General features: G+C 42.0%; 6 protein-coding genes and 1 pseudogene across 14 annotated transcripts in view; 3 read left to right on the top strand and 4 right to left on the bottom strand.

Moving 5' to 3' along the window:
- The window catches only part of LOC311619666 (general transcription factor II-I repeat domain-containing protein 2-like), a gene marked incomplete at its 5' end in the record, with an annotated part of 100,051 nt that extends 89,654 nt beyond the window's left edge, over positions 1–10,397 (top strand). Inside the window, one exon of the mRNA XM_084878234.1 lies at positions 10,343–10,397. The remainder of the gene's footprint in view (positions 1–10,342) is intronic.
- SMAD9 (SMAD family member 9) overlaps positions 1–21,985 on the top strand; it is a 109,141-nt gene extending 87,156 nt beyond the window's left edge. For 5 of the 6 annotated variants that reach the window (XM_084879573.1, XM_084879572.1, XM_084879568.1 and 2 more), the window contains 2 exons: positions 6,176–6,432; positions 20,378–21,985. In XM_084879573.1, the coding sequence (XP_084735699.1) occupies positions 6,176–6,432; positions 20,378–20,521 (401 nt within the window). In that variant the 3' untranslated portion in view covers positions 20,522–21,985. The remainder of the gene's footprint in view (positions 1–6,175; positions 6,433–20,377) is intronic. The other variant, XM_084879571.1, reaches the window with a different exon arrangement.
- LOC311620292 (small integral membrane protein 15-like) lies at positions 18,531–20,359 on the bottom strand (annotated as a pseudogene). The gene has a single exon. The product of its transcript is annotated as a small integral membrane protein 15-like (transcript).
- Positions 21,986–23,708: 1,723 nt separating the features above from the next.
- LOC311619665 (zinc transporter ZIP1-like) lies at positions 23,709–41,946 on the bottom strand (the record flags this gene model as incomplete). The annotated part of the gene is given in 4 exon segments (XM_084878233.1): positions 23,709–24,403; positions 24,405–24,633; positions 24,636–25,026; positions 41,893–41,946. Coding segments are annotated over 4 exon segments (1,101 nt in total). The 3' UTR covers positions 23,709–23,976.
- On the bottom strand, positions 41,191–54,462 carry RFXAP (regulatory factor X associated protein). Its single transcript, XM_084879579.1, has 3 exons — positions 53,337–54,462; positions 47,907–48,014; positions 41,191–42,590 (listed from the first exon to the last, which is right to left on the bottom strand). Exons 1-3 carry the CDS (start codon positions 54,318–54,320, stop codon positions 42,480–42,482), a joined length of 1,203 nt encoding a protein of 400 aa, XP_084735705.1. The 5' UTR covers positions 54,321–54,462; the 3' UTR covers positions 41,191–42,479.
- Positions 54,463–87,165: 32,703 nt separating this feature from the next.
- On the top strand, positions 87,166–93,828 carry RPUSD4 (RNA pseudouridine synthase D4). Its single transcript, XM_084879583.1, has 7 exons — positions 87,166–87,393; positions 87,736–87,901; positions 88,426–88,627; positions 89,710–89,800; positions 89,890–90,034; positions 91,621–91,718; positions 92,747–93,828. The coding sequence occupies exons 1-7, from the start codon at positions 87,199–87,201 to the stop codon at positions 92,963–92,965; spliced, it is 1,116 nt and encodes a 371-aa protein (XP_084735709.1). The 5' UTR covers positions 87,166–87,198; the 3' UTR covers positions 92,966–93,828.
- A 17,826-nt stretch (positions 93,829–111,654) lies between these two features.
- CCNA1 (cyclin A1) lies at positions 111,655–143,476 on the bottom strand. 3 transcript variants are annotated; one of them, XM_084879564.1, is made up of 9 exons: positions 142,728–143,476; positions 141,464–141,643; positions 117,553–117,799; positions 117,269–117,393; positions 116,574–116,797; positions 115,085–115,289; positions 113,872–113,985; positions 113,059–113,192; positions 111,655–111,920 (listed from the first exon to the last, which is right to left on the bottom strand). In XM_084879564.1, exons 1-9 carry the CDS (start codon positions 142,914–142,916, stop codon positions 111,869–111,871), a joined length of 1,470 nt encoding a protein of 489 aa, XP_084735690.1. In that variant the 5' UTR covers positions 142,917–143,476; the 3' UTR covers positions 111,655–111,868. The 3 variants fall into 3 exon arrangements, with proteins under 3 accessions (XP_084735690.1, XP_084735691.1, XP_084735692.1); XM_084879565.1 differs by having other exon boundaries at positions 141,464–141,646; positions 142,734–143,476; XM_084879566.1 differs by having other exon boundaries at positions 142,734–143,476.
- Positions 143,477–144,179: the final 703 nt, after the last annotated feature.

Here is a 144,179-nt window from a genome sequence, read left to right as displayed (position 1 = left end):
GAGAGAGAAGCTTTGCATGCAGCCCAGCCAGGCAAGAGTCACTGAGCTGTGAGTGGCAAAGTGGAGCATCCCATGTAGCTCGGTTGGACCCAAACTGGCTTGTTCATCATGTTGTTTAGAGAGATTTAAATGTCTTTAAATACAGATTTGGGGGATCAACCTTGCTACCAGGGTAGAGGCTGCTTTGTGTTGATTAGGAGCCCCTTTCTCCAGAGAATCTATGCCAGCTGTTGGGGAAGCTTGTGATAATTTTGTACACAGATCTGCAATGACTGTGAGGCAAACCCTGAAGTTGTGCAGTGCATACCTGCAGGTACAATCCTATGGAGGGTCCACTTGCAACCTCTGCCCTAAACCCCTGGTTTGGATCAGGAAATCTATACTTTTATATAATTTTTTTAAAATATATTTTTTATTGATTTTATACAGAGAGGAAGGGAGAGAGATAGAGAGTTAGAAACATCGATGAGAGAGAGTCATCGATCACCTGCCTCTTGCACACCCCCTACTGGGGATATGCCCGCAACCAAGGTACATGCCCTTGACCGGAATTGAACCCGGGACCCTTCAGTCCCCAAGCCGACGCTCTATCCATTGAGCCAAACCGGTCCCGGCATACTTTTATATAATTATTTTTTATCAAAGAATTTTTTATGTTGGAAAATTGCAAACATTATTACACCCAGAAATACGCACTTGTGTAAAATTCCAGATGATCCAGGTTTTAAAATGGTTGTGCATAAGAGAGTGAAACAGAGGCAAGGGGAAGATCAATTACAAAGTCAAGAGAAGGTATTGAGTTTGTGCAAGTAAGTTCAGGATTGTTTTTTTCCTAAGCAGAATGGAGATGCCTCAGTCTCTGAGGGTGTGATAATGAGATCTACCTTCTGTGGTGGTATTTCCCCACTTTCCCTTTCAGGAGAGGATTCCTCCCACATAGGGGCACTGACTCCCTCCTCTGACTATTAGAAGATTCCAGAGTTCTGGAACCCTCTCATCAGCCTAATTTTCCAGTTTCTCCTCTGTCATTTCTCTGTCATTCAAGGCCCCAGAAGAGGGCTAAAGGGAACAAACACCCTTGCAGTCAGACTCAGCAACCCAAATTAAAGCTAATATATCTCTGGTCCTAATGAAACAAAACGCAGGACTCCCAGTTCCCTAATCTCATGAAAGGTGAGTGGCAGTCACACACAAATAGAAAGTTCAAATAAAGAAAGATGTAGCCCAAGAAGAGCTGTAGTTCAAAGTATGGGTAGAACTTGCCTGATGAGCATAATGTCTTGGTTCTCTTGGTCATCTCAGATAGCTTTCTTTGGGCACTTATCTTTATTGCTTGCTCGTCTCTATAATTATACAGGATCTAATGTAAGTGGCGTAAAGCCACTATTTTGGCCCTGGCTAGTGTGGCTCAGTTGGTTGAGCCTTGTCCCATGCACCAAAATGTTGCCAGTGGTCAGGGTACATGGTCAGGGCACATGCCCAGGTTGGGGGTTCGATTCCTGGTCGGGGAGAGTTCAAGAAGCAGCTGGCTCTCTCACATCGATGTTTCTCTCTCACACACTTTCCCTCTCTAAAAAATCAATTAAAAAGCACATTTAAAGCCACTATTTTGGTCTACTATATGGCTGCAAATAAAATCATGTGTCTACTTGACACTTCTTTAGATGCTGCAGTGTCTAGCCAAAACCAGCCCCCTTCAGATTGGGCTTGGATTTCATCCTTGTGGTTCTGAGCTGGCTCAGCCTTTCATGTGCTCATCCCATCTCACTGGCTCTGCTCCCTCTTTTAGCTCAGTATGCTCACCTACTGCCTAACTGCCCAAGCTCTTCTTTCCTTTGTTATTCTGCTAACTGGGCTGTGGTTTCAGATAAGACATAAACAGGATTGAAAACATCTCCTAAATAAAGACCAAAGTTAGATAACAAATCTTATCTATTCTACTTAATGGGTTTGGGAGAATTATTATTTGAAGGTTATTAAATTCAAATATGTAGTAAACACAGGCCCACTCTCCCTCTATTACCTATTGGAATTACTGGCTGGAACCTCGATCTTCTCATCAATGCAGAAGAGATTTTAAGGTCAACGAAAATGAAAGTAAAGCAAAATGGGGTTTACTGGAGAGAGAGAGAGAGAGAGAGAGAGAGAGAGAGAGAGAGAGAGAGACAGAGAGAGAGAGAACCTGAACTGCTGGATTATATGGTTTAAATGAGAGATTTTCTGGATGGAAACTTTAATTTGCATTCAGGGATGACTGACATAAAAGGTTTATATAATTATATTTTTCTGCACATACCCTTACCCATAATGGGGGTAGGGGGTAGGGAGAGTCAAAACCACAGTGCAAATTTTATTATAATTAGTCCAGGACCCTAATAAGGTTGCATTAAGGTCATGTCATTTTCTTCTGAGCTTGCACCAAGAACCCGCTGGTTCTGATTCTGCCTGCTGGTGGTCTGCTGGATGCTGGGCTGCCCATAGAGAAATGAACTGAAGGCAGTGTTGGTCTGACCCCTGTACAGGACCCCAGGGCAGGCCCCACTTTAACTTTCTACCTAACAGTTTGAGGTAAATTTATGGTGTCCTTTACCTTTTAGTTGTTTTGTGCCTTGGACTTCTGCATCATATCTTATAGTCTGTGTCTCTCCTATTCCTTTGATGATATCTACACCATACTCTGAGAGTTCTTACATTGTCCAAATTGTGAGAACTCTGTGCCTGCCATAATCCATGATACTGTAGAAATTTACCATGGCACTTTCCACCAAGTGCTATAGAGACTTGACCCTGTTAAACCCTGAGAGATTTTCTATGTGATAGAAAGATTTATCCATAGGTCTACCTGGAAGAGGACAGATAGATTTCCTAGAAACAATAGTAGCCAAGAGGCAAGCTAGAGTGTAGGCAAAGAGAATCTGGTTGGGAAGGAGAGGTGTATTAAATTCTAACAATGCATGGATGATGAGAATTATATGCCAAGAATGTAGATGAGTTGGAGTCATGACTGTGAGCAGAATTCTTGGGTATCAATGTGGTGAGTCAGAGTATGGTGCTTTTGGAGGCGGCTCCAAGAGGCAGTAAAGCCTGATGGTCATCCTCTCTCCTTTTACGTGTCTCAGTTTCTCTCACTGCTGTCTAAAACCACCATGAGGACTTGGAGTGCTGGGTGACCAAACCTTATATGCACTTCTCATACAGGTCAAAGTTTAATTACAATTGTATTGTTGAGTCCCTATGAGGCTCCTGCATGTCACTAGGGAGATCCTCTGACACCTCCACAAGGACCCTCAGTCACCTGAGAGTGTCTGCTTACACAGACTGGGAGGAAGATGTGCCTCATATCTTTGGTGTCAATTCATCTCCAGGTGCTCATAGTTATTTTAGTTTTCCACTGGCAGGCAGTTATCCCTTTTTAACTAGAATTACTGCCTTGATCTCCCAATCCTGGACAAGAAGGAAGAGTAAAGCAGTCTTTTTTCCAGCCTTGTGGCCAGAGAACTTACAGTTTGTGAAATATGAGTTGTGGTGCCAAAAAGATGTTATCAATTAGGGTTATTGGCTGGGAGTCCGGTTCTTCTTGTCAATACAGAAAATATTTTAAGGTCAACGAAAATGAAAGTAAAGCAAAGTGGGGTTTATTGAAGATAAATGAGTGGTGGGCCAGTTAAGAGACACAATGACCTTGAACTCCTGGGTTATATTGTTTAAATGAGGGATTTTCTGGGTGGAGACTTTCATTTGCATTCAGGGATGATTGACAAAAAAATAGTTACATAACTATATTTTTTCTGCACATTCTCTTACCCATATACATACAGAAAAATATATTGAGGGGTGTGTGTGTGTGTCCAAAACCACAATGCCAATTTTATTATAATTGGTCCAGGACTCTAGTAAGGTCACATTGAGGTCATGTCATTTTCTTCTGAGCTTGTGCCAAGAATCCACTGGTGGTCTGCTGGATGCTGGGCTGTGCATAGAGAAATGAGCTGAAGGCAATGTTAGTCTGACCCTTGTTCAGGACCCCATGGTAGGTCCCACCCCAGTTGCTTATGTCTAACTCCTAACACCTCTCTCATTATCTTACTTTCTTTTCCTTTTCTTTTTTATGAAACACCACAAGCACCCCAGAGGCAGGCCTGCCACCTGGAGTTCACAGAGTTCTTCAAGGAAGTCAGGGTTTGGAGGTTCTCTTTTGTAATTTCCAACATGTCAGTCCAACCAAGTAATTATATGCTAGCCAATTAAGAACATACTTCTGCCTACACCTCAGGGCCTGAGCCATGGGTGTCAGACCCCAAGCCATTCGGGGAGAATGAATAATGGATATGAGAAAAAAAAGGGAGAGGAAGACTGAGAGAAGAGAAGAGCGGTCTGATCTGTATAGAGAGAGGGGAACCTTAGCCTGAATATCAACTGTGCTTTATCTGTGTGACCCTGGATCAGTTTCTTCAGAGTGATATGGTTGGAATACATAATCCTGAAAACCATTATTTTCTAAAATTGTATTAAGGGAAAGAAGATAGGAAAAGGAGACAATAGATATGTTGGGAGGTATTCACATACAAAGGTCCTCAAGTGCTACTTAGAACCTGAAAAAGAAATTCAGCAGCTGTCTCAGTAATGTTTCCTAAATGCAAAGTTATGCATATTTGGATCTGAGAACCCCTGATGGGCTCTAAATTCTATTTTAAAATTTTGTTTATTTTGAGGCAATCTAAAATATATCACTTTAAGTATATTCTAGTTCATTTCTAGGAATATCTTGTAACTGCAGGATGATTAAATTTACAAGCATGTAGTAGTGGTAGAGAATTTTATTTCCGTTAAAAGGTTGGAGAAAATTTGTTCTGGTATTTAATATCTACAGACTTTCTTCATTTTATCTAACCCCAGTCACTTGCTATAAATTTATGTTGAATTACAAAACCAGAAATTTGAAAGGAAATAACGCACATTTAATTTGGAGTAAAAATTAGTGTGAGCAGTGCCATTTATTTATTTATTTATTTGTTTGTTTGTTTGTTTATTTTAAATATTTTATTGATTTTTCACAGAGAGGAAGGGAGAGGGACAGATAGAAACATCGATGAGAGAGAATCATCGACCAGTTGCCTCCTGCACCCCCTCCCCACCACTGGGGATGTGCCCGCAACCAATGTACATGCCCTTGACTGGAATCAAACCTGGGATCCTTCAGTCTGCAGACCAATGCTCTGAGCCAAACCAGTTTCGGCATGAGCAGTGCCTTTTAATTCCAAGAATGTGGGAGAGAGTAACATAAACTATGCTTTGATTGTCTATATCTGAAAATGTGGCAAGCATTTCTTTGTTTATAAGTAAAAAATAGACATTATTTCTATGATCTATATTAGAAGTTGATAAGCTTTAAAAAGAATTAGGTCTCTTTTAGGTATTTATGAAGAGAAATGGATTTATAATTGTTGGTAAAATAAAATTTAAACTTCATTTATTGTTTCCTCTGAAGTGGATTTAGTGTATACACTTAAGTAATATTTTTCGTATTACTGTGTCCAATTTTAATTTTTTACTTATATATGTACCAGAAGAGCTATTTGATATTTTAGGCATTAAGTATTTTGTATTAAATATTATAAACTTACTTTTACTTAATCTTTTAAATATGTTTTTATTGATTTTTAGAGAGAGAGGGGAAGGGAGTGGGATAGAGAGATGGAAATAACAATAAATAGAAAGAAACATTATCGATCAGCTGCCTCCAGCACGCCCCCTAGCGGGAATTAAGCCTGCAACTCGGGCATGTGCCCTGACCAGAAATCAAGCTGTGACCTCCTAGTTAATGTGTCAGCATTTAACCTCTGAGCCATACCTACTGGGTGAGCTCACTTTTAAAGTGAATGTGAGATTAAGAAAATAATGGAAGGAGCTGATTTACTTGTTCTGTAAACTGATGGTAAACATGGGTTGCAATTCACTTTTATTTTAAATGGACTCATGGAAAAAGCACAAATAAGAATTAAAACAAGTTGGCATTTAAGTCACATATCTTACTAATCTGTAATTGGTGATATGAAAATTAACTTCACAGTAGATAGTCACATTTCTTCAGGTTACAAAGGTCAATGAGAAGAGAATGGGGATACAGCTAAACTAAAGATGGTGCAGGTATTTGAAGACTGTTTTTGTCTCATAGGTGTGCATTTATATTATGTTGGGGGAGAGGTCTATGCTGAATGTGTGAGCGACAGCAGCATCTTTGTCCAGAGTCGGAACTGCAACTATCAGCACGGTTTCCACCCAGCCACTGTCTGCAAGATCCCCAGTGGTTGTAGCCTCAAGATCTTCAACAACCAGCTCTTTGCTCAGCTGCTTGCTCAGTCAGTTCACCATGGATTTGAAGTAGTCTATGAGTTAACTAAGATGTGCACTATCCGGATGAGTTTCGTTAAGGTAAGGAGTGCTTGCTTCCACATTGAAGATGGAAACTGAAAACCAAAAAAGGCATTCTTTGGCTGATGTGGCACTTACACAGCCAGTTTTAGTAGATTGCAGGGTTGGGTTTTTTTTTGTTTTCTTTGAAGTTTATTTCATTGTTTGTAGGAAGATCTCTTCTATGAATATGATCTCTCTTGTTTAGCAATTATAAGAAAATTCTTAAGCATAACACTTTTGAAGGAAAAACAACTTAAAGTAGTTATCTGATGTTTAATGCAGAAGATAAAGTGACAATAACCCTATCTAATAAGAGAATAATATGCAAATTGACCATCACTCCAACACACAAGATGACTGCCCCCATGTGGACACAAGATGGCCACCACAAGATGGCCAGAAGGGGAGGGCAGTTGGGAGGCACCAGGCCTACAAGGGAGGGCAGTTGTGGGTGACCAAGCATGCAGGGCAGGGCAGTTAGGGGTGACCAGGCCTTCAGGGGAGGGCAGTGAGGGGTAACCAGCCAGCAGGGGAGGGCAGTTAGGAGCAATCAGGCTGGCAGGGGAATGGTTAGGGTGATCAGGCTGGCAGACAGAAGTGATTAGGGGCAATCAGGAAGGCAGGCAGGTGACAGTTGGGAACCAGCAGTTTTGGGTTGTGAGAGGGATATCTGACTACCTGTTTAGGCCCAATCCTACCGGGATCGGGCTTAAATGGGCAGCTGGACATCCCTCAAGGGGTCCCATATTGGAGAGGGTGCAGACTGAGCTGAGGGACACACACCCCTGTGCGTGAATTTTGTGCACCGAGCCTCTAGTATTTTTATAAGATGCAAGGTTATAGAGATTTTTCCAACTCTCAAATTGCCAAGCATGATTATCCTACATAATAATAGAGTAATATGCAAATTAACCACCACTCTGCTACACCTACAAGCCACGCCCACCAGCCAATCAGAGCGGGTATGCAAATTAACCCACCAAATATGTTGGGTTAATTTGTATACGCTGAGGGAGGGAGGAGTGAAGACAGCATAGAAGGAAGAGGAAGGGAAAGTGGAAAGCAAGGCGGCTGCCACTACTGGAGAGAAGGCGCTGGCAGCGCGTGTGGGGCGGGGCGGGGCAAGGTGCACCGTGGCAGAGGCAGTGGCAATGGGAGCGGCAGACAGGGCGGATCGGGTGGGTAGGGCGGGGCATGCAGCAGGGGCATGCAGGGCCCCAGAAGTGGCGTCAGCAGGTGAGGCAAGTCAGGGAGAGCCATCCCGCCCACCCCACTCCACCCCACCCTGCACCCTGCAGCGGGAGAGGTGTGGGGGAGGTGGCAGTGGCAGGAGGGAAGCCCGCCAGAAGTCTTGCAGGAATATTCCTGCAACAGGTCACTAGTAATTTAATAAATGTTGATGAATTTTCCTGAATGAAATTAGAGACTCGTCTAACTCTTAGCATGCAGGCAAATAGAGGAGGTAATATTCTATATAATAAAAGGCCAGAGGCATCACGAGTGAAACAACCAGAGACCAGACCACAATGGCCCATTACAAGCTGGCCTCACCCCCAAGCAAGAGGTTAGGGGCAATCAGGGAGGCAGGCAGAGTGGTTTGGGGTGATCAGATAGACAGACAGCTCCTCGCAGGGCTGGCCCCACTCCCTAGCAAAGAAAGAGAGAGGCCCAGCCAACCAAGTCATTGCACCCCAGCCTGTGGCTTGCAGAGGAAGGCTACTGGTGGGGGGGGAGGGAGTGGAGGACAGCGATGCACAAATGGCAAGCAGTGGCAGCAGCAGGGGTAGGGCCAGTTGCCTGCAGCTGGGGGAAGGAAAGCCCCAATAGGCTCTGACCTCAGGCCAGGCCTAGGGACCCTAGGGCTTCTACTTAGGAGTCCCAGATTGTGAGAGGGTGCAGGCCAGGCTGAGGGACCCCTCCAAGTGCATGAATTACCAAGCACCAGGCTTCTAATATACTGAATGGCAGAACAACCAAACAACCAGTCACTATGACATGTGCTGACCACCAGGGGGCATACATGGAACATGGCAGGGTTTGGCAGCAGGTGGCAAAGCACAGAAGATGATGGGCATTGGCAGCAGCGGGATGGTGGAGCAGGTGAATGGGGGCGCCAGACCAAGGTGGGGCAGCGTCGGTAGCTAACATTGGGGTGAGCCTCTGGTGGTTACTAAAAGTTCTTTGCTCCCACACACTGCAGTCTCACCCAGCACTCTCACCTGCTTCCAGCACTGGCTCTGCTCGTACCTGCTGCCGGCACTGGAGCCGCCACTCACACCCGCTGCCAGCGCCTAGTTCTAGCCCTGATCACTCGGCACCATCAATGGGTGCGAGCGGTAGCTGCAGGCCCTGATCACCCCTCAGGCTTCTTCAGCTCCCACTGCTCCTGAGGGGCCATTGGGGCAGCAGCCACTGCTCACACCCACTGATGGCCCTGCTCACACCTGCTGCTGGCACAGGCTCCAATGGTTCCACGCTGTCAGCAGGTGTGAGCAGAGCTGGCACCATCAGTGGGTGGGAGCAGCAGCAGGAGTGGGGTTTCCGGCAGACATAGGACCAGGAGGCCATGGCAGGAGGGGCCAGGCAGGGGTGCAGAGGATGGGCCAAGACCTGCCCCTGTGCCCACCACAGCCTCAAGGTCCACAGTTCCTTTCAAGGTGCACAACTTCATGCATTGGGCCCATAGTTTATAAATAAGCTACAAACAGAAGTGACTATAATACAAGATATTGTAAATTAACTGCTTTCATAAAAGCATAAACAAATGGAGACAGTGGTCAAGGACAATAGGGGGTTGGGGAAATGAGTGGGGAGGGGTGTGGGATTGGAATGGGGAGTTGAGGACAAATAAGACATTTTTTAAAAAATGGAGATAGAAACCTGGTTAGTATGATTAATTTTGAGAGAGTAATGTTATGTGTATGAATATTTATGAAATTTATCAAATTAATCTTATTAAAGTTGATGTGAAGGTTGGAAAACTGAGGAAGTTACAACTGGATTTGCACATTGAAGTTAAAAGCCTGTTTCACCATCTGCTGTTTACTCTCTTGCAAAGTGATTGCAAATGATTTTCTTATTTCAAAGTCTCGAGGATCCAAGATGGCTGCGCCCAGGTAAACACCTAGCCGCAGCCGCACACAACAATTTCAATAAAATACAACTAAAATATAAAATGGACATTACCCAGAACTACAGGAAAGTCGACTGACTGGAAATTCTACAATGAGAAGCAAGGAGAAAACCAGAAGGAAGCGCGGAGGAGCTGTAAAAGCCCAAGGTACGGAGACACACGGCACGTGGAGAGGACGGAGCCGGAGAGGAGGGAGGCCGAGTGCCTGGCTGGCGTTCCCTAGTGGGAAGGAGATAAAACTCCGACTGTGTTCGGCCCCAGTTCCGACTGTTCTGAACCCCAGTTCTAGGCCAGACCCCGGGGACCCAGGCTCATCCACAGGGAGCCGGGCTGTAAGGCGGAACCCCGGGGGAGCGGCGAAAGGAGGTCCAGCGGCACGCACACTGCGCGCAGAGAAGGGTCAGTTGGCTGTGCCGCGGGATTGCCCTGGCCGGAAGGAGACTGGGGCTCCAGTCTGCTCTGAACGCCACCTCCAATTCCACTTCCAACTGAACTGAACTCCAATACCGGGCTCATTGGGGGAGAGCATAGACTGTTTGGCAGCAGGCAAAAATCGAGGGCACCTATCTCTCAGAGGCACTTTGCAGCGAGTACTGAAGGACCCTGAGACGCAGGAGCCGCATAGGGCGGGGCTGACGGAAGCCAAGGCTGTAGGCTCCACCCTGAAATCCCATCCCATCTGTAACTGCGAAATGCGACAACGAAATAGATCACAAACGAAAGAAATGGAGGACAAAAAGTGACTGGATATAGAGTTCAAATCTACGCTTATAAGGTTTTTCAAGAATTTCCTAGAAAAGATGGATAAGACCTATGAGGATATGAAAAGAGATCAACTAGAATTAATAAGTAGTCAACAAGAAATGATAAGGGATCAACAAGAAATGATAAGGGATCAAGAAGAAATAAAGAATACATTGTCTGAAATAAAAAATATTATACAGAGTCCTAAAAACAGAATGGAAGATTGCAAGAATCAAGTCAAAGATTTGGAACATAAAGAACCAGAAGACACACCTCCACAGAAGCTAGAAGGCAAGAAAATCCAGAAAATTGAAGATAATGTAAGAAACCTCTGGGACAACTTCAAGCGAACCAACATCAGAATTATGGGGGTCCCAGAAGATGAGAGAGAGCAAGATATCGAAAACATACTGAAAGAAATAGTGACAGAAAACTTCCCCCACCTGGTGAAAGAATTAGACTTACAAGTCCAGGAAGTTCACAGAACTCCAAACAAAAGGAATCCAAAGAGGACCACACCAAGACACATCATAATTAAAATTCCAAGAGCAAAAGACAAAGAGAGAATATTAAAAGCAGCAAGAGCAAAGAAGGTAGTTACCTATAAAGGAGCACCTATACGATTGTCAGCTGACTTCTCAACAGAAATCATGCAGGCCTGACGGGAATGGCAAGAAATATTCAAGGTGATGAATAGTAAGAACCTACAGCCAAAGATAATCTATCCAGCAAAGCTATCACTCAGAATCGAAGGTCAGATAAAGAGCTTCACTAATAAAAAAAAAAGCTAAAGGAGTTCATCACCACCAAACCAGAATTATATGAATTGCTGAAGGGGGTTCTTTCAGAAGAGAAAGTAAATAAAGATAAAAATTATGATCAACAAATACGTAACTATCAACAAGTGAATCTAAAAACCAAGGAAATTAAAAAAATCTGATGAACAATATTAACTGTTGAATATAATAGAATCAGAGGTATGGAAGGGGAGTGAACTGATGATTCTTGGGGAAAAGGGGAGAAGGGGATGTGGGAAGAGACTGAACATAAACTGTGCACCTATGGATGGGGACAATGGGGAGTGGGGAGGGGGCGGAGGGTGGGATGGGAACCTGGTGGAGGAGAGCAATGGTGGGGGGGGGGAGAGAAAGGAACATTTGTAATAATATGAACAATAAAAACTTATTTTAAAAAAGTCTCAATTTACTTATCAAACTACCTACATGTTATTTTTTAAATATTTTACTGATTTTTTACAGAGAGGAAGGGAGAGAGTCAGAGAGGTAGAAACGTTGATGAGAGAGAAACATCGACCAGCTGCCTCCTGCCAGAAATGTGCCCACAACCTAGGTACGTGCCTTTGTCTGGAATCGAACCTGGGACCTTTCAGTCCGCAGGCCAATGCTCTATCCACTAAGCCAAACCGGTTTCAGCTACCTACGTTTATTGACACAATTTTCATTGTCACATACCCATCTAAAGAATCAGTATGTCTTGTCCTAGGTGTTTTTCAAGTAAAATTTATTAGTCTTTTAAAATTACCATGGAAAATAATTGTCCTGTTTTTCTGTCCTCATATTATGTTTTTATTATATTTTTAATTTTAGTAATTTAAAAAAATCAAAAATACAAATACAATTTTAAAAATGACTTCTTGAGACTATTTCTGTTTTGTGAAGATAAAGCAGTTTTATTCAGTTTTACTGGTAAGCTATAAAAAGCATTTTTACCTTGTAAAACAATTCACTAATTCCTGGAAATTTTTTCCAATTTCTGATGCTTTAGACTCAGCAGAAGGGATTAAATTTCCATTAATGAACAATTATTTGAATCGCATGGTTATTTTTACAGATTTTTGTTTTTTAAATTATGGTGAAATACCAATATCTCAGAGCTAATTATTTCACTATGAAATATACTTGCATAGAAATCTGATTTTCCTAAAATCAACTAGATGTATTTAATAGACATACAACATTTAAATCATAAAGTTGCATAATTCACAGAAAACAATCTATTACTAATATTTCAGGGACTTAAAAAAAATCCTTAGCAAATACTGTATTTCCCCGAAAATAAGACATCCTCTGAAAATAAGACCTAGCACATGGAAAGATAAGACATCCCCTGAAAATAAGACCTAGAGCAACATTGGGAGAAAAAATTAATATAAGACACTGTCTTATTTTTGGGGAAACAGGGTATAACTACAGATTATCAGTTTAAAAGAAATTTAAAAGGTCTCGTCACATTAAAGAAATGTGTAACTATGGGAGGTGATGGATCTTAACTAAACTTATGGTAATCATTTTGCAATATATGTATATACCAAGTCATTATGTTGTATACTGAAAATTGATACAATGTTCTGTATGAAGTATATCTCAAAGAAACTGGAGGGGAGAGAGACAGTACAAATTAAAAGAACATAAAATATTTCATTAATGATTTCATACTGATTATATATTGATATAATACTTTGGATATATTGAATTGAGTAAAACATTATTAGATTAAAAAATAAAAATGAAATAAATTACAGATGACTAAACACTAGTTAGCTATTATTAGGGGATAATAGACAAGATCATCTTTAAGGACTCTTTTAGCTCTAATTTTTACTAATTCTAGGGCTCATATCATCAGTCAACAAATATTTTTGAGCACCTATCATGTGCCAGGCCAGGCACCATTCTAGGAACTGGAATACCTCAATGATTACACAAAGATCTCTGCCCTCATAAAATCAATATATTAGGAAAGAGAGACACAATAAACAACAGCTATAATAAAGAATTTGAATATAAAGAAAAAATGTAGAGCAGAGTAAAGGAAATTAGAATGCTGGGGAAGAGGTAGATTGCAGGTTTGAATGAGGTGGTCAGGGAACCTCACTGAAGAGGCAGAACATGAGCAAAGACTTGAATGACACAGAAAGATAGCTCTAAGGATATCTGGGGGAAGAGCAGGAGACACACAGGGAAGGGCAAGCCCTGCCACAAGAAGCAAGAGCATGGCTAGGAATTTGTAGTAGCAAGGCTGATGTGACTGGAGCATAATGAGTGAGGGTTATGTGAGATCAGAACTGTAACAGGGAATCGATCAATGCTTTATAAGCCAGTGCAAGGGTTTTGGCTTTTACTCTAAAGAGAAGTGGAGCCATTGCAGGGATTTGAGCAGAAAACTTTCATGATCTGACTTGGGCTTTTAAAGGATCACTCTGGCTATTGTGTGGATGTAGGCAGGGTTAAAAGCAGGGGGACCAGTTAGGAGGCTACAGCAATATTCACATGAGAGATGATGATTGCTCCCAGTAGGAGAGTTCTAATAGAAGTTGTGAGAAGTGGAAGGATCTGAATGGGAAGGTTAATTTGATATGGGGTATGAGAAAAAGAGAGGAGTTAGATGAAGTTTCCTTCAATCAAGATGAAGAATATGCAGATGGCTCAGGTTTGGATACAAGACAGAGTTCAGTTTTAGTGAGAATAACTTGGAGGTGTTTGTCATACATCCTGTGAAGTTCTGAATAGGCAGTTGGATGTACAAGTTAGTCTTTAGTTGGAGAGAGAAAGCTGGGTTGGGAAGGTAAATTTAGAAATTGTCAGATTATGGACAGCATTGAACTCCATGAGCCTGAATGAGATCACCAACATAGGAGAGGTTCCAGGATAGAGTCCTGGGACATTCTAATTTTAAAAGATAGTGGAGAATGGAGACAGGGGGAATATGGCAGTGTAGGTATATGCCTGTACTCTCCACCTCCCACAACCACATCAAAATTACAACTAAAACACAGAAGAACCTTCATCCAGAACTGTTGTAAAGCTGGCTGTGTGGAAGTCCTTTAACTAAAGAAGTAAAGAAGGAAGCACACTGAGACTGGTAGGAGGTGCAGAGGCATGGAATGGGCTGGGCTGGCACCCATGTGTGCTGCTTTTTTAATTGGGAGGGAGATCATTTCTGTGGAGGCTGCCAAAAGAAGCAAGGGTTTCCAGACCCACACCAGATCCCTAGCTGAGTGCCCCAGAGCTGGGAAAAGAAATCCCTCTGGGCAGTAAGAAATATAAGCTATAAAAACCAATGTGGATTGGGGATCAGTGACACAGAGGCTGCTGGAGACCATCTGTTCCTCTTAAAAGGCCAGCGCCACAAACTAAACTTACATGATCCTGATTCCTCTGAGCCCCAGCACAGGGCAAGGCTCTGGGGGACACAGACAGATACAAGGAGAAACTGGATTGTCTGGCATCATAGCAGAAACTCAAGGTGGCTTTCTCCCAGATATAGATGCTCACAGGGATCATTGTTCCTATGCTGGGACCTCCTAGGTCACAGGGCTGACTGGCAACCATTTCTGTTTGCTTTTCCCTGATGATTCTCTAACACACTGTTCCTCATCCAATTTACAACTCCACCAAAGCTGTGTGTAGTGTATTTTGCATATGAATGGCCTGCCCTTGCTCAGGCTAAACTGTCTCTAACGAGCTGCAGCTGGGTCAGGCAGGAGCCCCAAACTTATGAATAAAAGGCTCAAGACCTGGCAACAGCACCAGCCTGCCTTGCTTCATAGCTTGTTATGGGAACTTCTGGGAGCTTCCAAACCTGATACAAAGAGGAGGGATCTAAAGATCTCTTTGTAGCTACTGCTGGGTAGCCCCAGGCAGTGGCTGACTTCACATTTCCCTGGAGACCCAAGAGCCAGTGTACCCAGTGGTCAGTGTCAGGCTATACCAGATTACAATTCTACACATCTATAAGCAACATACTCAAGGGGAAGAATCAGTGAGCATCAAAGTCCTGCTCCATAGGGATGTCTCCTACAGAGCAGCTCTCCCTCTGTAGTTACAGCTGGTTATCACAGCTAATTGGCTTGGAAGTCAATTCCTGACAATGACACCAACAGCAATCAAGTCTCAGCTACAACAAGACTGTGCTCACAGTCCATAAAGGGGTGCTACTAGAGTTCACAGCTCACATGATTGGCAAGGCTGAGCCACTGGATCTTATAGAATACTTACTACACATGGGCACTCTACCAACTGAAGGAGACTTAGCAGCTTTACCTAAAACAGAAACAAACACAGGGAAACAACCAAAATACAGAGACCAAGAAACATGTCACAAATAAAAGAAATGGAAGAAAGCAAACTACTGGATATAGAGTTCAAAACCATGGTTATAAGTTTACTCAAGAATCTTCTAGAAACCTGCAAAAAAATGGAAAAGAACCATTCAGAAATTAAGTATACACTGACTGAAATAAAGAATAATATACATGGATTCAACAGTAGAGGAGAGGATTCTGAAAATCAAATCAATGATTTAAAATATGAGGAAGCAAAAACCACCCAATCAGAAGAGCAAAAAGAAAAAAGAATCCAAAAATATAAATATACTGTAAGGGGCTTCTGAGAATTTCAAGTATACCAATGTTCACATTATGGGAGTGCCAGATGAAGAGGGAGAGCAAGATATTGAAAACCTAGAAATAATGACAGAAAACTTCCCCTATCTGGTGGGGGGGGAAAATAGGTACACAAGCCCAGGAAGCACAGAGAGTCCCAAACAAGAGCAACCCAAAAGGGACCACACCAAGACACATAATAATTAAAATATCAAGGGCTAAAGACAAAGAGAGAATCTTAAAAGCAGCAATAGAAAAGCAGTTAGTTACCTACATGGGAATGCTCATATGACTGTCAGCTGATTTCCCAACAGAAACTATGCATGGCAGATAAGAATGGCAGGCAAGAAATATTGAAAATGATGAATAGCAAGGACTACAACCAAGATTACTCTACCCAGCAATGCTCTCATTTAGAATTGAAGGTCAGAGAGAGCTTCACAGACAAGAAGATGCTAAATGAGTTCATCACCACCAAAGCAGTATTATATGAAATGTTGAAGGGCATTTTTTAAGAGGAAGAAAAAAAAGAAAAGATAAAAAATATGAACAACAAAATGACAACAAATACATACCTATCAACAATTGAACCTAAAAGTAAAAATAGATGAATATAAAAGTAAATGAACAAAATAAACTGGTGAATAAAATATAATCAGAGGCATGGAAATGGAACAAACTGACAATTTTCAGAGGGAAGCGGGTGGGAAGAGATTAAACAAAGATCTTATATGCATACTAGAGGCCTGGTGCATGAAATTCATGCACTGAGTAAGTGGGGTGTTCCTTAACCCAACCTGCACCCTCTCCAATCTGGGACTCACAGGGATTGGTCCTAAACTGGCAGTTGGACATCCCTCTCACAATCCAGGACTGTTGGCTCCCAACTGCTCACCTGCCTGCCTTCCTGATTGCTCCTAATGGCTTCTTCCTGCCAACTTGATCAATGCCTAACTGCTCCCCTGCCAGCCTAATTTCCCCCAACTGCCCTCTCCTGTTGGCCCAATTGCCTCCAGCTGCTCTCCCTTGCCAGCCCGCTTGCCCCTAACTGCTCTCCCTACAGACCTGGTCCCCCCTTAACTGCCCTCTCTCTGGCCTGATCACCACCAACTGCCCTCCCATGCCAGCCATCTTGTGACCACATGGGCGTGGCCATCTTATGCAAGGGCATGATGGTCATTTTGCTTATTACCTCTTTATTATATAGGATATGCATTACCTATGGAGACAGACAATAAAGGTGTGTTTAAAAAAAAAAAAAAAGAAAGAAAGAAAAAAGAAAAGAAAAGATAGTGGAGAAGAGAAAGAACCAGTAAAGAAAACTGAGAATGTGCCACCACCAAAATAGTAGTAAAACCAAGAAAGGAAGGTCCTTTCTCAGCCAAAAAAAGAAAATACATTGTGGAGGAGAGGGGATGAACTACAGCAAATACTGTCCATGTGACACAAAGACTGAAAGCTGATCATTAATTTGATAAGAACAATACTGTTGAAGGCTGGGTGAAATGTTGATTAGAATGGATTTAAGAGAGAATGGACAAAGAGGAATTGAGACAGCCAGTGTAGATGCCTGTTTTTGAGGGGTTTTGCTACAAAGGGAGTCAAAGACATAAAACGGTAATCTGTGGTGGTTGTAATGCCAAGAGAAGTATTTTGAAGATGGAAGACATTTCAGCATCATGATGATGATTTGATGGAAAGAAAAAAGAGAGAATGGGGAGAGTTTCTGGAATGCTGTTCCCAGAGATGAGTAAGTCTTATGGCTTATTTAGAAACACAGATAATCTATAGTAAAAGGTAGAAAGGTCAAGTCTGTGGGTGCAGTGCTATGAAAATTCTCTTCTGATTGCTTCCTTTCTCTCATTAAAATAGGAAAAAAGAAAATCTGTTGTAAGCAGGCTGGAAGAGTAGGTGGAAGGGTAGGAGAAATGAAAAAGGGTGGGGAAAGAATGCTACGATTTCCAAATTTCAAGGGTTCACTTGAAATTTCTAGTCACATATGTAAAGTGTGATCAGGCAGCATGGTGTTTGAAATCTAACTTTTTAAAAAATAAAAATGTACCAATTTTATATCAATATCTACTTTCATTTTTTAATTAAAGCTGTTGGATAATTTCTGTAATTTAGAATTAATTATTACCAGAAATGAGGAAAATATTAATGCTATTAAATACTGACAGTGAGTAAAATTATTGGACCATGCATTTATAAAAGCCATGTTACATAGTAAAAAGTTTCAATTATATTTAACTGAAGGAAATATCCTTTAGCTTTTTATTTCTAACGAGAGGCCCGGTGCATGAAATACGTGCACTCAGTGTGTGGGGGGTCCCTCAGCCTGGCCTGCACCCTCTCACAATCCAGGAGTCCTCAGGGGATGTCCAACTGATGGCTTAGGCCCGCTCCTCTCTCAGTTCCGATTGGCCAGCCTCCAGCAACAAGCTAACCTACCTGTTGAAGCACCTGACCCTGGTGGTCAGTGCATATCATAGTGAGCAGTTGAGTGGCCTTATTAGCATTAGCATATTACGTTTTGATTGGTTGAACAGACACTTAGCATATTAGGCTTTTATTATATAGGATTACAACACATTCTTATTTTGACATAATTTATCTTTTTCACCCAATTATTATACCAAACAAAATTTTCCAAATATTAAGCCTTTCTTTACCATTTATGAAATATGACTTACTCTTTGAGTTCCTTAAAAAAAATTGAAATTTTAATTTTCACTGTGAACTTGTTGAATCAAAAATTATAGAACATCACTACATGAGTTAAAAAAATGGAATAAAAATTAAAAGTGGTATCTATATAATCAGCAAATTATCAGATAAGACATTTTAACTACTTCACATTTCTTCTTAGAACGAGTAAGAATAAACTGGTTCCAAAGTTCTTCAAGGGTTGGCATTTTTACTGCAAGCTTTATATCACATTGTTAAGCTACTCAACAAGACATCTCTAAGTAAATGGTGGTGTTTACAAGTATAAAATTGTTGGTAGGTGGTACTCTATATAATCAAGGTGAGGGAACTTTTTATAAAATTATATTTTTAAAAAGGCAGAATTTCTGATAATTATCAGTTTCTCAAAGGCTAGAATGAGAAAGATGTAGATAATGAAATACTCACTGATTAATAATATTTTGCTTTGAGAAAGCCATAAATGATTCTAAGACATAAGCAATAATGATAAAAAAAATATATATATAATAAATATGCTGTATCTCTTTTTAAGCCAAAGCATGCTTTTCCCCTCAGGACAGTTCTCATTTTTACATTCTTGGTCTCTTTTGTCCAGAACAGGAACCTTTTTTTGAGTCAGTATTTGAATAGAGTTCATAATCCAAAGTCATTTTTTTCTCCACTGGATGATTTAAGCTGCAAAATGGCAAAAGACTAAGTCAGTTATAAAGCATTTTTAGTATAATAAATGTCAATTTACAAGAACTGTCAATAGACTTCTATACAAAACCCTAAAAGTTGCTACAGTAGTGGTCAGAACTAACATGATTCTTCCATATGCTCAGAAAAGAAACCTTACAGGGTCCTTCCAAAGCTGCATAATTTCCCAAATGAGTTTCCTCTGGTTACGGAGCCTGTTCATTCCTGCAGTCATTTTTCAGTCATTTAGCTTTTGCAATATTTTCTTGATGTTTTTGTTTTTTCTTTTGCTCCTTTTCCCTGGTCTCAATCTTCTTGGCCAGTTTCCAGGATAGTACAGCACTTGCTAGAAACAATGGAGTAAGGGCCAAAATAACTTGTAAGGAAGTCATATGGATCCTTTGCAGCCCATTCCATAACATGCTCAGCCCAAGTCTTTATGTCAAACATCTTTGTAGCAGTGTTAGGAAAAGGGTCTTATGCTTGAGTTGTGATCTCTAACTTTGTCCTCTATTAGTGAGCCTATTACAATTTCAGATGGATGACCCCTGGTTGGTTGTCTTCTTCTTTAGCTCTACTACACACTTTAAGAGGTTTAATTCTATATGCTTGGACTCAGACCCCAATTCCCAACTCCTGAAATCCAACTTTTAAATAACTTTACAGAGAATCAATTTTCCCAATAACAAAACTAATTTGCTTAACTGGATCTGTCCTCATTTTAAAAATAACTTTTCATACAGAGAAAAAATATACAAACTTATTTACTTATCTATTCATTTAGTTAGTTATTTGCTGCCTCTCCTATAAACGGTAATAAATAGGAAATTGCTCAAAGCGAGCCAGAGAAACAGGAGGAATAAGTTTTTAAATCAATCCTGAAAAATGAAGAGCATCCTCTAGTTCTTCCTTTATAAGTTTCAGATCCATCTTTGGTCTGCAGTTACCATTTTGTTCAAAACACTGTCTTCAGCCTTATGGGGGTGAACATAAGTTCAAGTTTCTTCCCTTGTGGGGAGAAAATGAGTTGCCATTGTTTCTGACATGACTAGAGCCTAAACATGTATAGGTTCATGCATTTAGTTGTGACCCAAAGAAAAGCATTGATTTGGACTCATCTTAGGATGTCTGGTTGATGCAAAACTTATCCTGTACTTAATATAGTTTATATTCTCCCAGGTCTTGAGAGCTACTCTGTTGCCTTGATTAAGTGTCCACTGAGCTCTGTGTTGTGCCTCTGGAGGCTGACTGCAAAGTCTGACACAATCACTCTTGGCTCCACTCTTGCTTTCCAGGGTTGGGGAGCTGAGTACCATCGCCAGGATGTCACGAGCACCCCCTGCTGGATTGAGATTCATCTTCACGGGCCACTGCAGTGGTTGGACAAAGTTCTGACTCAAATGGGCTCTCCACATAACCCGATTTCTTCTGTGTCTTAATAGTTAAGTATTAATCCCCATTTTTATAGAACAGATGCTGTTGCAGACAGTGGCTTATATCATTTCAGATTTGCAACTAAAGTGTCTAAGTATATCTGTAAATACGTAATATATACTGTTCATCTGTTTTATCACCACTTATTTTCTGCTTTCTAGTTAAGCTGATGCCATAGAAAAGCAGGGTTTTTTGCTCCTATGATGTAAGAAGCAGCAGCTCCATTTGTGGGAGGAAACAAAGAAAGGCAACTCTATCAATAGTATCTAAAGGTTTTTGGTACTGTATAACAAAAGGCAGCTTTAGTCAGCAACGTGAATATAAGGCAGGTTGTGTCGCCCACCAGAAAAATACTAAAACTGTTTATACAGCAAAAGTCGGGTAGTAGCAGCACTAGAGTAAATAACACTTTTAGACAAAATGTAGCAATCAAACTCATTTAATTTAAATGATTTCACTTTTAGTGCTATTGGCAAGAAAAAAAATAAGCTTATACAATGTTATGTAAGATAAGACACATAAACTTTATTTCTGAAGTTGAAATACTTATACTTGGACAGTTGTGCTCATATTTTTATTTATTTTTAATTTATTTTTTATTTTTTTTAGAGAAACATCTTTTATTTGGGGAACATATACCAAAACAGATCAGTAAGTAAAATAGATTCTAGAGAATATGGCCCTGTGCTCAGCCCCCCACTGCCACTCCCAATAACTCTGGGGGTGAACATTCCCCATGTCCCCTTGGGCTTCTATGATATAAAAAGTTTTGGCTCAATGTTTATCACCTGTGGCATATGGGCACCATATATCCATGTTCAGTATTCCTAGAGTGCAGCAATGGTAGGGCCCTCAGAGCTGCCAACCCTCCCTCCACTCCAACTCAACAAACATTTCTGCCCCACACCGGAATCTGGGAGTAAAATAAGGAGCAAAAGGACCCCTTCACTGAGGTGCTGAGCAAGGGCTCAGTGCATCACTGTGCTTTGAGAAAGAGGGAGGGCATTTTATTTGGCACTTTAAAAATAGAGTGAGCAGAACTGGGGAAGCCAGAGAAGGTACCAATACTGGCAGAAAGAGGCCAGTTGGCACTAGTGTCTTGGGTGAAGGGAAGGAGAAAGATGTGAGAATAGGAGTAAGAAAATTAGGAGGGATCCACTCCTAATGACAGAGAGCTGAAATGGGCTAGAAACAAGAGAATTGCTGACTCTGGGTCTGTGTCCTCTCTACTTCCATCCCAAAGCCTCCCGTGGCAGTTTGTCCCTGTGTAGTGTCTGCCCAATTCTAGTGCTCAGTGTCTTCCCTAATACTAATGCCTCTTGATCATGTCTTTAGTGACCTGATCTTGTTTTGTCCCTTGAGCCTGGGGATCAGACTTTTATCTACCCACTTCTTTCCCATTGGTCAGATTGTCCCAAAAGCTCCATCCTCACCTCTCAGAACTCTTTGGACTTCAATACGTCCCTTCCCCATTCTTTTTTTTTTTTTTTAAATAAATTTTTATTGTTCATATTATTACAAGTGTTCCTTTCCTTCCCCTTCCCACCCCACCCTCTGCCCTTTCCCCACCCCCCATTGTCCTCATCCATAGGTGCACAGTTTATGTTGTCTCTTCCCACATCCCCCTCTCCCTTTTTCCCCAAGAATCATCAGTTCACTCCCCTTCCATACCTCTGATTCTATTATATTCAACAGTTAATATTGTTCATCAGATTTTTTTTTAATTTCCTTGGTTTTTAGATTCACTTGTTGATAGTTACGTATTTGTTGTTCATAATTTTTATCTTTATTTACTTTCTCTTCTGAAAGAACCCCCTTCAGCAATTCATATAATTCTGGTTTGGTGGTGATGAACTCCTTTAGCTTTTTTTTATTAGTGAAGCTCTTTATCTGACCTTCGATTCTGAGTGATAGCTTTGCTGGGTAGAGTATTTTTGGCTGTAGGTTCTTGCTATTCATCACCTTGAATATTTCTTGCCATTCCCGTCTGGCCTGCATGGTTTCTGTTGAGAAATCAGCTGACAATCATATAGGTGCTCCTTTATAGGTAACCACCTGCTTAGCTCTTGCTGCTTTTAATATTCTCTCTTTGTCCTTTGCTCTTGGAATCTTAATTATGATTTGTCTTGGTGTGGTCCTCTTTGGATTCCTCTTATTTGGGGTTCTGTGTGCTTCCTGGACTTGTAAGTCCAATTCTTTCACCAGGTGGGGGAAGTTTTCTGTCACTATTTCTTTCAGTATGTTTTCGATATCTTGCTCTCTCTCATCTTCTGGGACCCCCATGATTCTGATGTTGGATCGTTTGAAGTTGTCCCAGAGGTTTCTTACATTATCTTCAATTTTCTGGATTCTCTCGCCTTCTAGCTTCTGCAGAGGAGTGTCTTCTGGCTCTTTATGTTCCAAATCTTTGACTTGATTCTTGCGATCTTCTATTCTGTTTTTAGGACTCTGTAAAATATTTTTTATTTCAGACAATGTATTCTTTATTTCTTGTTGATCCCTTATCATTTCTTTTTGCGTCCTTTTCATATCCTCATAGGTCTCATTTATTTTATCGGCCTTTTCTAGGAGATTCTTGAAAAACCTTATAAGTGTGGTTTTGAACTCTATATCCAGTCGCTTTTTGTCCTCCATTTCTTTCGTTTGTGATCTATTTGGTTTAGGCATTTTCGCAGGCAGCTTTCCTGATGGGGCGGAGTTTCAGGGTGGAGCCTACAGCCTTGGCTTTCGTCAGCCCCGCCCTATGCAACTCCTGAGACTCAGGGTCCTTCAGTACTTGTTGCAAGCACCTCTGAGAGAAAGGTGCCCTCGATTTTCGCCTGCTGCCAAACAGTGTAGGCTCTCCTGCAATGGGCCCGAAACTGGGGTTCAGTTCAGTTGGAAGTGGAGTTGGAGATGGCGTTCAGAGCAGTCTGGAGCCTGTCTCCTTCCCGCCAGGGCAGTCCTACGGCACAGCCGGCCGTCCCTTCTCTGCGCGCAGTGTGCGCGCCTCTGGGACCTCCTTTCGCCTTACAGCCCAGCTCCCTATGGGTGAGCCTGGGTCCCCGGGGTCTGGCCCAGAACTGGGGTTCAGAGCAGTCAGGGGCCCAGCACAGTCGGAGTGTTTATCTCCTTTCCGCTAGGGAACGCCAGCCAGGCCCTCGGCCTCCCTCCTCTCCGGCTCCGTCCTCTCCGCGCGCCGCGTGTCTCCGTACCTTGGGCTTTTACAGCTCCTCCGCGCTTCCTTCTGGTTTTCTCCTTGCTTCTCGTTGTAGAATTTCCAGTCAGTCGACTTTCCTGTAGTTCTGGGTAATGTCCATTTTATATTTTAGTTGTATTTTATTGAAATTGTTGCATGCGGCTGCGGCTAGGTGCCTACCCGAGCAGCCATCTTGGATTCTCCCCTTCCCCATTCTTGAGGGTGGAAGGTAGGTCAAGGGGCACCTGGTTCCCAGTCTCCCCTTGCCCCTCTTGGAGTCTCTTAGACTTGGATAAAGAGTAGGCCAGTCGGTAGGGCAAAGCCTGATAGGAGCAGAATGACCTTGAGGATCCTCTTGTCAGAAGTGGCCAGCTCCTGGGGCAGGATTTCCAAGTAAATGATACCAAGAAAGGTGCCAGCTGCCATGCCCTCCAGCACAGACTGGGCCAGCTGGTGCAGTGGGCCAGCTGATTCTGCCAGAGCCGCACCCAGCCCGATGCCCAGGGGTGTCGTGCATGAGAAGAGAATGCCACAGCCAGCCACCACCTTTGCTCGCAGGTGGCTCTGCAGCAGCCTCAGGGACAAGCTGACGGCCAGAATACCCTTATGGAACAGCAGACCCAGGCACAGCTCCATGGCCCGAGCCCGGTCTCGCTGCAGCCCCACCGCCAGCCCCTCGAACACCGAGTGCAGAGCCAGGGAGAACACAGGCACGCAGGGCTGAGGGAGCTGCCAGAGCTCCGCTCGCCTGTGGGAGGCCTTGCCCATCGTGCCAGTGCTGCGGCCAACCATTCGTTGTTCCCAGCAGCGCCCTTGTCTCCTCTCGAGGTGGTGGCACCAACTGCTCCCTGTAAGCCAGCGTGATCTGCTCCATCACCAGGACCAGGAAGAAGCCCATGGCCACTTCCTGAAGCGTCATGTGCAGGGCTGCCAGGGAGACAGGTCCAGGAGGCAGGTGGCCAGAAACACACACACACACACACACACACACACACACACACACACACACACACCGGCAAAGCAGCTTACCAGGCTCAGGGCTTTCTGGCGGAAGGCCGAGGCTTCGGGGTTCGCTCCGAGTCGGCGTAGCACACAGATGGGCACCAGACTGCAGATGAGCGTGAGCACCAGCAGGAGCACCAGGGCCCCCAACTTCACCTCCAGCCCCACAGGCAGGGGGGGGTCCGAGGCGACTGCCTCTGGGCGCCACACCAGGAGCTCCGGTTCTCCCCAGGCCCCATGGTGGCCAGGGTTGCTCCACTGACTCTCAGACCTCGCGAGGGTCTCACTCCGTGGCACCCGCGGGGTTCTGGCCTCCAGCAGGGAATTCCCCTGTGCTCATATTAGTGGTTCATTTTAAACAAATTTAGACTGTAATTGGAAAAGAAACTGCGAAGCTGAAGTCATGTTCCTTCATAATCTTACTACTGTAAAAAAAAGCAATGAGTCTAATATGGCAATATAAATATGAAAATAGCATGAAATGAGCTGTATTCCCAAATTGTAAGACCAGAACTTAGTTACAGAATCACCCAAGGAGATTCCTGCTTTCCACATAGGAAATGAGCCTCCTGTTTAGCTGGCTGTTCTTGCAGACAATCCTGCATGAACAGCCAGGGAGCTCTAAGACCAGGGAGCTCTAATCCTGCATGAATCTGCACAGGGAGCTCTAAGACCAGGTGTGTAGATCCTGTATGAAGAAGAAGCAGGTAATAACAGGAGGGTTGGACAAAAGCATTGTATGTTTACTTACACCTTCTCACATCCCCACATTAAAAGTGTCTGGGCGATGGCCCTTCTTTTGCCTTATTTTCCTCACCCGTTGGCAAATATTAAATATTTATAGGTCATTAAAACAATGGTGAAGATTTGAGAAAATCAAGACCATTACTGAGATCAACTTATGAGTTATTTAACTTAGTATCTCTATTGAATAAATTATTTACTGGTCAAATCTGGTAGGCTCTTATAAAGCTAAATTCTCACACCTGGAAATAACTTCTCAAGTAAAGTGATAATAATTTCATAATCTATACAATTTCTGGGGAACAGTAGTATTGAATAATAGGACATTAAAAAAACAGTGTTTAAAAATTGTTCTTATTTACCCTTGGATAATAAAGAGGAAAATCCCCCAAATTTCTAGGTACTCTTATATATGTATAATATATATAAGTTCTACCCACTAAATACTGCATTGCTTGAAAAAGTATCACACCCTCTTAAAAATTTATAATTTAAGAAGGCAGTTATGCTGCCGGGACCAGTTTGGCTCAGTGGTAGAGCGTCGGCCTGCGGACTGAAAGGTCCCGGGTTCGATTCCGGTCAAGGGCATGTACCGTGGTTGCGGGCACATCCCCAGTAGGGGGTGTGCAAGAGGCAGCTAATCAATGATTCTCTCTGATTGATGTTTCTAGCTCTCTATCCCTCTCTCCTCCTCTCTGTGAAAAATCAATAAAATTTAATAAATAAAAAAAAGAAGAAGGCAGTTATGCTTGTACTTCAGTAATTCAAAAGGTTTCTTCATTAATACATTCTATCTCAACTCTTTGTAACTTAGTGAACACAGTAGTTATTTCTCATTAAATTGTATTCAAGATAGAAATGATGATGTGAAAAAAAATGAGTGAGTTACTACTGTCACCTCTATGACTAGTGTTATATAATAGAAACTTTCATATATACAATAGAAAGTAAATATTACATTTTACATGAAGACTAGATAACCTATTTAGTGTTTAGAAAACCCTGTAGTTCATTGGTTAATCAACTATAAATTGTGCACCTGTATGTTCCAGGTACAATGTTAGGTGCTGTAGAATCAAATGTAAATAAGAGACAGCCCAGCCCTTGGGCTGAGAGTTTAATACTATATCTGTTTGTGTAGACATCCTCATATTTCAGAATTTGCAAAGCAAAACAGAACATACCATTTTTCTTGACTTAAAAAATGTATTGGTTTCTTAATTATCTCTTTTAAATCATTTGCCTTCTCTTCTGAGCATTTAGGTATTGGATGAAGACTTCCTTGGATAAATGCTACTTTTCTTCTGCCTAGTTTTTCTCCTCCTGTTCCTTCTATTTTCTAATAGTTTTCCATCTCCCATTTTCCCTGGAAAGGGCATTAATATGGTGAATCTTTTTTTATACAAATATCATTCCATGAGAGAACAGCAAGTACACCACATGGTTTTTTATCCAGAGATCAAACATAACTTTCTTGATTTTCTGAGCCCTAACCGGTTTGGCTCAGTGGATAGTGTCGGCCTGCAGACTGAAAAGTTCCAGGTTCGATTCCAGTCAAGGGCATGTACCTTGGTTGCGGGCACATCCCCAGTAGGGGGTGTGCAAGAGGCAGCTGATCGATGTTTCTGGCTTTTAATCCCTCTCTCTTCCTCTCTGTAAAAACTCAATAAAAATATATTTTAAAAATTATTCTCTGATGATCTTATACCTTTACAGAATTAGTCAAAACTGATTATTTGTAAATGACATTTAAAAAACTTGATTTTGTATACAATTTTTAGAAACTGGGATAAAATATTCCAGAATTACTTATTTGAAAATAAATAATTAAAATGGTACATAAACATCATCATCATTTATGTCTTATTAAAAGCCTTTGTTTGGATATGTGTGAAATTCAGAGAATTTAGAATTGATGAGAGGTGAACACTTTAGTCATTGTAACATAGTCACATTTTAATCAGTCTTTAAAATTTTTTTTGCTGGAAAAGATTCCCAAAGCTATAATGCAGTATTTTATTTTAGAATTAGAGGCCCAGTGCACAAATTTGTGCACCAGTGGGGTCCTTTGGCCTGGCCTGCAAGATAGGGCTCAAACTGGCTCTGATATCCCTTGAGGGTCCCGGATTGCAAGAGGGTGCAGGCCAGGTCAAGGGCTCCCTCAGGTGCGCAATCAGGGCCTATCTAGCTCAGTCCCAATCAGCCAGACCCCAGAGCAAGCTAACCTACCGCTTGGAGCATCTGCCCCCTAGTGGTCAGTGCATATCATAGCAAGCAGTTGAGCAACCATTAGCATATTATGATTTGATTGGTTGAACAGCTGACTGGTTGACTGGACACTTAGCATATTAGGCTTTTATTATGTAGGATTACAAATGTGTTCATTGCATTCATTTCTTGAAGTAGACAATACAAAAAAAGTAATAGTATTCTTTTATAGGTTAAGTAGAAAAGTGGACATGCTAAGCCAGGAAATACATCAGTGATGCTAAACATGTTCAACGTTGCCATGGACAAGGGTTATATACATAAAGAATAATAACATTCTCTATGTCACAAGACACAGACTTTTATCATATTGTTTAGGCCTGTTTTATTTTTTGGTATGTTTTTTTCTTATTAAAAAAATTGATAGGTGGCTCTAGCCAGTTTGGCTCAGTGGATTGAATGTCAGCCTGTTGACTGAAGGGTCCCAGATTCGATTCCAGTCAAGGGCACATGCCTGGTTGCAGGTTCTATCTCCCCAGTGGGGTGTGTGCAGGAGGCAGCCGATCAATGATTCTCTCTCATCATTGATGTTTCTATCTCTCTCTCCCTCGTCCTTCCTCTCTGAAATCAATAGGTGAAATTTTAATAGATATTAAGCTATATTCAAAATGTCAGAGTAGCAGAAGTCACGCCTACTTCACTTGTTTATTTGAGAGGTACATTGCAACCATAAAAGATGCAGAGTGAAGGATTCAATCCATTAAAAATATTGAAGACCTACACCAAATAAGTGCTTTACCTTCAGTTGTAAGGATGAAGAATATAACTAAAATAATAATATCTGCCTGTACTTTGGAACTATGTCACTATTCAACACATTGACTGTATGCTTTACTTATTTATTTTTTTTACATTCTGTATAAGTCAGGAAAAGTTGGAATACACTGTAACATTTAAATTCCCTTTATATCATCTTCTAAGGAACTGAATACCCCATAACAAAGACACAAGCATTTTATAAATATCACTTGCTATACTTTAAGCTCCTACTTACTTTTTAATGGGCCTTTAATATTTGTTATGTATATTTAATAATTACAGCAAAATATAACATGCATTCCAAATTTTGTATTTCTGTTATGATTTAACAGCATTCAAGATTAGGTGATTCTGTATATATTAAGGATGAGCTCAAATTAATGTAAAACACACACAAAAAAACTACTTCTGTTTATGTTTTTAATTATAATATCTAGATTTCAACTATCCTTCAAATGCACAGCTGTATTATTTTTGTTGTTTATAATAAAGAACTAGAGGCCTGATTCACAAAACTCGTGCACTGGGGGTTAGGGGGTGTCCCTCAGCCCAGCCTGCACCATCTCCAATCTGGGACCCAGATTAAGCCTTATCCCACAGGCAGTCAGATATCCCTCTCACAATCCAGGACTGCTGGCTCCCAATTGCTCGCCTGCCTGCCAGCCTAATAACCCCTAACCACTCCCCTACCAGCCTAATCAATGTCTAACTGCTCCCCTGCCAACCAGGTCGCCCCCAACTGCCCTCCCCTGCCATTCCAGTCACCCCTAACTGCCCTCCCCTGCTGGCCTGGTCTCCCCCAACTGCCCTCCCCTGCCAGCCTGGTTGCCCCTAACTTCTCTCCCCTGCAGGCCTGGTCACCCCTAACTGCCTCCCCTGTGGGCCTGGCTGCCCCCAACTTCCCTTCCCTGCCAGCAGGCAGAGTGGTTAGGGGCTATCAGGCAGGCAGGCAAGCAGTTGGGGCCAGTAGTCCTGGATTGTGAGAGGGATGTCTGACTGCTCATTTAGGCCCAATCCTATTGGGCAGTTGGACATCCCTCAAGGGGTCCCAGATTGGAAAAGGTACAGGTTGGGCTGAGGGACATCCCCCTCCCCCGTGCATGAATTTTGTGCACTGGGCCTCTAGTTATCAATAAGACAAAAATAGCAAATGGAGAGGATGTTGAGAAAAGTAATCCCTAGTACACTTCTGGTGGGGAATACAAATTGGAAAACAGTATGGAGGTGCCTCAAAAAATTAAGACTAGAATCATCAATCTTTCTTCTCGGTATCTACCTGAAAATTTTGAAAAAATTTATTTGTAAAGGTATATGTACCTTGCGTTCATTGGAGCATTATATAAACAGTTAAGACATGGAAACAATCCAAGTGTCCTTTGACAGATGATTAGATAAAGAAGATATAATGTGTGGTACACATTATACAATGGAATACTGCTTGGCCATAAAAAAAGATGAAATATTGCCAACATGAATACAACTTGAAAGAATCATGCTAAATGAAATAAGTCACATACAAAACTATAAGAACTGTTTTATTTTATTTATTTATGGAATATATAAACAGAAAGTAACAAACTAACAAGCTAAATGACAACAAAAATAAATTCATAGATACAAACAACAGAATTTTGCTCACCAAAGAGAAGGGGAATAGAGAGAAACCAGTCAAATACATGGTGACAGAAGGAGACTAGACTTTGAGTGGTGAGTATACAGATGTTGTATTACAAAAATTATACTCCTAAAATTTATATAATGTTATTAACCAATTTTATACCAATAAATTTAAATTTTTTTAAAAATTTCAAGCAAAAAAGAAAAAAACCGTAAGTAAGAGAAAATACATTTAAAGTCCTGTATAGCCCTAGCTGGTTTGGCTCATTGAATAGACTGTCGGCCTGTGGACTTAAAGGATCTGGGTTTGATACCAGTCAAAGTCACAAGCTCGGGTTGTGGGCTTGATCCCTAGTAGGAGGAATGCATGAGGCAGTCAATTTATGATTTTCTCACATCATTGATGTTTCTATCTCTCTTTCTATCTCCCTTCCTCTCTGAAATGTGAGTGTGTGTGTGTGTGTGTGTGTGTTCCTGTACATATGTATTGGGGGGAAATCCACATGTAAGTGGATCCACACAATTCAAACCTATATCATTAAAGGGTCAATAGTACATATTCAGTTGTACAGCAGTAGTAAATGTAGCTTTGACAGTTAAACAGTTAAAATTGTTTTATTTTAAGCACTTAGCTATTTTCAAAATATGTATTTTAGTAAAACAAGAAGGATAAGGAATTATGATGTTGCAACCCCAAGTTAACAAAGAGTATTAAAAAAAAAAAAAAAACACCAATTCTGCAACTTTATCACTGTGTGATCATTAATGATTCTGTTATTTGTAGGGAGCGGTTATAGGGGTAAGCCTCAGACTGACCTGCTGGCAAAGTTGCAAACAAGTCCCAGCTTAGAGGACCCAGTCCTCTAAGCATAAAGCTTGATCTTGTGACTGTTCCCTGGGTAGCTAATGGGCTGTGGGAGGGGCAGCAAATGCTGCCAAAACCCTTGAAACTTATAAGAACATTGTAAATTACCTTGTTTACCCCTGACTATAAATAAAGCATCAGCTTTGCAGTCTGGATTTGTTCTGTGGCCTCAGCAAGGCACAGAAAATCCACCTAGACCCAGCTTATTTTCTGTCTTTTCTTCATCCTTCACTGGCCCTCCCTCAGTCTTGCCAAACCCTTGGCTGTGCTGGTGCAGCGCAATTATTTGCATGGATCTGATAAAAATATTAGGCGTGGCCTCAGAATTACTAGAGTGGGCTGAAAAATGATATTAAATAGAGTAAATATAATGAAAATTACATTCAATTTGACTTTTAAGCCAAAAATTATTCACAACTATAATGTTATTCGCATACAATGCTTGCAAATCTCATCAGATAGAAAGAAATAAAATCCTAAAAATTCTAAAAGTAATCCACTGATATTTAATCTGTGGAGAGAGGCTCAGGAGCAGGAGTCAGAAGACATTTTCTATGAAGGGCCAGATAGTAAATATTTTCATCTCTGAAAGCTCTGTGGCCTCTATTGACTGTTGTGACTACTCAGCTCTACCACTATAGTGCAAAAGCCACCACACACAGTATGTAAGCATATGAGCATAGCTGTGTGCTAATAAAAGTTTTTGGATATCAAAACTTGAATTTCCTATAAGTTTCATGTCACACACAAATATATATATATATATATATATATATATATATATATATATATATATATATATATATATATTCTTTTCCCCCAAAACTACCTAAAAATGTAAAATGATTCTTAGCCTTTGGCATCTGGCCTGGGGAGTGGTGTCAGAGCTTGCTTTCAAAGTCCTAACTCTAGGGGCAGAGAGGCCATCTTGAATATTCTAATCTCAGCCATGCTCCTCATGAAATACCCAAAACCTGAACACCTGAACAGCTCAGCCAACCACAAGATTGTAATTAAAAGAAAAGAAAAAAAAATTTGTCATTTTAAGTCACTACAAACTCATTAGTCAACAGAGCCAAATATCAACAGTACAATGATTGAAATTTCTTTTGAGAGCCAAATTTTTTAAACTTAAACTTCTTCTAACATCACTTCTTCAAAATAAGTAACTTGATATCTGAAGGCCTGGATTTAAGTTCAGTAGCTGTGTGATCTTTGAGCAAGCAATTTAACTTCTGCAAGACTATATCTGCAGCTGTAGGGTGTCCCCAAAAAAATGTATACTCAATTTATAGGTAATAACTCAATTTTCACTCCTCCTAAGGTTTAACTGATTTGAAAAAATGTGAAGCCAGACTAAACTTTGAACAAAGAAAATTTATCCAAAAATGTGACTAGACTTTTTTTTTTTTTTTTTATGGAGATACACAAAAGAAAGTATATGGTACAAAACAAAAGATAGTCAATGAATTGAAGGTGCACAAATACCAAACTAAATAATTTTTGATGTTTGCGATTCTATTGCTTCATGCTATCAGCAGTGCCTGGACCAGAATGGTTACCAGTTTGAAAACAGACATTGACAAAAAATATATTCATTTCTGTATATTCTTTTAAATGTTGAAAATGTCTATAAACACTGACTTTAAAATCATTCAAAGTTTATATACATTTTTGGGACACCCTGTATATTATACATACTAGAGGCCTGTTGCATGAAATTTGTGCATGAGGGAGAGGTCCCTCAGCCCAGTCTGCATGCTTTTGCATCCTGGGACATCCCTCACAATCCGTGACTACTGGCTCTTATTGTTCACCTGCCTGCCTGCCTGATCACCCCTAACCACTCTGCCTGCCTGCCTGATCATGCCTAACCACTCTGCCTGCCTGCCTGATCACCCCTAACCATGCTCGCCTGCCTAATAGCCCCTAACCACTCACCTGCCTGCCTGTCTGCCTAATCGCCCCTAACCACTCGCCTGCCTGCCTGATCACCCCTAACTACTCGCCTACATGACTCATCACCCCTAATCCCTCTGCCTGCCTGCCTAACTGCCTCTACCTCAGCCCTCACTGCCACGGCTTCATCAGGAAGGATGTCTGGACATCCGGAAGGTTGTTCAGCTGTCCAGTCTAATCAGCATATTGCACTTTTATTACTATCTACACTAATAAAAGAGATTCAAATAGACCGTACCTCCATGATACCCACCAGCCAATCAGGAGTATGCAAATTAACCCAAGAAAGCTAGCAGATTAATTTGCATACACAAGCACCAAGCAGCCTGGGTCCCAGGAACATCCTCGTGACCCAGGCTGCTCTGAGCCTGTAGGTCCATGCATAGGCCCTGAGTGGCCAGGGTTTCAGAACACCTCCAGCCAGGAGTGACCTATGGGCACCAGCAGCAAGCAGCCTGGGTCCAGCAGCCAGGGGCACCAAGCAGGCTGGGTTCGGGGACAAGCAGCTGGGGATGACAAGTGCAAGCATCTGTGGGTGGGGCAGGAACTGTCGCCATGGCGATGTGGCAGGAGTTCCCGCCCCATGGCCACTGTGTGTGCGCCTATGCCAAGTGGCCTGGGTCCACTCCCCCCAGCCCAGTGGACACAGCGAATGTAGGGCCATTGGGCTTGGGGGCATGCCCCCGGTGGCTGGGGACATGCCCCTTGCCCAGTGGACACAATACATGGGATGGGCTGCACATGGGCTGCAGAGGAAGCACCTTTTCTTTTCTAAACTACATTTTATTGATTTTTTACAGAGAAGAGAGGAGAGTGATAAGACTGTCAGAAATATTGATGAGAAACATCATCAGTTGCCTCTTGCACATTCCCCACTGGGGATGTGCCCCAACCAAGGTTCATGCCCTTAATAGGAATCAAACCTGGGACCCTTCAGTCTGCAGACGGATGCTCTACCCATTGAGACAAACCACTTCAAGCATAAACACCTTTTTGACCATTCATTGGCTAAGCTCCCTGTACGCTACCACTTGGGTAATAAGAGTACAAGAAGTGATCTAGGGTTTTTCCACCACACTCCTGGAGGATAAAAAACGAAGGTTTGCTGCTGGAGGAGCTCAGAAATGACATATTCTGCCCTAGCTGGTTTGGCTCAGTGGATAGAGCCTCAGCCTGCTGACCGCAGGGTCTGGGTTTAATTCTAATCAAGAGCATGTACCTAGGTTACAGGCTCCTCCCTGGCTGGGGCCAGGTCAGGGCTCATGCAGGAGGCAACCAATCAAAGTGTCCCTCTCACACGGATGTTTCTGTCTCTCCCTCCCTCTCTCTTCTACACTCTCTAAAAATCAATGGAAACATATCCTCAGGTGAGGAGAGAAAAAATAAACGTCATATCCTATGAAAGACACATTTTGAAAATGCCTTAAAAAGTTGTCATTTTTCTCATGGGAAAGGAATTGGAGTCCATGTTGATGAAAACAACTTGGCAATGGGAGCAGCAGGTTGACGGGGCTGGCACCTTCCCCTGATCAGCACGGTCACCTCCTGCAGAGAGGCCAGACTGCAGCTCAGGACATCCCCTGAGGGCTCCCAGACTGTGAGAGGGGGCAGGCTTGGCTGAGAGTCACCCCCCCACTCCGTGCACAAATTTTGTGCACTGGGTTCCTAGTAGATAATAATTGTGCATACACTATGGGATTGTTGTGGAAAACAAGTATGTATGCAGAATTGTTTTGTAAGTTATAAAGGGCTAGAAAATTGACATAATTTTGTCATGTTGCCTTTAGCTTATGCTTTTTGTCATGCACCTCCAGTAGGGTATACATTTTGGGCCTTAGAAAAGATGGTAAGAAATGGCAGTAAGGCAATAGCACTATAAATAAGTGCTACATACAGTATATGGAAAGAAAGATGCACTAGTAAAAACATTTCTTCCCATAAATGAAATAGAAAGCAAAGGAAAAAGCATAAACTCTATACACTCCTCAATTTGTAACAAAATTTCAGTTTGTAATAAACATTTTTAAAAACATCATATGTGCATAATAGAACTTTATTGAATACAGGATTATTTTTGCAAAAGATGGTCTCCCAACAACTGAGCTCCCCATTCCCCTAACCCAGAACACCAGTGCCCCGATTTTCCTGTATGGAAGCAACTACCAATTTTGTATGTGTGCATGTCTGTACTTCATGTATAATTTTTGGTAACATTAGTTATGATTCTTTGTACAGTGGAATCTTGGTACTCTAACAATTTGTTCTAGAAATCTGTTTGAGAAACAATTTGTTCAAAAAAGAAAACATTTTTCCCATCTATACTAATAAAAGTTTAATATGCTAATTAGACAAGATAGATTAGATGTTTTGCTGACATCCTTCTGGAAGTTCTTCTGGACAAAGTCATGGTGGCGGGGGCCGAGGTGGTTAGAGGCAATCAGCAGAGGAGAGTGGTTAGAGGCGATCAGGCAGGCAGGCAGCTGAGCAGTTAGGAGCCAATGATCCTGTGGGATGGTGCCTAAACTGGCACTCGGACATCCCCCGAGGGGTCCTGGATTGGAGAGGATGCAGGCCGGGCTGAGGGGCCTCCCCCTCACTCCCACATGCCATGTACAAATTTCATGCACCAAGCCTCTAGTTAGAAAAAATGTAAATTGGCCAAAGCCGGTTTTGTTCAGTGGATAGAGCGTCGGCCTGTGGACTGAAGGGTCCCAGGTTCGATTCCGGTCATGGGCATGTACCTTGGTTGCGGGCACATCCCCAGTCGGGGAGGGGAGTGCAGGAGGCAGCTGATCAATGTTTCTCTCTCATCGATGTTTCTGACTCTCTATCCCTCTCCTTCCTCTCTGTAAGAAATCAATAAAATATATATTTTTTAAAAGAAAAAATGTAAATTGAATTAATCCATTCAAGGCCCCCAAATGATTGAATTTTAACTTTTCTGAATTGCCTATGATTGTTTCATGAACACTTTCACACTGTTGGCAACATGAACACTCTTCATGGCCTTTTATATTTTAAAATTATGCTAATCATCAAATTTGCCATGCCATATTGGGTAGCCAGGTCAGACACTCAAATACCTCTATCATACTTTGCAATTATTTCCTTCTTAAACTCTATCATTGTTCACACAACTTTCCTTTTCACTTTGCTGCTATCACTAACCCTCTTAGGACACATGGTGACTTACTGTACATATTTAATAAGTGGTAACAAAAGCAAAAAAACATAAAAATATTCACAGCACAATTTCCTCAGATGTTAACAACACAAGGTGTAGTGGTAAACCGATTCATACTGGTGCATTCTATCCTTCGTCACCTGAGAGACATGTGACTGATCATACAGGTATCAACATGAAAGGGTTCAGCTGAAGAATCAGTTTTTTTCAACAACCGAGACATTGTTGCATAAACTTGGTTGAGAAATTATTTTAGATGGGAGACATTCAAGAACTGGGGTTTGACAATATTTGCCTAGTCATAAGTAAATCTTAATCTATAGTTCACTTATAATTTTTGGCCAAAATGTTTTTGTCAGATACTTCATTTGAGGACCAACTAGTTGGTTGTCTCCTTTTTCTCCATTGTTAGTTTAGATGAACTACTCGTATAGCATAACATCTTTTGTACTTTCCTTTCCCTTTCATTATCACTTTTTAGCAAGTTCCTGCTATAGTCTAAAACTGCTGGTTGGTGAACTTGAAGCAAAATCACTCTGGGCTTTCTCTGACCTGAGCCCTTTGTGGGTGACTTTTCAGTCACTAAATTCTACAGGCTTATTCATTCACTCTCCACATCATGCTCTTCAAGTGAAAGCCTGGAAATGCTTCTATAACTGAGAATTTCAAAATTTTTAATTGGTTGATAGACATATTATGGAGTTTAATCAAAATTGGGGCAGTCATTCACTAACTCATTGTAATTAGTACTGTTTGTTTCCTAAGTTAAATATCTCATGCTTTTTCATTCTTCCCACACTTGCTCTATACTGTCATAGAAAACTGCATTCCGTGTTGGCCTCATATCTTTTATGCAAAGACAGAACAACATCCATTACCAAAAGTACTTTCTTAAAGAATCCTATATTCATCTTCTTCCATTAAGTGAATTCGAGATAAGCTTGCAATCTATCTTTCCTGCTACTATGGCTGGTTGAGCCCTGTGAAATAGTGTAACATAACTGCAGATTGCCATTATACAATAGATTACTGGTTTCTAGGCGGCCAAATCTTTGATGCCACTCATCAATCCTTTTACCTACAATATTATTTAGAATTATATAAGTTTGGCTGAATGTAATATATATCAAAGTAACTGTGGCAGACACTAGATATTCTCTCTCTCTTTTACTTAGTAACCCAAAAACACGGTGTCCCAGGCTAGTATGGTGGTTGTTCCTCAAGGCCAACCAAGGACATAAGATCTTTCTATCTTGTTCCACCTTCCCCAATGAATTGCCCTCCTTTGTCCTACAAGTGACCTGCTGTTTTTCCATATTCCAAGCAGCAGAATGAAGAAGGGAAGTGGGCTCTCTTCTCCCATTGGCCATAACTCTTTTCCCATTGGCCATAACTTATATGGCCCCATTCTTTTGCAAGGACTGATGAGTCTTAACATTTTTTTAATTGAAAAAATATATACTGAAAAGTGCAAAAATCATAAATGTATAGCTTTCCAAACTTTCATTGACAGAACACACATGCATAACCATCATGCAGAACACACACACACACACACACACACACACACACACACACACAAAGGAGTTTGGTATTATCAGAACCCTCCCTTTATACCCTTTCAAGGATGACCACTGCTGTGTTCTAACAATAGTTTCACCTGCTTTTGTACTATATATAAATGAAATCATCCAAAAAATCACTTGTCTCTGAATTCTTTGACAAGATCTTACGTGAGAATCAGCAGTATTGTTGGTTCCCAACCAAAAATTCTATTACTATGAATGGATAAACTATATATTTAGTCTCTCTCATTGACTTCCATATCTAATTGTTTTCTTTTTCCTAAAGCCTTTTATTATCAACTCCCTCACTTCATATTAGCTGATTACTTTGCTGAAAAGTGGAATAAGTGAATTCATTTATCACTATAAATATACTGCATTTATACTTATTATCTCCTTTCTTCTAGCCTCAAATGAATTAGCAATAACATTACTTCAGTCATATTCTGTCAACGCAGTTACAGGGCCTGCCCAGATTCAAGGGGTTAAAAAATTAAATACAGTTGTTTTTCTAAAAAATATTTTTATCTCAGAGAAGGGAGAGGGAAAGAGAAACATTATGAGAAATATTGATTGGCTGCCTCCTGCATGCCCCACACAGGGAATCGAGCCCACAACCTGGGTGTCAGGGCCAGCCTGACAGGTGAACGGGGCTGAGGTAGAGAAGTGGGAATTAAAAATAAAAAGATAAAAAGATAGGAAAGTGGGATTGGGACAGCTGCAAGCCATTGACAGACTGCCACAGCTTTATTAACTGTGTAATGCCTTTTATACACAAACACTTGAATAGGAAGTCGGTCAAGAGAAAAGTATTATTTGTTCCTCTTAATCACTAAGGGAGAGAGAGCAGGACAAATTCTTGGTACAGCAAATCTCAGTAATAGTTACTGAGACTTCAGGTAAGCCATGAATGGTTGCTCTCATTCTGCTGACAATTGGAAATCACCATCCAAACAGGTCAGGGAACACTGTGCGGGTAGAGGACTGAATCTTACCAGTCCCTTCATGGGCAAGGATTCTGTCAGCTTATACCCGATCTCCAACACCTGGGCATGTGCCCTGATGAGGAATCAACCCACAACCACCTGTTTCATAGGTAGATGCTCAACCACTGAGCCATGCCAGCTGAGCTAAAATCCAGTTCTAAATAGACCACATTGCATAGGAGCATGTGGGGTAGGAGATTTTGTTGTGGACATCTTTGGAAAGTGCAGTCTACCACACCAAACTTGAAAGCATTTACAGAACCAATAATATACCAACTTTCAGAACTGTGAGAATAAAGTGTTTTAAGCCACTAGATTTTGTACCAGTTATCTATTCTCAGAATGCTGCATAACAAACCACTCCAAAACTCTGTGGCTTATAATCGTCAGCATTTATTATTGCTCACAAGTCTATAGGTCAGCTGGGTGGTTCTGCCAATCTGGGGTAGGCCTGGCTGATGTCAATTGGTATCCAATGTACCTGCAGTTGGTTGGCAGGCTGGCTGGGGATAGCTCATCTAGCATAGCTTCACTCGCATATCTGGCTGTTTACCAACTACTGGCTGGTACAACAGGTGACTGGGCCATGTGTCTCATTATCCAGCAGGCTAGGCGAAGCTAGGCTTGTTACCATGGTAGTTGGGTAGGGTTCCAAAAGAACAAGCAGAAGTTTTCAAAACCTTTGGAAAAAAGTTTACTCAAACTGGCAACATATTATTTCCTCTGCATTCTATTAACCCAAACAAGCCACAAGTTCAGTCTTCCAGATTTAAGAGGTAGGTAAAGAAACTCAACCACCTGGTGGAAAAAATTACATTGCAAAAGTCATGAAAACATAGAGGGTTAAAAAATTGAGGGCATAATACAATAAATCTAACCTAAATAAATAAAAACCTAATTGTTTCATTGACCTATAAAAGTTCAATCCCTTAAGATGGAAATCTATATAAATTTTTAAATTTAATTTTATTGTGGACAGTATTACAGATGTCCCCCAACTCCCCTCCTCCACCCAACCCTGCTCACCCCAACTCAGGTTCTCATTGCATTGCTGTGTCCATAGACCATGCATATATGCATATAATTCTTTTTTTTTAAAATATATTTTATTGATTTTGTATAGAGAGGAAGAGAGAGGGATAGAGAGTTAGAAACATCGATGAGAGAGAGTCATCGATCAGCTGCCTCTTGCACACCCCCTACTGGGGATATACCCGCAACTAAGGTACATGCCCTTGACCGGAATCGAACCCGGGATCTTTCAGTCCCCAAGCCGACGCTCTATCCATTGAGCCAAACCGGTTTCGGCTATGCATATAATTCTTTAATCTCTTCCTACCTCTTTCCCTCTGAGATCTACCAGTGTGCTACATGAATCCATGTCTCTAGACCTATTAATATACCTGTCAGTTTATTCTGTTCATTAGATTTTATGTGTAAATGAGATCATGTGATACTGATACCGGAACCGGAGAGCAGGAATTCTTCTCAGGGTCATGTTTCACGGAATGAAGCCATGGAGGAGAGGAGTTCAAACAAGGCAGGAGTTTATTGCAAGCAAACAAAGACTCCCTGTTCAGGGTGAGAATCCAAGTGGGTTGCCACCAAAACATTCTGTTCTTCCCCCTGTATCTGCTAACGGCCCATTCTTTGTCTAACTGTGCCAGTCTTTGATTGGTTCCTGGCCGTTTTGCAACATTTTATTTTGCACTTGTAAGAAAAATATCCTTGTCTCAAAACATCCTATTTTTCTGCTATCCTGCTATTCTCCAAAACATTTTGTGGTTTCAGCTAGCTCCAAGATTCCTCCTTCTTCGACCCTGTACCCTATCTACCTAATTCTGCTTCTCACTCCTCAGTATTACATGAAATCCCTTTTGTTTTAATTCAGCTCTCACTAGCTTAGTTCCATCATTTCCTATTCTTCCTATCCTATCTATTAAAAGAGTAATATGTAAATTGACCATCACTCCAACACACAAGATGACTGCCCCCATGTGGACACAAGACGGCTACCACAAGATGGCCAGCAGGGGAGGGCAGTTGGGGGGCGATCAAGCCTGCAGGGAGGGGGAGGGCAGTTAAGGGTGACCAGGCCAGCAGAGGAGGGAAGTTATGGGGGACTGGTGATCAGGCTGGCAGGCAGAAGCAGTTAGAGGCAATCAGGAAGGCAGGCAGGTTAGCAGTTAGGATCTAGCCGTCCTTGATTGTGACAGGGATGTCCAACTGCCTGTTTAGGCCTGTTCCTAAGATCAGGCCTAAACGAGCAGTTGGACATCCCTCAAGGGGTCCCAGATTGGAAATGGTGCAGGCTGAACTGAAGGACACAGCCCCCATGCACGAATTTCATGCACTGGGCCTCTAGTTCTATTTATAAAAGCACAGTTGATTATTTTTCCCCACATAAAAGTTAACTTACACTATAGGGATTCAATAAAGCTCCCAATACCATAAGCTAGAGAACAAGTAAGTTAATTACAAATGCAAATTAATTCTTCTGTATTCAGTCTGAAGCAACTACATAATAGAGTAAGTGAATCAGACAACTCAAAGGTCAACAAGTGAACTTTAATGAATAATTTTGGTAAAAGTGTTTTTGCACAGATATGCAAGTCTAAAGAATATAAAAATGAACAAAAACATTCTTTCTCTCCTTAAGTGTCTAGTACAGCTATGACTCAGTTTAAATTATATATTTCAGAGTTTAAAAACCAAGAAACTGACACAGTTTTGAAGTTAAACTTGAGACACCTACATTTATTGTTCTAACACTGGACATACTGTAATTTGTTACTCTTATTGATAGGTTTGCCTTTTAAAAGTTTTCCTAGGAAAAAAAATATAAGAAAAAAGTAACTATATATATATTAGCATCATTCTTCAAAGATTATTTAGGAATAACACAGTCTTAAGTATAGCTCAATTTTTAAAAACATTGACAAAATGCTGGAATGTTACTCTTTTTTTCAGGATCTGTTACTAAAAAATACATGAGTATTAAAAAAATAATTTGTCCTGGCACTGGTGGGATGAACTTACATCTATACTGTTCACAAAGTCAACACACACAGTGTCTCTTTAAAAAAGATCAACACTAACAACATGAAGCGAACTTGTGGAGGTGCATTCATTCCAGTGTACTATTAATCCTCGTCAGGTTTCACTAGCACATTCCTAAAAACAGACACATACTCTAATTTCACAGATATTTACAATTTAACTTTCCCTAGAGATATAAAGTATACTTACCTCTTTGACAGCTCCAGTCTTAATTGCAAAAAGTCTCCTAACACATTTTTTCATCACGGTAGCTATCAGTGTTTCTTAAGAGGAATATGACTAGCATTGTGAATAAGAAATTCTTAGTTGTTTGGGACCATTCCAAATACTGCAGAACATGTAGCATTCCTGACTCATTCACTAAAAGCCAGCAAGTTTCACAATCACTGTGAAACATGCCACATTTCCAACTGCTCCTTGGATGAGAACCACTGAGTTAGACCCAAGATTAATGTAAAGTAATTTCATAATTTTCACAGAAACTAACTGCTTCAGAATCTTCAGTAACAATGACAGAAGAACATTTTATTAAAAACACATTATAATTAAATGTTACTTTAAAAAGATAAGCTAATTTCTTTAAACTTATGATGATCTGAAAGGATCAGTTACATAAAGTGCAATCTCTATTTATCCCCAAATGCACACATATATTTACAGGAAAATAACTGTTTATGTTCTACTGGCTTATCTTACTCTACCTATCTTGGTATAAAAATATTTTTGTCTACTACAATAAGCTAAAAAAAACATGTAGAGTTTCTTAATAAATTCCCTCACACTGATGGTCCTGAAAACTGCTGCTGTCTTTGCTCCAAAACTTGCTGATTTAATAGCTGTTGTTGTTTCTGTAAAAACTGCACCACTTCTGGGCTTCTTAATAATGACTTAAAAAGAAAAAAAGAAAAAAACATGTTTATTAATAGCATTATTTTTATGGGATTAGATTGTAAACATGATATGACATTATTGCTATGTCCTTACACAAGATACAATACACTTAGAAAACAAAACATACCTAAGTTAGTGTCTGCATCTTATACACTGCATTTAAACTCTCCTATCTAATAAAAGAGTACTATGCAAATTGACTGTTCAGTTCTTTATTACGGTATGCTTCTTGGTGTTCCGCAAGTTTTTTCCCCCTGGCCTTTGTTCTGTGGTGGGAAGCTTACAAATGCCCTTTAGTCCTAACATTTCTCTCCTCTTTCTATTTGTTAGTAATTATTCATACAGAATTGGAAACTGACCAGCTAGCAGCTTGGTATGTCCCATTAATATAAGGGAAGGTGAAATTATCAGAACAATTCATAACGTATTTATTAGATACTGGAAGATCTAATAATGTCTGACTTTTACTAGAACACCCAGTAAAAGTCAGACATTAACAACAGGAAGCTACTGCAGCAACCTTTAGAGAAAATATCCCTGCATCCTTTTCCCAGACAGTAAGTCCCAATGCATAAAGGACCTCATATGTGACTTTCTTCCCAAAATGAATGTATCCTATCCAATAAAAGAGTAATATGCAAATTAACCATCACCCGGTATGCCCACAAGCCACACCCACCAGCCAATCAGGAGCAAGTATACAAATTAACCCAACCAAGAAGGCTGCAGCCAGGGAGCAAGCAGGAGTTTTGGATTTCCCTGGCAATGGAGGAAACCAAACTTTCCACACACACCCTGGCCAGCCCAGGCCTCCAATCAATGCTACGAAGTTTCAATTATAGAAGATAAATAAATCCCAACAAAAATGGCAGCAGCCACGGAGCTGGAGTGAGCAGGAGGCTTGAGTTTCCCCTGGCAATGCAGGAAGCCAAGCTTCCCACAGCTATGGCCTGCCTTGTCTCTGCTCACAGTTTCAATTACAGAAGATAAATAAATCCCAACAAAAATGTCTGCAGCAGTGAAGCAAGCAGGAGGCTTGTCTCTGCTCAAGGCTACAAAGTTTCAGTTATAGAAGATAAATAAATCCCAGATACCAGGGCCTCTGCTTAGGTCACCAGGGCAGGAAATGGACAGCTTGCAAACCACCACAGGCCCCTCACCCAGGCCACCCCACACCCCAAGGGAATCCTGATCCGAGACACCCTTCAGAACAAACCAGCTGGCCCCCACCTGTGCACCAGGCCTCTAACCTATCTAATAAAAGAATAATATGCAAATTGACTGTCACTCCAACATACAAGATGGCTGCCCCCATGTGGAGACCCAGGCCTTCAGGAGAGGGCAGTTAGGGGTGACCAGGCCGGCAGATGAGGGAAGTTGGGGCAAACAGGCTTGCAGGGGAGGATTTAGGAATCAATCAGGCTGGCATGGGAGTGATTAGGGGGTGATCAGGCTGGCAGGCAGAAGCAGTTAGGGGCAATCAGGCAGGCGAGGGTTGGGAGCCAGCAGTCCTAGATTGTGAGAGGGGTGTCTAACTGTCTGTTTAGGCCTGGGCATCACCCAAGGGGTCCCAGATTGTAGAGGGTGCAGGCTGGGATGAGGGGCACACACACCCATGAATGAATTTCATGCACCAAGCCTCTAGTAAAGTAATAAAATTTGATATCATACATCAAAATACTAAAATCTAAAAACAAAACCTGATCTTATTTGTGACTTCGTACACAAAGGAAATGTTTTATATGATATAGAGGCCTGATGCATGAAATTCATGCAAGAGTAGGCTCTCGTAGCCCCGGCTTTGTCTGGAAGGTCACCTGGAAGGTTGTTTGGACAGTCCTCTGGGCAGCCGTTGGGTTGATTTGCATATTACTTTTATTATTATAGATGCCAGCATATATACTCTCTAAAAAACCTAAGAGTAAATAGCCAAAAGCACTGACCCAGGATTAGAGCAAGGAAAATGAAAAGAGGCCACATGTGAAAATGGCAATTAAATGACACTTTGAAAATACATTTAATATTGGTATTAGAACTCAAATTTCTCCACAAACTTACTAAATTTTTCTGAAGAAATAGAAAAATTGTGTGTTTATTTGGGGTGTGTGTGTTTAAATATAGGTTATGTGTGCATTGATAGGTACATTACCAAAATTTCTGAAAAGAAAGAATACAACTGCTTTAAAATAGCCAATACTTTTAGAACATGTTTCATTTTAAAATACAGTTGTAATCATATAACAAATATAATAGACTATGGTTAATGTGTTTTTTTTCTATAATAAAATAGATATAAAATTGATGAAAAATAAAACTCTGGCTCCAGTAAATTGAAAAAGATAAACTGAAAAGATGAAATAGAAATACTATCATTAAACACTAATTTTAAAATAGCATATAGCACAATACATTTTCTATTTATTAGTTTTATTTAAAATTTAGTTGTATAAACTATCCAACATTTTATTAAATAAATGTATAACAGTCTTCTTAATTTTTATGAAACTGTTGAGCATTTAGATTGTTTATACTACTATTTTACTATTTATGATAAATATATTTCTGACAATATCTTTATGCTTAACATTATTCATATTTCGGGTTTATTTTCTGCGAACATCTTTACAGTAAATATGATTTCTGAGTCAAAGGGGATGCTTGAAAGTGTTCAACTGCTTTCTAGAAGCATTGTGCCAATATATGATGCCACCAACCAAACAAAATTAGAGTGCCTATTTCATGGAACCCTCAATATCACTGTGTTATTTACCGTATTTTTCGGACCATAAGATGCACTTTTTCCCCCCCAGAAGTGGGGGGAAAAAGTCCCTGCGTCTTATGGTCCAAATATAGCCTACACATATACTTTAAAAAAAAAGTTTTTTTACTTGCCCGGCTCTGTGTGGTCTCTGTGTGCTTGCCCGGCTCTAAAATGGTTCTAAATGCTGCTGTTTACTTTACAGGGTTGATTACATGTATTTATGACTGTGATGTTGGGTTTTAATGCACATAAAATATTTTAGGACACTATTTGTTTCAGAATCTTTTTTTCTTCATTTCCCTTCTCTAAAAACTGGTGCGTCTTATGGTCCGGTGCGTCTTATGATCCGAAAAATACGGTAAATTGTTTCCACTTATGGCTATTGTTTATTATATTATCACAATACTGCATTACAATATACCTTTGTATATAATTTAATGGTAGAAATTCTGCTGTTTCCTCCTTGTTATATCTTTTACAATATAGCGAAGCCAAATTTTTTCCTCAGCAACTCATATTTTACATAACAAAAATGTTAACCATAGTTTTTTAATATTTGCTAAAATTATTTTTCCTGTTATTTAAGTATGCATTTTTATTTTTTACCATTTTTAACTTTAATGCATTATTATTTTTTTTTAAAATATATTTTATTGATTTTCCACAGAGAGGAAGGGAGAGGGATAGAGAGCTAGAAACGTCGATGAGAGAGAAACATCGACCAGCTGCCTCTTGCACACTCCCCACTGGGGATGTGCCCACAACCAATGTACATGCCCTTGACCAGAATCAAACCTGGGACCTTTCAGACCGACGCTCTATCCACTGAGCCAAACCGGTTTCGGCAATGCATTGTTATTTTTATCACCATTTTTTACTTTAGCATTTTTTACGTAGTCAAATTTATAATCTTCTCTGAAATTCTGTCTACTTCTTTTAAACCACATGTGTCAAACACAAGGCCCGCGGGCCAAATCCGGCCGGCCAGGCCTTGCAATGTGGCCCGCACTGCACTGTCATCACTGCACTCCGCTGTCAGTTTATGACATTGTCAGTTTATGACTGTTCAGTAAACCATTCGGCCCGCGATTTAGGCTGGATTTTAGATTTTGGCCCCTTCTCTGATTGAGTTCAACACCCCTATGACATTCCAAATTTTTAAAAGAACATTTTTATTAATTTTTATAACTATTTAAAAACAAATTAGTACGAGTCTTTTTTGAGAGAGGAAGGGAAAAGGTGAGAGAAACTTCTATGTGAAAACTGAACATAGGTAGGCTGCCTCCTGCATGCCAAATACTGGGGATTGAGCCCACAACCCAGGCATGTGTTTTAACAGGAAATCAAGCTGGCAATTTTTCTGTGCACAGGACAATGCCCACAAGGGCCAGAGCTTCCATTCCAGATTTTTGAGATAAAGTCCTAATTCTATTTTTTTAATTTTAAAAAAATCTTTATCAGGAATTTATTTCCATTTATAGTGTCCTTTCTTTTTGTCCTCAAGATATTATCCAGCCAAAACCGGTTTGGCTCAATGGATAGAGCGTCGGATTGGGAACTGAAAGGTCCCGAGTTCGATTCTGGTCAAGGACATGTACCTTGGTTGCAGTCATATCCCCAGTAGGGGATGTGCAAGAGGCAGCTGATCGATGACTCTCTCTCATCGATGTTTCTTTTTTTTTTTTAATATATTTTTTATTGATTTTATACAGAGAGGAAGGGAGAAAGATAGAGAGTCAGAAACATCGATGAGAGAGAGTCATCGATCAGCTGCCTCTTGCACACCCCCTACTGGGGATATGCCTGCAACCAAGGTACATGCCCTTGACCGGAATCGAACCCGGGACCCTTCAGTCCCCAAGCCGACGCTCTATCCATTGAGCCAAACTGGTCCCGGCTCTCTCATCGATGTTTCTAACTCTCTATCTCTCTCCCTTCCTCTCTGTACAAAATCAATAAAATATATATTTTTTTAAAATATTATCCAATTATTCCAGTATTTGAGTAATCTCTCCTAAGTTCTGATATCTTCTATCAAATGTATAATAGAGATCCTTATTAAATATTAGTATATTTCAACTTCATTAGAGCATTATTCCACAAACTCCAGAATTCAGTATAAGAAGTTTATTTTAAAATCCCAACTTGCTCAGATATCCAGGCTTAGGGAATGAAGATATAGGATTAAAAGTATTCCTGCTCAGCCATGCACTAAGATGTCATGGGTTCCATTCCCAGTCAGGGCACATGCCTGGATTTCAGGCTCCATTCCCAGTAGAGGGTGTGCAGGAGTCGGCCAATCGATATTTTGATGTTTCTCTCTCCCTCCCAGTTCCCTTCCTTTGTCTGTCTCTCTCTAAAACAAACACACAAAAACAACAATATAAAAACTTTAAAAATTCCTGCTCATATACTCTTGTGAGAAAATTATGAGCATTCATGTAGAGGCACAATTCTGATTTGTCCAACAATTTTTAAAATCTAAACTTTCCATTTATAACAAACAACTTTTGTTAATAGACTTGTAAATACTTAAAAAACAGATACTTACCAGTCTTTTTTGATTTAACACTTGCTCTAAAAGTGTAGGTCTTGCAGGACGATCCCCCAAAGCTCCTGTTCTTTGTTTAACAATTGAGAGAATGCTATCTGTAGTTTCCTGGAATAAATTATAAAAGTGCAAATAGGATTAACATTTAAGAAAGTAATTCATGATTACAGCCATTTCTATGATGACGTAAATAGGTCTTCCTTTTTGTCCAGTCCCTGGACAAGAAATAGGCAACATGTTGACAATTAAGTTGATGTAATACTCCTCACTCCCTCTCTCTCTCTAGGACAGTGGTTGGCAAACTCATTAGTCAACAGAGCCAAATATCAACAGTATAACAATTGAAATTTCTTTTGAGAGCCAAATTTTTTAAACTTAAACTTCTTCTAATGCCATTTCTTCAAAATAGACTTCGCCCAGGCCATGGTATTTTGTGGAAGAGCCACATTCAAGGGGCCAAAGAGTTGCATGTGGCTCTCAAGCTGCAGTTTGCCAACCACGGCTCTAGGATTTCAAACCTGGGGTCTTCAGTATCTTTAAGGGTCTTAAAATTAATAGTGGGGCAGAAGTAGTGGTGGGGAGGGGTACAAAGAGTTACTTGTAAGCTATTGTCAATCTTATAAAAAATGCCTAGTAAAAATTGAACATTTTCTCCATAAAAGCTATCCAGGCCAAAACAAAGTCTGCCTGCCTTTGGATTGAATATATGAACTCAAAGGCAATTTACATATTAAGACGTTCTAACTGGCACTTTTTTGTCCAAATAACAAAAAAAGGGGGGAAGGGAGGAGAGGCAGTAAAATTGCTTAAGGCAACAACTGACAAGACAAAGCTTTCAAAATTTACAAGTTTTAAGGAGAAAAATGACAAACTTGTTTTGAAAAAGACTGGAAAACACTAGCATAAACAAAATAAGTGAGTCTTAAAAGGACATTATGACATCATTACCCAAACAAAATCAGTAGCACTTCCTACCAAATATGTACCCCCATAGTTATCTGATAGAATCTTAAATTTTCCTGGCATAACAAAATACGGTGTATTGTTCTAGTTGACTCCAACATTCTCAATACATGATATAGTATGGACCACATCCAAAAATTCTGACTAAAAAAATATAAAACTGTATTTGTCTTATTTTATAGTCATGCCTACTGTGAGTTGACCCATCTCTTTGCTCTTCATTTAGGTTATTATCAAAACTGTTTTTTTCTCTTGGGCTTCACTCTATTGCTTCTGAATTGTCTATTAGAATATCCCTTTATTTTTTTCATTATAAGAAAAGCAAGGCTTACAGAAGGATGTTCCTTCAGAAGGAAACAGCACTAAAAGCACCTCAAATCAAGATGAGTGGGTTACCACCCCAATAAACACATTTTGGATTTTTTTAAAAAATGTCCAATACCTAAACAATTTAGGCTTCAAGTATAAAATAAAGTAAAATAAAATAAAATAAATAATAAAATAAAATAAAATAATAAAATAAAATAAAAGTAACAACTAAAAAAGAGTATTCTAATACCCAGGGAAAGCCAAAGTAATTTCTCCCTTCCTCTTTCCTTAAAGGGTTAACTTTATTTATGGGGCTAATTTTTAAAATTAAACTTATTGGGAAAAGATTAATCATCTTACATAATAAAACCTTAATATGCAAATCGACCTAACAGCAGAATAACCAGTTGCTATGATGTTCACTGATCACCAGGGGGCATATGCTGAACACAGGAGCTGCTCCCTGATGGTCAGTACACTCCCATGGGGGGAGAGCCACTTAGCCAGAAGTCAGGCTGATGGCTGGCTAGAGCAGTGGCAGTGGAGGTAGCCTCTCCTGCCTCCGCGGCAGTGCTAAGGACTCCTTGAGGGATGTCCAACTGCCAGCTTAGGTCCGCTCCCTGCCAGCAGGCGGACATCCCCTGAGGGATCCCCCTTCCCTCCAGTGCACAGGGCCTCTAGTATTATATAAATTTCAGTTGTACAACTTTATAATACGACATTTGTATACTTGATTGTATGCTCACCACTTGAAGTCTAGTCTCCTTCTGTCACCATATATTTAACCCCCTTTTTTCTCCTCCACCTCCCCCAAATCCTTTTGACCTCTCATAATCACTACTCTGTGGGACTATTTCATTTTTATGTATACGAGAATAGAATGCTGAAATTAACTTGATGGCAGATATCTTGTATTCTGGATAACCCCTGACAAAGTACTATGTAAATTCAGAATGCTAATATCACAAAATCATAGAAAGTTGTAGTGGAAATAACCTTGCATTGTCTAGTCCAAACTTTTGTAAATATTGGAAATCCCTTTTCAAAGATTTTGAATGCTTTTTGTCCTAAGAAGTTTAACCAACTTTTGAGGCAACCCATTTGGTTTTGAAAAGCTCTAACATTTAGGTGGTTTTTACTTAGGTTCAACTTTTACATATATATAAATGTGCTCCTTATTTAACCTTGATTTGTGTAAGAAATACTGATTTAAATACATTAATTTCTAATCTTGCTGCTCAAACTATAGCAGAAGACCCACATCATCATCTATGAGTCCCTACTATAATGATCTCCCTAAAGAGTCTATACAGCTATCGCCTTTTGACTTTAATCCCACCCCAATAAAGTAGGAACCCCAGTAACTCCCTAAACAGAAACTTTCATTTAAAGACTCGAAATCCAAAACCTAGAAACAGGCATTCAATACCATATAAAAATTGGCTTCAAACCCTATCTCCACATTTATCTTTCATAAATTTTTTCACACAAAAAATGGGCAAAGAACCTAAACAGACACTTTTCTAAAGTGAACACACTAGTACGGATGGCCAAGAAAATGAAAAAATGCTCAAAGTCACTAATTATTAGAGAGATGCAAATTAAAATGGCAATGAGACATCACCTCCACACCTGCTGAATGGCCAGCGTCAAAAATCACCTAAATTGCCGAAACCGGTTTGGCTCAGTGGTAGAGCATCGGTCTGCGCACTGAAAGGTTCCGGGTTCGATTCCAGTCAAGGGTATGTACATTGGTTGCGGGCATATCCCCGGTGGGGGGTGTGCAGGAGGTAGCTGGTCGATGTTTCTCTCTCATGGATGTTTCTAGCTCTCTATCTCTCTCCCTTCCTCCCTGTAGGATCAATATATATTTTTTTAAAAATAACCTAAAATTATTTTTGAAAAGGAACGTTATTGAAGTTGTATTTTTTTTTTGGGGGGGGGGGAAGGGGAGAGACTGTAATTCAGTATCAATTTACCTTTTATACATTTTCCTCAAGCTATAGATGGGAATGCTGGCCCATTTTAAAAAAGACAATAGGGATAAAAAAAAACTATGGTACATCTACACAATGGAATAATATGCTGCCATAAAAAAAGAAGGAATTCTTATCATTTGCAGCAACCTGGATGGGATTGGAGAACATCATGCTGAGTGAAATAAGCCAGTCAATTAAAGAAAAACACCACATGATCTCATTCATTTATGGATAATAAAGAACATTATAAACTGATGAACAAAAAGATAGATACAGAGATAGTAAAGCAACAGACAGACTGTCAAATTACAGTGGAAAGGGTAGGGAGATCTGGGGGAGATAAGAGATCAACTGAAGGACTTGTATGCATGCATATAAGCATAACCAATGGACTAAAAACTCTGGGGAGGGAGGGCATGTATGGGAGGGGGGCAATGGTAAGATATGTACACATAATATACCTTTATAAAAAGAAAGAAAAAAGACAATAGTTCCAGGTAAATAACATCTTTCTTGAAAAATGCAAATAAGTACATTATCTTCTCTCTCTGAAGTGAACTATGAAGTGAATGGGTACCTTTGGAATATACAAAAAGATAAACGACCACCTTTACTGACTTTCTGTAATAAGTGTGATGTTTATTTCCATAATTGCTTGTAATCTGAGACGTGGTAAAATATTGCATTTTACAAGGATATGGATGGGGCAGGTTTTAAACCTAAGATCCATAGGCATCCTGAATTCTATGAATGTGTATGAAAAATTAAATACCTACATATGTGCATTTTTCTGGGAAAAGGGTTCATTGGGTGTCATCAAATTCTAAAAGAAGTCCTTTTACCATAAACAGATTAAGACTCAATGGAATGAAAGGGAATGAGAAGTCAGAAGACCCTAATCAGTGTGAATTAAGTACATGTTTGTGACTTCAGATATTAGAAATATTTAGAACATTACATTTGTAAACAATTACAAAATCTAAAATTTGAGCAATGAGGCAGCTGTTCAAGTCCAGCCAAAAACTAATTTAAACACTTTTAAAATACATTCTAGGACAGCTCTCAGTTTTAAAAATTATTTTCTGAATCACTTTTAACAAAATTCAAGTTTTCTCTGCACTGAAGAAGTATTAAAAGAAGGAAAACACACAGGATGAAGTATCTGCTTATCTTCAATAACCTCAAAGAATACCACTAATAATCTATAATAATAAAAGCATAATATGCTAATTAGATCCTACATCTGTCCTTCCAGAGGAAGCCAGGGCTGCCAGGGAAGCCGGGAAGCCAGGGAAGGAAGGCCTACTCTTGCGTGAATTTCGGGCATCGGGCCTCTAGTGACACCAGTAATAGCTAAGGCTTATTGACTTTTACTATCTGCTGGACACCATATGAACACTCAATATGGAATACCTCATGTATTCACAGTAACATTTTGAACTAGGCACTATTTTAACAGCTTTTTTACAGATGAAGAAACTTAAGCTTAAAAGAGTTCAAGGGCACATGGCCAGGAAATGATAGAATGGAGATTTGCAGTCAGCAGTCCAATACCAGCTGACTGACTTTAACTGGCAACACAGTTCAATTCAAACAATCTAAAACTTTCTGAGGCATATACCCAATTTATTATTCAATTATTTTTCTCCAGAGGTACTAAAAACAAAGTAGTAGTGAGAACAGGGGACAAAGCATGGGTTTACTGAGAATAGGGTATTAAGTATAGGGATACAGGAAGCAGAGTGCTAAGAACTGTGATACTGACAATAGACAGGGTAGTGAAAACAGTAAGAGATTATCTTCTCCAAAGTACCAATTTTATCTGGGTTCCTGTCTCTTTGCCTGCTCCTTTAGCGATGAACCGAATCAATCATTTGCTATCTGTCCTTCCAGTTCATATCCCAGACCTTAGAAATTACATCTTTTCTGAAGTGCCACATCATTTTCATTAAAATTTATTCATCTATTACAAGGATGCAACAGAACTATTAAGGCTTTGCACACGTTTGTATGAACTTTAATTTAAGGCAAGCACTCACTCGCTCTCAAGCCTCAAGTCCAGCCAAGCAACACGGTCCATATAAGGGCCAGTGGGCAGGGCAGGAAGTGAGGTTTGCACAAGAATGGGTTTGCTTCCCTCCCCTCCTCTCCCCACTAGACCCCAGTTAAAGTCTAATACCTCCAGCTTGACGTTCCCCGCACTGCCAGCCGGGGCGGCTCCACCGCAATTCAGGGCCTGGTCACTTTTCTTCTTTTTGTACTTATCCTTGTACATCTTGTTGCGGTGTTTCTTGCACATCCACGGCTTGCGTTGCTTGGCCACCTGGCTCGTGGTTTCGCTGCAGCCCTCGTAAGTGCAGGTCTTGCACTGGCTGCCCCCGCCGCTCGCCCGCCTCTGGGCCCCCCTGCTGCCGCCCTCGCCCCCCGAGTGGGTCTCTTCGTCCTCCAGGTCCTCCACGCTAGCCGCGCTCTCGCCTCCCGCCGGAGGGTCCGAAGTGTCCAGCAGGTCGGCCTCGTCCTCCCCCGCGTCCTCCTCTCCATCCCCCACCACCTCACAAGGAACAGGCTGGCCCGCCCCGGCACCGCCGCCCAGGGCAGGAGCCCGCCGCAGGACGCCCCCGGCCGCAGCTTCCTCCTGCCTGCCGCCGGGACGCATCACCAGGAAGGTGAGGCGCGAGGCGCTTGCCTGGCCGTGGGCTGGAGTCAGGGCCCCGGGGCGGAGCGCACCGCAGGCGGCAGCCGGCCCCGCGCCCTCGGCCACACCCTGCACCTCCGTGGTGCTGACACACGGCGGGAGTCCACCCCCCAGTTTCTCAGGCCCTCGAGTGCCGGCGTCACCTCGCAAACCAGACTCCAGACCGCGGCAGGAAAAGGGGCGGGGCCGCGGCGGGCCGAACTGCGCCTGCGCGACCGCGCAGACCAATGGTTTCGGTGTTTTCGGGGAGCTAACGGCAACGGCGCCTCTTAGGGGCGAGGCTGAGCGCTGCGGGCCGAACTGACTGCGCAGATGCCGTCCCGCGGCCTGTGGAAGCCCCCTGCTCCTTGGGTGGCCTGTGCAGAATTCTAGTGCCAGTAGGCAAGATAGCGCTTTAGAAAACAAACAGACAACAACAAAAAACCCTGAAACCCACACTGTTGCAAAGAACTTTTGTTTTAAGTACATTCAGATTGATCCTGAGCGACCTCATGACTTGTGGCATTAGGATGCTGATTGTAAAAGATATGCGCAAGCTGCCGGAAATGGAGGTGTGAAGCTGGCATGTAGTAGTGTCATTAAGTGGCTCATTAAGTGGCACCATCAGATAGCAGTGGGTGAAGGCAGAGACTACATATCTGAAAATGGTATAGTAAAGAGGGAGTGGGCCAGACCTGCGGCCAAGTTGTTCTTGTGTTGAGAGCTAAATGGTTTACTAAAAAAACAAACAAACAAACAAAAAAAACCTTACTTATTGATTAAGGTATACATATGTGTCTTCATCTCCTCATTACTCCCTTAAACCCCCCCCCCCCACTCATGCCCTTACACCCCTGTTGTCTGTGTCCATTGGTTAAGCTTATATGCATACTCTTGTTAATCTTCACCAGTGGATGTTTTTTCCCATTGCTATTTTAGAGCAGTGGTTGGAAAACCACGGCTCTAGAGCCACATGCAGCTCTTTTGCCCCTTGAGTGTGGCTCTTCCACAAAATACCACTCCTGCAGTGCAATTGAAACTTTGTGGCACACGCGCAGAAGCTGGTTTTCAGCCTGGGCAAGTCTATTTTGAAGAAGTGGTCCTAACACCTAGCCACATTCAAGGGGCCAAAGAGCTGCGGTTTGCTGACCACTGTTTTAGAGGAAAGAAGGTGAGAGGGTGGGGGAAAGGCAGAATTGATGTGGGAAAGACACATGATTGGTTGCCTTAGAGTAGGGGTGTCGAACTCAATCAGAGAAGGGGCCAAAATCTAAAATCCAGCCTAAATTGCGGGCTGAATGGTTTACTGAACAGTCATAAACTGACAATGTCATAAACTGACAGCGGAGTGCAGTGATGACAGCGCGGTGCGGGCCACATTGCAAGGCCTGGCGGGCTGGATTTGGCCCGCGGGCCTTGTGTTTGACACATGTGGTCTAAGGGATCAAACCTGCAACCCGAAGTATGCATGCTGTTGACCAGGAATCCAATCCAGGCCTGCACTCTAACCACTGGGTACTGGGGATGTGCCCCCTTGACTCAGCAACTGGCCAGGGCTAAATTATTTACTCCTTTTTAAAAACAAAACAAAACATATGTTTATGGATTTCAGAGAGGAAGGGAGAAGAAGAGATAGAAGCATCAATGATGAAAGAAAATCATTGATCTGCTGCCTCCTGCATGCCCCCTATTGGGGATGAGCCTGCAATCCAGATATATGCCATTGTCTGGAATCAAACCCAGGACCTTTCAGTCTGATGCTGCTCTATCTACTGAGCCAAATCAGCTAGGGCTAAATGATTTACTCTTGATAAATTTGTTTTTCTCCTTTAGAACTTAATTGTTAATATTGTGGTAGACATGAACAGAGCAAAGACAATGGGCCATGTACAGAAGGTCACCAGGACAGAAAGCTCCAGATGCCTAGCAAAGGACAATTGTAGGGTGGGATCTCACTCCCAGAGTGACCTTTCCTCCTCTACATATCTCTGATACTGTGGTTTGGACCCTCGGACCTTTCCTCCCTAAAGATAACATCTAAGCCTCAGTTTTCTCAGCTGTAGGCCCACATAAGCAATAAAACAGCCACAGCTAACTTCAGTACCAGCTACATTGAATAATGACCCCCTGCCCTGGTGCTGGCTAACCAATCAGTGGAGACCACAACCCGGAATGGGCTCACCTGGAAAACTGCTGAATATTCTATTGAGATCTTCCCCTAAAAGCTCCACTCTTAAATAACCCTTAGGAAGAAGGACCTAGTGAGCTCTCCCTTCCAGGAACACCCCTGTGCCTCCATTTCCTCCTCCCCTTCCCTAAACCTCTCCCCAGGCACCTAACTACTAGCTTTCTCACTCCCAAGCTTCTTTTAACTCTATAACTTGTTTACTAAGCCCATTTCTTCTAGAAATTATTTTCTGCCTCTGTGATTAGCCAAATAAATATTTTCTTAGAGAATTGGTCTTGGCTCTTAATTCTTTCCTAGCCAAAAGTCAGTACCAAGGTTGCAGAAACCTGGTCCAGTGTGAAACAATGAGTCTAACACCAATGCTCTTCCCTCCTCCTAAAATATTATGATAGTGGGGAATGACACATAATAAGAATACAGCCACAGTTGTTTAAGAATTATGCACCTTAGTCAAATGAAAGTTATATTTTTAATTTTTGAAGAAATCCATACTATTTTCCACAGGGGCTTTACCAGTCTGCATTCCCACCAGAAGTGCATGAGGGTTCCTGTTTCTCTGCATCCTCCCCAGCATTTGCTATTTGTTGATCTGAATAGATCTTTATTGTTCTGATTATTACAGGTGTTCCTCTTTTTTTCCCCCCACAGCTCCCCTCCACCCGATTCCCCACTCCATCCCATGCCCTTACCCCCTGCCACTGTCTTCATCCATAGGTGTAAGATTTTTGTCCAATCTCTTCGCTCACCCCTCACACCCCCTCCCACTGAGAATTGTCAGTCCACTCCCTTTCTATGTCCCTGATTCTATTATATTCACCAGTCCATTCTGTTCTTCAGACTTTTTATTCACTTGATTTTTAGATTCACTTGTTGGTAGGTATGTATTTGATGTCTTGTCTTTTTGTTGTTCATCATTTTTACCTTTACCTTTTTCTTCTTCTTCCACTTCTTAAGAAATACCCTTCAGCATTTCATGTAATCCTGGTTTGGTGGTGATGAACTCCTTTAGTTTTTTTCTTATCTGTGAAGCTCTTTCTCTGATCTTCAATTCTGAATGATAGCTTTGCTGGGTAGAGTAATCTTGGTTGTAGGTTCTTGCTGTTCATAACGTTGAATATTTCTTGCCACTCCCTTCTGGCCTGCATAGTTTCTGTTGAGAAATAAGATGACAATTGTATGGGTGCTCCCTTGTCGCTAATTAACTGTTTTTCTCTTGCTGCTTTTAATATTCTCTCTTTGTCTTTTGCCCTTGGTATTTTAATTATGACGTGTCTTGGTGTGGTCCTCTTTGGATTCCTTTTGTTTGGGATTCTGTGCGCTTCCTGGACTTGTAAGTCTATTTCTTTCAACAGGTAAGGAAAGTTTTCTGTCATTATTTCTTTCAATATGCCTTCAATATCCTGCTCCCTTCTTCTGGCACCCCAAAAATCCAGATGTTGGTACACTTAAAGCTGTTATAGAGGCTCCTTACACTATCCTCACACTTTTAGATTCTTCTTTCTTTCTGCCTCTCTGGTTGGGTGTTTTTCGCATCTTCATATTCCAGATCTTTGATTTGACTCTTGGGGTACGTTGATCTACAGTTGAGTTTCTGTATATTCTTTATTTCAGACAGTATATGCTTAATTTCTGACTGGTACTTTTCCCTTCTTTTTGGTATTCTCAAGCTCTTGAGTAACCTTATAAATGTGATTCTGAACTCTGTGTCGTCCAGTAGTTTACTTTCCTCCATCTATCCCATTCGAGACATGCTTTTGTGTCTTCGCATTTTGGTTGCCTCCCTGTGTTGATGGAGTGGCTTTGTGTGGTAGGTGACCTATAGGGGCCAGTAGCTCAGCTTCCCCAATCACCCAAGGTGGTTGCTCTTGGTACATTCCTTTGTGGGCTGAGTGCAAAGTCTTGGTTAAGCCTGGATTGCTGTTGGTAGATGAGGCCAATTGGCTGTGAGGATCCCCTGTGTCTATAATGAAAGAATTGCTGCACTGGAGACATGCTATGGTACAGGCCTTGCTTCAGTGGGGCTTTGGTGCTCACTGAATCCACCTCCCAAATGTGTCAGTTATGGATGTGAGGAGTTGAAGTCTTGTGTCTCACACGGATCTCCAATGGGGTAAAGTTCAGCTTCTGTCTGAGGCCACCCTGCAGGAGCTACAGCAAGAAACACAGTCCTCTCCTCCTTGCTTGGAGCTTGGAGGCTTTGGAGCTGTCTGCACCAGGTTGCAAGTTTGCTAGGTTAAACTGTAATAGAGAAGGCCATTCATATGCAAAAGCCGTTGCTTGGTGCTTGGGTGTGTTTGTAGATTGTGCTGGGAGGAGTCTCGGGGCATCACTAGGCTAGGGTGTGGCAAACAGTGATAGCTGCCAGTCTCTGCCTCTCTGACTGCGTCCCTGCATCTCACATCCCAGAAAAACAAACAATTATTCTTATGAGCAGCTCTGCAAGCAAGCCACCCTCACTTTCTGACCTGATGGCAGACAGTCCAGTTTCTTTCCAGAAACTGGATTTCAGAGAGATTGGGAGCTTGTCTTTCTTCGGGTTGAAGAAAGCAACACTCTCGCCAGCCAGGATTAGCCACCAGCCCATATCGCACGTCCCTGTAACTCAGTGTTTCAGCGCTTGTGCCCTGAATGCTCCTTTCTCTTTCAGTCTAGTTGTAGAGCTTCCACTCAGCCAACTTTCCCATGGTTCTGGATGATAGGCGTTTTGTCTTTTAGTTGTAGTTTTGAAATGGTTGTGCAGTTTAGGTGTGTTTACCTAAGCCACCATCTTGGATCTTCACTGTTGATTTGTTGATGATAGCCATTCAGACAGTGTGATATGGTAACTCTTCATTTTGATATGTATCTCTCAGATGACTTTGAGCATGTTTCCATATGTCTCTCAGCCTTCTGTGTTGTTGGAAGCTGCTCATTGCCTCCACTAGCAGAAAGAGATGAACAAGGAACCCAGAAGGCAGGTCAACCTTGAGGCTTTGGCAAGGGTCAGAGTCACACACCCACTGTTTAGTCAAAACAATGGTAGCTGAAGCAACTTCCACCTTTTAGTCTCATGTAAATCCTTACTGATTAGTTTGCCTGTTACTAGAAATTGCCTGCCCAAGGGCTATAGGTGGATCCCAAACCTGAATAAAAGGGAACTCAAGGCCAGAGCAAAGCAGAGTACTCTCTTGGGCTTCTGCCTGCCCCCCAATTCCCAAATTAGTATTTTCTTGTCTAGTCTCTTTCATTTGCATGCAGCCTCCTCTAGAGCCTGAACCCTGAACCTGAACCCTGAACAACATGGGATGTGGGAGGGACACTCCCAACTGGAAGCCCAACATAAGGTACTTACAACTGGCGCCTTGGACATGGGACCTCTGGAGGGGATGATTTTGCCTAGAGCGAAGAAAGGAAAATTTCACCGAAAAGGTGGGCAAGAATTCACTTTAGAGGTAAAGGAAATTCACCAAACGCAAAGCCTACTATCAGCTGCAGAAATCGCAATCTGTAAGTAGGGTGGGAATGTCTTTTTCAGCCAGGCGAATGAGGCAGAATTAGGTTATAAAGTAAACTTTATTATAAACTTTTGGTTTGCATGCTTAAGGAATGTGTTTTCTTGTTCAAATTAAAATTTTAACTTTTATTTGGAATCTAAAATCTGTAATAAGAAACGAAACCCTGCTGCTGAAACCGCCTTTGATGCGGAGAAATTCAAAAGTGTCAGGAGAGGGCAGGGCTATCCACTCTCTCGGAATGCGATTACTTAAACTTTTGTTTAAAAATTATAGAAGAATTTGCTGGGAAATGCAAAATTTGGCAAAGTCACCTTAGGTACTAGTAATTACTTTAGAAAGTGAAAAAGGAAAAAATTTAGGATCTGTCTTTATCTATTAAGCATGAAAAGATACATGGCCAGACCTGTTATTGAAAACTCTCCCCCAGCCGAGACCGGTGTGGCTCAATGGATAGAGCGTCGGCTTGGGGACTGAAGGGTCCTGGGTTCGATTCCTGTCAAGGGCATGTACCTTAGTTGCAGGCATATCCCCAGTAGGGGGTGTGCAAGAGGCAGCTGATCGATGACTCTCTTTCATCGATGTTTCTATCTCTCTCCCTTCCTCTCTGTACAAAATCAATAACATATATTTAAAAAAAAAAAACTCTCCCCCAAAGCAAGCAGGATGCGTGGAAAGGGAGACATGTGGCAATCCAATATGGATGCCTACTCTCCCAGTATGCTAATTTAAAGTCTCTTTTAGCCATGGGTCAGACTGTTGGACCTCAAAGGGAGGGTGAGGATAAAAGGGAGAGATCAACCAAAGGACTTATATACACACATATGAGCCAGTGGTCAAGGATGATGGGGGCATCAGTGGGGAGGTGGGAAATTGGAATGGAGGGTCAAAGGCAAATACTGATACCTTAATCAATAAAGAAATTAATAATAAATATTAAAAAAAGATGGCATCAACTATGCAAGCACAAGGAGGTCTGTGGCCGAAGGAATGGTCTAGCAGGGTGGAATCCCCGCAAATGCTGAATGGGTGTTTTCTTTTCTTTAAATTGTGTTGCGTTATATGTTTATTTTATGTTGCCATTTTAATTTTTAATTTTTCTTGCCTTGAATGTCATATTTTAAAATACAACAAATGATAGTGAATGTGGAAAATAAATAAATAAATAAATAAATAAATAAATATTTGACTTGCCAACTCTAAAAGTTCAAGATTCAAATTGATTTGGGAGAAAATATATAAAAACTTATTTTTGAAGAAAATAAATGTTGTAGAAGGAGACAAGATGGCAGCTGAACAGACGGGCTTGTTCTGAGCCTAGTCCCAGAACAGAGAGAACGAGTGTCTGAGAGTCGCTCAGGGAGTTTTGATTGGCAAACTAAGGAGTAGCAGAACTCTAAAAGAAGTAAGGGTCCGCTGGACAGGATTTCCTGACCAAGCAGCCAGCGCTGTGGCGGTGGAGACCTCTCCTGGAGCTACGGGCTCAAAGGGAAAACTACGCCATCTTACCAAGAAAAGAGGATCTTCTCTGAGGCCTGAGAAACCTACAACAGAGGAGACCATCGAACAGTGGTGACGCCCCGATTGGAACAAACATGTGTATTCAAGGGAGTTCTTCAATCACCCACGGAAAGGAGAAAGAAAACCACATAACCAGACATCCCGAAAAGAGAGACCATGGGGAGACAAAGAAATAGCCCACACATGAAAGAAAAGCAGGCATCACCAGAAAAGGAAGTAAATGAGTTAGAGGCAAGCAACCTACCAGAGCAAGAATTCAGAGTAATGATCATAAGATAGATAAAAAGAATGGAAGAGAAATTTGACAATATGAGTAAGAAACAAGAAGAAATGAAGAATAACCAAGAGGAATTGAAGAAGAACCAAGAGGAAATGAAGATCAACCAAGAAGAAATGAAAAATGACATCGCTATTATGAAGAACTCAATAGAAAGCATCAAGAGTAGACTAGAAGAAGCAGAGAACCGCATCAGTGAGCTAGAAGACAAGATGGAAAAAAATACCCAATTAGAGCAGCTTCTAGGGAAAAAAAATTAAAAAGCAGGAGGAGAACCCACAGGAGCTTTGGGACAATACAAAACAAAACAATATTCGAATAATAGGGATTCCAAAAGGAAAGAAAACTGAGGAAGACATGGAAAACGTATTTCAAAAAATAATGACAGAAAACTTTCCTGAAATAGAGAACAAAAAAAACAAACAAAAAAAAAAACCACACAAATCCAAGATGCTCGCAGAGTCCCAAGCAAAATGAATCCCAGAAGACTGACACCAAGGCAATTATAGTTAAATTGGCAAACACCAACAACAAAGTAAGATTCTTAAAAGCAGCCAGAGAGAGACAGAAAGTTAGATATAAAGGAACTCCCATCAGACTAGCAACTGATTTCTCAACAGAAACTCATCAGGCCAGATGGAAATGGGATGAAATATACAAAGTCATACAAAGGAAGGGTCTGAATCCAAGAATACTGTACCCAGCAAGGCTATCAATCAAAATTGAAGGAGAAATCAGGAGCTTCACAGACAAAAAAAGACTAAAGGAATTTATCTCCACCAAACAGAAATGCAAGAAATGCTAAAGGGTCTGCTGTAAAAATGAAGAAATAGGAAGCAAAGAAGGAACACAGGGGTATAGAACAAAAATGGCATCAAGTGAGTACTTATAAATAATAACTTTAAATATAAATGGATTAAATGCTCCAATCAAAACACATAGGGTAACAGATTAGATAAGAAAACAAGACCCATATATCTGTTGTCTATAAAAAACCACTTCAGAAAAAAAGACGCACACAGACTGAGGGTGAAGGGATGAAAAAGGTTTTCCAGGTGAATGGAAATGGAAAAAAAAAAAAAAAAAAAAAAAAAAAAGCTGGGGTAGCAATACTTATATTTGACAAATTAGATATCAGAGTGAAGAACATAACAAGAGATAATGAAGGCCACTTCATAATACTAAAGGGAGCAATCCAACAAGAACAAATAACCCTGGTAAATATATCTGCACCCAATACAGAAGCACCCAAATACATAAAAAAAAAAAAAAAAAAAAAAAAAAAAAAAAACCTGCTGGAGGACATTAAGGGAGAGATTAATAGCAATACAATCATAGTAGAAGATTTTAATACCCCACTGTCACCTTTGGACAAATCATCTAAACAAAAAATCAGCAAAGAAATATCAATCCTAAATGACTGACTAGACCAGATGGAATCAATCGATATCTTCAGAACATTTCACCTTAAAGTCACAGAATATACATTCTTCTCAAGTGCACATGGGTCATTTTCAAAGATAGACCACATGTTGGGACATAGGCAAAGTCTCTTCAAATTCAAGAAGATAGAAATCATATCAAGCATCTTCTCAGATCATAGTGGCATAAAACTGGAAATTAACTACAATAAAAATAATCCAAAGAAATCAAACACATGGAGACTAAACAGCATGCTATTAAACAAGGATTGGGTTACCAGAGAAATCAAGGAAGAAATTAAAAACATCCTGGCAACTAATAACAATGAAAACACAACAATCCAAAATCTATGGGACACAGCAAAAGCAGTTTTGAGAGGAAAGTTCATATCCCTACAAGCCTATTGCAAAAAAAAAAAAAAAAAAAAACAAGAAAAAATGGTAACAAATTATCTAACTCTACAACTCAAGGAGTTAGAAAAAGAGCAGCAAGAGAAGCCCAGTGTAAGCAGAAGGAAGGAAATAATAAAAATCAAAGCAGAGATAAACGACATAGAGACCAAAGAAACAATACATAAGATCAACAAAATCAAGAGCTGGTTCTTTGAAAGGATAAACAAGATTGATGAACCTCTAGCCTGGCTAACCAAGAAACATAGAGGACTAAAATAAAATAAACAAAATCAGAAACGAAAGAGGTGAAATAACAATAGACCCCGCCGAAATACAAAGGATTGTTACAAAATACTATGAACAACTCTATTCCAACAAACTGAAGAACCTGGAAGAAATGGACATATTCCTAGAAAAATACAAACTTCCAAAACTCAATCAGGAAGAACCGAAAAATATCAATAGAACAGTGACTTGGGAAGAAATTGAAACAATCATCAAAAAGCTTCCAACAAACAAAAGCCCAGGGCCAGATGGCTTCACAGCAGAGTTTTACCAAACATTCAAGGAAGAACTAAAACCTATCCTCCTCAGACTATTCCAAAGAATTCAAGAGGAAGGAACACTTCCAAGCTCCTTCTATGAAGCCAGCATCACCCTAATACCAAAACCAGATAAAGACAACTCAATGAAAGAGAATTACAGGCCAATATCACTCATGAACATAGATGCCAAAATCCTCAACAAAATTCTAGCAAATCGGCTCCAGCAGCACATCAGAAAGATCACATACCATGACCAAGTAGGATTTATTCCAGGAATGCAAGGATGGTACAATAGCCACAAATCAATAAACGTGATACATCACATAAACAAATTGAAAGATAAAAATCACATAGTCATATCAATTGATGCAGAAAAAGCATTTGATAAAATCCAACACCCTTTCCTGATAAAAACTCTCAATAAGGTGGGAGTACAAGGATCATACATCAACATAATAAAAACTATATATGATAAACCCACAGCCAACATCATACTCAATGGGCAAAAACTAAAACCATTCCCTCTAAGAACAGGAACAAGACAGGAATGCCCACTATCGCCACTCCTGTTTGACATAGTACTGGAAGTACTAGCTGTAGCAATTAGGCAAGAAGAGGAAATAAAAGGCATCCAAATTGGAAAAGAAGAAGGAAAGTTATCCTTTATGTACATGATATTGTACATAAAAAAACCAAAAGACTCCATCAAAAAACTAATAGACTTAATAAATGAATTTGGCAATGTTGCCGGCACTGGTTTGGCTCAGTGGATGGAGTGTCAGCCTGCGAACTGAAAGGTCCCAGGTTCGATTTCGGTCAAGGGCATGTGTACCCTGGTTGCCGGCATATCCCAAGTAGGGGGTGGTCAAGAGGCAGCTGGTCGATGATTCTCTCTCATCGATGTTTCTAACTCTCTATCCCTCTCTCTTCCTCTCTATGAAAAAATCAATAAAATATATTTTTAAAAAAAGAATTTGGCAATGTAGCAGGATACATAATTAACGCCAAGAAATCTCTATTCACCAATAGTGAACTTACAGAAACATAGACTAAAAAAGCAATCCCATTTACCACCATACCAAAAAAAAATTAAGATACGTAGGAATAAACTTAACTAAAAGGAGGTAAAAGACCTATACGCGGAAAACTACACGACACTGAAAAAAGAGATAGAGGAAGATGTAAACAGATAGAAGAACATACCATGTTCATGGATTGGTAGAATCAACGTCATCAAAATGTCCATACTTCCCAAAGCAATTTATAGGTTCAATGCACTTCCCATTAAAATACCAATGGCATATTTCACTGACTAGAAAGAACTCTCCAAAAATTCATTTGGAACAATAAAAGACCCCGAATAGCCACAGCAATCCTGAGAAAGAATAGTAGAGTAAGAGGGATCTCAATACCAGATTTCAAGCTGTATTACAAAGCCATTGTTCTCAAAACAGCCTGGTACTGACACAAAAACAGACATATAGATCAATGTAATAGAATAGAGAATCCAGATATCAACCCAAATCACTATGCTCAATTAATATTTGGCAAAGGAGGCACAAACATACAATGGAGTCAAGACAGTCTCTTCAATAAATGGTGTTGGGAAAATTGAACAGATACATGCAAAAGAATGAAACTAGATCACCAACTTACACCATACACAAAAATAATCTCAAAATGGATACAGGACTTAAACATAAGACGGGAAACCATAAAGATACTAGAGTCATCCACAGGCAGCAAAATCTCAGACATATGCCAAAAAAACTTCTTCACTGATATTGCTCCTAGGGCAATGGAAGCTAAAGAGAAAATAAACAAATGGAAAACTTTTTTACAGCAAAAAAAAAAAAAAAAACCATCAACAAAACAAGAAAGCCCACTATATGGGAGAACATATTTGCAAATGTTATCATTGATAAAGGTTTAATCTCCAACATCTACAGACAGCTTATACAACTTAATAAAGGGAAGGTAAATGATCCAATTAAAAAATGGGCAATGAACCTAAATAGAATCTTCTCAAAAGAAGACAGAAGGACGGCCAAAAGGCACATGAAAACATGCTCAAAGTCACTAATTTTCCTAGAGATGCAAATCAAAATGACAATGCGGTACCATGTCACACTTGTCAGAATGGCTAACATCAACAAATCAACAAACAACAAGTGTTGGCGAGGTTGCGGAGAAAAAGGAACCCTCGTGTACTGCTGGTGGGAATGCAGACTGATGCAACCACTGTGGAGAACAGTATGGAGCTTCCTCAAAAACTGAAAATGGAACTCCCATTTGACCCAGTAATCCCACTCCTAGGAATATATCCCCAGAAACTAGCAACACCAATCAAAAAGGATATATGCACCCCTATGTTCATAGCAGCACTATTTACAATAGCTAGGATTTGGAAACAGCCTAGATGCCCATCAGTAGGTGACTGGATCAAAAAACTATGGTACATCTACACAATGGAATACTATGCTGCCATAAAAAAAGAAGGAATTCTTATCATTTGCAGCAACCTGGATGGAATTGGAGAACATCATGCTGAGTGAAATAAGCCAGTCAATGAAAAAGAAATAATACCACCACATGACCTCACTCATTTATGGATAATAAAGAACATTATAAACTGATGAACCAAAAGATATAGAGACAGTAAAGCAACAAGCAGACTGTCAAATTAGAGCGGGGAGGGTAGGGAGATCTGGAGGAGATAAGAGATCAACCGAAGGACTTGTATGCATGCATATAAGTACAACCAATGGACACAAAACTCTGGGGAGGGAGGGCATGTATGGGGGGGGGGCAATGTTAAGATATGTACACAGATAATAATTTAAGAAAAAAAGAAGAGAAAATTTGCCAGGGCTAAGAAAGGAAATTGGGACAGAGACAGACCGTTTTATTGACTCGTCCCCCAAAAGGAGACAAGAAGGTAGACCCAAAGGTCTTACCAAATGACCCGGAGGACGAGGTCCCTGACTACCAGCCTACCCTTATGTTCCCCCTCTGGAGCCCAAACTGGAGGTGGGCCCCTCTGCTTCTGGGGAAGCCCCAATACCTTCACAAATGCCTCCTCGTTCCACTGCCCCACAGCTTTTGGCCCCAACATTATCAAAGGGGCAGGCAAGAGGAGCCCCTGGAAACCGGACTCCGGTGACACCCCTATACCTCGAGCTCCTGCAGGCGCCTCTGTCCAGAGTGAGAGAAAATCTGGACCCAAGTCCATGGCCCCTGGGAGGCCTGGACAATTGGCCTCCCACTCAAAATCTATCTGTGAACAACCCTTTCAGTCCACCCCACGCCCGGACCGGGACCCCTTATGACCCACCAGACCTGACCAGCAGAGGGGAGAGACGGGTCTTGGTGGACCTGCTCCCATTTTCCCTCCATGCCAGGTGAGTCCCCCTGTTTTAGGACGTGATGGTCAGCCTTTTATGATCTATGCAATTTTCAACCAGTGACCTATACAACTGTAAGAACCAAAACCTATCATTCTCCCAGAATCCCCAAGGTCTGATTTCGCTCCTGGAGTTGGTCTTTTTCACCCATCAGCCAACCTGGGACGACTGCTAGCAGCTACTTCAGACCCTTTTCACCTCAGAAGAGATAGAGAAGAGTCAGAGGAGAAGGGAGGAAGTTAGTCCTTTGGCCAGATGGCCAATCCACCACAGACCCAGGGAGAATCAATGCTATTTTTCCATCCAGAAGGCTGAAATGGGATCACAACACTGACCGGGGAAGGGAGGCTCTCAACAGGTATCGCCAGGCTCTTCTCAGGGGCATCCGAGCAGCAGGTAGGAAGCCCATCAACCTTTCCAAGGTAACAAAAACAGTCCAGGGACCAAACGAGAGGCCCACCGCCTTCCTCGAGAGGCTCTGTGAGGCATATCGGGTGTATACCCCAATAGACCCTGATGCTCCAGAGAATCGGTGGGCTATCAGTGTAGCATTTGTGTCCCAGTCGACCCCAGATATTAGAGAGAAAAAATTACAGAAGTTAAAAGGCTTTGAGGGAAAATCATTTTCAGAACTGGTTGAGGTAGCCCAGAAGGTCTTTAACAACTAAGAAGATCAGACTGCTAACCTAAACATCAGAATGGCAAAGGTCCTTCTGGCCATGAATGAAGTGAAGGGACAGCAAAGGGGGATGGGAAGAAAGGAATGGGAGAAGAAAGGACAGAATCAAAAGACTCAGTTGGGGAGAAACCAGTGTGCCTACTGTAAGAAAGAAGAGCACTGGAAACAGGAGTGTCCTGAGCGGCCAGGGAATAAGGCAGCCCCGGTGTTAGTGGAAAAAGTGGACTGAAGGCGTCAGGGCTCTGTGGGCCCCCAAGGAGCCCCAGGTAATGCTAAATGTGGGGGGCAAGCCAGTAGATTTTCTAATCGACACTGGAGCCACCTTCTCTATACTGCAACACCTGGTTGGGCCAGTTTCTAAGGACGGAACTCCCATCCAGGAGGCCCCAGGACGAGTAAAGTGTTACCCCTGGACACAAGCCCGGATTGCTAACCTCAGGAAAAAGACTGTTACTCATTCCTTCCTCGTTGTGCCTGAATGTCCCTATCCCCTCCTAGGGAGGGATCTGCTCAGCAAACTCCAGGCCACAATTTCCTTTGAAGGAGGAGAGCCTCAGGTGCTTCTTTGGGGACCTACAGACCACGAAAAAAAATCCTCCTAACTTGTCCATTAGAGGAGGAATACAGGCTGCATGAAGGACCTTCAGAGGCTCCTCACCAGGATCCTTACCTTGGGAGGCTCTGAGATGAAATACCAGGGGTCTGGGCGGAAGGAAACCCACCTGTATTAGCAGCTCACAGACACCCTATAGTGATCCAACTAACCAGTACTAGCCACCCCAGTTAGGGTGCGGCAGTACTCTATGAGTCAGAAGGCAAAAATAGGGACAGCAAAGCACATCCTAAGATTAAGGGAAGCTGGGATCCTGATTCCCTGCCAGTCTGCATGGAACACCCCTTTACTCCCTGTCCAGAAGCCTGGGACAGAGGACTTTAGGCCAGTCCAGGACTTATAAGAAGTTAATAAAAGAGTAGAGACTATCCACCCAACAGTGCCCCGCTGATACACACATCCTTAGCCTGCTCTGGCCTGAGCACTCATATTATATGGTCTTCTACTTAAAGGATGCCTTTTTCTCCCTCCCATTGGTGCCGTAGAGCCAGCCAATCTTTGCTTTTGAATGGACAGATCCAGAAGAGGGAGAGTCAGGAGAGTTAACCTGAACAAGGCTTCCTCAAGAACTCCCCTACCTTGTTTGATGAGGCTCTGAACCAGGACTTAAAGGGGTACCATCATAGTCACCCAGGCATCACCCTACTCCAGTAAGTCGATGACCTCCTACTTGCTACTGGGGACCAGAAGAAATGTCAACAGGCAGCCCGGGACCTGCTGGTGACGGTGGATCAACTTGGGTACTGTGTATCAGCCAAGAAGGCCCAGCTCTGCTCAACCAAGGTAACGTACCTAGGATATAACATCGAAGAAGGTAAGCGGACCCTCTCTAATAGTAGAGTTCAAGCCATCCTCTCAATACCCATCCCAAAGACGAAGCAGCAGGTACGGGAATTCCTGGGAGCACTAGGAATTTGGATCCTAGGTTTTTGGACGGGGGAGTAAAGGGGTGTTCCATGCAGATTGTCAGGGAATCAGGATTTGCAGACTTTGGATCCTAGGTTTTGCTGAAATAGCCAAGCCCCTATATTCAACTATAGGGGGTAGATACCCAAGCCTCTCCTGGATGGATGTAGAGGAAAAGGCGTTCCAAAAGTTAATTAAAACAGGCCCTCACGAGTGCTCCAGCTCTGGCACTGCCTGACCTCACCAAGCCCTTCCAGCTTTATGTGGCAGAATCTCAGGGGGTTGCCAAAGGGGTACTAACACAAACTCTGGGGCCCTGGAAGAGGCCAGTTGCCTACTTGTCTAAGAGGTTGGACCCAGTGGCTGCAGGATGGCCAGGCTGTCTGAAGGCTATAGCAGCCATGGTCATACTGGTTAAGGAAGCCTCTTAACTAACTTTTGGCCAAGACTTAAAGTGGTTGCGCCCCCACGCAGTAGAAACCCTACTGCACAGCCCACCTGAGCGCTGGTTGTCAAATGCTCGTATTACCCAGTACCAGGTGCTCCTGCTACAACCCCAGAGGGTAAGCTTCTTGAAGACTACAGCCCCAAACCCTGCCACTCTCCTCCCTAAAGAGGGAGCTGAAACTCCCCTCCATGACTATGAAGAGACCCTGAGCGCAGCCCTAACAGACCAGCCTATCTCTAACCCTGAGGAGACCCTGTTCACAGACGGAAGCAGCTTTGTGGAGGACAGTGTCAGGTATGCCGGGGTAGTTGTAGTTACACAAGAAAGAGTCATATGGGCATCATCCCTAGGACATGGGACTTAAGCACAGAAGGCAGAACTCATAGCCCTCACCCAGGCCTTACGGTGTGGAAAGGACAAAAGAATCAATATCTACATGAACAGTAGATATGCCTTTGCTACAGTGCATATACACGGAGCCTTATATCAGGAGAGGGGCCTCCTTACCTCAGGGGGGAAGGATATTAAAAATGCTCCAAAGATACTAAAACTTCTTTCAGCCATTTGGGGTCCTAAAGAAGTTACAGTCATCCACTGCAAAGGGCATCAAAAAGACAATTCCCCTGTGACAAAGAACAACCAATTTGCTGACAAAATGGCTAAAGAGACTGCAAAAAGACCAGTAGGTCCCCTAGAAGTGCTGGCAGCCATACCCACTCGGAATCTGGAGCCCAACCCCAGGTACACTCCCGAGGAAGAGGATACAGCCAGGAGGTTACAGGCAAAGGAAACTACCAATGGGTGGCTACAGTTACCAGATGGGAGGCCATTAGTACCAGAAGCCCTTGGATGGACCATCACCTCCCAAACACACAGGAGCACATCTAGGAGAAACTAAGTTAGAAGTATTCTCTTCTTTAAGAAGAAAATACAATACTATATCCCTGGGTTACATAAAATGGCCGGGGAGATAGCCAGGAGATTCCAGATCTGCACACAGGTGAACCCAGGACCTCCGATAACCGCCCCGCCAGGAACCCGGTTTCGAGGTTCAAGCCCTGGTGAACACTGGGAAGTCGACTTTACTGAATTGCCCAGTGGATTGGGAGGATACTGATATCTCCTGGTATTTGTGGACACTTTCTCCGGTTGGCCAGAGGCATACCCGACCAGGGCTGAAATAGCACAGGTAGTAGTTAAGAAGCTCCTCTCTGAAATTCTTCCCTGGTTTGGCCTACCTTTATTCATGGGGTCCAACAATAGCCCAGCATTCATCACTAAGGTAACCCAGTTTTTAGTAAAGGCTCTTAAGGTCACATGGAAACTACATTGTGTTTATAGACCTCAGAGTTCTGGACAGGTAGAGACTGAATCAGACACTTAAGGAAACCCTAGCTAAACTAAAATTAGAGACAGGTGAGAACTGGGTAAGTCTCCTCCCATTTACCAGCTCAGGGTTCCTGCACCCCATATGTAAAAGGGCTGACTCCCTTTGAAATCATGTTTGGCTGTCTGCCACCTCTCCTCCCACGGCTAAGGGAGGAAGAGCTAGCTGTGTTATCTACAATAATAGAAATCTCCTCAAGTCTTTGCAGGCACTCCAGAGCAATACAGCGGCTGCAAGGCAAATCATCAGGGCAGCATACCCGGAAGCCCACCCACTGGACCTGGACAGCCCACCTGTGTGTGCTCCTGGCCACCTTGTCTGGGTGAAGAGGCATGACCCAGGTACTCTTGAACCATGGTGAGAAGGGCCATTCCAGGTCATCCTGAGCACCCCAACTGCCGTTAAGGTTGGGGGAAAGAAGCGTTGGATTCATTGAACTCAGGTCAAGAAAGCTGATGAGACTTCTGAAAGATGGACAGCAAGGCGCACCGAGAACCCCGTCAAGGTCAAACTAACATGGGACCCCACATAAGTACCCTTCTTTTATTCCTCCTTACCTGTGCAGAGAATACCCAAGCAATTGAAAACCCCCACCAAGCTCCGGTTTATATGTGGGAAATTACCTGCACCCTAGATGGAAAAGCCATCAGTAGAGTGACCACCTCTGGAGCCCCCACAATTGGGGCTGACCTATGTAAGATATTTGGAGAAGGATGGAATCGCCCTCCTACAGTAAGGGGTATGGGTTATCTAGAGGAAATACTGGGTATGTTGCTGCAAAAACCTATGGGTGTGGGATACTAGACCTTGAGAAAGAGCTTTGGAGGACCCAACATTATGTCCTCGAGAAGGACCACTGGATATGGAAGGGAAGAGGACTATTTTGTGCCTCGTGGGGATGTGAGACATTAGCCCTGTGGAAAAACAGTTGATTTAACAGTGGGGGCTTCTGCTCACCAGGGGCCCCCACTGCTAATTCACGATTGGGAACTGTAACAGATTATTATCCAATCCTTAAACTGGGAGACAGACTATTGGGAGGGAGGTAAGAACTGGGGTATCCGGTTATATGTCTCTGGGCAGGACCCTGGAGCACTTTTTTCCATCCAGTGATGGACCCTACCCTGGGCACGAAACCCTATGGGTTCCTTACGTCCCATTCTCCAACCCGAAACTCAGAGGCCCCCTACGGTGACACTGGGGCCCCCATGGTGACAAGAACCCCCGGATGAAACAACACGGAGATGCCAAAACCAGCTCCAGGACCAACCGAGGCACCAGGAGAACTAAGGCTCCAACAGGAGACATCCCATCGGGGCCTGCTGGGGACACTGGATGCCATATTTCGCTTCCTTAATAAGACCTCCCCCAACATAACCAATCCGGAACCCCTATATTATGTGGGTATCGGGGCAAACATTTCCTTTGAGCAGAATGGGTCTGAGATCCGTAATTGTTCTGTCCAAAGCCTGCCCGAGGGCCTCTGTGTATGGGGACATAAATCCTGCCTTACTCTAGAGGACCAACAGGGGGCTGGAACATGCATAGCCTCAGTGAACTACCTGCTTGGAGTCCTCCCCATACTCGTCTTCATGGACTCAGGTAACAGAACTGCCTCAAGAGTATGATGAGTCCCTAAATAGATATTTTGTAGCACCAGGGGGAACTTGGTGGGCGTGCAGCAATGAGATAGTACCTTGTGCCTTCCCCACTTTTTTGCTTTCACCAACAAATCCTGGCTTATGTATCCTTACTCATATCCTACCACAAGTATACTATTACTCCAGGGAAGGAGGTAGAGAACACTTAAGATAGAACCTAGAAGGAATAAGAGAGTGCCTGTCTTGGTCCCTCTCCTAGTGGGACTAGGCCTGGCAGAATCTACCACCATTTGAACTGCCGCTGTAATAACAGGACATCAGAACTACAAAGAGCTAAGACAACAGGTCGATCAGGACCTCAGCACCCTTGAAAAATCGGTAGGACAGCTAGAAGACTCCTTAAGCTCCCTAGCTGAGGTAATCCTGAAGAACCAGAGAGGATTACATTTATTATTCCAAAAACAAGGAGGCTTGTGCTTGGCATTAGGAGAGGCCTGTTGTTTTTGCACAAACCACTCCAGCATCATTAGGGAGAATCTAAGTCAGCTTAGGAAACTCCTCTTAGATCGGGAAGAAAGGAGAAGGGCCGAAGGAAATTGGTATGAAAACTTGTTCACTTGGTCACCATAGCTGGCTGACTACCCTCTTGTCAGCCATAGCTGGACCTCTGGTCCTCCTGCTCCTCATTTTACTGTATGGCCCATGCTTTGCCAAATGCTTAATAAACTTCATCCAAAGTAGAATACAGGCTATAAAGCTCATAGTCCTCCACACCCATTACCAGTGAATCCCCGGAGAAGGAGAGAAGGAATCTGAATCAACTAATTGATTCACAGTAAAGACCAGTAGGGAATGTTCTGGGCTGCAAACATTGTACAGCTCCTCCATTGCCTGGAGACAGGATGCCTTAGGACAGAGGGAGGTAGAGTAGGTCACTGAACAATGGGTTGGTTGGAGTTTAGAGGGAGTTAGAGATTCAAGCTCTGGCCAAGCGTGTCCAGGCATTGCACCTGTGCCCCAAGTTTCTTGGAAACAGCTGAAATAACTTTTGTAACCTTTGGATTGTCATTGAAAATGTCCTAACTTCCTCTTGTGGTTTTTGTGGTTTCTGAGTATAAATTTGCTATAACACCTATAATCTGCACTGCAGTTCGGCCTTTACTCAGTAGAGTGCTGGAACTGCAGTCACTGGCCAATTTATTAAAGGCTCATAAATTTTGATCTCTGTCTCTGGTAGTCGTCTCTTGCGGGTCGCCCCATAACACAAACCATCTTTTCTGTGAAAGAACAGTGTAGACCAGAGGTTCCCAAACTTGTTTGTGCTGTAGACCCCTTGCCATGTTTTTCGGTTTTGGGTAGACCCCCTACTTACCTGATATTGATTTTTTTGTAAATTTCTAACTGTAGTGAAGTTTAGTGTTAAAATTTAATAAAAAATAATGTACCTACTTTTCTCCGGCATTCTCAAACAAAATAACACTGATTCACTATAATTTGTATGATAAACTACCAGTTTATATTTTTTTAAATATTTTCTCAGCACTTTCCTATTCAAGATTCAGGAAACGAATGAACGTATTTTTCTCACATTCATATTTATAGAGTGATGAATTGAACAAGTCGGTGCAAGTTCGCAAAGCTTTGAGACAAAAATTGGCAAGAATGTTTACTGCGCGTATGCTTGTAACAAGATGATACTGGTTTATCATTATGTGCAGGTTTTTATCCTACAACTTACACAATTTTATAAACATATATAATAAATTTTTTACTTCATAGGTACTTTTATAAATAATCTATATGTTTTTATATTATAAGATAATATGATGTAAGTAAATAGGTACTATCAGTGTATGTTGAGATCCACTATCGTGGACCCCCATTTTCATTTCATGGACCCCCAAATTTTTTTTTTTGCTGACGTAGACCCCTTGCAAGTTGTCATAGACCCCTGGGGGTCGATATAGACCACTTTGGGAATCACTGGTGTAGACAGTCACCATTTTGGACTGTCTGACTTGGCAGCTGCCATGTTGGCCACATGGATTGCCACTCCCCCTAGGGGCTGCCATCTTGAAATAGCAAAGGCCAAACCTTCCCTTTGAATAAGCCAATGTCTTTGTAAGCAATTTGATTAAGTTTTCTAAGAAAGTTACTGAGACCTCCCATGATTCCTCTGTATATGTAAATTAGCTAAAGGGGATACTCTAAAAATATAATTAAAAATTTTAAATGTCTATAATTATAAATAATTATAAATTTAACAAAAAGGAGACATTTAAAATTTTTTAAATCTCTCCCACTAATACTTATAATGTAAACTAAGATTGTTGTTAAAATATTAAATTTGACAGTAAAATAATGGTAAAGTTACTTGTAATATAGCTAGTGATTAGGCAATACAAGCCAGTATTAAGCAGTAGCCCTGTAAGTTACTTAGTGTAAAGAAAGACAAAGATTTTTAAGTAATAGTTTTTGTAGTCTGAGAACTATTTTGAAAGGAAATTAAGAGAGGTTTCTTTCAAACATTTTAAGAACTGTAATTAAAAGTCAATATATTTGACCTGATAAACTGAAGTGAATAATTTATGTTTTTCCTCCCTAATGAAGTTTATGTTAAGTTACTCAAAGACTAATTGCAACTAATGTCAGTTATTGTCCATAACCAGGAGAAGTAAAGTTAAAAGATAAACCTTATTTCAAGTAATTTAAATTGGCTAATTGAAATAAATGAATATTCATGAAAACTTAATTGTATTGGACAAAAAAACTGTTCCTGAAGTATTAACTAAAATTTTTATTGATAGTTCATCTCATAGTAAAATTGCTTAACATGCAATGTATCCAAAGTAGTCATATTTCTGTGCACAAATTAAAATTAAAAGTTATCAAGACTGCACTGTAAATTTTCAAAAAGCCTCCTAATATTGAAATAAAAAAAGGGGGGAGTAGTGGAAAAATATAATATCTTATAAGAAAATAATCCTGGGGGGGAAACCAAGATAGCGGCATAGGTAAACACCTAACTGCAGCCTCACACAAAAATTTCAAAAAAATACAACTAAAATACAAAATGGACATTATCCAGAACTATAGGAAAGTTGACTAGAAATTCTACAACTAGAAGGAAAGAGAAACCCAGAAGGAAAAGAAGAGGAGCTGTAAAAGCCTAAGGTACAGAGACACGGTGCACGGAGAGGAGGGGCGGCCGAGTGCCTGGCTGGCATTCCCTAGCGGGAAGGAGATAAAAGCTCCAGAATGTGCTGAAGCCCAGTTCCAACAGTACTGAACCCCAGTTCTGGATGAGACCCTGGGGACCCAGGCCCAAACAGAGGGAGTCTGGGCTGTGAGGCGGAAACCCAGGGGAGCGGCAAAAGGCAGTCCCGGAGGCACGCACATTACACGCAGAGGACAGACTGTTGACTGTGTCGCTGGATTGCCCTAGTGAGAAGGAGACAAAAGCTATGGACTGTGCTGAGCCCCAGTTCTGACTGCACTGAGCCCCAGTTCTAGGCCAGACCCTGAGTCCCAGGCTCATATGGAGGGAGTCTGGGCTGTAAAGCGGAAACTCAGGGGAGCGGCGAAAGGCAGTCCCAGAGGCGCGCACATTGTGCGCAGAGAACAGACTGTTGACTGTTCCACTGGATTGCCCTAGCGGGAAGGAGACAAAAGCTCCAGACTTCTCTAAACCCCACTTCCAACCCCACTTCCAACTGCACTGAACCCAAGTTCCGAGCTCATTGGGTGAGAGCCTAGACAGTTTGGTAGTGGGCGAAACTCGAGGGCACCTTTCTCTCAGAGGTACTTGCAGCAAGTATCGAAGGACACTGAGGAACACTGAGACTCAGGAACCTTATAGGGTGGAATGAGGGGAAGCCAAGGCTGTAGGCTCCACCCTGAAACTCCGCCCCATCCAAGCTGAGCACAGAAACTTTTGCAATTTTCCAAGTCTATTAGAATAAGGTTGTCTCCTGGCATAGACACAGCTGATCCTCACAGCCAATTGGCCTGGAGGTCAGTTCTCCCAAGTGATACCCAAAACAAGCAAGAATTAACTACAATAAGGCTGTACACACAGTCCACAAAGGGGTGCACCAAGAGGGTCCACCTCAGGTAACTGGGAGACTGAACCACTGAACCATATAGGACACCTTAGCACACAAAGCCACCCTTAGTAAGCGTGAAAATGACGAGACAAGGAAACAGATCACAAACGAAAGAAATGGAGGACAAAAAGCAACTGGATATAGAGTTCAAAACCACGCTTATAAGGTTTTTCAAGAATTTCCTAGGAAAGGGCGATAAAATAAATGAGACCTATGAGGATATGAAAAGGGATCAACTAGAAATAAAAAGGGATCAACTAGAAATAAAGAATACATTGTCTGAAATAAAAAATATTATACAGAGCCCTAAAAACAGGATGGAAGTTCGCAAGAATCAAGTCAAAGATTTGAAACATAAAGAGCCAGAAGACACTCCTCTGCAAAAGCAAGAAGACAAGAGAATCCAGGAAGTTGAAGATAATGTAAGAAACCTCTGGGACAACTTCAAGCAAACCAACATCAGGATTATGGGGGTCCCAGAAGAAGAGAGAGAGCAAGATACCGAAAACATACTGAAAGAAATAGTGACAGAAAACTTCCCCCACCTGGTGAAAGAATTAGACTTTCAAGAACAGAACCCCAAACAAAAGGAATCCAAAGAGGACCACACCAAGACACATCATAATTAAAATTCCAAGAGCAAAAGACAAAGAGAGACTATTAAAAGCAGCAAGAGAAAAGCAGGTATTTACCTATAAAGGAGCACCCATACGATTGTCAGTTGATTTCTCAACAGAAACCATGCAGGCCAGATGGGAATGGCAAGAAATATTCAAGGTGATGAATAGCAAGAACCTACAGACAAAAATACTCTACCCAGCAAAGCTATCACTCACAATCTAAGGCCAGATAAAGAGCTTCACAAATAAAAACTAGCTAAAGGAGTTCATCACTGCCAAACCAGAATTATATGAATTGCTGAAGGAGGTTCTTTAGGAAGAGGAAGAAGATAAAGATAAAAATTATGAACAACAAATACGTAACTATCAACAAGTGAATCTAAAAACCAAGGGAATTAAAAAATCTGATGAACAGCTAAAACTGGTTTGGCTCAGTGGTAGAGCGTCGGTCTGCAGACTGAAAGGTCCCAGGTTCGATTCTGGTCAAGGGCATGTACATTGGTTGTGGGCACATCCCCCCGGTGGGGGTTGTGCAGGAGGCGGTTGGTCCATGTTTTTCTCTCATCGACGTTTCTGGCTCTCTATCTCTCTCCCTTCCTCTTTGTAAAATATCAATAAAATATATATTTTTTTAAATCTGATAAACAATATTAACTGGTGAATATAATAGCATCAGAGGTATGGAAGGGGAGTGAACTGATCATTCTTGGGGAAAAGGGGAGTGGGGGTGCGGGAAGAGACTGAACATAAACTGCGCACCTATGGATGAGGACAATGAGGGGTGGGGAAAGGGCAGAGGGTGGGGTGAGAACCTGGGGGAGGGGAGCAATGGAGGGGGGAAAAAATGAGGAACATTTGTAATAATATGAACAATAAAGATTTAGTTAAAAATGTAGAGAGCTGCTGGAGAAGGCACATGGACATTCTTTTCATTCTTATCAGCTGAGCCCGAGGGCACTGGCAGAATCCTGTTATCAGTACTGATTTCTTAATCCATGTGCTTGGAATGAGGAACAAATAGGATCTTGACTCACCCAGGTCTTGATATGCTAAATCTTGTACCAAAAAATAAGGAACTTACCCAGATTTTGATGAATAGGATCTGGGCACACCCGAAACTCCTTTTGACCTTAAACTGCCCTTTGGAAGCCAATAAATATGCTGTGTTGTCTGTGGTGAGTGTGACTCCATCAGAGAGATGGCACCCACCTAGCTCCCAGCTTTATGAATCTATTTCTGCCTCTTCTCTCTTTCTTTCTCTAATTTCTTAATCCCCAGCTCCTCCCCTCAGGAACCTTTCGTTTTTCCATGCAGGACGTGGAAAAAGGAGAAACACCACATAAAAAGATAAAGAATTAAAATAATCCTATAAGTAAATTACCTCAAGAAATTTTTTTATTTTAAAGATTAATTTTCATTTGTAATACTGATAACAGGACACCCATGAAAACTTACATGCTGTCAAAATAAGCTAAAGGAAAACTGTTTGGGCAAAAATGAAAAAGGATCCTAAGTCAAATTTATAGAAAAGATTCCTTTACTAACCTTTGGCAGATAATATGTTTGTATATTTCCAGAAAACTCCAAAACCATGTGGATTCCTGCAACAACAGATCCCAGAGAGAAACTGACCAGATTGCTCCAGCCACAGACATAGCAGTGGCCCATGAGACAGAGGAGAAACAGTCCAGAAATAGATAGTGAAGACGCCTTGCCATACTAGCCATACTAGCAGTCAGCAGCTGTGTGTCGCTGCAGGTTGCCCAGGACCAAGTCAGAGAAGGTCGGACCTGCATTGCCACCATTTGTCCACCATTCAGGACTGAAATATCATTGCTGACATGTACAAATAAGGAACTGTTTGACATTGAAATTGGGACTAAAGAACTGTTAGCCCAGAAAGAAACTTACTACAGACTAATTCATTTGCTTTTCAGCATAACCACTATTGCTTGTCTCATTTTTGCTCTCATATGTTTATTTCTAGTCTGCAGATGCAAGATTTTTTAAGGAAAAGAAAGAGAGGAGATGTTGGAAGCTGCCCGTTGCCTCTACTAGCAGAAAGAGGTGGACAAGGAACCCGGAATGCTGGTCAACCTTGAGGCTCTGGCAAGAGTCAGAGCCACACACCCACTGTTTAGTGGAGACAATGGTAGCTGAAGCAGCTTCCACCTTTTAGTCTCATGTAAATCCTTACTGATAAGATAGTTTGCCTGTTACTGGAAATTGCCTGCCTAAGGGCTATAGGTGGATCCCAAACCTGAATAAGGGAGCTCAAGGCCAGAGCAAAGCAGAGTCCTCTCTTGGGCTTCCACCGGGCCCCCAATTCCCAAATTAATATTTTCTTGTCTAGTCTCTTTCATTTGTGTGTGGCCTCCTCCCGTGAACCTGTACCCTAAACCACATGGGACATGGGAGGGACACTCACAACTGGGAGTCCAACATAGGGTACTGGCACTGTGTGTCCGCTTTCAAAAGTATCTATTTAGGTCCTTTTCCCATTTTTGGATTGGATTGTTTATCTTCCTTTTGTTAAGTTGTATGAGTTCCCTGTAAATGTTGGAGCAGAAAACTAAGACACTGTAATAGGCTTTCTTTTATTACATGTCCATGTAATAAAAATAGATATTATGAAAAAGGACCAAAGGAAAAGAAAATATGGGGTGAAAAATCAGAGAAATAATGTAAGAAAATGTCCCAGAACCGAAGACACATATTTCTAAGAATGACAGGATCCACTGAGTACCCAGAACAATAAATGAGGCAAGACCACACCATGGTACATCATATTCCCTAGCACCAGGGACAGAGAGAATACGCCCAAAGCTTCCAGCGAGGAAGAAAAGAAAAAAACAAACAAAATAAGGTCACATAAAATGGATCTGAATCCCTGTGCTTCTATTACAGATACCAGGCAGTACATAATGCCTTCAAAATTCGGAGGGAAAATTGTTTCCCACCTAGAATTCTGTAACAGTTCCAAACAATCAAGCAAGTCTAGGGGAAGATGAAGTTACTCAAATACTTCTTAGTAAATACGGGTGTATGCCAAGAAGTGGGACGGCCTGGTGCCAGCTCAGGAGAGTGAAGGGCAGTTCCTGAACTGTATTTGGGCAGTAGTTCCTGATAGAAAAAGAGTCGAGAGAGGAGGAGTAGGAAGATGCAAAGCTCCAATAAAAAATAAAAATGGAGCCGGGACCGGTTTGGCTCAGTGGATAGAGCGTCGGCCTGCGGACTGAGGGGTCCCGGGTTTGATTCCGGGCAAGGGCATGTACCTTGGTTGCGGGCACATCCCCGGTAGGGGGTGTGCAGGAGGCAGCTGATCGATGATTCTCTCTCATCGATGTTTCTAACTCTCTATCCCTCTCTCTTCCTCTCTGTGAAAAATCAATAAAATATATTTAAATAAATAAATAAATAAGTAAATAAATGGAAAGGTTACTGATAAGAATGGGACAAATATTTTAAGTGTTGGGGGAAAAACAACAGTAGATGTATGAGAAAAGCAGGCAAAGGTAAACCCAACACAAGGAAGAGCAGAGCTGAGATAGGTCACCTTTCTCAATGGTTGAATGATACTTGGCAGAGATATAAACACAGGAAAACTGCTTGTTTTAATGAAAAATTACAATGTAGCTGTGACAGGAGTGGAGGATGTGGAAAATGGGGGAGTGGAAGAATGAAGTCCTAATCTACCACAGCCAGAAATCAACAAGCCAAACACTAGGGGGAAAGACGAGAAATAATAACACAGCAAATGATAGTGAAATATGAGGGTAACACTTGAAGAATGAAATAATTGAACAATTGCCTCTAAGAAATGAGACTGAGATGAGGAAAATGGAGAGCATGTTTTTTTTCCTTTTTAATACTATCTGACTTTATAACATATACATGAATTATTTTGATAAAAACTAAATTAAAAAAAGGAAAGCCCTAGCTTATTTGGCTCAGTGGATAGAGGATTGGCCTGGGGACTGAAGGGTCCTGGGTTTGATTCCCGTCAAGGGCACATACCTAGGTTGCAGGCTCATCCCTGGTGCATGCAGGAAGCACTCAATCAATCAAGGTGTCTCTCACATAGATATTTCTCTCTCTATGTCCTTCCCCGTCCCTTCCACTCTCTCTGAGTCAGTGGAAAAATACCCTCGGGTGAGGACTAACTAAAAAAAAAAAGGGAAAACGGCAACATTTAAAATTTGCCATGTTTCGCCGAAACCGATTTGGCTCAATGGATAAAGCATCGGATTGGGGACTGAAGGGTCCCGGGTTCGATTCCGGTCAAGGGCATGTACCTTGGTTGCAGGCATATCCCCAGTAGGGGGTGTGCAAGAGGCAGCTGATCGATGACTCTCTCTCATCGATGTTTCTAACTCTCTATCTCTCTCCCTTCCTCTCTGTACAAAATCAATAAAATATATTTAAAAAAAAAAATCTCTGGTATTCCATAACAACTTTAAAATAAATAAATAAATAAATAAATAAATAAATAAATAAATAAATAAAATTTGCCATGTTTCTCTCTACATTTTCAAGCAACCTTACCTTTTGTATGGTGTATTCATAAACAAGAGAACTTTTAGCCCAGGCCCCCAGAGTGCTTGCTAGGCAGGAAAGACCAAGGGAAACTGATCCCTGGGCCCTCTCAGAATTTACGGATTCAACATTTCTAGAGGAGTGCTCTGCACATTTAGAAGGACCTCAAATGAATCTTACCATCAAGCTAGTTGGGGAAATGCTGACTAGTGAGTTAACCCAACATACACACTACAATGCCTAGGAAAAAAACCCAGTCACTTTTTTCTGGAAGGACCTTCCGTTTGCTTGGTACCACAGCACAGTCTTAGCGAATACTGGGACCAGTAAACTCAGTGTGTATCTGGTTTTCTAAATCAGCTGACAGCTCAGCTCTCCTTGTACCAGCTCTGGAAATTCTTTTCATTAAATTAACAGGATCCTTAGAGCCAACAGAGAATGTTTCAATCATTAACAATAAAAACACAACAATCCACATCGATAATTTCCTATTTAAATTTTCAAGTAATCAAAGGTTTATTCAACTTAGGCAACTATAGGTTGCAAATACCTTCTAGAATTTCTCTAGGATCCTGATATCCTCTGGCTTTTTACTGTGAACTTTGTGAGTATCCACTATTCATGTTCTGGAAGCATCGTCTCCATGTTCACCCTGCCAGTGTATATTTCTTTTCCCATATGATACCTTGGTCATCTTCATTTATGTAAATGCCATAAAATACACAGCTCTTTACAGTCTTGAAAATGCTCTAATGTAATTATCTTAACTTATAATCATGGAATGCTATTAATACTTTGAGTATCTGGATACCATGTATATTTATCTCATGTCTCGTCAAAGCCATCTTACGAGGTACGGATTATTAATGCCTCTGCTCATATGAAGAAACTGGCTGAGGTTGGTCATGTGGGGACTGGGCACAGCCACCGCTTCCAGGCCAGCTGTCTTCTGTGGGCTGCCTCCAGTTTTCCTGTTTGAAGCAACAATTATTTCCACATGTGTCATGATATGAAAAAGTTCAGGAAGTACTGGGTTAATCCAGACCTGCTTTGATCATCAATCAAAAGATTAAAAATATGTAGGGGTAACAGAATCAGTACAACAGGACTTCTTTAAAATGCTGGTATAGAAAAAAGCACTAACAGCCATGATATAGGTCCATACTACTGATTTCTAATATTCTTTTATTTATTTATTTTTGGGGAGAGAAAGATATGGAGACATGGATTTGTTGTCCCACTTATTTATGCATTCATTGTATGTGTCCTGACTAGGGATCGAACCCACCACCTTGGCATATCAGAACGATGCTGTAACCAACAGCTACCAGGCCAGGGCTCTCATATATTTTTTTTTCTGTCTGCGCTCCCTCTGTCATGCCCCACTTAGGAAATCTTAAGGTGTATTCCAACAACCCTCAATAAAGTAACCTCCAAATATAAATGTTAGCTCACTGGCATAACTTTAAATTCTGGGGTAAAGAGCAATCATGGTTCCCTAGGCCAATACTAAATGTACTAAAGATAAGTCTGAAATAAATTCCACTTGTTAAGAGAAGTCCTTAAATGTCAGTGGAAAAACTTTATAGAATGAAGCTTAGAGCTGTAAGGATCTCCTTTTAAAAGACAAAAAACTGAAGCCCAAATTATTTAAGTTCACAAGCAGCTGAACTGGTGCCAATTCCCAGATCTCTGGCTCCCAACTGCACTTTTTTTTTTTTTTTTTTTTTTTTTTTTTTTAGTAATATATTTTTATTGATCTCAGAGAAAAAAAAGAGAGATAGAAAAATCAATAATGAGAGAGAATCATTGATTTGCTGCCTCCTGCGAGCCTGCCTCTCGGACACGTGCCCTGTTAGGGATCAGACTGTGACCTCCCAGTTCATAGGTGAATGCTCAACACTGAGCCACACTGAGCCACACTGACCCGGCCCAACAAATGCACTTTCTAGGACACCTCCAGAGCTCCCACTGATGCTTCTCTGACTCTCTAAAACCATAAAACAATGTCCAAGTACTTCCTGCTCCTCAGGGAAACTGAATTGCTGATTAATATGCAACTAGCAAATCATTGTTTGAGAAGCCAGCACTTAACCTTATGCCACTAATTAAACTTAATTAAATTTGTGATATTTAAACACAAGTAGTCCTTATTTATATCTGTGAAATAAAAAGGCAGCTTTGTTTCTGCATAGATCAGAAACATCCTTAAAAATGAATTAAGGCCCTAGCCGATTTGGCTCAATGGATAGAGCGTCAGCCTGTGGGCTTTAGGATCCCAGGATCCCAGGGCACATGCCTGGGTAGCAGGCTTGATCCCCAATAGGGGTGTGCAGAAGGCAGCCAATCAATGATTCTCTCTCATCATTGATATTTCTCTTTCTCTCCCACTTCCTTCTTCTCTGAAATCAATAAAAATGTTTTTTAAAAAGGAAAAAGATGAATTAAGTTCTATATATTGTTATTTTGGGGGCACTTGATATATTATGATATAGCAAAATCTCTAAGTAGCGGTTGCCAGAGAGGAAGAGGATAAAGGACAAATACATGGTGATGCAAGGAGACTAGACTTGGAGTGATGAGCACAAAATCAAGGCCACAGGTGTCATTTTACAAAGTGGTACGCCTGCCATAGCCAGGTAGCTCAGTTAGTTGGAGCATCATCCTGATGCGCCAAGATTTTGGGTTTGATCTCAAGAAGCAACCAATGAATGTAGCAATAAGTGAAAAAAACAAATCGATGTCTCTCTTTCGCTCTCCCGCTTAAAAAAAGAAAAATCAATAAACTCTATTGCTTTAAAAAAATTATAAAAGGAAACTTATTAACCAATGTTACCCCAATAAATAAAATTTTAAAATATATGTACATATGCCATCTTTGAACTCTAAATAATGAAAACAGCACAAATAGAATTTTCTTCCTTGTACTGACAATACAGTCCAGATGAGTCAACCAAAAACAGAATGTGAGATTGCTGCAGAAGTGGAATAAACTGCCTAACGCAGGATTAGCTGACTGAGGAAGAAGGCAAAATAGCTTTAAAAAAAACAAGATACCATATTTGCATAAATTCTTCTGCACTTAGCAGCTCTACTTTATTTATTTTTAGTTTTCAATCAAGCTTTTAATGAAAAGATCATAAAATAACAGTTTCTCATCACTGTACATTAAGACTGCACACTTTTGAATGGAGAGATCAGTCGTAGGTGAATTGCTTTTCTATGACACGTGAGGGCTGCGAACTTGCAGCTCCGACCTGAATTTATCCAAACTCTCGAGGGAAGTGAACTCAACGTGATGACTGACAGCAGGGGTGGCCAGTACAGGAGTGCGATCACAGGTGTCCCTCCCCCTTTCTGGGAAGGGCATAAGGTAAGGACATGATCCCTCTTCCAGTTCCAATTAAATAAAACAGCTAGTCGAAACCGGTTTGGCTCAGCAGTAGAGTGTCGGTCTGTGGACTGAAGGGTCCCAGGTTCGATTCCAGTCAAGGGCATGTACCTTGGTTGTGGGCACATCCCCGGTAGGGGGTGTGCAAGAGGCAGCTGGTCGATGTTTCTCTCTCATCGACGTTTCTAGCTCTCTCTCTCCCTTCCTCTCTGTAAAAAATCAATAAAACATATTTTTTTAAAATTAAAAAAAATAATAATAAACAAAAGTTATAACCCCATCCTTCTCCCTCCCCCTCGAGGTATTTATGACTGGGCCAGTACCCAACCTGGGGTCCCCCAAGTGGGGAGGGGGAAAGCAAGTGATGGGTAGGGTACAGGGAGGCTCCCCTCAGCACCTGGCCCCACAGGGCACTGCCAAGAGGGGGGGCCTGGAGATCCTCCCTGTCCCAAGTGAGGTCTGTTATGCAGCATTTCTGAGGTCAATAAATTACAGCAATAAATAGCAAGGTGAGGTAGGGGGAGGAGTTCCTGGTAGAAAAAGTGGGGTGACTGAAACTGGGAGGACTGGGCAGCCTCAATTCCCACAGTGCATACCCACCCCCTCGTTTGGAATGTCAGACTGAGGCTCTGGTTAGTTCCCTCTCCATCCCCTCTCCTGGCATCGGATTCACAGGTTCAATAGCATCTGCCCCAACGTGGCTCTGGGGAAGAGCAAGGCCTTGGTCCCTCAGGGGCAGAGCAGAGATCCCTTGTTTGTTCGCCGGAGGCCTGGTGCCTCTGCTTTTGTCCCCAAAGTCAGGGGACAGGACGGACACAGTGACCTCTTCCCTGAGCCCTGCCCTTCCAGCTGCCCAGGCTTCACCCCAGCTCAGGACGGTTGCATGGATGGCGGCTGGGGTCTGCTTGCCCAGCCAGCCAGCCCAGATCTCACTCCTGCACTCGGTCAAGTCCAGTGGATACTGATGGGGTGGGGTTAGAGGGCAGCCCGGCCCCGAGTGGTGACTAACAGGAAGCACGCGCATGGCTGCGTGGGGTTCTGAAAGCCGTCTGGGTCCGGATTGCTCGTTCACAGGCTGAGGTGTATGGCTATGCAGCGAGTCTCTGCGATTCTTATTTGCTTAAAGGTTCGTCTTTGTTTTGCAACCCTGGACGAGCCCCTGCAGTGGCTCGGTCTGGCAACGGCGTGTGGCGGCAGAGCCTGGGCTGCCTCTCGCTTGCCCCAAGTCTGAGAAATAAATACATTCATTACTGTACAAACATACTGATACAAAAACAACACTGTTCAGAGTGTTTGCACCATCTGTGTTGGTAAGACCAGCCTAGTAAGCCCCTCCTGCCTCTGGTGGTGGTGGGGTGGGTCCCCAGGGACCGGGACCAGCCAGAATCAATGGATGTGCAAAGGTCCTGGCTTTTTGGCTTGAGAGGGACCCTCACATCAACCCACCCCGGGATCTCAGGCAGAGAGAGGTGGGCTCACTGCCATCCCAGGCCCAAGCCCAGCCTCGGTCTTGTGGTCAGAGCCAACAGCACGCCGCTGTGCCAACTGGCGGTACCGTCGCCCTCAGGGGAGACATGGTCTCCCAGGGCCGTGCTCTCCGAGACGAAGATGCTGCCACCGCGGAAGTAACGCCAGAGGAGTCTCCGAACTTCCCCGCGTACCCACGTGTCCTCTCCTCACGCCCGCCGCTCTAACTGCGGTTAACGGACGGCGCGAGCGCTCAGCGTGCGCGCCCACGTGACCCGGCCCGGGTTTACCCCGCCCCTCCACCCCACGTGACTCGCACGGCCCCGCCCCCCTCAGTCTGAAGGGTCGCGGCTCGCCCTCCCTCCTCGGCAAGATGGCGGCGCCCAGCTGGGGCGTGCTGCGCCCCCGGGTTCGGGGTTCCGGGCAGGGTGTGGGCAGTCTCCTCTGTCTCGTGCCAAAGCCATTTTGTACCGCCGCCGCTGCTGGTGCCTCTAAGCCCCTGGACGCCCAGCAGTTAGCGGAGAAGCTCCGAGCCCAGAAACAGGAACAAAAGGCGAAGAAGGAGCCGGTGAGTCCGGAGGGAAAGACTTCAATTCCCAAGAGGCAGTGCGCTCTGGGTTCCCTGGCGGGCGAGGGTCCTCTGGGAGAATGCAAGTCAAGGTCCTGGTCGGTGGTGGAGAATGGAGAGGAAGCGAAGGGAAAGATCTGCAGCTTGCGGTGCCTTCCTGTGGGGCTGGTCCTTGGGTCCTGCGGGCTCTATGCTAAGCATCCCCCTCTCAATTTCGGGGGAAGACGCGAGTCTACTGCAAAGATAACAGCGATGCTCTCCCTGCCCAGATGCTCACCCACCCAGACTTCTTGAAGATCTTCCCCATCAAGCATGTTCCCATCGCTTTTTCTCTCCCCGTAGGAGCTCAAAAACCCGGTCCAGCGGAGAGTGCACGAACTAGTGCGGTTCACGCAGCAGTTGCAACGAGTCCACCCCAACGTGCTCGCTAAGTCACTGAGCCGGGGGATTGTCCACCAGGACAAGGACCTTGTGGTCATCAATAAGCCCTATGGTATCCCTGTGCATGGTAAGGACCACGTGGGAAAGGGAGGGAGGGAGGCCGCTGCTGCTTTCTGCCACAATTAGGGGCAACACTCAGGGGGCTCTCAGCAGCCTTGCATTCAAAATAATTTAAAATTTTAATATATTTTTTATTGACTTCAAAGAGGGAGAGAGACACAGAAACATGATGAGAGAGAATCATTGACTGGCTGCCTCCTGCAGGCCCCCACCGGGGACCGAGCCTCATCCAGGCATGTGCCCTTGACCGGAATTGAACCTGGGACCCTTCAGTCTGCAGGCTGACAGTCTGTACACTGAGCCAAACCAGCTAGGGCTGGACATCTTGTTAAAATGCAGATTTTGTTGGATAGTCTGAGTTGGGGGCCTGAGGTTCCTTTCTAGCAAGCTCCTGGGCATAAGGATGTTGGGAGACCCTGGATACGGCCCTGGGAAGCGTTGACAGTTAATCTAGTGAGGGCTTTCTTTCCCAAGCAGAGTTCTTTGGTGGGGCTTTTCCTGGCCACTCAAACCTGTCTTTTCCTATCGTAGGTGGCCCTGGGGTCAAGCTCTGCATCAGCGATGTCCTACCTATCCTGGCAAAGGTGCTTCATGGCCACAAGGCAGAGCCCCTGCATCTGTGCCACCGGCTCGACAAGGAGACTACAGGCGTCATGGTGTTGGCTCGGGACAAGGAGGTGGCACACCAGGTCCAAGAGCTCTTCAGAACCCGGCAGGTGGTGAAGAAGTACTGGTATGGAGCCAGCCGATAGCGGTAGAGGGGGTAGGCGTGAAGGCATCCCTTTTTTCTATTCATGCATTCATACAGCGGCCACTCCTGTTACCAGGAGGCAGTGTACTAGGACCCGTGGCCATTGGAAAGGTGTGGGAAGCAGATTTAGTGCTTTGAGCATTCGAGTCGCTCCTAATAATGGCTATACATGAAGACCATTGAAAATTTATACAAGTAATACATGATTTCTGTGATCAAGCAGTCAAATGACAGAAATAAAGCACAAAACTCCTGGAGAATCCATCCACTCTGTCATTTTCGTCCCTTCCCTTAGGGCAGTTTGCTTTTTATTCTTCCCGTCCTGTGTCAACATGTGTGTGTGTGTGTGTGTGTGTGTGTGTGTGTGTGTGTGTGTGTATATATATATATATATATATATCACATTGTACAACGTACATTGTACTTTCTTTACACACCTAACTCTGTGTTTTGGGGATCTTTTCATGTTAGTGCATATAGGTTACCTCAGTTTGTTTTTTAAAAGTATATTTTATATATATATATATATATATATATATATATATATTTATTTATTTATTTATTTATTTTTTACAGAGAGGAAGGGAGAGGGATAGAGAATTAGAAACATCAATGAGAGAGAAGCATTGATCAACTGCCTCCTGCACACTCCCTACTGGGGATGTGCCCGCATCCAAGGTACATGCCCTTGACTGGAATCGAACCTGGGACCCTTCAGTCCGCAGGCCGACACTCTATCCATTGAGCCAAACCGGTTAGGGCCATACTCATTTTTAAAGGCTGGAATGAAAGACCATGTTATCGATATAATTTTTTTCTCTGTTTCCCCTCCCCAAATATTCTGCAATAAACTTACATTACTTGAGGAGTAAAAGAGCTAGGATGTAAGAATCGTATCAAGCTCTCAGGCCACACACTTTACCAAGAGGTAGTTTGGGACCCTCTGATCATAGGAAGGGGCCACAGCAGGTCCGCTGTGAAAACCTGCAAGCAGCCAAACCCGACGAATGCCTCACTCACTCTTGTGGCCTAAGCAGGGTCTGTGTCCTCCGCCATCTCCCCAGGACCATCACTGTACGCATCCCTGTGCCCTCAGCAGGCGTCGTGGATATCCCCATCTTGGAGAAGGAGGTGCAAGGGCAGAAGCACCACAAGGTGGGTGAGCCACCTCCCTGGGGGGAGTCGGGGCGGGGGGGGCGTTCTGCTCGTCCATTGGAATCACATCTGGGTTTCTTTGGCTTCAGATGACGCTGTCCCCAAGCTACCGCATGGACAACGGGAAGATGGTGAAAGTGCGGGCCAACCGGAGCGCACACGTGGCTGTGACTGAGTACCAGGTGCTGAGCAGCACCGTGTCCTCCGCCCTCTTGGAGCTCCACCCTATCACTGGTGAGGGGACTGCCACACCACGGCAGGAGGCACCACGGTCCCACAGGGTGCCCCGTGCTGCTGGGCTCTGTCCTCCTGAGCAGCTGGTATGGTGGGGGCGGAATTGCAGCTGACTTGTCGGAAAACCTGGGAGCTTCAGGAGGGATAACAGTTAAAAACACTAGGTAGCTGTCTGGCCGGCGTGGCTCAGGTGAAGATCGACCTACGAGTCAGGAGATCAGGGTTCAATTGCCGGTCAAGGGCACATGCCTGGGTTGTGGGCTCGATACCCATTGTGGGGCATGCAAGAGGCAGCTGATGGGTGATTTTCTTTCATTGATGTTTCTATCTCTCCCTCTCCCTTCCTCTCGGAAACCAATAAAAGTATACATCAAAAAAACAAACAACAAAAGGAAACAGTAGGTAGCAGAAAGATATAATTTGTTTATAGTTATTTAAAATAGTGCCAGGTGGTTTCTCAAAAAAATGACGCTTAGAATTACCATGTGATCCAGCAGTTCTATCCCTGGGTATACATCCAAAAGAATTGAAAGCAGGGATTCAAAAAGATGCTTGCACACCAATGTTCCTAGCAGCACTATTCACAGTAGCCAAAATGAAAACATCCCACATGTCCACTGACAGATGGATAGATGAGCAATGTGGTATATCCACGCAGTGGAATATTATACAGCCTTAAAAAGGGAGAAAATTCTGACAAGTGGTGCAGCAAGGAGGGACCTTGAGGGTGTTATGCTGAGCAAAATAAGCCAGACACAAAAGGGCAAATATTGTATGAGTCCAGTGATATGAGATGCCTAGATTCGACCTAATATAGGCTGGTGGTCCCAGGGGCTAGAGGGGAAGGAGATAGGGAGCTATTTTTAAAAAAATAAAATTTATTTTTTTAAAAATAAAATTTATTTTTTATTTTTAATATATTTTTATTAATTTCATAGAGAAAGGGAGAGGGAGTGATAGAAACATCAATGATAAGAGAGAATCATTGATCAGCTGCCTCCAGCACCCCTTTCACTGCATTGCATATGCCCCTGACTGGAATCGAATCTAGGACCCTTGAGTCCAGAACCGACGATCCATCCACTGAGCCAAACCAGCTGATGTTTAATGGGTACAGTTATAGTTTGTGACAAAGCAAAATTTCTGAGATGGATGGTAGTGCTGGTTGCACAACAGTATGAATGTACTTATGGCCACTAAGCTATACACTTAAAAGGGTAATTTTTATGTTATATATTTTGTCACAATAAAAAATAAATGTTAAAAACATGTAAAACAATACTATTATGTTATATAATAAAACTATTTTTTGAAAAAGCATGGCAGAGATAGACACCAGGATGATGCTAATGGTTAGCTGTGGTGGGGAGGGGAATGAGGGGAAGGGGAAATTGCAGGTGTAACAGTATTTATAATGTTTACTCCCTAATAGCTTATAGGTTGTTATATTGTTCTTTATACTTGAATGTACCAGTAGTTGGGGCTTTGCCAGCTTACTGTGCTTTGAGTTAATGGAGTAGAAGCAGATGCTGCCAGTGGCACTGTTCTGTAGCCACTCACAAGTCTTCTCTCTCTTTTTCTTAAAGGAGTAAAACATCAGCTTCGTGTTCACCTGTCTTTTGGATTGGATTGCCCAATCCTTGGCGATCATAAGTACTCGGACTGGAATAAGTTGGCCCCTCAGGTAACACAGATTTGACCCAAAATGCAGCCGACTATGGGGCAGAACTTGGGCCTCCCCATGTGATCCCCTAGTGCAGTCGTTGGCAAACTGCGGCTCATGAGCCACATGTGGCTGGCGAGCTGCATTTGCCACTCTGTTGACTAATAAGTTTGCCAACCATTGCTAGACTAAATGTCACCATGTAGTTGGAAGCTGTGAGGATTAGGCAATTGTGGCATATTGTGTGCAAAGAGGTAAAGGGTAGTATATGACAGTGGTCAGCAAACTCATTAGTCAACAGTGCAGCAAACCGTGGCTTGCGAGTTGCATGTGGCTCTTGAGGGGCGTACCGAGGGGTGTCAGACTCGGCAGCACCAGTTACCAGCATAGGGAGAACAGGAGCAGCCTGCTGCTGCCCTCATGCCCCTGCAGGGCCTCAGCAAACCTTTCTGCTGCTTGATTGGTCTCAGACTTTGGGGTTTTTAAAATATATATGTATTTTTTACTGGTTTCAGAGAGGAAGGAAGCAGGAGAGAGAGAGAGAAAGAGAGAGACATCAATGATGAGAGAGAATCATTGATTGGCTGCCTCCTGCATGCCCCACACTGGAGATCAAGCTTGCAACCCAGTCATATGCCCTGACCAGGAATCTGACCGTGACCTCTTGGTTCATAGGTGAACGCTCAACCACAGAGCCACGCTGGCCGGGAAGGTTTCTGGTTTGTTAGGAGGCTGTGGGGAAAGGGGCTCTCTGAAGGCTCATAGTCACCGTTCATGCTGCTGAAGAGCCGTGCTAGGCACTTCCAGTCCTGGTGCCCCAGCCATTCCTTGGTGGGCAGAGAACTGACCACTCCGGCCTCCCTGCTGTGGCGGGGTGCTCCCACCTGGGTTCCCAGCCCTTCCTGTCCGTGCTTCTGCGAGAGGCTGCCATGCTGCCTCTCCCGGGGGTGCTTGGGTCCGGGGCCTCCATGCCAGGCTTCTCACATGCATCTGGTCAAGGGTGCGCTGTCGCTGGTGCCGCTCTCACAGGGTGTCTGTTCTTTGTGCAGAAGCTGTCTGCCGGCACTCTGCGGAAGCTGGGGCTGCCACAGGCGAAGGCCCGCCACCTCCCTCTGCACCTGCATGCCCGCCAGCTCGTCCTGCCTGCCCTGGGGTCCAGGAAGGAGGAGCTCAACCTGGTCTGCAGTCTCCCTCGCTACTTTGTACGCTCTGTGAGCCGCCTGGGCCTAAAGCTGCCGAGTCAGGATCCAGACGAGCTACAAAGCTGAGCCCCTGGGAGCTTAGGGGAGATAGCTGGACAGTGCGCACTGGCCTTGAATTCTTCCCTTTGTTGAATGGATGCGGCTAACTTCTCCTATGGGACAGCCTCCAGAAGAGCCAAGCGAGGAGCTGAAAGACTCCAGCTGCTCAGGGCTCTTACTGGAAACTGATGTGTATTTTCTGATCCTGGGCCACAGCCTGGGAAAGCCCGTGGGAAGTCTCCCTGCCAAAATGGACAAGAGCCCAGGACCAGGCAGGTGGGGGTCACTGATTGGGAACCGAGAACTGCAGCCCGGAACCTGTGAGCAGGCATTTTTCACCCAGCAATAAAGTTCTTGGTCCACCAGGCAGGCTCCTGTGGTTGGGAGGCGCGTGTTTGGTACTGGCAGATGAGAACTTCAGAAGCAGCCCGTCACAGTCCCTGGAACTGCGGGACCATGAGCAAGCCCTTCTGCTTCATTTTCCATCTCAGGTTTTGTAGACACAGAATTCAGGGATTCCCTCCAGCTCCAGCCTGTGAGCCATGCTTCACCTGTGATCCTGGGACCTGGGACGGGTGCATGACAGCAGGGAAGCAGATAAAAACGTAGGCAGATAACAGGAAGGAGTGGCGCGGGCAGGTGTACACGTGGTGAGGGCACACACCGTCTGAAGAGGGCATTGGATAGCTCCATCTGGGTGTGGCTGTGTGGGAACAGCTGTTATAATTATTTTCAGTCAGGAAATCCAGATGTTTATGTGAAATGTCCCCGTATGTGGCTAAGTAAAGCAATTAAAAAAACTCCAGGTCAATTGGCTGTGAGCAATTAAATATTTTTATTAATTTCAGAGAGAGAGAGAGAAATATCAACAATGAGAGAGAAACATTAATGAGCTGCCTCCTACATGCCCCACACTGGGATTCGAGCCCACAACCCAGATATGTGCCCTGACTGGAATTCGAACATTGACCTCCTAGTCCATGAGTTGACATCAATCACTGAGCCACGCTGGCTGGGCCAAATATAAATTTTTATGTACATGCATATTTTTATTGATACACTCCTAGGAGTGCAATTGCTGGGCCATATGGTAACTCTTAGTCATACAATAATTTTGCTTAACACTTTGAAAAAATATATATTTTATTGATTTCTTAGAAAGAGGAAGGGAGAGAGAGAGGAACATCGACAAGAGAGAGTCATCAATCAGCTGCCTCTTGCATTCCCCCTACTGGGGATGTGCCCGCAACCAAGGTACATGCCCTTGACCAGAATCGAACCTGGGATCCTTCAGTCCGCAGGCTGACGCTCTATCCATTGAGCCAAACCAGTTTCAGCTGATTAACACTTTGTAGAATTCCAAATTTTTCCAAAGCATTTGCACTATTTTCCTTACCAACAACAGTGTATCACGGTTCAGTTTATCAACACTTGCTACCATGTTTCCCCGAAAATAAAACATCCTCCAAAAATAAGACCTACTTACAGGTTTCCTTCTGAGTGAAATATAAGGGATCCCCCCAAAAATAAGGCCCCAGTAGGCTCTGTCTCAGAATGAAAATTAATTTACTGGAGGATCCAAGATGGCTGCGCCCAGGTGAACACCTAGCCGCAGCCTCACACAACAATTTCAATAAAATACAACTAAAATATAAAACGGACATTGCCCAGAACTACAGGAAGATTGACTGACTGGAAATTCTACAGCAAGAAGCAAAGAGAAAACCAGAAGGAGGAGCGGAGGAGCTGGAAAAGCCCAAGGTATGGAGACGCGGCGCGATGAGAGGATGGAGCCAGAGAGGAGGGGGAGGCGGAGTGCCTGGCGGGCGTTCCCTAGCGGAAAGGAGATAAAACTCCGACTGTGCTGGGCCCCCGACTGCTCTGAACCCCAGTTCTAGGCCAGACCCCGGGGACTCAGGCTCAGGCATAGGGAGCCGGGCTGTAAGGCGGAACCCCAGGGAGCGGCGAAAGGAGGCCCCGGCGGCTCGCACACTGCGCACAGAGAAGGGATGGTCGGCTGTGCCGCAGGATTGACCTGACAGGAAGGAGACTGGGGCTCCAAACTGCTCTGAACGCCACCTCCAACTCCACTTCCAACTGAACTGAATGATGGGCTCATTGTGGGAGAGCATAGACTGTTTGGCAGCAGGCAAAAATCGAGGGCACCTTTCTCTCTGAGGCGCCGGCAGCGAGCACTAAAGGACCTGCATAGGGCAGGGCTGACGGAAGCCAAAGCTGCAGGCTCTACCCTGAAACCCCGTCCCATCTGTAACTGCGAAATGCGACAATAAAATAAATCACAAACGAAAGAAATGGAGGACAAAAAGCGTCTGGATATAGAGTTCAAATCTACACTTATAAGGTTTTTCAAGAATTTCCTAGAAAAGATGGATAAGACCTCTAAGGATATGAAAAGAAATCAACTAGAATTAATAAGGAGTCATCAAGAAATGATAAGGGATCAACAAGAAATAAAGAATACATTGTCTGGAATAAAAAATATTTTACAGAGTCCTAAAAACAGAAGGGAAGATCGCAAGAATCAAGTCAAAGATTTGGAACATAAAGAGCCAGAAGACACTCCTCCACAGAAGCTAGAAGGCAAGAGAATCCAGAAAATTGAAGATAATGTAAGAAACCTCTGGGACAACTTCAAGCGAACCAACATCAGAATTATGGGGGTCCCAGAAGATGAGAGAGAGCAAGATATCCAAAACATACTGAAAGAAATAGTGACAGAAAACTTCCCCCACCTGGTGAAAGAATTAGACTTACAAGTCCAGTAAGCGCACAGAACTCCAAAGAAAAGGAATCCAAAGAGGACCACACCAAGACACATCATAATTAAAATTCCAAGAGCAGCCGGGACCGGTTTGGCTCAGTGGATAGAGCGTCAGCCTGCGGACTGAAAGATCCTGGGTTCGATTCTGGGCAAGGGCATGTACCTTGGTTGCGGGCACATCCCCAGTGGGGGGTGTGCAAGAGGCAGCTGATCGATGATTCTCTCTCATCAATGTTTCTAACTCTCTATCCCTCTCTCTTCCTCCCTGTGAAAAATCAATAAAAAAAATATTTTAAAAAAAATAAAATTCCAAGAGCAAAAGACAAAGAGAGAATATTAAAAGAAGCTAGAGCAAAGAAGATAGTTACCTATAAAGGAGCACCTATACGATTGTCAGCTGACTTCTCAACAGAAACCATGCAGGCCAGAAGGGAATGGCAAGAAATATTCAAGGTGATGAATAGTAAGAACCTACAGCCAAAGATAATCTATCCAGCAAAGCTATCACTCAGAATCGAAGGTCAGATAAAGAGCTTCACTAATAAAAAAAAGCTAAAGGAGTTCATCAACACCAAACCAGAATTATATGAATTGCTGAAGGGGGTTCTTTCAGACGAGAAAGTAAACAAAGATAAAAATTATGAACAACAAATAGGTAACTATCAACAAGTGAATCTAAAAACCAAGGAAATTTAAAAAAAAAAATCTGATGAACAATATTAACTGTTGAATATAATAGAATCAGAGGTATGGAAGGGGAGTGAACTGACGATTCTCGTGGAAAAGGGGAGGGGGGCATGGGAAGAGACTGAACATAAACTGTGCACCTATGGATGAGGACAATGGGGAGTGGGGAAAGGGCAGAGGGTGGGGTGGGAACCTGGTGGAGGAGAGCAATGGTGGGGGGGAAAAAAGGAACATTTGTAATAATATGAACAATAAAAACTTATTAAAAAAAAGAAAATTAATTTACTGTAAACTGCTCGCTAGGGCCGCCCCAACTGGCATCTAGCAGCCAGTGACGTTACTCGGAGTCCTGACGTCACTGCTGTGTGGAGGCAGAGCAGAGGTCAGAGTGAGCAGTGAGCACGAGGCAGGAGAGGAGGAGACTTTCGCAGATGCATGTAGAAGAACAGGAGGATTAGAACAGATGGGACACGGCGAAGGTGCTGAGTGTTGGTCTGTCTCTGCTGACACTACCTGATGCTCACGGCCTCCCTCATGATGACTGAAGGTTCTCAGTCAGTGGCAGACCCTGCTCCTGCCCAGATCCAGGCCCCAGCAAGCCCAGTGACAGTCCCCAGGCAGGCCCCAGGGGGTAAATGTCTGATAAAAGGGTAGGGGGGATGTCTGGTGAAGGTGTTCAGTGGCACAGGGGTGGTGGAGGGGGATCACTTAAAATGATGCAGGAGGATCAGAGGGGGCAATCAAAATGACACAGGAGGATCAAAAGGGGTTACTAAAATAGTAATCCCCCCTCTGATTCTCCTGTGCCATTTTGATTCCCCCTTCTTATTCTCCCCCCACCCCGTGTCATTTTAAGTGATCCCTCTCCCCCGACCTTGATACCCCAATTCTTTTTTTTTTACCCCTAGAAATGAGCGCAAAAAGAAAAAGCTACTCCGTGGAGTACAAGAAAGGAATCGTGGAAGACTCTTGGGGCCAAAATCTTACTGCTTTCTGCAAAGAGATGTTGAGTATCCAATTGGTCCGAAAATGGCGAGCAGAGTATAGTAACCTCATTGAACAAGTGGACAAGGGAAATGCTATTGTAAAAAGTGCAAGTGTGGATCAGGTCGGCAACCATTATTTTCCGAGCTGGAAGACCTGATATGTGAATGGGTTGTAGACAGGAGAGCAAAGGCTTTGGTTGGGAATAGGGCTCAGATTCAAGAATTTGCCCTTGCAATACCCACCAGCCAATCAGGAGTGAGTATGCAAGTTAACCCAACAAAGATGGTGGTGGCCATCTAGCTGGAGTGAGCAGTAGTCTTGGATTTCCCCTGGCAATGGAGGAAGCCAAGCTTCCTGCCCCTCCTGGCATCCGCTCAAGGATGGGCTGGAGGCCTGGGTCGCTGGGGGGCATGGCCAGCCTGAAAACAGCCCTCAGCCCTCAGCCCTGAAAGGGCTATGGCCAGGCTGAAAATGGCCTTCAGCCCCTTACCCAGTCTGACCATGCCCCCATGGAGTAAGAGTCCCTGCTGGGGTCCTGGCCAGCCTGCAAACAGCCATCAGCCCCTCATCCAGGCTGGCCAGGCACCCCAATGGGAACCCCCATCCTGAAGGGGTTGTGGCCAGCTTGAAAACAGCCCTCAGCCCCTCACCCAGGCTGGCATCGCCCCCCAGTGGGGACTCTCACCCCATGGGGGTGTGGCTGGCTTGCACACCACCACAGGCCCCTCACCCAGGGTGCCCCATGCCCCAAGGCAATCCCACCCTGATCCAGGACACCCTTCAGGGCAAACTGGCCAACCCCCACGCATGCACTAGGCCTCTCTCTATACTAAGAAAAGGATAATATAATAATTAGACTGGGAGACCTTCCAGGACATTCTTCTGGACAAAGCCATAGTGGCAGGGCCGAGGTAGAGCCAGTTAGAAGCCAACAGGGGAAGGCAGTTGTGGGTGATCAGGCCTGGATGGGATGGCAGTTATGGGTGATAAGGCTGGTGGGGAGGGCCATTGGGGAAGATCAGGCCAGCGACAGGGGGCAGTTGGGGGTGAGCAGGCTGTCAGTGGAAGTCAGTTGGGGGTGATCAGGACAGTGGGGGGCAGTTTGGGGCAAGCAGGCTAGTGGGGAGGGAAAGTGGGGGCAAGCAGGCCAGTGGGGGCGGGCAGTTGGGGACAAAGAGGCCAGCAGTGGGGACAGTTGGGGGAGAGCACGCTGGCACAGGGGGCACTTGGGGATGATCAGGCTGGCAGGAGGGGGGATCATTTGGGGGTGAGCAGGCCAGCAGGCAGAGTTTTTAGGGGCAATCAGGCAGGCAGGCTGTTGAGCAGTTAGAAGCCAGCAGTCCCAGATTGCAAGAGGGATATCCAACTGCCAGTTTAGACCTGACCCCTGTAACCAGCAGTAGGACATCCTTCGAGGGGTCCCAGATTAGAAAGGTGCAGACTGGGCTGAGGGACACCCCTTTTCCCCTGTGCCTAAATGGGCAGTCGGACATCCCTCAGAGGGTCCCAGATTGGAGAGGATGCAGGCTGGGCTAAGGGACACATACCCCCATCTACGATTTTCATGCACTGGGCCTCTAGTTAATACACAAGAATCAACTCTGTGTTTCACAACTGTAAACTTGCTGTATACTATCAGCAAAAGACACTCCTCAGAACAAAAGGCATACATAGATTAAAAATAAAATAATGGAAAAAGATATTTCATGCAAATTAAAAAAATTTTAAAGCTGGTGTAGCCATACTTATATCTGACAAAATAGACTTTAAAACAAATCCTCCTATATAATAAAGAGATAATATCCAAATTGACCCTCATACCCTCACAAAGATGGCTACCTATGACCAGGCTGGCAGGAGTTTAGTGAGGGATAAGCAAATGACTGAACAAGAAGGCTGTGTAGGGTGACCAGGCCAGCAGGGGGGTTAGTGAGGAACAACCAAACATCCTGAACTGCTGGCAAGGGGGAGCAGTTAGTGTCAACCAGGCTGGCAGAGGGGGGCGATTGAGGGTGACCAGGCCATCAGGGGGCTAGTAAGAGGTGACCAGGCAAATGGGGGGAGAAGTTAGGCTGACTAGACCGGTAGAGGGGAAGTTGGGGGCAATCAGGCCAGCAAGGCGGGGGGGGGGGGGCATTTAGGAGTGACCAGGCCAGCACACAGAGGCAGTGAGGGGTTATCAGGCCAGCAGGAGGGCAATTGGGGCCACTGGGCAAGTAGGCAGGTGAGCAATTAGGAGCCAGAATTGTGAGAGGGATGTCTAACTGCTGGTTTAGGCTTAATTCCCGGGATCAGGCCTAAACTGGCAGTCAGACATCCCCCAAGGGGTCCCAGATTGAAGAGGGTGGTGCAGGCTGGGCTGAGGGAACTCCCCACCCCCCGTGCACAAATTTTGTGCACTGGGCATCTATTGCTATAATAAGAAACAAAAAAAGTACACCACATAATGATAAAGGGAGCAATCCAACAAAGTATACTCTGGTAAACATTTATGTACCCAACATAGGAATGCCTAATACTACCTAATAAAAGAGTAATATGCAAATTAACCATCACTCTGCTCCACAAGCCATGCCCACCAGCCAATCAGAGTGAGCAATGCACATAAACCCAACCAAGATGGCTACAGCCACAGAGAGCAGGAGGGAGGTGTTTTTCCAGCAAGGATGAAGCCAAGCTTTCCACCTGCCCTTGCTGGCCTCAGCCTCCACTCAAGGCTACAAAGTTTCAATTATAGAAGGTAAACAAATCCAAACAGAAATGGCTGCTGCCAGAGGGTGAGCAGGAGGTTTGGCTCCACTCTAGGCTACAAAGTTTCAATTGTAGAAAGTAAATATACTCCAGATATGAGGGCCTCTGCTTGGGTCGCTGTGGGGCGTGGATGGCCTGCAAACCACTACAGACCCCTTGCTCAAGTCAGCCCATACCCCAAGGAAACCCCACCTTGATCTGGGACACCCTTCAGGGCAAACCAGCTGGCCCCCACCCATGCACCAGGCCTCTATCATCTAATAAAAGAGTAATATGCAGATTGATCATCACTCCAACACACAAGATGGCTGCCTCATGTTGTCAAAGATCCTGCCCCTATGAGGACACAAGATGGCCAACACAAGCAGGGGAGGGCAGTTGAGAGGTACCAGGCCTGCAAGGGAGGGCAGTTGAGAGGGTCAGGCTTGTAAGGGAGGGCAGTTAGAGGTGATCAACCCTGCAGGGGAGGGCAGTAAGGGGTGACCAGGCCAGCAGAGGAGGGAAGTCGGGGCAAGTGGGCTGGCAGGGGAGCAGTTAGATAGCAATCGGAACTTTTTTTTACCTAGAATTGTCTTTAGGTTATTCCAATGGGTCCTGGAATGCCTTAAGGATTTATTTTTGCTCCTTACAAAAGAAAAATTTTATATTTAAGGTACCTGGGAAACTTTGTCAAATAAAGAAATAATAACTCTGATATACTTTCACTTATAACTCTAATTCTGGAATATTGTTATTCTGGAATATTATGTTTTGCAGAAAGGACAAGGTTCCATGTCATTTGCATTATAATAAAATTTATAACCATGTCATTTTAAACTTCTTTTTGTCATTTAGAAGTTTTATTATAATGCATTTAGAAAAACGTTACATCTTCTGAAGGATCCATGGAAAAGACTCTGACATTTTCAGGAAGAAAATTATTAGAACTCCATAGAGTATCTGAATTTATAGAAGTACTGGAAGGAAAAATCAGGAGAAAAAAATAATTGATTATGGGACTGAATGAACTGAAAATAATTATATAGTTTTTATAACCTTTTTTGGAAGCATTTGCTAATTTTAATCCTTTTATTTTTCAGACATAAGGAAATTTGTTTCTTTTCTTAAAGCAATTTGGTAAATTATATATTAATATTTTACTCCCTACCTGATCCTTCTAGAATTTGGCAATCCTATATAATAAAAGCCTAATATGCTAAGTGTCCGGTTGTCCATTCAACCAATTAAAGTGTAATATGCTAATGATATGTTAAGGCCACATTGCTTGCTATGATGTGCACTGACCAGCAGGGAGCAGAGGCTCAATACAGGAGCTGCCTCCTGATGGTCAGTGCCCACCCACAGGGAGAGCACTGGTCAGCAGGAAGCAGGGCTCACAGCTGACGAATGCAGTGGCAGTGGAAGAAGCCTCTCCTGCCTCCATGGCACTGCCTCTCCCACTCCCGCTGGCCTAAGCCAGCAGTCAGACATCACTTGAGGGTTTCCGTTCTGTGAGAGTGTGCAGGCTTGGCTGAGGGACCTCCCTAAGTGCATTAATTTCATGCACTGGGCCTCTAGTTCTTTTTTTTTTTAATTTTATTTTTTTTAATTGATTTTCTTATAGAGAGGAAGGGAGAGAGATAGAGAGCCAGAAACATCAATGAGAGAGAAACATCGACTGGCTGCCTCCTGCACACCCCCTACCGGGGATGTGCCCACAACCAATGTATATGCCCTTGGCCGGAATCGAACCTGGGACCTTTCAGTCCACAGACCGATGCTCTACCACTGAGCCAAACCGGTTTCGGTTGGGCCTCTAGTTCTAAATAAATAAGGCATGGCAATAGGATTCTTTGCATGAATTCAATAAAACCAGTTTTTAATTGTGGTTATATTAACCAAGACTTTGACTAGACTGTAATGTTTGAAAGGGTTATGCCCAGTCTCTGGATATCATCTGAAAGCTTTAAGAAATGAAGACTGAATTTGTAGCCTTGGAGAAATAGCCTGGTACCTTGCTTGGTCACATGATTCATGGCAGTCTTTCCAGGTAAGAAATGTAGGTTGCTTTCTTGAAAGATGGCATGGAAAGAACCTCAAGACATTTTGGAAACTTTAAGAATGTGGGGGATTTGCCCAACTCTACAGGTATTGCAGACAAGCCTGATGGCAGCTAGGTGGCTCAGCTTCCTTGCCCTGACTGGCCCATTAAAACTCAATCATGAGATTACAGCAAAACAGATTTTTAAAAAATGTGTATATGATGCTATTCTTATTGTATTCATGCTAACAATAAGTACAAAGTGAAACTAGACTGCATTCAGTAAGTAAATTGGTCTTAATTTGGATCTTTAATAAAGATGAGGGAGATTTTAGTGGGGAAATTGTGTTTCAGTAGGCTCTATAACACAAAATTTTATTTTATATTTTTTCACCTATGAACTGGATCCTGAATTTATCTCTAGCTCTTATCCCAATATTAAAACTTATAACACAGTTTATCTCCACCAGATTACCAGATTTCTTGTTTTCAGGGAATGCCCCCTCCAGACCCTTTTCATGCTCAGGCCTTATCTTCCCTCTGACCGAGAGCAAAGATCTCTTACCTCTGAAAGATATCTTCAACCCTCTTCAGCTTGAAGCAACTACAGAAGTGAACCGATGCCCCTTTTCTCTAAAAGATTTTAGAGCAAAGATCCTTGAGGGGGAATGTGGTAGGCAGTTAGACAGACATGAGCAGAGCAAGGACAATGGGCCAACCGGAGGAGATGTGGACGGGACTATGACATGCTCCTCACGACTCCAACTGCACTGAAGCTGGTAGTGGAGTAATCTGTGCAGAATGGACCTTTACATTTTGCCTAGTAGGAGCTGAGACACCTATTGCTAATACATAGGATTATTTCATTAATTTTGGGAAGTCACATACCGGGACCTTTATATGTTGGGATCCACTGTCTGGGAAAAGGATGTAGGAATGTTTTCTCTAAAGGTTGCTGCAGTAGTTCTCTGTAGAAAATGTCTTTTACTGGGTGTTTTAGACATTGTCTTTTAGCATCTAATGACTATAATATGAATTGTTCAGATAATTTTATCCTTCGTCATAGTAATGGACATACTAAGCTGCTGGATGATTGGTTTCTGATATGTGGGGTAACTGTATATTCATATATCCCTGCTAACAGCACCAGGGAGCCTTGTTCCTTAGGATGACTGACTGTCTTTATGCTTCAGAAACATCACAAGGTCTGAATCAAAAGAGACCTTCTCATGCCAACTGAAACAATGATCACCTGTGGAGCCCTGCTGAATATATTCCTTTAACCATTTTTGTTATGCTGGCAATGGTAGACTCCCTTAATGTAGAAGTGACCCGGCTGGCTTGAAGCATGGTAAAAACCCTGAATGCCACTTCCAGGGCTATACAAGGGATAAATCAAGAGCTAAATCAGGTCAGGGAAACAGCTCTACAGAATGGGGCAGCAACAGATTATTTGTTGTAGTGGCACAACCATAGTTGTGAGGAATTTTAAGGAATGTACTGTTGTAATCTTTCTGACAATTCTCAATTAACAGAGAACAACATTCAACAAACTTGTGAAACCATCTCCCAAGATCCTGCCTTCACTGTATTCCATCCCTGGGAACTGCTTTCAAGGCAGAAGCAAATTCAGTCCAACAGGATGGGATTTTTTCATATAAAACTAATCTCATAGATATGAGATGATAGAAAAAGCAGTTGGAAATGTTAGGGACAGAAAAAGAATATTGGAAACTAATTATAATTATAAGAAATATTAATCATATTCTGTTAACCATAATGGTTCTATTCTGAGTGTTCACCAGAATGTACAGTCACATAGAGAAAGCACATTCTGACCTCGCCAAGAGTTGTACACCCTGGGACATGGGAGCTAACATCGGAATGCACTCCATCCTCCTTCTGAGAACTGCCTATTATGATGGAAAGATTTACAACCTTGTGGATGAAATAATCTAGTCCAGGAGGCACCTGCTCTTTACAACTCCCAGCCCCTATTACTTGTAATTTGGTCCCACCCTCCTGTGACCCCTTTTTCCCACCAGTCTGCATAACTTGTAACCTATAATAATTATCCTGTGCCTACTTTCCCATGCCTGTAATTCTTACTTTCCCATGTAATCTTCATCCTTCTACCCAATATAAGCAGCTGGCTTATGGTGGGGTGCAGAGCAGATTTTTGTGGATGACCTGCTGCTCTCCATATTGCAGGCATTGTTGGAATAAACACTCATATATGATCCAATCCTGTCTCTGCCTAATTGGCTGAAGTAGTGACAGGCAGCCAGGATCCCTTGGTTGTCCTGTTATAAAAATAATCCTTGCGGTATTTTAGGGCCCATTGTAATAACTCAGTCATTTCTCTGTTAAAAAAAAGTCTTTTGAAATGTAAACTTAACCGAAAGATTACATTATAAGTCTTTTGTAAGTCTAGGTAAAATAAATCTAGGTACAGTTTTATGGTAATAACTTTAAAAATATATTAATTAAACTGAATTTAATATTAAATATTATGTCTAGACCATAGGATCATAGGCCAACAAGATATATCCTAGTATCCCATCCAGCGGCAGAAAATACACCACATACTAGTATGATATATAGACAAATACATAAAGAATATACACATGATTCAAATTACTAATTTTAAAGAGAGGACATAAGATTTTTCATTTGCTTTTGATGGCTTTTAAGAAGGCTAGCAAAGAGAAGTTCCCAAATACCAAGCAGGAAAACCTGTTGAGATTTTCAATTAAAGTGTTAAGGGCTGTGGTAGAAACAAAGAAAGTCTAGGCTTCAATCTAAGGACTGAAGCAAAAGAAAGAGCTTGGGCAGGGCTGCTTTGGCTTACTGAAAAGTTAGAATCCCTGGGGACATGACAAGAGTGGGATTGTTATTATGTGGAATTTAATTAACAAAATAAACTGATAATTGGAGTAGATCAAGAGTCATGGAATCATGGAACAGACTGGGGAATATTGAAGGGAAGGCAGAGGAGGGTGGATGGGTGGGAGGTGATCAATCAAAGAACTTGTATGTTTTTATGCATAACACACAGATACAGACAATAGGGTGGTGAAGGCCTGGGATGGGGACCAGGGCCTGCTATAAGGAGTCAATGGGGGAGACAATGGAATATATGTAATACTTCCAACAATAAAGATTTAATTAAAAAATAAATTTATCACCTCTTTAAAAAAGTGGAGTTGTTAGAAATACTAGGAGAGGAGTACTTTCAGCCATCTGGGGTGATCAGGTCCTGACTCACAATTGTCATCTGGGGACTGTTGTGTGGGCAAGTAACTCCAAATCCTTTCATCTCAGCATTGCCCTGCTTTGAGAAAGGACTTACTGTGCAGCAGCTGGGCAGGTAGATTTTCCCCACACCAACGAAGGCATGAAAAAGTATAATGAAAGCATATCTAGGTCCTTAGGAGAAACTAGATGGAGGAAGGGGACTGGAGCCTGTATGGGTTTTTTTCTACAAACTTAAAAAACTTTTACAAACTTTTCTACAATTTTCACAAATCTTTTAAGCTATTTAGAAATAACCATCATTAAAATAATTCAATTTCAATCATTGTCCTGCAAAAATATATCTCTATACTTTACGCCTTCTATTATCACAACCATATTATTTTTTCCAATTTAATTTGAATTTTTAACTCTTAGAAATTTCAATTTTTCAATGATAATCCAAAATTAAATGACCAGAATTCCTTAGTGTTTTAATGTACTTTAAACATACCCCTACTTTTAAAAAACACACCTTCAGCCAAGACCGATTTGGCTCAGTGGATAGAGTGTCGGCCTTCGGACTGAAGGGTCCCGGGTTCGATTCCAGTCAAGGGCATGTACCTTAGTTGCGGGCTCATCCCCAGTAGGGGGTGTGCAAGAGGCAGCTGATCGATGTTTCTCTCTCATCGATGTTTCTAACTCTCTATCCCTCTCTCTTCCTCTCTGTGAAAAATCAATAAAATATATATTTTTTAATTAAAAAAACAAAACAAAACAAAAAACCACCTTCAACAAAGTACCAGACATTAATAGTTCCAAGTACACTTTATAGACTCTGCAATAAAAGCTAAAAAGCTGGAAAACTTAAAACTTGTCCAATAATTAATGTTTCAGTATTTCATGTTTATTTAAAAATATCTAGAGGTTTAATAAATTGTATCTGTTAGGTTTGATCAAATAATTAAATCAACCACTCCTCCCCGGGCAACTGACCACTTCACAACTGACAATCTCTTTCACTTAGACCACATTTTACTGGCAAGACCATTATTCTTCTCCTCTGGACCTTCCTAGGATTCTAACTCCCACCATACTGGTGTGGCTCAGTGGTTGTGCATCAACCTATGAACCAGGAAGTCATGGTTCAATTCCTGGTTAGGGCATATACCTGGGTTTGGGGCTGGATCCCCATTGTGGAGGATGCAGGAGGCAGCCAATCAATGATTCTCTCTCATCTCTGATATTTCTATCTCTCCTATCCCTTCCTCTCTGAAATCAACTAAAAATTATATATATATATATATATATATATATATATATATATATATATATATATATATATATATCTGACTCCCCAGGGTGCCAGTGCCATTTGGGGGCTCCATTCATCTGGTTTTCCAGATGACCTAATAAATTTATAATTCTTTACCACTTTTGGCCTTGTGTGTTCCTCCTTTGGCAACCCTTACAGTATCATTTAACCTAGCAATACTTCAAAGTTTTAAGTTACTAAAGACCTTGTAAAATTATGTTTAGGCATATATAATTATTACTGAAAAGCTTTATCAAAAACCCTTTATTTTAGTTATATTTATTTATTATCTTAAAAATTCTGTGAGATTTTAAAGTAATCCTTATTCAAGTAATTTTCTTAATAAAATTTGTAACAGGGGTAATGATCTTGACAACTTTTAGGAGGCTGGAAAAAAGGCTGAGGGAGGAGGGACCAGGCCCTGCAGCTTGTTCCCAGGACTGCAGCTCCCAGGCCTCCAGTGGCTTGAATTCAAATGTGCCACATTCTTTCCTTTACAATGGGAGAGGCTGTATTCCTCCCTAGAGCCTCTGAAAGACATGACTAAAAGTGAGATTCCCAAGATTGTAATTGAAGGGGTAGAGTGAAGGGGTAACATTGAGGATGTCCGTTCACCCCAGTGATCAAACAGTTATGGAAAAAAGAGGCCTTGGTAAGAGAGCCAGAGCAGAGCAAGTAGTCCCTCATTGGCTCCATCCCTTCATAGGTAATGCTCTTAGTTGGGGCTGACTGGAGCATTGGTCTCTGTCAGTTCAAGGCCATTGTGTGGTTAGGTTCTGGTCTTGGGACCTTCCAACCCCTGAGACAGTCCCTCTTCCAGTGGTTGAACTTGCAATAGAGGGGACACAACCTTGAGGTGACCTATGGCTTTAAACTGAACTGTTTGTTTCTATGGGATGGCTTTCTTGCTCTTTCCCTCTCCTGCCTCAGTTGTTATAAACACTTAAAGTTATTTTTACCAGTTGCTCAGTGGATGTCTGGAGCCATAATAGCTGCCATTGCCAGGTGACAAGAAAGGGAGGGAGATGTGGGGCTGAGATAGTCTGTCAGATGTCCTAGGGAGGTGTCTTATTCGTATTTTTCCTAAGCCTGTAAAACATACTTAGAGTAAAAGTTATGAAGTGTTCCAAAGAGGCTTATTTGAAGAGAAGGGAGGAAGGGAACTTTCTACTAACTAGAGAGTTCTTGATTCAAATTATCCCCAAGTTGTGAAAATAGCAGGGAGGAGGGGTATACAAGAATGTAGCCTTGAAAGTAGTTTAACTTGTCTTACAGTTTGAACAGGGATGCTATTTGAATAAAAAGAGCTAACAATCTTGGAGTTTAATTATTAGGGGCTTCTTATAAATTGTGGAAGGCTACAGCAAGAAAAAATAGGCCCTTTTCCTATCCTCACACTCACAATCAATACCAATACAGGGAAGAAAAATAATGAGATTAAAGGAGGGACACACTGAAGGCTTTTTCTCTTAAACTGGTGGGAGATGCATAGGTAACAATTATATTTTTATTTTTAAGTATTACAAGGACACAAAAATATAATAAGAAAAGTAAATAAAAGCTGAAGCCCAGTTCTTTGCAAAATCAGGTGGGGTGTATTTGGGGGTGGGAATGAGATGTGTGCAAATCACTGTCAGCAAAGAACATACAAGTTATGGGTTTAGACTTCTGTATCTGGTCCAGTTTGCCCCATATCCACAGGTTTCACATGGGCAAATTCAACAAACTGTAGATAAAAAATATTTGGAAAAAATCCATAAATCTCAAAAAATCAAAATTTGAGTTTGCCATGTACCAAGTACTATGCTGAATTCATACAAATGAAATGATGTGTAGGACCTGGTGTGGCCTATGTGTAAATCAAGTTATATGCAAATACATCCACCATTTTCTATAAGGGACTTGAGCATCTAAGGACTTTAGTACGCACAGGGGTACTCTTGCAGATACTAAGGGACAACTCTAGTGAGGATTCGTGCCCTGATGTCAAGAGGCTTTAGGCCTAGGCAGGGCCCAGCCCTCGATTGGTGTGAACTATAAGGAAACACCTTTTCTGACTGCACGTTGGCTAAGCTTCCTCTATGCCCCTGGTAATATTCTTAGTAACTTGGATAATAAGAATCAGAAAAGATGATCTTGGGTTTTTCCACCACACTTCTGGAGGAAAAAACGAAGGTCTGCTGCTGGAGGGCTAAGAAATGTCATATCCTGCCCTAGCCTATTTGACTCAGTGGATAATGCCTCAGCCTGCCGACAGCAGGGTCTGGGTTTGATTCTGATCCAGGGCATGTACCTAGGTTGCAACCTCCTCCCTGGCCGGAGGACCAAAGTGTTCCTCTCACTTTGATGTTGTTGTCTTTCCCTATCGCTTCCACATTCTCTAAAAGTCAATGGAAACATATCCTCAGGTGAGGATAAAAAAAAATAAGGAAAAAAGAAAAAGAAAAAAGGAAAGAAATGCATATACTATGAAAGACACATCTTGAAAATGCCTAAAGAAAGTTTTCATTTTTTCATGGTGAAGGGACTGGAGTCCGTGTTGATGAAAAGACCTTGGTGGCTGTGGTGACTGGCAGTGGCTGCAGCAGAGGGGTGATGAGGCTGGTGCCTTCCCCTGATCAGCCCGGTTGCCTCCCTCACAGACCATAGGACATCCCCTGAGGGCTCCCAGTATGTGAGAGGGGGCAGGTTGGGCTGAGGGACCCCCCACTCCCAGTGCACGAATTTCATGCACCGGGCCCCTAGTGTAATATATAATTGTATTTTTATATTTATAATTTCATTAGAGTTTGTAATTAACATAAAATTTGGAGTTCATCTACTTCCATGTTACCGAAACCTACCTGGGTCTAATTTTTTCTAGGTAGAAAACACTTCCTATTGTTCTTATCTCCGCAGAGCCCTGGGCAGTCCTGGAGACAGAATACACATAGGAGGCCCAGTTCCTCCAAGGTTTACTGGTTCAAGACTACTGATCTTGAGATTAATAAAATTTATATATCCCCACTAAGCAACACCTTCCCTTAAGGCCAAGTCTACTCTTGATTTTCCTTCTAATCTTTAAAAGAATATTAAGTATTTACTTTTTGAATGTTCCCCATCTTACACAGTATTTAATATGTAGTGAGGTGAAATGTAGAATCATAAATAATGTGAGCAAGAGAAAATTTTAGCATGGGTATCTCCCAAGACATAAAAATAAAAGATTAGCTAAATTATTCTGAAGTCCCATCCTATGGGGAAATTTGCTTTTTCTACCGTATTTTCGGGCATATAAGATGACCCCCTAATTTTACAGTTAAAACATAGGTTTAGGCCTATATTCACTGTATAAGACTACCCCCCACTTCCGAGGCAACACCAGTTCTTTTTTTAATAGACTGCCTTTCTGACTCTGGCCAATCTGAGCAGGCTTTTTACTAGAACACAGTGTCAAAGCTACACTGTTTAGGCCTAGCGAATATAGGCCTAAACCTATGTTTTAACTGTAAAATTAGGGGGTCATCTTATATGCCTGAAAATACGGTACTTCTCTGAGCATATTCTAAGAGTGAAATACTTGAAAATGCTTGATGGGTGACTAAATCAAAACTGATCATTGAAAACAAATGAGCACTAAAAAAAAATAAGAGAAAAAATAAAAGACAGCCTGGCTGATGTGGCTTAGCGGTTGAACATCAACCCATGAACTGGGAGGTCTTGGTACAATTCCCAGTCAAGGCACATGCCTGGGTTGCTGGCTCTATCCCCAGTTGGGGACATGCAGGGAGAAGCTACTTGATGATTCTCTCTTATCATTGATTTTTCTATCTATCCCTTCCTCTCTTGCTAAAATCAATAAAGACATAAAAAAGAGAAATACAACACAACAAAACAAAAAAAGAAAAGAAAAAAGAGCATTGCCAAAATAGTATCCCTTTACCAAATGAGCATCACCTCCTGGATTAACATTAAATATTTCACCTCTCATTTCTACTTGAGCACATTTAGTCCTCAACTCATTGCCTTTCCTCTCTTGGGTATCAGAAGGAAGCTATGATAGTGCTTGTTTACATCCCTTCACTAATCTGACTAAGCTTGGAGTTCCTTCCTTTGCTAATTTATGGAGAGTTACATAAAGAGATAGAAGAATAAAACCCCAGGGCAGCCACTTACCAAACATGAAAATCTCTGGGTTCCTCAGAACACTTAAACCTAATAGCTGTTGAAAGGATAGAAAACAGGACTTTCTTTTCCTTGCTTTAACCTTCCGCTACTTATGAGAACCACTTGGAAATTAAACCCCAAGAGTGTTAGCTTTTCTGATTTAAACAGCCCCTCTGTTCAAAGTGCAAGAGAAGGTAAACCACTCTCAAGGCTGTATTTTTGCATCCACCTTCTCCCTCAAGGAGAGTTTGTACCACAAAGTCTCTAGTTAGTAGAAAGGTCTATTCTCCTCTATCCCCCCTTCCACCCCTCAAATAAACCTCTTTTGATCTATTCATAAATTTTGGTCTAAGTTTGTTTCACAGGCTTGGGAAAAATACTGAAAGACACCTCCTTAGGCTATATACTGGAAAGCAAACAAATGTCAACTTTTCAAGACAACTTCCCTGGTATCTGCTCAACTTCAACACAATCTCCCTCCCTGGTATCTGCTCAACTTCAACACAATCTCCCTCCCTTCCTTGTCACTTAGCAACAGCAACCATTATGAGCAAGCCACTCTTTCCTCCCTTGGAAAGTAAACTAAATATCCTCCTTGCATCTATCTCTTCTCTCAATTGTGAATTTTTTCACAGCCCATGTCAGCGGCCAAACCCTAACACATGCCAAATTTTTACTAGCAAAACCAACTTAGACGAATTCTTAAAATTGAGATGACATTTTTAATACTCTCATCTAAAATTCAGGCAAATGTGTAAGCCACGATAATTAGTAAATAAACCTAAGGCAAGTTGTCATAAGGCAAGTTGTTTATTCTTTTAAAATGTTAGACTATTTTACAAACTACTAAATCTAAGAGAACTTAAATACATTCATATTTTTTTTAAAAAAAATATGTCATCTATATTTTATCAACATTAGTTGATTCAACCTGCAGAAACCTACAAAAATTAAGACCAATCCTGTTGATCTGGAGGTTAAGTTCTGAAAGTGCTTCAGTTCTGAAACTTATTGCAGAGGAAGAATTGCAGGTAGTTCCATGAGAGACACATGCATGTACCTGAAATGAAACCCAAAGGAAGTTCAGCACAAGACAAAAACTTCAGTTTTGTAAAATCTCAGGCCACAGAAAACTCTCTATTAGTTTTAGTAGAAAGGAAGGAAGCTAGTTGACTCTATGTGCTACAAGCTAATTATAAATCTACTAGTGGCCCAGTGCATTAAATTCATGCACAGAGGGGAGGGTTCCCTCATCCCAGCCTGTACCCTCTCCAATCAGGGACCCCTGGGGGGATGTCCAACTTCTGGTTTAGGTCGGATCACTGTGGGATCCGGCCTAAACCAGCAGTCGGATACCCTCTCACAATCTGGGACCACTGGCCCCTAACCACTTACCTGCCTGCCTGCCTGATCGTCCCTCACTGCCTCTGCCTGCCTGCTTGATTGCCCCTAACCTCTCTGCTTGATTGCCCCTAACCCCTAACTGCTCTCCCCTGCTGGCCTGATCTCGCTCACAACTGCCCTCCCTGAAGGCCAATTTGGTTCTGATTGGCTGGCTTTAATACCAGTCAGCATCAAAAAGCTCCAACTCCTAGGCATGCAATTGGCTCCTCACAGTTCACCCAGATTTGGTTCTGATTGGTCAGTTTCTATGCCAGTCAGCATCTCCAGGCCTATCTCCAGGCTTGATCAGACAAGCAGGTCTGATCAGCAGCCCCCACGGAGGCACCAAGAGAAACAGAGGTGCAGCTGCTAGCAAAGCCCAGAGAGAAAGAGAGAGGCAACAGCTGATCAACAGCTGCTATGGAAGCTGCAGATCAGACCCTGCCTCTCTCTCCAGGACTCTCTCTGGGTCTGATCTGCAGTCCACTAGGCAGTCAGTGCTGGGTCGCTGTGCCCACACTGGTGGCAGTCAGTGCTGGGTCGCCATAGCAACTCAGAACTGACTGCAGGACTGACTTCTGGTGTTCAGTTGAGGCTTTGGTCAATCATTAAAGACCTTGTTTTTTTATATACTAGGATATCTCTCTTAATGGATTTTCTTATTTGCTTGTTTTCTTTTGTTTGTTTTTAACTTATTTTCTTGATTCAATATACGTTGTTTTTGCAATCCAGCACCAGATATACAGTTTATTCATTACTATGACTTATTGAAGCTATAAAGAGTAAGTCTAGATAAGAAAATTTCAAGAACTTACTTTGAAGTCTTATACTTCTCCCTAATTGCTTGCTGCGGTCGGTGAGGTATGTCAAGGCATGCTTTATGTAGCTCACTCAGGCAAGGCACAATTTCACTTAATGAATAGCCTGTAAATGCAGCAAGGGTTTCTGGCTAATCAAGACAAAAGAAAAATTGCATCATATAACTTTTTAAGATATGAGAAATCTGAAGCTAAAGCTATGAAATAAAGGAAATTAATCACTTGTATACATATTTATTTCAAAATACAACATAATCCTTCTTTAGAGACTTTTAGACAAAAATATTAGAAAAAATAACCAGTTCTAAATTTGCTCATATTGTACATTTATAAAGTACTTAACTCCCTGTGTATATAGAATATAAAAGATTCTTAGCCAAACACAGACAAAAAATAAAAGTAGACACCCCACTTCTTTTAGCACATAAGTGAGCCTTCAGAATCTTGGGTCAAGAGGCAACATTAAATTCCCTGTTTCCTTGAAAGCATGATCCAACCTTTTGACCATTTTAATTGGTTGTGAACAACTTTTAGGGGAAAAGTCAACAACTTTTCTTGAAGTGGTCCATGCTTATACTGCAATATCAGGCATTGAGGTTTCCAGGCCTGCTTCTGTTAAATGAGCATATCAACACTATCATCTTGGCTTCCTGCAATCTCTAGTCTCCATAGAGCAAAGCCGTTGAGTCAAAGCCACAAAGGCTCTTATAGTCTGCTGGTAAGACTCATAAGAGGCCAGCCTATTTAAGCCTTAAAAGTTACTGAACAAATTTTAGAGAGACCTTGAATTTTATCTAATTAGAATCTTACCCAGAAATTCCTGTTCACGGTATAGTTTGCTAGGCAATAAGCTGCTGCAGCTATCAATGAAGGAAGATATTTCAAGAATGGATCAGCTTCAAGTAGACTTAGTTCCGCTACATACTAGAAACAAGAAAGAAAAAGCTAATTGGAATTAGGAATTCAACTCAAGTTACAAGTAAAGTTAAAAATGTCAGGGGAATTGCCCTGGCTGGAGTGGCTCAGTTGGTCAGGGATCATCCTGGCACCAAGAGATTGACAGTTTCATTCATGCAGTCAGGGCATATGCCCAGGTTGTGGGCTCAATCCCTGGTTAAAAAAAAAAAAAAAAAAAAAAAAAAAAAAAAAAAAAAAAGTCAGGGGAAACAATTGTGTCTTATTTTTATTCAAACTACATCAATTGCACCTAGGTTAATAACTACCATGCCTGTCCACAAACAGAATAATATTTATGTTGTAATAAATTTCAATACACAAGTATTTGGCCTATGCACACAGTATATGTAATAGGTTACTCACCTTATACTAGTAGTATAGGTTTATGCTGGTCAGATAAAATAGCATTGCTCTGACCATTAGAGTAGAACTATAGACTTAAGCCAAAGGCAAACTATAAGCATATTAAAGTTATTTATATCAGGCAAAATCATGCAGTTCAGAGCTAGAACCAGTGGGAATCTATCAGATTAAAAGAAACATATTTGGAAATTTACATAGAGTTTCTTATCACTGTTTGCATAGCACATAAATACTAGATATACTAAATCACAGCGGTTGGAAACCAAGTTTTCCAAACCAATATGCACTTTCCTGCCTTCAACTAAGTTCTTTAATTACAAATGACTAAATAATGCTTCATTACTTAATATGATTGGAGGAGATTAGAGTCAAATCAAATCACACTTACTTTGTTCCTATTCTGTATACCTAAGAATATTGCTTTCATGTGGTCTATATTCAACAAGGAAACAGTTCCCAAGCTTAAGTTTCTTGAGTCATTAGACAAACCATGCCTACCAAACATGATCAACAGTAATGTCTCCTAACCAGAAGTTGGGTTCTTAAAATTAGCTCTCTTCCATTGCTAAAAGTTTTTCTGGGCCCAAGATAAAACAAACAAACAAAACAACAATAAATAAAAAGGAAAGAACTAAAGTATAATTGGAAAGGCTATTTTTTTACCCAATTTGGCACCAAAGATCTTGGTAGTTACATGCCTTACCTTGGCCAGGTTCTCAGTTATGATGCACCCTCCTTGTCTCCTTAAGTACTGCAGGAGAAACTGATTGGTAGTTGGCACTGTCAGATCAAAAGCTAGGACTTTCAGGAGTAGGTGTTCCATTCTTAACAGTTGTCGTTTTGTGTAAGTATCATCAGTTATATAGACAAACTCATCTACTTCAGGTGGGTATATTTCTTCATATTTCCTATGAAAGGTAAAGAATCTTTGGAAATAATGCTTGGAACCTGTGGCTCTCCTTCCTATGTTATCAAAACCCTGCCTCTCTCATGACCCTTGCAGACTTAAAAAAAAAAAAAAAAAAAAAAAAAAAGTCTCTAAATGGTATAGGGCTGTGAAGATAATAGTAATTTGTTTCCAGAACAAGAACATGAATATTATAAAAATATGTTGTGTTGACTGTTAGGTAGTAACAGAAACAATTTTCAGTAAGAATTTTAGTTTTGGCCTCTGATGTACTGAAAGATTCTGAATGACAGACATACATGTAAACTACTCTTAATTAAAATATTCTTGTGGGAAAGAATGTTATGTTGAACACATAGTAGAAAAAGAATTTGTTAAGTCTTAGATTTTTTTTTTAATATATTTTTATTGATTTTTTACAGAGAGGAAGGGAGAGAGATAGAGAGCTAGAAACGTCGATGAGAGAGAAACAACGACCAGCTGCCTCCTGCACACCCCCTACTGGGGATGTGCCCACAACCAACGTACATGCCCCTGACCGGAATCGAACCTGGGACCTTTCAGTCCGCAGACCGACGCTCTACCACTGAGCCAAACCGGTTTCAGCTAAGTCTTAGATTTTTAAATACATTATGTTAGGCTTTCTCTATTGAATTAGCAAATGATGCTATATATCTAAGAGAATGATAATGATAAAGTTTCACTGTTACAATTCTTTGCTTTTATTGTCTTTTACGTAGGAAAATTTTGGCAAGTTTTTAGGCATTAATAACTAGAATATCTGAGACTAGAAGAATGGAAAGGAAAACTACTACTCACCCTAATTAAAGGCAGCAACAACCCAGCTCTTCTCCACATAATTAGATATTATTATTAATGATTGATAGTAACAGGAAAAGTGAATAATTTATTCACTATAACCACATAAATTGGCATTATGGATCATTTAACAGACCATGAAGATGACTTCCATATAAAGAAAATATTAAATAGGACTTTTACTTGTACTAGAATACAGCCAAAGATTACACCACAAAATAGTTAAATTGCATCCTGAATTTGAGCTGATAGCCACGTTGGTCATGAAACTGTATCATAAACATCTGAATTGAAGAGTGAACATGTGGTAAGATTCAGTTTCTCAGTAAATACTATAAAAATGATGGTATTTTATCAAAGAAGGCATGAATAAATTTTAAGTACTGAATTTTTTCAATAAATGAAGAATAAATCATGTGTTTTGAGAGACTGTAGTTTCACATTATTTAAGCTGAAGAACACTTACGAAGCCAGAAGAATGGCTGCTGTTCCTACAAGCTGCAATTTCCCTCTCAAAACAGACATGCATGAAAGAAACCTGTCCAGGAAGTTGACAGCCAAGTAGAGAGTCTCAGCTCGAAGCTTATATTCTTCTCCAACCTCAACCAGCCAGTCCACCAGAATCCTTCGCATGCCTTCTGTGATGTCTGGTTGTTTCTTCAGGTAGTGGGCTTTGGGCCTGTATCGCATCTGTTTGGGGAAAGAGTTTTGATATTTAAATACTTGCTGTATCAGAAAGATCATACCACAGTATAGCTGCTATTTTAAAAATCTCATGAGCAAAGGTTAGAAGGAAATTGATCAAAACACAAATAAATCTTTACTATGACACAAAAGAAAGTGTGAGATTCTGGTTCTGTGATGCAATTAGGTGACAAATAAAGGAGGGAGGGAAATGGCAACATGGACTATCCCTAACAGTGAAATGCTTAATATATAAACAATTTGTGTCATAGAAGAATAGTCCAAGTAATTGTTACTCACCTTGCAACTATTATTTTTCATAGATATTCTTATATTTAGATGTCATAAGAATGCCATTCATTAATGGTTATGGACAAGAGTTTATAACTTAATACTAAGTTTATAACTTAATACTAAGTTATAAACTTGTTATAAAAAAGTTATAAAAAAATTGAAGTAGAATTTGGGAAAACTTACTTCAGCTTCTCTAAGGTACTGATGAATTTCTTCAGCATATTCAGCCACATTTATCATGTCTGAACCAAAATCTGATGTATCTTCAGACTGAGCATGAAGAGATGACTCTACCAGCATAGGGGAAACTGCAGTGATTCAACATTACTAGGTAAGACATTTAATTTAAAAACTCATTGTACCCACTAACCCTCCATGGTTTTCTCTTGCTGGTAACATGCTATTGAATACTGTAGGCGATTATGAATACAGGGTACCTATCATCCATCATAGGGAAGTCAGATTACCTGTGCTAAAATCAAGCAGGAAGTGAAGGTCTGACTTGAGTGTGCTAGTGTCTACTTCATACATATCCTCAAATGCCATCCCCTCTTTCCCACTGCAGCTGTTTTTGTCCTCTTGTTCAGGTTCATCCATGTAGATATCAAATCCTTGCTTGGCTGGCACGTGGACCCCACAGTCAGAGAGTGCTTTCTTTCCAGCTTGAGGGAAGACATTTTCTGATCCAGAGAAACACCTAACTGTTGTGATCGCCTAGAAAAGGATTTTTTGTTAAAGGCCACCCGAAGACTAATAGGTGATGTGAACTTGTGTGACTCAAGCCAACAGATGGGAAAATACGAGGAATCTCAAATTGAAATATCTATTTCTGCAATATAATTTCAGAAAATAAAGCTTCCAAAATATGACTTCTCCTTTATCTCTTTCTACATTTGACATATCTAAAATTTTTCATCTTCCTAAAATATTTATCAAAGAGAATTAAAAATCCTAGAAAAAAGAAACTATAACTCTTCAAATGAAACTAAAACTCTTCTTCAAACTGAAAGGGGGACAAAGGGATTGCACATTGGCTCTCATGCTTATATAGCATTACAGGATTTTATAAGTACCCAGCACAGTTCTTGATGCATAGTTTCTGAGTTCCTACAGTCCTCCCCCTTAAACAGTTAACTTTAAGTCAGCAGGCCCCTATAAAGTTCCCGTTTTATACCCAATTAGAAATATGATGATATTAGAAACACATACTACTAAATTCTCTCTCTCTCTCTCTCTCTCTCTCTCTCTCTCTATATATATATATATATATATATATATATATATATATATTATTGATTTTTTACAGAGAGGAAGAGAGGATAGTTAGAAACATCGATGAAAGAGAATCATCGATCAGCTGCCTCTTTTTTTTTTTTAATATATTTTATTGATTTTTTATAGAGAGGAGGAGAGAGGGATAGAGAGCTAGAAATGTCGATGAGAGAGAAACATCGACCAGCTGCCTCTTGCACACCCCCTACCGGGGATGTGCCCGCAACCAATGTACATGCCCTTGACCGGAAACGAACCCAGGACCTTTCAGTCTGCAGACCCATGCTCTACTACTGAGCCAAACCGGTTTCGGCGATCAGCTGCCTCTTGCAACACCCCCTACTGGGGATGTGCCCGAAGCCAATGTACATGCCCTTGACCAGAATCGAACCTGGGACCTTTCAGTCCACAGGCCGACGCTCTATCTGCTGAGCCAAACCAGTTTCGGCATACTAAATTCTCTTAACATAGAATCTTTTTGTATGACATGATGGAGAAATTTAACAGTCAATCAAATGCTTCTCCCTGTTCTTTATTCCTATAACATTAATGATGGAAAAAACTGTCCCTTCTGTAAAAAAATGTAATGCATTACATATTAGTGCACATTAAGATGAGTCATGTTGGATGACCTGAAGGTCAGCTGAACCAGGGCAGGTGGGCAAGCTTTATGAATTTAAGTTATACTTATGCAAATGCTAGGTCTAGCTATTGCATTAACATTTTATCATTTACTAGAGGCCTGGTGCATGAAATTCATGCACTGGGGAGAGGTGTCCCTCAGCCCAGCCTGCACCCTCTCCACTCTGGGAGCCCCACAGGGATAGGGCCTAAACCGCCAGTTGAACATCTCTCTCACATTTCAGGACTGCTGGTTCCCAACCACTCGCCTGCCTGCCAGCCTGATCACTCCCTAACTGCTCCCCTGCCAGTCTGACCACCCCCAACTGCCCTCCCCTGCTGGCCTGGTGGCCCCTAACTGCCCTCCCCTGCAGGCCTCACTACTCCCAACAGCCCTCCCTTGCTGACCCTGTCACCCCCAACTACCCTCCCCTGCCAGCCTGGTCACCCCCAACTGCCCTCCTTTGCAGGCCTGGTCCCCTCAACTGCTCTCCCCTGCAGGCGTGGTTGTCCCCATCTGCCCTCCCCTGCTGGCCTAGTAAACCCCAACTGCCCTTCCCTGCCAGCCTGGTTGACCCAACTGTCCTCTCCCTGCAGGCATGGTCCTCCCAACTGCCTTCCCTTGGAGGCCTGGACCCCCCCAACTGCTCTCCTTTCCTTGCAGGCTCAGTTGCACCCAATTGCCCTCCCCTGCAGGCCTTCTTGTGGTGGCCAATTTTGACCACATGAGGCAGCCATCTTGTGCAAGGGTGTGAGGGTCAATTTGCATATTATCTCTTTATTATATAGGATAATTAATTTGGTGTTTACTGTTGAGACTCCTTTCAAATTATGTGTTTCCATACTTCCCTTCCATCTAGTAAATTAAATATGTAGTTTATGTCTACTCTAGTAAGAAAAAAAAATCTTTTTTTAAAATCCTCACTTGAGGATATGTTTATTGATTTTTAGAGAGATAGTGGAAGGGAGAGAGAGGGAATGGATAGAGAGAGAAATAAACATCAATCAGCAGTGTTTCCCAAACTTTTGACATCTGTGTACCCCTTCTATAATTTTCGTAACACTGAGTACCCCTCATACTCATGAGAACGTTGAATTAGGTGCAGCTAAGCACGGTGCAGTGCATATCCCCACCAAACTCTGGTGCAATGTGTACCCCCACCAAACTCTTCCCATACCCCTGGGGGTATGCATACCACACTTTGGGAAACACTGCCCTACAGGATTGAACCCACAATCTAGGTATGTACAATCTAGGCAAGAAAAATATCTTTATGGAAATTCTGGTAAAATCACATGAACTATAAAGGACCAAAAACACAGGTTACTATATCCAGATAATCATAATTCCAAATTACTACCATGACTTTTGCTGCATATATATATGTAAATGGATCAAGACATACATTCATTACACATTTACTGAGCGTCCACTATGTGCCAGACATTGTTCAAGGTGCCCAGAATTTAGCAATGAACCAAATGTTCAAAACAAACTGCCCTCATGGAGTTTATATCTAGTTGGGAGTACAGGAGAAAGACAAATAAGAAAAGACATAGTAGATCAAATGGTAAGTGCTTTGGAGAAGAAGAACAGAAAGAAAAGAGTCATTGCCATTTTAAACAATGTGGCTGGGGAAAGCCCTTATGAAGATAATAGTTGGACAAAGATATGAACAAGCTAAGAGTAAATTACGCAGATTAAAAAAAGGGAAAAGCATTCTGGGCAGAGGTAACAGCCTGGATACATGCCCTGATGTTGAAGTGTGTCATCAGAGACACATTAACAAATAAACGGGGCAGAGTGAGAGAGTAGTGTATGTAGATCATGAGAGAAAGAGAAACTAAAAAGAAAAGAGAAGCCAGATCATGTAGGCCTTACTATAGGCCATTTAAGAGATGGGCAGTCACTAGTGAGTTTTGGGCAAAGAACAATCTGATTTATGTTTTAAAAGGCTCACCCTGGCTATGCAGAGTCATAGAGAGCAAATAAGGTGAGTAAGATGACCAGTTGTGAAACTTTCAAATTCCAGGTAAGATAAAAACAGGATTTTGAACCAGTGTAGTATTAGTAAAAGTTGAGAAATATTATAGACACTTTTAAAAGTAAAGCCAATTGTATTTTTCAGCAAAATTAGATGTGGGGTAGGAGGAAAACAAGAGTCAAGGATGAAAAATTTTTTTAGGCTGAATAACAGGAAGGATGGATATCATATTTACTGAGATGATAAGATTTGAGAAGAGCAGGTTGGGGGTAGGGTTGTTTTGCACATGTTTGAAGTGCCTATTGTATGATCCAAGGATCCAAATGGAGCGGTCAAGTAGGCTGCTGAATATGTGAACCTGCAACATAGTTGAGAGGTCAAGACAGAAGAAAAAAATAGTATGAGTCATGGCATTTAATGTTAAAAGACTTGAAGAGTGTAAGGAACTGAGAGATTAAAGATAACTGCTGATGGGAAGGCAGCCTGCAAGATGGTGTGCTAGTGAGAGAACAAAAGTGGAGTGTGTAGACATATGGGGAGTGTCTATTTGTGAATGAGGAACAGCTATATTCCAAGGGAATGTTGGGGACTGCCAGACCAGGCTCCCCACTGCTGCTGAAATCTCTCTCGGAGTGACTGGCATTGCAGACACCATACCATCTTGAAAGGGAGAGTAGCTGTGATCTGAAGCCTAGATTTACCTTCAATTGGGAAGAACTGGATATCTCCTGGGATCCTCCAACCACAACACCCAAGGACCAAGGAGTGTGAATACACCGACTCAAATGAGCTCTGCACCTTCACACAGAAAGGTCATATTTCACCCTGAGAAAGGTGAAGTCTGCGATCCAGGCTAGAGGGAGAAATGCACACACTGGGATATAGAGGTTCAGAGGAAGTCTATGCCCCACAAAAATCTGCGGCCTTTGGAGCTAGAGTAGTATGCTAATGTGAAAGGGGGTCCACTCGGTTGCTGACAGAAGGAAACTCTATAAATCAACCTATAGCTGGACTAGGCACAAAAAGGCAGTCTGAAGCTTTACCAGTATACTAGCAGTGCTGTGCCAGGGGGGAGAGACATGCACAGAGATGTGAACAGAGTCACGCGCAGTGCAGTGGCGAAAAAAGTTGTGAGTTTATGCACTTACTCTGGTTCTTTTTTCTCTTTAAATCTTTGCTCTTGATTTCTAAGCCCAGTACATAGGATCAACCAATTAAAAACACTTTCAAAGACTGCAGTGGGATGTTTTTGTGGAGAGAAACAATCAGAAAACCAGCTCTGGGGCAGTCCATACCCCCAAAACAGTATTAAGTGCAGCAGGGAAGACAAATTCTAAATAATGGGTAGAGAGGACTTGTAGCCTCTGATGTCAATACAGAAATACTGCCACCCAAGGGTTGAATTATAAATTGACTCTTGTGTAAATACAACTGCAGGCAGGCTGAGAAACAAATAGCAAGCTTGAAAACAAGATTGTGGTTTACCACACAGAGGAGCTGTGGAATGCAGGGAACTTTAATACTGTCCAGACTACTTGACAAGAAACAAGCTTGCCAAACAGAACAATAGAGGAAGTGAATGATTTTCACTACTGCACATTTTCATTTTTTATCTTTTACTTAAGAAACTATGTTTTTTCTTTTTATCTCACTTGATTTTACCTTTTTAATTATTATATTTTTACTTTTATTCAATATTATTGCCACTATTTTTTTTTACCCTTTTTAAAAGTTTCAATTTATTTTCTCTTTATTTTATTTTATTTTGGGATTAGTGTTCTACATTCTATTTTCAATTTTAGTTTGCAGCATTTTACTCTATCTCAACTTTACCTTTAGGCCAACACTCTCTTCCTCACTTTTACCCTTTTTTTTTTGTCCTGTTTCTCTTACCATATTCCTGCTTTAGATTTTTCCTATTTCTTCCTTTTACCCCCTGTTAAAAATTGATCATACTTATATATCTAATTTCAAATCCCCTGCTACAAGTCCATACATACTTCTCTCTTCTCTTTCTTCACTATCAAATTTTTTTTATCTCTTCCCTTTATTTTGTTTTTGTTGTAGTTTTTTAAATATATGTTTTTAGTTTTATTTTGTTTTGATTTGCCCTTCTTTCTCTCTTTCCTATTGTTGTTGTTGTTATTTGATTATTGATTATATTTATGGGGGTTTTTTTGTTTGTGTGATCATCTCTCTCTCCCTCTCTCTCTCTCTCACTCTCTCTCTCTCTCTCTCTCTTGCTTCATTTTTTTTTTCTCTCCTCACTTGTTATTAGTTGTTTTTTGTAGTTTGTATTCATATCTGGGTGTTAGTTGTTTGTACATTTTTTGAATTAGTTGTTGTTCTATTAGAGATTTCTCCCAATAAAAATAGTTTGTTCCCTTATTTTTTAATCTTTTTCTTTTCTCTCTCACTTTTCCCCCCTTTTCTCAATATCATTTTTGCACTTTTTTACCCCCTATTTCTCTTTTCTCTGGCAGTCACCTTTATTTGAAGTTATTAGTATTGTGAATACATTTGTGTTCATTGCCTTGTGTGTTGGGCCTTGTTGTATTTTGTGCCTTTAACATAACTCAAGAGAGAGAGATCTACATAACCAGACACCCAATGAGGAGAGATCATGGGGAGATAAAGAAACAACCCACACACTAAAGAAAAAAAGGCATCACCAGAAAAGGAAGTAAATGAATGGAGGCAAACAATATGTCAGAGAAAGAATTCAGAAAAATGGTTATAAGGTCACTGAAAAGGTTGAAAGACAAATTCAACAATATGTGTAAGAACCAAGAGGAAATAAAGAAGAACCAAGAAGACATGAAAAATGTCATTGCTGCAATAAATAATTCAACAGAAAGCATCAACAGTAGACTAGAAGAAGCAGAGGACTGCATCAGTGAGCCAGAAGACAAGGTAAGAAAAATACCCAAGAAAGGCAGCATCTAGAAAAAAAAACCAAAAAACAAAACAAAACAAAAAACAAAAAAACTTAAGAAACAAGAGGTGAGCCTAGCCGGGACCGGTTTGGCTCAATGGATAGAGCGTCGGCTTGGGGACTGAAGGGTCCCGGGTTTGATTCCGGTCAAGGGCATGTACCTTGGTTGCGGGCATATCCCCAGTAGGGGGTGTGCAAGAGGCAGCTGATCGATGACTCTCTCATCGATGTTTCTAGCTCTCTGTCTCTCTCCCTTCTTCTCTGTATTGTATAAAATCAATAAAATATATTTAAAAAAAAAAAAAAAAAAAAGAGGTGAGCCTAAGGGAACTTTGGGACAACATAAAATGAAACAATATTCACATAATAGGGATGCCAGAAGGAAATGAAACTGAGCAAGGAATAGAAAACCTGTTTGAAGAAATAATGACAGAAACTTACTTGATATCAGGAGTAAAAAAACTCACACCAGCCCAAGAAGCTCACAGAGTCCCAAACAAAATGAACCCCACAAGACCAAAGCCAAGGCACATTATAATTAAATTGGCAAACACCAATGACAAAGTAACAATCTTAAAAACAGCCAAAGAGAGACAGAAAGTTACATACAAAGAATCCCCCATTAGACTAGTGACTGATTTCTCAAAAGAAACACATCAGGCCAGAAGGGAATGGAATAAAATACACAAAGTCATGCAAAGAAAGGGTCTGAATCCAAGAATACTGTACCCAATAAGGCTATCAATAAAAATTGAGGGTGAAGTCAGAGCTTCACAGACAAATAAGAACTAAGGGAGTTTAACACCACCAAATCTGCAATGCAAGAAATGCTAAAGCATTTGCTATAAAAAGAAGAAATATGAAGAGAAGAAGGAACACAGGCATAAAAAATAAAAATGGAGACAAACAAGTAACTATCAATAATAACTTTAAATGTAAATGAATTAAATGCCCCAATCAAAATAAAAAGGGTAGCTGAATGGATAAGAAAACATGACCCATATATCTGCTTTCTACAGGAAACCCACCTCAGAAAAAAGGACTCACACAGACTGATGGTGAAAGGATAGAAAAAGATATTTCAGGCAAATACAAATGAAAAAAAAAAGTTAGCAATGCTTATATATTGTCAAATTAGATCTCAAAGTGAAGGACATAACAAAAGATAAGGAAGGCTATTTCATAATCCTAAAGGGAGCAATCAACAAGAATATATAACTCTGGTAAACATAAATGCACCCAATACAGGAGCACAAAAATACATTAAAAAAACTTCTGGAGGATATCCAAGGAGAGATTGACAGCAATACAATCATAGTAGGAGACTTTACTACCCCATTATCACCAATGGACAGTGTAAACAAAAAATCAGCAAAGACCTAAATGAGTCTATAGACCAGATGGAATTGACATTTTCAGAACATTTCACCCCAAAGCCACAGAATATACATTCTTCTCAAGAGCACATGGTTCATTTTCAAAGATAGACCATATATTGGGACACAGGCAAAGTCTCTTCAAATTAAAAAAGATAGAAATCATATCAAGCATCTTCTCAGATCACAATGGCAAAAAATCTAGAAATCAATTACAATGAAAAAATCAAAAACACCTGAAGGCTAAAGAGCATGCTATTAAACAAGGACTGGGTTACCATAGAGATCAAAGATGAAATAAAAAACATCATGGCAACAAACAACAATGAAGACACAGCAATCCAAAATTTATGGGACACAGTGAAAGCAGTCTTTTATTTTTAACATTTTAAAAAAGATTTTATTAAGGCATTACAAATATTAGTACATATGTCTCTTTTTTTCTGCCACTGACCACCCCTCCCGTCTCCCCAATCCTCAGCACATGCCCACATCCCACCACCCTCAGTTTCTAGCATCTGTTGGTTGTACTTATATACTATATAAGCATACAAGTCCTTCGGTTTATCTTTTTTTTTTTAAATGTTCTCAAGAATAATATTTTAAATATAGTTTATTAATTTTTTATAGAGAGGAAGAGAGAGGGATAGAGAGTTAGAAACATCGATAAGAGAGAAACATCGATCAGCTGCCTCTTGCACACCCCCTACTGGGGATGTGCCCGCAACCAAGGTATATGCCCTTGACCAGAATCGAACCCGGGACCTTTTAGTTCATAGGCCGACGCTCTATCCAAAACCGGTTTGGGCTCGGTTTATCTCTTACCCCACTCCCCCAACCTTCCCCTACCTTCCCACTGTAGTTTGACAGTCTGTTAAATGCTTCTTTGCCTCTGACTATTTTGTTCAACAGTTTGTAATGTTCTTTATTATCCACAAATGAGTGAGATCATGTGGTATTCATCTTTCACTGACTAACTTATTTCACTTAGCATAATGCTCTCCAGATAACCTCCATGTAGGTGCAAATGGTAAGAAGTCCTTTATTTTATTTTTTTTTAATTTTTTTACAGCAGCATAGTATTCCATTGTGTAGATGTACCACAGTTTTCTAATTCATTCATCTGTTGATGGGCATTTAGGCTGTTTCCAAATCTTAGCTATTGTAAACTCCTCTGCTATGAACATAAGGTGGATATATATTTTCTGATTGGTGTTTCTGCTTTTTAAATATATATTCCTATTAGTGGTATCACTTGGTCAAATGCAAGTTTCATGTTAAATTTTTTTAGGAAATGCCCTACTGTTTTCCTCAGTGGCTGCACCAGTCTGCATTCCCACCAACAGTGAAGAAGAGCTAATTTTTCTCTGCATCCTCTCCAGCACTTGTCATTTGTTGATGATAGCCATTTTGACAGGTGTGAGAAGGTACCTCATTGTTTTTATTTGCATTTCTCAGACCATTAGTGACTTTGAGCATGTTTTTATACAATATATCTCTTGGTTTTCTGAATGTCATCTTTCAAAAAGTGTCTATTTAGGTCCTTTGCCCATTTTTGATTGGGTTATTTATCTTTCTTTTGTTAAGTTGTATGAGTTTCTTGTAAATGTTGGATATTAAACGCTTATCGAAGATAACATTGGCAAATATGTTCTCCCATTCAGAAAGTTTTCTTGTTGTTTTGTTGATGGTTTTTTGGTATTTTTTGTTTTGTTTTGTTTTTTATGTGCAGAAGCATTGCATTTTGATGTAGTCCCATTTGTTTATTTTCTCTTTAGTTTCCATTGCCCTAGGAGCTATAAAGATATTGCTATGAAAAATGTCTACTATTTTGTTGCCTATGGCTAATTCTAAGATTTTTTGGTTTCCCATCTAATGTTTAAGTCCTTTAGCCACTTTGGGTTTATTGTTGTTTATGATGTAAGTTGGTGGTCTATTTTCATTGTTTTGCAAGTATCTGTCCAGCTTTCCCAACATTTATTGAAGAGACTGTCTTGTCTCCATTATATGCTCTTGCCTCTTGTCAAATATAAATTGAGCATACTGGTTTGTGTCTATCTCTGGGTTTTCTGTCTCTTTCACTGGTCTATGTGTCTGTTCTTGTGCTAGTACCAGACAGTTTTGAGAACAATTGGTTTGAAGTATATCTTGAATCTGCTATTGTGATCCCTCCAACATTATTCTTATTTCTCAAGATTGCTGCAGTTATTCGGGGTCTATTTTTATTCCAGAGGAATTTTTGGAGAATTTGCTCTAGGTCTTTGAAGTATGCTGTTGGTATTTTAATGGAGATTGCATTGAATTTGGGTATTATGGACATTTTAATTATGTTGATTTTACCAATCCATGAACATGCATAATTTTCCAATTGTTCATATCTTCCACTATCTCTTTTTTTAGCATCCTGAAATTTTCTGAGGACAGGTCCTTGGTTTCCTTGGTTAAGTTTATTCCTAAGTATCTTAATTTTTTAGTTGCAATGATAAATGGGATTGCTTTTTTCAATTCTCTTTCTGTGAGTTCATTATTAGTGTACAGAAAAGCCATAGACTTCTGGATATTAATTTTGTATTCTGCTACATTACTGAATCATTTACTAAGTCTAGTAGTTTATTCATGTCTTTGGGTTTTTCTATGTATGATATAAGTACAATTTTACTCCTTTTCCAATTTGGATGCCTTTTATTTTTTATTCTTGTCTGATTGCAATGGCTAGTACTTCCAGTACTATGTCAAAGAGGAGTGGGAAGAGTGGTCATCCCTGTCTTATTCCTGTTCTTAGGGGAAATGGTTTTAGTTTTTGCCCATTGAGTATGATGTTGACTGTAGGTATGTCATATGTGGCTTTTATTATGTTGAGATATAAACCTTCTGTTCCCACCTTGCTGAGAGTTTTTATCAGCAAAGGGTGTTGGATTTTGTCGAATGCTTATTCTGCCTCAATGGATATGATAATATGGTTTTTATCTCTCAGTTTGTTTATGTAGTGTATCACATTTACTGATTTGTGAATGTTGTACCATCCTTGCATCCCCAGGATAAATCCCCCTTGGTCATGGCATATAATCTTTCTAATGTAATGGTGGATTCGATTTGTTATAACTTTGCTGAGGATTTTGGCGTCTATGTTCATGAGAGACCCTGGCCTGTATTCACTTTCTTTGTATTGTCTTTATCTGGTTTTGGGATTAGGGTAATGCTGGTTTTATAAGAGCTTGGAAGTGCTCCTTCCTCTTGAATTTTTTTGAATAGTCTAAGGAAGATAGGTTTTATTTCTTATTTGAATGTTTTCTAAAACTCCCCTGTGAAGCCATCTGGTCCAGGGCTTTTGTTTGTAGGAAGTTTTTATTTTTTTAATGCTTCCTTTTCTCCATAGTTATTGGCCTTTTCAGAATTTTTTATTATTCCTGGTTGAGTTTTGGAAGGTCATATTTTTTAGGAATATGTCAATTTCTTCTAGGTTTACCAGTTTGTTGGAGTAAAATTGTTCATAGTATTATTACTTTTTTACATTTCTTCATATTTCTGTGGGGTCTGTTGTTATTTCACCTCTTTTGTTTCTGTTTTGTTTACTTGGACCCTCTCTCTTTGCTTCTTGGTGAGCCTGGCAAGAGGTTCATCAATCATGTTTATCCTTTCAAAGAACCATCTCTTGGTTTCATTGGTCTTTATGTATTGGTCTTTAGGTCATTTTTTCTCTTTGATCTTTATTATTTCCTTCCTTCTGATCACACTGGGCTTTTTTTTTTTTTTTTTTTTTTTTTTTAGGTAGGCCTGTAATGTTGTGAATTTCCCTCTCAGGACTGCTTTCACTGTGTCCCAAAGATTTTGGATTATTGTGTTTTTATTGTTGTTAGTTTCTAGGATGTGTTTTATTTCTTCTTTGATCTCTTTGGTAACCCACTCATTGTTTAATAATGTGTTATTTAGCCTCCAAGAATTTGAATTTTTGTGATTGTTTTTACTTTAATTAATTTCTAATTTTATGCCATTGTGATCTGAGAATATGCTTGATATTTCAATCCTCTGGAATTTGGAGAGACTTTTCCTGTATCCCAATACGTGGTCTATCTTTTAAAATGTCCCATGTGTGCTTGAGAAGAATATATATCCTGTAGTTTTGGGGTGGAATGTTCTAAAGATGTCTATTAAGTACATCTAATCTAGTGAGTCATTTATGATTGATGTTTCTTTGCTAATTTTTTGTCTAGAGGATTTATCCAGTGATGATAATGGGGTATTAAGTCTCCTACTATGATTGTGTTGCTGTTAATCTCTTCCTTGATATGTTCCAAAAGTTTTTTTAAAAATGTATTTTGATGGTCCTGTATTGTGTGCATTAATGTTTATCATAGTTATAACTTCTTGTTGATCCCTTTAGAATTATTATGTGGCCTTTATTGTCTCTTGTTATGGTCTTCACTTTGACATCTATTTTGTCAGATTTAAGTATTGCTACCCCAGTTTTTTTGTTTCGTTTTGTTTTTTTTCACTTACATTTGCCTGATATTTTTCATCCCTTCACTTTCAGTCTATATGAGTCCCTTGTTCTGAGGTGGGTCACCTGTAGTCAGCATAAATAGGGGTCATGTTTTCTCATCCATTCACTCACTCAGTGTCTTTTGATTGGAGCATTTAATCCATTTAGGTTTAATGTTATTATTGATAGGTACTTGTTTGTAGCCATTTCTGTACTTTATACCTGGGTCCCTCCCTATTTCTTCTTTTTACAGCTTTCCCATTAGCATTTCTTGCATTACAGGCTTCATAGTGATAAACTCCCTTAGCCTTTTTTTTGTCTGCAAACATCCTGATATCCCCTTCAATATTAATTGATAGTCTTGCTGGATAGAGTTCTGGGAGTCAGTATTTTGCTTCTCATCACTTTGTATACCTCCTTTCATTCCCTTCTAGCTTGATGTGTTTCTGTTGAGAAATCATTTGATAATCTGATGGAGGAATCCTTTGTAGGAAACTCTCTGTTTCTCTCTTGCAGGCTTTAAGATTCTCTCTTTGTCGGTAACATTTGCATTGCAATTATGACATGTCTTGGCGTGGGGTTTTTAGGATTCATCTTGCTTGGGACTCTGTACTTGTGTAACTTTTTTCTTCCCCATATCCAGGAAGTTTTCTGTCATTATTTCTTCAAATAATTTTCTAATCCTTGCTGCTCTTCTTGTCCTTTTGGAAGCCCTATTGTATGCATGTTACTTCCTTTCATGTTGTCCCAAAGCTCACTTAGGCTCTCCTCCTGCTTTTTAATTTTTTAGATTTTCCAGTTGTTGTTCAGATTGAGCTTGTTTCTCTACCTTATCTTCTAACTCACTGATTCGGTCTTCTGCTTCTTCTAGTCTACTGTTGAAACTTTCCATGGTCTTTTTGATTATAGCTACATCACTTTTTATTTCTTCCTGATTTTTACATAGGTTGTCAATTTTCTCATCCATCTTCTGTATCTCCATTACTCTAAATCCTTTTTCTGTCGTGTTGCATACTTCCATTTCACTAACTTTCTTTCTTAGTGATTCCTCATTTTGTTTTCTCTGATGATTGTGTAGTCTCACCATTTTGACTATCACCAGAAGGTTCAAACATCAAGTTGTGTGGGCCTGGGCCATGTGAATGTGTGAGCTTCTTGCCACCCAACTGTACCTACAGAGCTCTGACACCTGAACATGTGGCTGCCATGGGTTGGTGGGAGCCAGGCTCACCCAGGATCAGAGTCATAGGCACTCAGTGTGGCTTCATGCATGCACACAGAATCATGGACCCCACCTGTGCCATGCAGAAACAGAGGCCCTGCTGGCTGGTGCCTAAAATCAGAGTCCCCTAGCACATGCCTTAACTCAGAATCCCTCAGTATCTGCGCCAAGAATCGAGTATCACAGTCTGTTGCTTGCTGTGTCCTCATGCCAAGAATCAGGGTCCCTGTGTGTGCATGAACCAAGAATTGGAGTTACTGGCTCTTATTGCAAAGGCACTGGGAATCAGGGATCCCAGGCACTTGCAACGAGAAACAGTCAAGTCACTAGTGCTCAGTGCTGCTTCTCACCTGCTCAGAGAATCAGACTGTGTTGCTAAGGTCAGGATCCTAGTCTCAAGCAGCTCCATTTTTCAAGATGGCATGTTCTTGCTGCCCACACTGGCTGTCCCGAGTGTGCATGGTGGCAGCATGGCTCCGCTGTCTAAGATTGTCCAGTTTGGCAGCCACTTGGAAGACCTGCAGAATCTAACTGTACCTAGCTCATATACACACACACCACAAACATCCACAGACTCCTCTATTGTTCCCTCACTCTTTCACACTCTCTTCCTTTCCTACATTCCTGCCAGTCACCATTTTCAGAATCTCAGAAAGCAGTCTAGTGTGGGAAGTTCATAGCTTGACAGGTCTACCTCAAACAAACAAACAAACAAACAAACAAACAAACAAAAAAACCCTACAAGAAACAATGGCAAAATTTATCTAATTACACAACTCAAAGAGTTAGAAAGAGAGCAACAAGAAAAGACCTGCATAAACAGGAGGACGACAATAATAAAGATCAGAGCAGAGATAAAGTACAATGGGAGTTCTACCAAGCATTCAAAGAAGAACTAAAACTATCCTCCTCAAACTACTCTAAAAATTTCAAGAGAAAGGCACAATTCCAAGCTCTTTCTATGAATTCAACATTACCCTAATCCCAAAAGCAGATAAAGACACCACACACACACAAAAAGAGAACTATAGGCCAATATCCTTGATGAACATAGCGGGTCTAGTAATAATTAATGTCGTTTTTAACATTCGTTTAAAATCTTGCTTGGCGTTGACTTGTATTGACATAACCTTCAAACACGTGGTATCTACAGAACGTGTGAAGTGCAATTAACAAGTTTTGCTTGAAAAAGTTTGTGTTTGGTTTGGTTTTTGTTGCAGAACTAGGGCTAAGAAGATGGCGGATGAAGAGCATATTCGGCACTACATGCTTTACGAGTTCCAATTAGGAAGAAAAGCAAGTGAGGCTGCAAAAAACATCTGTAGTGCTCTTGGTCAAGATGCAGTTAGCGCCAGAAAATGCCAGCGTTGGTTTGAGAAATTTTGCAAGGGAAATTTTTCGTTAGATGACAAGAGTGGTCGAGGCCGTGTGTCAAATTTTGATCAAGAAGCTCTTCAAGCTCTTTTGGTGCAAAATCCTCAAATTACCCAACAAGAGCTTGCGACAACTTTAAATTGTTCACAAAAAACAATTTCCAATCAATTGCGTGCACTTGGCAAAGTCCAAAAGTTTGGAAAATGGGTTCCTCATGAGTTGACCGACAACAACCGTAATCAAAGAGTCACAATTTGCAGTTCGCTCCTCTCTCGTCAAAACCGTTTGCCGTTTTTAGAGCAAATTGTTACTGGAGATAAAAAATGGGTGCTGTATGTTAATTTGAAAAGGTGGCCTCAATGGTTGGACAAAAATGAGGCTCCGCAGCCCACGCCAAAACCTGACTTGCATGCAAAAAAAGTGATGTTGTGTGTTTGGTGGAATTTTAAAGGAATTCTTCATTATGAACTTTTACCATCTAACCAAACCATTACAAGTGCAGTGTATAGTGCCCAATTGGAAAGGTTAGCCCAAGCTTTAAGAGAAAAAGAACCCGCCCTGATTAATCGGAAGGGCGTAATTCTTCACCACGATAACGCATGACCGCATACTGCAAGAATCACTGCTGAAAAACTGCGCCAGTTGGAATGGGAAGTTCTCCCTCAACCTGCATATTCTCCTGATATTGCCCCTTCCGATTACCATTTGTTTCGTTCTTTGCAAAACTTTCTTCTTGGAAAAAAATTTAATAATGAAGAATGACTCAAAAATGCATTGACCGAATTTTTTGCATCAAAATCACAAGAATTTTACAACAGAGGGATTAAAATTCTTCCTGAGCATTGGGCACAAGTAGTAGAAAACAACGGCAACTATACTGTTGATTAAATTTTGTTGTATTGTTTAAATAAATTCGATTTTAAAAAGTATTAGAAAACGACATTAATTATTACTAGACCTAATAGATGCTAAAATCCTCAACAAAACTCTAGCCTATCTGATTCAGCAATACATTAGAAAGATCACACACCATGACCAAGTGGGATTTATTCTGGGGATGCAAGGATGGTACAATGTTTGCAAATAAATGAATGTGATACATCACACAAACAAACTGAGAGACAAAATCACATAAACCTATCAATTGATGCAGAAAAAGTGTTTACAAAATCCTTTTGTAAAACACTCTGTCTTGATAAAAACTCTCAGCAAAGTGGGAATAGAGGGATCATATCTCAATATAATATAAACCCTATATGACAAACATACAGCCAACATCATACTCAATGGGCAAAAACTAAACCCAATTCCTCTAAGAAGAGGATCAAGACAAGGAAGCTCGCTTTCATCACTCCTGTTCAACATAGTACTAGAAGTACTAGCCACAGTGATCAGACAAGAAAAATAAATGAAGGCCCGGAGCAGCGGCTGCCAGGCTGGGAGCGGCCAGGCCCGGAGCAGCCGGGTCTTGTGCGGCCAGGCCCAGAGCAGCAGCTGCCAGGCTGGGAGCGGCCAGGCCTGGAGAAGCCGGGTCGGGTGCGGCCAGGCCCGCAGCAGCGGCTGCCAGGCTGGGAGAGGCCAGGCTCGGAGCAGCCAGGTCGGGTGCGGCCAGGCCTGAAGCAGCGGTTGCCAGGCTGGGAGCAGCCGGGTCGGGTGTGGCCAGGCCCGGAGCAGCAGCAGCCAAGTCCAGAGCAACTAGATCGGGAGCGGCAGTGACCAGACCCGGAGCAGCTGGTTGTGGAACGAACCAGAGCAACAGAGGCCAGGACTGGAGCAGCCAGGCCCGGAACAGCTCGCTCCTCGCCTGCCCCTGCCCCACGGCTGCCTCTCAGACATGGCTGGAAACTTTTGTGGGAACTTGAGGGTCTGCTGAATCAAGTGATGAAGACTTAGATATGAGTTAGTATAGGGCTGGGGTGTTGATCTTTGAGTGCCTTGGGTGGGGCATGGATGAGGCTGGTTGACCTATTTGGAAATGTCTTTTGTGTGAAATATATCATTGGGCATGTGGAGGTATTATTGATATGAGAAAATGCTAAGAAACTGATTTACTATCTGAAAAGGGATTTACTATTGGGGAAAGGGAGGGAGGAAGAGACTGAACATAAACTGAACCTATGGATGAGGACAATGGGGGATGGGGAGGGGTGGAGGGTGGGGTGGGAACCTGGTGGAGGGGGGAAGAAATGAGGAACCTTTGTAATAATATGAACAATAAAGATTGATTTAAAAAAAAAAGAAAAGAAAAATAAATGAAAGTCATCCAAATTGGAAAAAAATAAGTAAAACTGTGTTTATTCGCAGATGACATACTATACATAGAAAACCCCAAAGACTCCATAAAAAAAAAAAAAAAAAACTAATAATAAATGAATTGACAATGTAGCGGGATACAAAATTAACACCCAGAAATCTATAGCCTTTTTAGACACCAATAATGAACTCACAGAAAGAGAAATGAAAAGAAAAGAAACAATGCCATTTACCATTGCATAAAAAAAAAAAATTAAGATTCCTAGGAATAAACTTAACTGAGAAGGTAAAAGACCTGTACTCGGAAAACTACAGGACTTTGGGGAAAAAAGAGAGAGTAAGAAGACATAAACAAATGGAAGAACATACCATGTTCATGGATTGGTATAATCGACATCATTAAAATGTCCATACTACCTAAAGCAATCTATAGATTCAATGCACTACCTATTAAAATACCAATGGCATAATTCAAAGATCTAAAACAAACTCTCCCAAAATTCAACAGGAATAAAAATAAATACCCTGAATAGCCACAGCTATACTAAGAAGAACAAAGTTGGAGGAATCACAATACCAGACATCAAGCTATATTACCAAGCCACTGTTCTCAAAACTGCTTGGTACTTGCACAAGAACAGATATATAGACCAATGGAACAGAATAGAGAATCCAGAAATTGCCCCAAGCCATTATATTCAAGTAATATTTGACAAAGGAGGTAAGAGCATACAATGGGGTCAAAACAGTCTTTTTAATAAATGGTACTGGAAAAACTGGTCAGATAGATGCAAAAAAAATGAAACTAGATCACCAACTCACACCATACACAAAAACAAACTCAAAATAGCTAAAGAACTTGAATGTAATAAGGGAAACCATAAAAATCCTACAAGACTCCATAGGCTGCAAAATTGCACATGTAAGTCATAGCAATATATTTACAGACACAGATCCTAGGGCAAAAGAGACTAATGAGAAAATAAACAAATGGGACTACATCTACATAAAAAGCTTCTTCACAGCAAAGAAATCTATCAACAAAGCAACAAGAAAGCCTACTGCATGGGAGAACATATTTGCCAATGTTATCTCCAATAAGGTTAAATCTCCAACATTCACAAGGAACTTATACAACTTAACAAAAGGAAGCTAAATAATTCAATTAAAAAAAATGGGCCAATGATCTAAATCAGTGTTTCCCAAACTTCTCTCATGATGAGAATCACCTGGTGGAGTTGTTAAAACACAGATTCCTGAATCCCAACTAAGAAGTGCTAAACTAGAATTTTTGAGAACATATAGGTAAAATTGCATACCTAACTTAGTGCTCTGTATATAACATCTGTCTTAGAGCACTAGTTAAGTATACAATTTTACCTATATGTTCCCAAAAATTCTAGTTTAGCACTTCTTAGTTGGGATTCAGGAATCTGTGTTTTAACAACTCCACCAGGTGATTCTCATCATGAGAGAAGTTTGGGAAACACTGATCTAAATAGACACTTTTTGAAAGATGACATTCAGAAAGCCAAGAGACGTATGAAAACATGCTCAAAGTTACAAATCATCTGAGAGATGCAAATCAAAATAATGAGGTGCCACCTCACGCCTGTCAGAATGGCTATCTTTATCAAGTCCACAAATGACAAGTGCTGGAGAGGATGCAGAGAAAAAGGAACCCTCATTCACTGGTGCAGCCATTGTGGAAAACAGTATTGTGTTTCCTTAAAAATTTAAACATAGAACTTGCTTTTGACCCAGAAATACCACTAGTAGGAATATATCCCAAGAAAACAGAAACACCAATCAGAAACAATATATGCACCCCTATGTTCATAGCAGCACAATTTACAATAGCAAAGATTTGGAAACAGCCTAGGTGCCCATCAGCAGATGAGTGGTTTAAAAAACTGTGGTACATCTACACAATGGAATACTATGCTGCAAAAAAGAAGGAGGAGGAGGAAGAGGAGGAGGAGGAGCAGGAGGAGGAGGAGAAGGAGAAAGAGGAGGAGGAGGAATCCTTACTATTTGCAGCAACCTGGATGGAATTGGAGAACATTATGCTAAGTGAAATAAGGCAGTCAGTGAAAGATAAATACCACATGATATCAATCATTCATGGATAATAAAGAACATTATAACCTGATGAACAAAAAGATACAGAGGCAGAGAAGCATGAAACAGCGTGTCAAATTACAGTGGGAAGGCTGGGGAGGGTTGGGGGAGTGAAGAGATAAACTGAAGGACTTGCATGCATGCATATAAGCATAACCAATGGACACAAGACATTAGGGGGGGGGGTGCAGTGAGGGCATGTGCTGGGGGGTAGGAGAGGCTGGGGGGAGGTTAATGGAGGGGAAAGAAGATGTATGTACTACTATTTGTAATAATTTAAACAATGAAATAAAAAATAAAAAGAGTGTAAGGGACTGAGTGCAAACTCAGATCAAATACTAAGTCCTGGAGCACTCTCATTTTGAGAGACAGGATAAGGAAGAACCAGAATACTGAGGAGTAGCCAAGGAGATAGGTGAAAATCCAGGATAGAGTGGTCTTCTCCAAGCTGAGTAAGAATAAAACTATTTCTAGAAATAAAGAATGATCAGTTAAGGGTAAAAGACTAAAAATTGAGTGAAAAGTGAACAAGAAATAGAGACAGACAGTATTCATTCAACAAACATTAGCATGCTACCTTGGCTAGGCACTGTTCTAATCACCAAGAATACAGCAGTGAACCTGACATCCCAAATTCTCACCCTAATGGAAGATGGGATAAACAAACTTTTTTAAAAAAATAAATCTTTATTGCTCAGATTATTACAATTGTTTCTCTTTTTCCCCCCATAGTTCCCTTCCACCTGGTTTCCACCCCACCTTCTGCCCTTACCTCCCCCATCCCCATTGTCCTCATCCATAGGTGTACGATTTTAATCCAGTCTCTTCCTGCACCCCCCACACCACTTTCCCCTGATAATTATCAATCCACTCCCTTTCTTTGCCCCTGATTCTATTATATTCACCAGTTTATTCTGTTCCTCAGATTTTTAATTCACTTGACTTTTAGATTCACTTGTTGATATATGTTTTTGTTGATCATAATTTTTTTTTTACTTTTTTCTTCTTCTTCCTCTTCTTAAAGAATATCTTTGAGCATTTCATATAATACTAGTTTGGTGATGAACTCCTTTAACTTTTTCTTATCTGTGAAGCTCTTTATCTGCCCTTCAATTCTGAATGATAACTTTGCTGGTTTCAGTCATCTTGGTTGCAGGTTCTTGCTATTCATTACTTTGAATATTTCTTGTCACTCCCTTCTGGCCTGCATAGTTTCTGTTGAGAAATCAGCTGATAGTTGCATGGGTTCTCCCTTATAGGTAACCAACTGCTTTTCTCTTGCTGCTTGTAAGATTCTCTTTTTGTCTTTTGCCCTTGACATTTTAATTATGATGTATCTTGGTATGGTCCTCTTTGGATTTCTCCTTTTTTGGGTTCTGTATGCTTCCTGTACTTGTAAGTCTATTTCTTTCACCAGGTGGGGGAAGTTTTCTGACATTATTTCTTCAAATAGGTTTTCAATATCTTGCACTCTGTCTTCTTCTTGCACCCCCATAATTCTGATGTTGGTACACTTGAAGTTGTCCCAGAGACTCCTTACACTATCTTCAACTTTCTGGATTCTCTTTTCTTCTTGCTTCTCCAGAGGAGTGTCCTTTGGTTCTTTGTATTCCAAATCTTTGACTTGATTCTTGTGTTCCTCCAGTCTGCTATTGGATCTCTGTATAATATTTTTTATTTCAGTCAGTTTATGTTTAATTTCTACAATAGTTGGGTCTCATTAAATTTATCAGCCTTTTCTAGGAAATTCTTGAAAAACCTTATAACCGTGGTCTTGAATTCTATATCCAGTCTTTTGTTCTCTTACATCTCTTTTGTTTGAGATCTATTTCCTTGTCTCGGCATTTTCGTTGCTTCCCAGAGTTGGTAGGATGGCTTTGTGTGTTTGGTGTCCTATATGGCCCGGTGGGTCAGCCTCCCCAGTTACCTGAGGTAGACACTCTTGGTGCTCCCCTTTGTGGACTGCGTGAGAGCCTGGTTGTAGTTAATCTTGATTGATGTTGGTATTCCTGGGAGGAATTGACCTCCAGGCCTATTGGATATGAGTATCAGCTGTGTCTACTCTGGGATACCTTCTGTATTGAAGACAGTCTTATAGGATCAGACTTGCAAGAATGCAAAAGCCTCTGTGCTCAACTTGGATGGCATGGAGTCTCAGGGCTGAGCTGATATTCTTGGCTTCCCATCAGCCCTGCCCTTGTGCACTCCCCTGAGTTTCTGCCTCATCATCCAGATTCCTCATGCAACAGCGTGGGTGCCCCAGGGGCTTGCCCGGAATTGGGTTGGGTCTCGGTAGTCTGGAGCTTCTGACTCCTTCCGTTTCAGACCTCTCTGTGCACACTCACTTGCGCGCAACTGTAGATCCTGCCCACTGCAGTTCCCATCTCCCCCAGTCTCCCAGTCTCTGAGTCTCCAGGTGCCTTTCTCTACGGTCCGGACGCCACCCATAGGAGCCTGCATCCACAGGGTTTCAGCCAGTGTTGGGGTTCAGTACAGTCAGAACGGGTGCAGTGCAATCGGGGACTTCCTTTCCCCTCCCGCCAGCCAGGCATTTGGCCACACTTCCTCTCTGCGAGCACATCACCCTACCTCTGCGCTTTGTGGCACCCAATACAATCCATGAGCCGCTCTCCTTTCTAGTTGTAGATTTCCCACTCTGCCAGCTTTCCTGTGGTTTTGGATGATGTCCATTCTGTCTTTTAGTTTTTGTTTTGAAATTGTTGTGCGAGGTGGCAGCTTAGGTGCTTACCTACGCCGCCATCTTGGTTCTCTCAGGGATAAACAAACTCTTAAGAAATATTTCGATAAATGAGACAGACAGTGCAAAGAGCTTTGTGGTTGAAAGATATTTAAGATGGAAAAATTATATTTGCTAAAGCATTTGATGCAGTAGAGAAAAGAAGAGGAGAAGAAGAAAAAAAAGAGTAAGGTGTATTGCACAAATAGGCGTTCATCTTGCATATGAGTAAGGACATGAGTCATGTAGCAGGATCTGGATGACAGAGTATATGGCACATAAGAGTATATAAAAATTCTCTTCTGGTTGCTTTCATATTTTTAGGAAAATAGAATACAAAGCCATTAACTGAGGTGGAGGTTGTGAAGCATTAAATTTCTAACAAGGTTGTAGAAAAATCAAGCAGGGACATTTAGAGGTAGAGCAGGCAATGTAAGAGGTTAGACCTGTCAGAAAAGGCAGAGTACCAATTCATAATAACCAGGTTTTAGACTTTAAGTTTAAAGAAGCAAACATTGCTAAACAAATTAAGTTTGTTAAAAACAACTTCTGAATTTTTTCCAAAGCTTTAAACAGATCACTTTGGGTATTTTTCTCCAACTAATTAGATGCCACAAAAATACATGAATGCTCAGGTCACTAGATGAGAGGTTTCTAATTTGGTCTCCTCTACTATGCCTCTCCCACTGCTTCAACCTTGGCCTTTCTTTCTTTTTTAAATTTTTTCACCTATAACATGGAAAGAATAGCCCTGGCCTGATAGCTCAGTGGGTTAGTGCAACATCTCAATATGCCAATGTTATGTGTTTGATGCCCAGCCAGGGCACACACAGGAAACAACCAATGAATATATAAATAAATGGAACAAATCAATGTCTTTTTCTCTTTCTCTCTTCCTCCTTTCCCCTCCTCTCTCTTTCCCTTTCTCTCTCTTTAAAAGCAGTAAGTAGCCAAAACCAGTTTGGCTCAGTGGTAGAGCGTCGGTCTGCGGACTGAAGGGTCCCAGGTTAGATTCTGGTCAGGGGCATGTACGTTGCTTGCGGGCACATCCCTGGTAGGGGGTGTGCAGGAGGCAGCTGGTCGATGTTTCTCTCTCATCGATGTTTCTAGCTCTCTCTCTTTCCCTTCCTCTCTGTAAAAAAATCAATAAAATATATTAAAAATAAAAATAAAAATAAAAGCAGTAAGTAAAAAATATATATATTTTTTTAAATGGAAATGATATCTAGCCTGCCTACCTCACTGACTGATGCCAGCATTATTCCACTATAAGTGTGCAAACAGGCTTTAAAAAGCACGGTTATCAGGATTTTGTCTAATAACAGACTTGGGAAAGCTTTTGTGTGTGTGTGTGTGTGTGTGTGTGTGGTTTTTGTTGTTGTTGTTGTTGTTGTTGTTGTTTCTAAACCTGAAAATCCATTCTTAAGGATCCAAACCCTTCATTTGTATTTAAATGTCTGAATTTGTTCAATCTAATTCTAAGGAATCAATTAAGCAATATCTAATAGCCAACTGCCCTTTATCAGTACTGGGGAGAGGTCTGCTTTCAAATCACTTTTTGAAATAATCTAGTCTAGCCTGATCCAATCCTAATTTTAAACACACCCCAATGAATAAGGTGAAGATTATCCAGAATTGCTTTAGGCACAGTCTAAATCAGTCTGCACACTGCTCTGACCTGGAGTAACCCCAGTTCTATAGTTTCTTTGGGGGTATTAACATTTCCTTTTATCCAACACGTAAATGACTTTACATATACTTACAAATAGTTCCTAGACCTATTTCCTCGATTTTGGAAGGGAAATAATTACTTACTATTTCTAGGTGAAAAAAGGGCCCAATAAGATGATCTTAAAATATCCAATGTCCCAATAATCCAGATTCCAGGGTTGAAATACTCAAGGAGAATTTGTAAGTAAAGCTGCAAGAGAAACCCCACCTCCCAGCATGACAGGAGAGCCCTTCTCAACAAGCAGCTTCCCCAGCGTTTCTCAGTCATTACCTGGTCACAGGTCTTCCTGTACTGTCCATTCTCAGTTAGCACCCCTAGCACTGTTCTTTGTGGGGGATCCTGGCCAAGCTGAGCTCTTGTCCTCTGACGGCCATCAGAACCTCGGGACATTGGAGCCAGGACTACTCTGCCCTTAGAGCTGCTGAGATGCATCACCTCAGTGTTCACAGGCTGCTGCCTCAGGAAGGAGAAAGAGACAAGCCAGTTAGTCAGCCTCGTCCACCAGGGGCTCCAAGGATGCAGCTCTAAGAGGAAGCACTAAAACGATGGCCTTTCCTGCAATGATTAGGCTCAAAGGGCGCTAGCCACGGGGCGTAAGCTATCAAAGCTGCTTTAAACCAAAACAGAGACTTGAATCCCTTGAGGCTTTCTTCCAAGACCTGGTGGAAGGCCGGAAGGAGAGAGCAGCCACGTTTCTTGGGGGTCTAAACGGAGCGAGTCTTTCTGTGCTGAGGCTTATCCCCCGCCCTCCGGCCAGCAAAGACCAGGATACATCCCTGCGGGTAAGGCACGGCCTTCCCAGCGACCAGCAGGGCGCTCCTGCCCTCCGACCTCTCCACAGCGGGCCTCGCTCTTCCCGGCCATGTGGGTCTCCAACAACCAGGAGTGCTCTGGGGGACCGGGAGCGAGGGGCCGCAGGAGTGGGGCGGGTGGGAGGGGGGGAGAGGCAGCAGGATTCCAACCGAGACGCCCACACCCGGAGTCCGCCCGGGCCCTTAGCGCGGGTTAGTTTCGCCATCACCCCCGCCCCCCGCCCCGCGTCTGTGATCGGCCAATCAGCGGCGCTGCCGGGCCTCGCGGGCGCCTCCGCGCCAATCGCAGCGGGCCTGCGCGCCAGGCCACGCCCCCTGCCTCCTCACCGCTGGCTCCCGAGCCAGGCCGCCGCCCCTGGGCGTTCAGGCCGGGCGGGGCCGGCGGCGGCGGCGGCGGCGGCGGCGGCGGCGGCGGCGGCGGCTCCTCGGGCGCGGCCCGGCCCGCCTAGCGGGCGGTCGCTGTGGGCACGGCGCCCGGATGGCCGGCGCCGAGGCCTGGGAGTGAGGAAGGCGGCCCACCCTCGCCCCCTCCCCCTGATGGCTCTGGCTTTGGGAGCGGCTGTTTCCGTAAAGCCGTCCTCCGGACAACCGCTAACTCCGCCCGCCAACGTCTCTTCCGCGTCCCGCTCCTGAGAACCTTGGCTCGGGAGAGCGACGCAGGCCCTCGGGGCTGCGCAGGCCGCGGCGTCCTGACGGGCTCGCTCACCGCCCTGCTCCCACACCTTCACCTCCTGCTGGAGCGAGGCCGGAGCAGCGGCGTGGCCCGGGGCTTGAGTCGAGGCCTCCCAATCCATGGCGGTGGAGTGTCCCTGGTCATTTGGGGCTCTGGAGCACCAGAGGCCGCGCCTGGCCCGATTTCTGTGCACGTGACCGGGCAGGGGAGGAAAGGCAATGAGTTTTTGTGGGCTCATGTGGTTCTCACAGTCCCCACAAGAGGTCTTCCCTCCGGGGTTCCAGCAGCCACTGGTCCAGGAGCGGTGCAAGTGCCCCAGGAGGAGGCGGCAGGAAGGCAGGAGGCAGCGATGGGGCCTTGAAGGGGACGGTGGTGAGGCTGGGACCTGGAGACTGGGCAGGTGCCCAGGCCACGGGAGAAGGGAAGTTTCTGGATGCTGGGCAGGGAAGGGAGTCCATGGACAGGGAAGGTGAAGCAGGGAGCCTTATGTGAGGGAAGAGGCAGGGGTAGGAAGGGTAGGGAATAGGTCCTTAAAACCTAGGAGCCCTTGCATCTACGGAGATGACTGGCACCTGGCAAGCTAGGTAAAAGAATCTTTAACTTTATTATTTTTAATGCGGATAAAAGCGTTTGATTGAGTCAAATGTTGGTGGGAAGATGAGAAGCATCTTGGAAAACAGAGTTGGATGCAGGAGGAGCAAAAACAGGTCTTGTTCAATATGAAACTGATTTTGATGCGTTTTATCATCGGATTTCATTCACTGGGAGGCAGCAATCAATCCCTTTGCACACCGGATTTCAATGTGTTATGCCCAAGTGTCATCAACCCCAAAGACTACCAGGGAGCTGAATCCGATGCAATTGCAGAAAGCCTGTATTTATTTCGGACTAGTCCGAGCCCAGCCTCACCTACACCAACGAGGGCATGGTGAGAAAGAGGAAGAACTTAACATATCAATGGGTTTTATAGGGAGGATGGTGCCACTACCTTGGCTGACCTGATTGGTTGGGTTAGGCCTAGGGTCCAGTTACCTGGAGCTGGACCCGCCCCACCCTGCCCTCTCACCCCACCTGCCCTCTCGCCCTGCCTGCCCTCTTACCCCGCCCTGCCCCCTCACCCCGCCCTGCCCTCTCAAATGCTTTTGCATATGAAGGCCACAGGGGAGCTCTCATAATGTCTTGATTGTTGCAATAGCTGAGTGTTGGAACTCAGTTCCATCACCTTGCTCCACTACAGTAATTGTCAGGTTAGAGCCCCTCTGCCAGGGTCTGGATCATAGGGACAGCCAGTATTTTACAGGGAAGCCATGAGAAGTTGTGGGTATATAAGAGAGTCTTTATTGTAGAAGCCAGTGGCCATGTAGCCATTGCTAACAAGGAGCCACTAGACAGAACAGTTCTTCAAAGCAAAGTCCCATACAGTAGCCTCACTGGCTAGGTAACAATACATCTTTCCCACAGCAGCAGCCTACTCATCAGTAATACATCTTCCCCATAATAC

The sequence above is a fragment of the Pipistrellus hanaki genome, assembly GCF_964339955.1.
Source record: "Pipistrellus hanaki genome assembly, chromosome: 3".
In the NCBI taxonomy this organism is placed as follows: Eukaryota; Metazoa; Chordata; class Mammalia; order Chiroptera; family Vespertilionidae; genus Pipistrellus; species Pipistrellus hanaki.
The sequence above is the reverse complement of the archived record's forward strand: the minus strand, read 5'-3'. Positions and strand labels throughout refer to the sequence as shown.

What these genes read in the sequence shown, in the direction of transcription:
- RFXAP (XM_084879579.1), bottom strand. Translation starts at nt 54,320, where the DNA reads ATGTACTTAAAACAAAAGTTCTTTGCAACAGTGTGGGTTTCAGGGTTT. An exon ending in CGGGGAACGTCAAGCTGGAG is followed by an intron (nt 48,015 to 53,336) that starts GTATTAGACTTT and finishes AATTTATTCCAG; the next exon opens with GAAACTACAGATAGCATTCT. An exon ending in TGTTAAATCAAAAAAGACTG is followed by an intron (nt 42,591 to 47,906) that starts GTAAGTATCTGT and finishes TTTCTTTTTAAG; the next exon opens with TCATTATTAAGAAGCCCAGA.
- RPUSD4 (XM_084879583.1), top strand. Translation starts at nt 87,199, where the DNA reads ATGGCGGCGCCCAGCTGGGGCGTGCTGCGCCCCCGGGTTCGGGGTTCC. An exon ending in AAGGGCAGAAGCACCACAAG is followed by an intron (nt 89,801 to 89,889) that starts GTGGGTGAGCCA and finishes CTTTGGCTTCAG; the next exon opens with ATGACGCTGTCCCCAAGCTA. An exon ending in GGAATAAGTTGGCCCCTCAG is followed by an intron (nt 91,719 to 92,746) that starts GTAACACAGATT and finishes TTCTTTGTGCAG; the next exon opens with AAGCTGTCTGCCGGCACTCT.
- CCNA1 (XM_084879564.1), bottom strand. Translation starts at nt 142,916, where the DNA reads ATGAGCCCACAAAAACTCATTGCCTTTCCTCCCCTGCCCGGTCACGTG. An exon ending in ACAGGAAGACCTGTGACCAG is followed by an intron (nt 117,800 to 141,463) that starts GTAATGACTGAG and finishes ATCCTTTTCTAG; the next exon opens with GCGATCACAACAGTTAGGTG. An exon ending in TAACTGAGAACCTGGCCAAG is followed by an intron (nt 113,986 to 115,084) that starts GTAAGGCATGTA and finishes TCTTGTTTCTAG; the next exon opens with TATGTAGCGGAACTAAGTCT.